Genomic DNA, 113,173 nt, shown 5'->3' on the forward strand with positions numbered 1-113,173 from the left:
CCAACTACCAAACTAGCAAGTTTAGCCCAGATTACACTTACATTATTATGGTCATTTAGGTATTTGGAGTTACTTCTACCATTTTGTGCTGTTTGTGTCAATTATTTTCCTGATTCTTTTCTCCCCCTTCCCTGCTTTTCCAGCTGTTGTTTTTTTTTATTTTTTAAATTCCCCATTTTGGTCTACTATTTAGAAGTTACGTACTTGATTTCTTTTATAGTGACTTCCCTTAAATTTTAATCTGTATCAGAACCTTAACTCTACTATTCTCTCGAACACCACAAGGACTGTATTATTTTTTATTTTATTTATTGATTTTAGAGAGAGGAAGGGGGGAACGAGGGGAAGAAGAGAGAGATTTGGTGTTCTACTTACATATTTCATTGGTTGCTTCTTGTATGTGCCCTGACCAGAAATCAAACCCTCAATCTCCACATATTGGGATGACGCTCTAATCAACTGAGCTACCCGGCCAGGGCACAACACTAGGATTTTAAACCCCATTAATTGTAGTCATCTCTCCATCACTTTTACACAGTTCATTTCGCAATATTTTATTTCAATCTTATTTTATTCCCCAAATTAGATATTCTTATTACTTCTGTTTATGAAGACAATGATTGCTTACACGTATGTATATGTACCATTTCTTTGCTCACCATGCCTTCTTGCAGCTTAGATTTTTGTTTTTTCCCCCTTCTTCTTGAAGTATATCCTTTAAATTTTGAGTTTCTTAAATGAAAGTCTATCTTTGGTAAATTCCATGTTGGATGATCCGAGAGTGTCTTTATTCAAAAATTCAGGCAAATTAAAAAATTAGCTAAATATAGAATTCTAGGTTAACAGTTAATTTCTCTCAGCCCCTTTGAAAATACTATATTGATGTCTTCAATTTTCCATCACTGCTGTTAAAAAGTGTATTATTTTTCTATTACTGCCCTAAGGAATCACCACAACTTCAGTGACATAAAAGAGCACAAATTTATTGTCTCCCAGTTCTGTTGGTCAGTAGTCAGCTACGGGCCTTGATGGACTAAAATCGAAGTGTTGGCAGGCTTCCTTTCTGGAAGCTTTTGAATCTGCTTCCTTGCTCACTCACATATAGGCAGAATTCAATTCCGTGCAGTTAAAGGACTGAGATATCAGTTTCCTTGCTGTCTGTCAGCTTGGGGCTACCCTTTCCTGCTAGAAGCTTCTTTCTTGTCCCTGCACATAACCCCCTGCATCTCAGAACCAGCACGGCATCAAATTCTTCCCACACTGCAATCTTTTTGACATAGCTAGGAAAGGTTCTCTACTTTTGAAGACTTTTGTGATTAGATTGGGCCCACCATCTGAAGGGTAATCTTAATAACATCTGCAAAATTCCTTTGGCAATGTAAACTAACATATTCAGATTCAGATTAAAGTGTGGATATCTTTGCAATGAGGAAGGGAGATTAGTCTTCCTACCACAGGACTGTCAGTCTGATTGTCATTCCTCTGTAGATGATTCGCTGTTCTCTCTGGCTGCTGTTAAGATGACTTCTTTGGTGGTCTACAGTTTCACTGTTTCTTGGTATGGATTTTCTTTTGTTCTTATTCTTGTAAATGTTGCTTCTTCTCCATTCTCTTTTGAAATCCCTATTAAACACATGCTAGATCTTTCAAAGCTGTCCTGTCACTCTCAGCTCTGTGCCACAGGCATGTGATTACATCAGCCTCAAGTCCAAGCCCCATCCCTGCAAACCCTGAAGCTATTCTAGATGCGGAGTGTGGCATAGTTCACCCTTGGGAGGAGAGACCCAAGAAAGAGGCCCAATAAGATCCTGTAAGTAGACACAGAGCTGTTTAGACAGGAAATTTGGGGGTACCTATCTACTAGGTGGTTTAGGAGTGAGGTGTGCATTGACTCTGTGGACTCCACTCTGTGGAGAGGGGCACAGCTGGAAGAAGGCCAGAGTAGGGTCCTCTTGCCCATATCCAAGGCCAGTACCATATGAGACAATAAACATGCTTCTTTCAAGAGGAAGAATGCTGGTTGTAGGGAAGATGAGGAGATGAGGATGAGGAGCAAGTAAGATGTGGAGAAAAAGTGTGTTCATGCAAGAGGTTGAGGATGTGAGGGTCCAAAAAGTTTGGAAGTATAGAGAAATATAGATTTCAGAAGAGGTAAGGCGTGTGTGGTGAGATTAGCTGGCCTCTACGCTGCAGAACTGAAGTCAAATTTGGGCATAGTCACAGTGGTTTCAACCTTTGTAAGAGCTATTCTCTCTGCATAAATACTCCTCAGACTCTGCTCCCTATTTGCTGCATCCCTTACTTGCCTAACTCTTACAAATTCTTCAGGTCTCTGCTTGAGTCTTCCTTTCTTTAGAAGGCCTGCCCCCCAACCCCTGATCCCTCACCCCCTTACGTTTTCCCAAAGAATCTGTAATTCCTCATTTGTTATACCCAATCTACTTGTTAAGTTGTCCATAGTTGCCTTTCTAATTAATCAGGCTGGAAGCATTATGAAGACATTTGTCTTGGCAGCATCATATCCCCAGTTCCTAGAAAGTGACTGAGACACATCTGGTGGTCAAGAAATATTTGGTAAATTAATAATTTGGCCTAGTGGTACTTGAGTGGATTGCTTGATAGGGCTGAATCCACATAGGTTATCGGTAGAATATCAGCCTTTTGATTTCCTTCCACTTCAAATAATTTCATTTTACGCATAATTTTTCAAAGTGAAAGCAATTTATTTTTATATCTACAGCACTGTATAATATTCTCTGGAAAACCAGCTTGCTGTCCTAATATGTTACACTATCATCATTTTAGAAAATAAAAGGCTTGGATTATATACTAGAAAAATTTGTTCATTTTATGTAAAACATTTTTGCTATTACCTATAGTAAAGGAGGTAAAAGGACAACTTGAAGGACAGGGGTGATCCTGAAAGTATTTCAGTTGGTATCTACCTACCCCAGCCCTAAGAGATAAAGACTAAGATGCTATTGGTATGTATCTGGTTCCTTCAATAACCCAATCAGTCCATACAGACACCCATTTGGCACATTCAAACCACCCTTTCGTCATTGATGGACATTATCGTTAGTTCCTCCGAAGCAAGGCCACATCCGTTGTTACATGATGTGGAGGTTAATCAACAGAGCTGTTCCTTACAAGTTCCCCCCAGTGGGACTTTGGAGACTGCATCATCACTTTTGATGAATAATCCTGTGGCCTTACAGGATTCTGGGTACAAGTCCACAAATACAGGGGCATGGCCTGCACACCACTAAAAATAACAAAAGTTTCGGGGCTGGAGACGTTGTCAACCACACTGTCATGTCTGTCTATGTCTCCAGGACTCAATGGTGGAGGGACAATATTTAGCTGATGACCCTGACAGAAGGAGCCTGTGAGTACTTCTGCCTCAAACACGTAGATCAGCTTATCTGTGGCAGGTGTTTTCTTGACCTGGTGTGTTAGGCTTCTGAGGTTCTTGGTGAAGTATATGCCAGCTCCATACTTTGGGTCTGATAAAAGAAAAAACATTAAACTATTAGTATGATCTGGAGATTCATATTGCCAATTTGGGTACTAATATATATTCTCCATCTAGTCCTCCAAATGTTCACCACTTCCTAGTCCGAAGTCCCTGTGTCTGTAGCAAAGACACCCAAAGTCGTTCCCTTGAGACAAATTATCACTGATATGATCAATATAACAATAGCTTACACTTACATATAGCTTCCTTCCTTCCTTCCTTCTGATCTTCCTTCCTTCCCCCCCTCACCTTCTTCTTTCTTTCTTTGCATTTACTTGGGGCTTAAGCAAACACTGTTTCAGGCTCTAGAGCAGCATAGAAATGCAATGTAAGCCACACATATACTTTCAAATTCTCTAGTAGCCACATTAAAAAAGGTAAAAAGAAACAGGTGAAATGAATTTAATAATAAATTCATTTAATCTATCATATCCAACTGTTATCATTTCAACATATAATCAATATAAAATTATTAAGAAGATATTTCACATTTTTTTCTTTGCTAGTGGTCTTTAAAATACAGTATGTATTTTACAATTACAGTGTATGTCAATTCAGATTAACCACGTTTCAAGTGCTCAACAGCCACGTGTGGCTGGCTAGTGGCTACCATATTGGACACTACAGCTCTAGAGCTTCAAAAAGACTAAGACATGATGCCGATCCTCGAAAGTTCACAAAGGGAACTCCCCACATGTAAACAGATAAAATATAGTACAATTTATGTGATAAGGAAATATTTTGAGATAAAAATAAAAGATTTCTTTCCCAGAAGTTTCTTTTTGCTCTTTGTTCCTGGCTACTTATTACCTTAGAGGAAGAAAGAATAAAGCTTAGAACAAAATGAATTGAATATATACATATATGATATATACTTATCACATATAATATATAATTATTTTTAATCAAAGTAGAGAATGTGGTCTTGAAAGTATAGCCTTCAAAGTTAGATTTTCTGATTTAGGAATAGAGTTTTTTGAACCAAGAGGATAAAAGCCTGAAGGAATCAGAGCATGGATTTTATACCATATATAACAGAGAAGAGAACAATTCGACACATTCTAAAAGCAGTTTTCCACTTCAGGATAAGTGTAAGTTCTTCTTTGTACCTGACGAGAAGAGAAGAAGAACCAGAGAGGACATGACTAGAACTCTTGAAGAGATAAGAGAATGGGCTCACTTCTCTGTCCCTCTCCCTCAAGAGAGCCCTGGGAGTGAAGATGGTGAAGAACAGAAATCTCAGAAAAACTGGGGGGACTTCCCGAGTAGATGGAACAACTGACTCCACTGGGTACAGCCCCATCATCCTACCTGGTGAGTGGAAAGCAGCAAGGCTGGGGAAGACTTTGTGAGGGCTACCACACAAGACCCCACACTTCAGCTTGGAAGAAGTGTACACTCAAACATTTTCCATTTTCTGCAGTGTAGGAGGGGAATAAACATAGCCTGGAAAGGAACTCCTTTGACAGGAAAAACAGAGTGCCCTGTGTAGCCACTACCTAAGAGCAAAGAAAACTGGAAATTTAAGTACAACAGGATGCTAATGACCGAAGTCCAGGGCAGTTTATTTAGCAAAGGACACTTGGAGGCAGAGGATGGATGAGGGCCATGAACCAGACCACCGTCCCTCCAGCGCCAGTCCTACCATCAAGAGCACTCTCAGAAGAGGAGAAGTAAAGGCAAAATCTTGCAGAAACTGAGTCTATTCTCTGAAGGGACTAAGAAAACTCTAAAAATGACTGAGTTCATCGTGAACTGCCAAGATGGAGTTTTCCACATCTGTGGACTTGGGCATGAAAGCTAGGTAAAGTCCAGTTATACAACCACAAGGAAAAGGAACCTCACACCTGAGTTTTGTGGGATTGTAAATTTTTGTACTTGATAGAGTTAGAGAGGCTGTAACAAAGGAATGGAGGGAAACGCAGGAACACAGAGGAGTAAGCAATCACTGGGCCTGCAGGAGCTGGGGAAGGTGTCAGCCAGGAGATGTTATTTCAGCTATGTCTTGAAGAAGGAATAGGAATTTGCAGGGCTAAAGATGGTGAGTAGGGAAGGCCTTTCATATGCAAAGGCACAGAGGCGTGAGAGCACATTCAGGAAACTCTAAGAAGTTCATGGCTAGAGTGCTGAACAGAGTGAGTAGTGAGGCTGGTGAAATAATGTGGGGTTAAGGCGCTGTATGCTCTGCTAAGGAGTGTGGGTTTCTACCTTGTAGGCAAATGGAATTGTAGATATTAGACAGGCATGTAAATTTTAGCATAATAATTCTGGTGGAAGAGAAAAGGACAGGTTAGATAGAGGTAGTTTTGAGGCAAAGAAAGTACCTGGTAATCATCTAGGCTTAGGGGAAGGTGAGCTAAGGCAGTAGGAATAGAAAGGTAAGGCTGTGCTAAGAGTTTTACTGCAAGGGAATCACTAGAACTATGTGACTGCCTGGATGTAAGACAGAGAGAAAAGAAAGAATGGAGGATGATAAAGTTTTCAGTTTAAAAGACCTGACAGATGATATCAGCCAGGTTAGGGAGTATCAGGGGAAAAAAAGAAAAAGCCTGTGTCTTAGGAAAAAATACAGCCAATAAAAGAGTTCAGTTTGAGGAGGCTATGGGACATTTAGGTAGAAATGTCCAAGACAGTTTGAAATACGGACCTGCAGGTCAGAAGAGAGGTAGGAGGTTACAGATGTCGGACAGGCAATTAGCGTTGTCTGCCACAGGACTGAAAAGAGGGCACTTGTTGGATTTGGAAAATAGGAACACAGTGACAATGCTGGAGTCCATTGAGTAGAAGGTGGTGATGTGTGTGTGGAGGGGTGGGGGGAATGGAGTGCAGAGAAGCCACAATGATTTAAAAACAGAAGAAGTTGTGAACTGTAAGACTGCTAATGGAAGGGCCATACTGATCATCATTTTCCTGGTTACACTCAAAGACTTCTTGGTGGGGATCCAATTTTTTCATCAATTTTTACCTCCAGGAATTGTGCATGTTCCATTTTTTACCCTAGGTATTGCTTATGTTCTCTCTGGGGTAAAGAGGAAATGATTTTTCAGACGCTTTGCTCTCCAGGAATCAAGACTTGGAGTTGGCACTGCAGCAAGGATCATGCTCCACACAGGACGAGACAAAGGTGGGTTTACAGTTGCTTGCATGGAAAATAATACAATAACTAATAAATAATAACACAGGAATAAACTCTGTTTCATGTACTCACAACTGTAAACCTACTTTTGCCCCATCTTGTATTTTGAAAGGCAAAGATCAAGAGCCACAGATTTCACGCATCAGGCAAAATCAAGTTGCTTTGCTAGGTATCCCTCTTGGTAATTACAGACCTTCTTGGCCTCCTTTGAAGAGATCTACAGAGGTAAAGATAGCAACGAAGCATGCTCTATTTTTATACAACTGAAAAGAGATGTGGAAGCTACACATAGAACTCCGATAGCTGAGAAGGATCTTAAGATGTTATTCACTTCACCTGCCAGATGAAATTCACCAGCAGGCTACAGGAAATGAAGAGAATGAAAGAGAAAAGACCGATGTGATTAAATTCAGGAAAATGCTCTTTTTATTAAGGGATTAGGTTTGGTAGTGTTGATAATACTTTTCTTGAGATAAGTGGGGGGGGGGAAGGAAAGAAAGCTCCAAGGTACTCTGCAGATTGGACACATAAACACAGAAAAGAGAAAACCAGTGAATTGCACATTTTCCTGCTAATACTTTCATCAACATAAAACCCATCATTAACAAAATATATGAAGGAAAAATAAAAAATATGACCTTTTCCAGAGGACTCAACCGCTAAATCCTGGTTGCAAATGATCCCTTCTCCACAGCAACAAGTGGTGCCTGTTGTGAGTCACCTGCTGATGTCTCCTTACCAACTCCCACACTTAGTAGCCCCAATAATGAAGGGCTGACACCTACCGCAGGGCATGGAGTACATTCTTTGAAAGCCCACTCTGCATACCACTTCACAGAACTGCCGTGGGACTTGCTGAAACAACCTGTGGCTCACAGGTTTCCCACGCACTCTCCCTTCCATCAGTTCCTTCTTTCTTCGGAAGGCAGCCGTGAGAAGCACATTGTCTATCTTCTCTACCTAGAACCCAAGGGAATGGAAACTGAAAAAGAGACTGGAGAACTGCTACTTAAACTGCGTGATGCACTGCTTCAGAAATAAAGGTATTAATGTGTCTATTACTTTGCATGCAATTTGCTTTTCATATCAAGTTGCAAAAGAGTATTTCCTGGCCCCAACCCTCTCCTAGTTTGGCTTCTATCTCTCCAAAATTCTTCTTGATACTTCTTGATAAATTCATTTAATAAAAATGTATTAAGCAATTACTATGTGTAGGCACTGGTAATGAAATGGTCAACAATGGAGACCCCATCTTTGCCTCTTAAAGCTCAGTTTAGTGAGAGATAAAAATAGGTAAATAATTATAATAATGCAGTGTGATAAGTGCTATTTCAGTTATTTTATTTTGTATCAAAACAGGCAGCTTTTTCTTGGGTCTTGATCTATGCTCTGTATATCCTGACATCATCTCTAACTCCTGATCCAACTATACCTGGTACCTGCCCACCTCTAGCCCCCTCTCAGTCTTGTTTCTGAGATTCCTAGTCAGATGAACAGCTAGCTTAGAGGCATTAGCAGGTAAGATTTTCTTTTGCCTACAGAACCAAATGGGTTAACAGCAAGATAAGTCAACTCTTTGTCTTAGTTACATATACCTTTATAACCTGCAAACCACAGTTTTCAAAATGTTTCTTTTGATCCTGAATTTCTTGAGTTGAAAGCATTAGACATTTCAGAAACTTATTTTCTTTCATTTCATCTTGGTGTTTTGGTTGCTGATCGGTCCATTGCCCTAAAAATGAGTAGCACAAAACTTCTTCAATGGTCTGTGAGAGGGAAAATGTTTGTAAATAAATTCAATGAAACAGATTACAGAAATTGGAGGGAATGAACTGCCCAGTTTAAATTGTATGCCTCATATGTTTAGGACATGCAGGGAGAGCTGTCATAAGATAAAACAGAGGATCAATACATTTGTCCTCAGATGATTTGGACCACGAGGCTGAGGGGCGAGAGAAACAGGGCGCGATGCGTGCTCCCCATGAGCACTGTGATGGTGACATAGAACTCTGTTGCTCATAGGAAACGCTTGTATTTCCAGTCAAGATGCCCATCAACAAAAAGGTGCAAGAAAACATTAAGGAATGTGGAAAACCATATGCCATTTATATAACACATCAAGGTTTTCAAAGAGATTTCGTATCTCTGCCTAATTTGATCATTCAACACCACCACTGAAATCATTAACACAATTTTACGAATAAGGAAATTAAAACCCAGAGACTTAAGCGACTTGCCTAATATCACACAGCTAATAAATAGAGAGATCAGAGATTATAAACCTGGCTTTCACCAGTGCTCTGTGTAAGGGGCAGGGCAGAATATTTGGTATGTATGTCACTCGTATGCCACCACCCAATCAAGAGGAGCAAAATTTGGAGATTGAAAGGAAACTGTGCCAGTCTTTCCTCCTGTTTTTCCTTCCTTTCTCCTTTAACATCCTTCCCTCCTTTTTTAAATTCAAAGGACCTGTTATTGGCCAAAGGAGCTCCTTATTGAACTAAATACACAGCTGGATAAAATGGAAATTCCCCCCAAAAGTTTACTTTCATTCAGTTTGAGTTTGACTTTAGACCATGTATACTAAAATGACCTAATCCCCAGCACGTTATCTAATTGAGTGGGCTGAGTTTAACTATAAAAAGAAGATGATAAATCCAGAGAAACTCACTGGAGGGTCAAATTGTAAATCGGAAGGCAGGAGGGACAAAACTCCGTAGCAAAGGAACTCCAAAGGCAGGAAATTTCAAAGGAAGACACTATAAATTAAATCCGGAGAGCAACAGCTTACATTTATGAAATATAGTATTAAGGTCACTTGACTTGAGTTCAGTAAACATGTATTGAGCTCCTATCACATGCCAGGCACTGGCAGGGCACTGGAGACTCAAAAATTCACAAGCTCTTGCTATCAGAGGAGTTCACCAGGAAGGAATAAAAGAGAGAGGCCTAACATCTATTATCTACATTTTATCATTCTGATGGATAGTTGATGTTCCCTGTAATAATAGCTCGTTTCAAATTTATCCATTTTGTTAACGATGATTTTAATCTTATTAAGAGAGGATGAGTCTGTATGAGCCTCTGCAACACTGCTGTGGAATAATATGCTTAGTCATCAACCACTAAAAATGCCACCTTGCAGCAGAACAAGGGCCTTACATAACTAAATTGCGGGTAGCTGGGAGGATGGGTCAACCTTACAAATGCAGTTAAAGTAATGCCACAAGCGTTACAGGAGGTCAATGTTTCTTTGTCTCTTGTCTTGAGAGGCACCAGTGTCCGTTTAGATATCCACAGACACTACACTTCAAAAGCTAAGTAGAAAGCATAATCTTGGGTCTCGTTTTTGTATATTATTTTTGTCCATGTTTTTGGATGCTGTTTTCTGTGGAATGTGGATACAATATTTACTACAAACTCCCACTCACTTTGATCATTTCTGCCCAAATTATTTTTATAAATACATAGTGAAAATATGGTGTCCTTTTAAATTTTGCATCTGAATTTCTGTACTAAATCCATTCTCCCCTTTACAACCAGTGATCTTTCTAAAAGACAAGTCTGATCTCACCTTTGCTTAAAATCCTTTAGGTCTCCCCATTGGTTTCAAGAAAAACTCTGAATTTTCTCATGTGATCGATCTATAGAGTCTTGCATGATATAGACCCCACTATGGTCTGATTTCTTAAAAGTTTCTTTCTTTGCCTTACTAACTCCTCCTCACCCTTCAGCTCTCCATTTATGACACCTCTTCTGAGAAGCACTCCCCCGACCCCCGCCAAGGCTGGGCTGGGTGCCCCCCGGGGTGCTCCCAGAGCACTCTCACCCTCCTCTTTCACAACTAACCCTGCGTACTTCTCGGTACCCCCGATTACATATCCAGGGAAAACAACGTCCACGTTAGCACTGCATCCCCAGCACCTAGAACAATGCTTGGTACATATCATGGATGCAATAATCATTAGTTGAAGAAACGAATGAAATAAGCCTCTGTCTCCTAAGGTGGTGTTTTCAAGGGTATAATTTCCTACTTAACTCTAGGGCGATGTCAAAAGGATCTCCCCAGATCCTCATTTCTAGTCATCCTGATAGATTTTGCCCCACAAAATGTGTAAGTACTTAACAGTACCAATTAATAATTTACTGTGGTAAGAATGCTCAAAGTAAGTAATTTTAGGGTTCCTAGGGCTGCCAGCAACAAATAAATGCAATAAAACTCAATTCAAGAAATTAATCAAGCGGAATGTCTACACTTGAATGCTCCGTCTACAGAATCAAAGATGTACTTTTCCCCACCGCCTGCCTGGGAGTGGATTATCCTTGGCTTTCCCTGTAACCACCTCTCAGGCAATCCGCGTCATCATAAGTAAATCCAATTGTGTGTGTGTGTGTGTGTGTTCATTTACTAATAATTAACCCTGTTGGTAGAAACAGCCCCAAAATGGTTATAAAAGTTTACGGCCTAACACAGAACCTGCATGGTTTGCTCTCTCTTCCATTCTCTCTCTCACCCACACACATACATGTATAATCACACCCAAAGGACAGCTGGGAGGGCTGACTTTCCAACTTAATGGGAAGTTACTCACTTGACGAGTTCCAAAGGGCTTGCTCCTTTTTTCTTGCCATTTTCTCTTGAACTTCACACAGCATTTGTTCAATCTTCAAAACCACCTCAATGAGGTCAGCCTGGGCTCCTTTAATCTCTAAAAGTACCCTTCCTGGATTGATAATCTCTGAGATAGAGACTTTTGAGGCTGTCTGATGCTGAGACAAAATGTCATGTTCCTCTTTCCCAAGGTAGAGGATGTGATTATTCTCAATGGTGTGCTGGTTCTGGTGGGTCAGTATCCTTTGGATCCACTCTTGGGCCTCACCCATCTTTTCCTGGTTAGATCCCATCAGACTGATGGCAGGAGAGTTAGCTTTTAGTCCATGTTCTCGGGTCTCTCTGGTCCCTCTGGTCCCCTGGGGGACTGAAAAAGGCAATCGTAAGCAATCACAGAAGAAAGGTGGGTTTTAAACCAGAGCACAACTATACACCCTGGCCAGTGTCCGCCCCAGGATATTGTCACCATTGTCTGATGTAACAGCTGCAATTATGTAATATTTCTGAGACCTGTGCTGGTTATAAAGGAAATCTAAAGGTAGAGATTACAGTTTCCTCGAGAATACAGAGTTTAGCTTGTAAGGGGTTGGCTTTATCATGTCTTGCCCCTGCTGTGTTGCACTTATCAATTCACAGGTGAGTTCACCTTGTGGTCTCACTCTGGATGTTGACTAACTATTATTTCCTACTGAATGGGATTTTCCTTAACCTCTTGCTAATCCCAGATTTAAAATCAAATATCTCTGAAAGCCATAGAGCTTGAGGAGTAAAAATTCTTTTAAAACTATTTTATTATAAAACAATACGTGTCTATTACTGAAAAATGGGAAAATTATCAAAGTACAATGAAAGAAGCAAATACCCATAATTCCACTACCTGGGATTCCTATTTTTATCTTACGTGTGTGTGACAGGGCATTGTGTATCTCCACAAGCCGGGGCCTTAGCAGCTCCTGCTGCCAGGCACAGTATACATATCCCAGCAGAAAAGGAAATGCAGCTTGATTTCAACCCACCCACATATACCTCTTGCTACAACACCCCTTTACAAGGAATAAAAATATGTATAAAGAAGAATCTCTGATGGATTAGGATGGCTCTGAACCCAAATTGAAAAAAAAGGTGAGGGGGGGAGAAGGAGGATGGACTAGCTGAGAGAGAATTCATAGGTGAGGCAGTATGTAAAATATATAAAGAATTCCCTCAAATCATTAAGAAAAAGAAACAACCCAGTAGCCAGCTGGAAAAAGAATTCACAGTAGAGGAAACAAAAATGGCCCACATATGTGGGAAAGAGGTCCTGCCCATTGGTAACCAGGGATATGAACAATTACCTACCAGACTTGCAAAAATCCGTAAGTCTGACCACCTTGAGTGTTGGGAAGGACATAGAGCAGTTGGGACTCCTATGTATTCCCGACAGATGTAAAATCAAAGCAACCATTTCTATAATTACATTATTTAAAGAAACTTTGGCACATATGTATCAGAGGACGTGTACAAGAAAGTTCACATACTTGTTTGTAACAGCCAAGAACTGGAAATAACCTATGTCCTTCAACAATGGAATATTACTGTAGCAATGAAAAGTAAAGAACTTTAGATACATAGATGAATCTCAGTAACATATTTTGAGGGGAAAAATTAAGTCGAGCACTTGCTCTGTTCTAGGCATTGTTCTCAGTGCTTAACATATTGTATTCAATCCTCACAACCCAATGAGATAGGTACTATTGGTAGCCCCGTCCTACAAATAAGGAAACTAACTCAGAGTTATTAAGTAACTTGCCCAGGCATTTAGCACTGGTAAATGGTGGCCAGGGAGCTAGTAGATGTGGGCAGTCTGGCTCTATTGCTCACACAAGTCTGCCTCTCAGTGAGTGATCCCAAGACAATAGTGGTAATTAGCATCTTTCACCTAATATAGTAGTAGAGAGGTACCAGGAACTATGAAAAAGTATCAGGACAGACCTAGAAGAGGGGGAGGATGGCCTTCCTCTGAGTAAAAAGAAAAACCACTGTTTTATACAACACTTAGAAGTGTGTGTGTGGGGGGGAGGTTCTTAAAGGCATATTTTTTTGTTGGGAACCGCCCTGCCTGGTTTCAGAAGCTGTAAACCCCCATGGCTAAGGCTGAGTGAGAAACCTTGGGGCCATAAGCAACTAAGGAGACAAAGCTTATCTCCCTGGCAGGGGCGCCACCTCTGCCCACTTTACTTCACCCTGCTTAGCCCTGAGCCTGACCAGTTAGCCAATGACAGGTAAGATTCCTCAAGGGAGGGATGACCTAAGACAGGCATGTCATGAAGAGGCCCTCAGGGAAGGACTTGGGGATCTATAGAAAAAGGGGGTGATGGACCCTCACCCCTCGGCTTTGACATAGCCTGAGTCCTCATTCTGTCTGCAAGAAGTCTCCTAATCTCTTGGCTGCCTCACTTCCACTGCCTGACTTAAGCCTGAAATGATGACAGAGGTTGGTGCAGCCCTGTGCTGGAAAGGGCAGATTCCCTGGGGTGATCAGGCCTAAGAAAGAATGCATAAAACCCTGTGAAACCTGCTTTGCTAAGAATGTCCTCAGTTTTCTGATAACAGTCCAAGCATGAAATGAGGTTGTTTCCCAAAGCTTTATAGCCCTTTAGCAAACTGACCCTGACTCAGAATAAGCCCTCGTAGTTCTTTGTATGTTATCTATTCTTTGATCTTTACTGCCTGACAATGATTGATGAGCTTTACCTGTATTCCCGAGCAAATTGAACCCAATAAAAGCCCACTGAGGAACAGGCTCCTGGCCCTTCTCCTTTGAGAGATCGGCCACCTTTCCTCCCCAAGCAGATCATGTCTTGGTAGACTTATTCTCATCCACAGTGGCCCGGTGGGGGCGGGGGGGAGGGGGCCTGTGGGTGGGGCCCCCTCCACTTTTTTATAAACCCTTGTTCTGTCGGGGAGCTTACATTATTACTACTTTTTAGGACAAAATAAAAACACTACATGGTGATAATTTATTTATCCATCATCATCAGGAAAGAATTGTTCTTCTACGTAACTACATTGTTCAGATCACTACAGGATATTCTTCTAACACCAAAACATTTAACTATTTATTAGTTAGATATTTCTAATGGAACCACACTACCTTCCTAAATAGTCTAACTTTTCCTTGATAATCTGAGATCATCACCACTCACCATTATTAACATTATTAATGATACTTACATTATGTAATAGTCTAAATTGTCCTTGATAATCTGAGATTAACATCATTAAACTATTAATCTCAAATGATAACATGAGATCATCATCATTCATCATTATTAATGTTACTCTATAATTCCTTTACAGATGTCCTCAAGAATTACTGAAATAAATGTTAATGCCTGGCCCTATTATTCAGATTAATGACATAGAGACATTTGTATGTTTCTTTTCCATATTATTCTCACCCCAAACTCCTCCTATCCAGCCTCTCTAGATTCATTGTGGTTCCCCAAACATACACTGCCTCTGTTTGCTTCAGTGGGTTTTCTTTACCTTAGGTGCCTGCCTCACCCCATCTCTGGCCATTGAAAATCTTAGCACCCTCAAAGCCAAGCTTAGAACCATCTCACCCATGAAGCCACACTTGACCCCTTGCGGTCTCTCCCATCTTTTAGCCACCTGGGGAGTTTGTCTATTGTGTCATGATTTACCCCCTGGTATTTATTTAATGCTTTACAATTCACAGAACATTTTACACACAAAATCTCTACCTTTGCAACAGTCTGTCATTATCATTTTACAGATAAATAAAAACAGGCTTGTAAGAGGCACAGTCACAAACCAGGGCTCTTAAAATTCCTCCTTCATTTCCAGCCCTGCTGGACCACTGAATATCCATACTGAACTCTCCAATAAAAAGTATAAACAAATAATTTTTCCCCTAATGGGAAATATAGTAATAATTTCTAATGCTGGCTGAATGTTTAGTGTTCTCAACACCTACAGAATACTTTAGATTAAAAAGCTATTTCAGATGTACACAACCTGGTTGTCATGAGGCAATTCCTTGTCAGTCCACTCAATCTCCACTGAAGGAATGTAGTTATAAGACAAAGTTAAACATTTTCCACCTCCCAACAACCAGGGTTGCTTTAGCTCAGTGATGTCCAAACCTGGTTCAGTAGCATGATTAGGGGACACTGAAAATAATACATGTATAGACCCAGATTGGGGCCTATACATACATTTGCTTGTGTGTTGTTTGCTTTTTAAAGTTTCAAACACGATCTCAGTGATTACTCAGCTTTGGGTAGCACTGGATTAATACACTTACTGTTATCTGGTATTACAAGATACATTTTCTATAATTATTGAAGAGTACCTCCATTAGATGTTTGCTCATTCAGAGCAGAAAGAGTGCTGGCAAAGTCAGCTTCTGAAGGACAGAACTTATTCTTAGAAAAAAATTATAGACAGCATTTGTAAATGAACTATCCACACTGTGGATAACTTAATGCAACTTAGCCTTGCTTTGCTCATATAAAACAGGACTGAGACATGTTCAGATACAGGGCAGGATGGTACCTAGGCAGGAGCACAATGAAATATATTTGGCTTCTTTATTCTTCTTCCCTCCGGGAGTTTAGATGATCAGGAATAGAATGAGCCTAGGGTGTGAGAAGTGGCTGCTAGGCCCATGAATTTCTTACCACTGTAATTGTTGAAAGGCTGCTGCTTGGACTTACTCTTCATTACAGTGTTGAAAGCCTACAAGAAGCAAAATAGAACAGAGCAGAGCTTTTAGCCATCGGCATCAAAATCCCTCTCTCTACCTGCACACACCACACTTGACCTCATCCACTCTGCAATGAATAGCAAGTGCAGCACCACAACCTATTAGAACATGTAGGGGAAACAAGTATAGGAAAAGTGGAAGGAAAACCAAAATCTGGCATAAAAAAGAAGAAAGTATATTCCAAGGCAAAATATTAACATACAGTCATTCATTCACTGACTCATTCAAAAGATATTTTAAAGTATTTTTTATTGATTATACTATTACAGTTTTCTCAATTTTCCCCCTTTATCCTCCCTTCACCCTGCACCCCCCAACCCTCCAGCTCCCCCCCCCTTAGTTCATGTCCATGGATTGTACATATAAGTCCTTTGAGTTCTCTGTTTCCTACATCATTTTTTTAAATCTCTCCCCATCTATTTTATGCCTACCATTTATGCTTCTTCTTCCCTGTACTTTCCCCCCCATTCCTTCCTTCCCCCTCCCCACTGAAATCCCTCCATGTTAAGTTCATTTCTCTGATTCTGTTCCTGTTCTAATTGTTTGCTTAGTTTTTGTTTTGTTTTTCTTTTCTTTTAGGTTCATTTGTTGATAGTTGTGAGTTTCTTGTCATTTTATTGTTGATGTTTTTGATCTTCTTTTTCTAAGTCCCTTTAACATTTCATATAATAATGGCTTGGTGATGATGAACTCCTGTAACTTGACCTTATCTGGGAAGCACTTTATCTGCCCTTCCATTCTAAATGATAGCTTTGCTGGATAGAGCAATCTTGGATGTAGGTCCTTGCCTTTCATGACTTCAAATACTTCTTTCCAGCCCCTTCTTGCCTGCAAGATTTCTTTTGAGAAATCAGCTGATAGTCTTATGGGAACTCTTTTGTAAGTAACTCTCTCCCTTGCTCTTGCTGCTTTTAGGATTCGCTCCTTATTTTTAATCTTGGGTAACTTAATGATGATGTGCCTTGGTGTGTTCCTCCTTGGGTCCAACTTCTTTGGGACTCTCTGGGCTTCCTGGACTTTCTGGAAGTTTATTTCCTTTGCCAGACTGGGGAATTTTTCCTTCATTATGTGTTCAGATAAGTTTTCAATTTCTTGCTCTTGTTCTTCTCCTTCTGTCACCCCTATTATTCAGATATTGGAACATTTCAAGTTGTCAAGGAAGTTCAAAAGTCTCTCTTCATTTTTTTGAGTTCTCGTTTCTTCATTCTGTTCTGGTTGGATGTTTATTTCTTCCTTTTATTCCAAATCATTGCTTTGAGTCCTGGTTTCCTTCCTGTCACTGTTGGTTCCCTGAATATTTTGCTTTATTTCATTTTGGGTATCTTTCATTTATCTTTTCATTTTTTGACCAAGCTCAATCAGATCTGTGAGCATTTTGATTGCCAGGGCTTTAAATTCTCCATCAGATAGGTTGTCTATCTCCTCATCATTTAGCTCTCTTTCTGAAGTTTTGCTCTGTTCTTTCATTTGGGACATATTTCTTTGTTCCAGGCCCCTGTTAAGTTGTAAGGGGGCAGGGTCTTAGGTATTCACTGGGGCAGGGCAACCCTCCATGTGTCCCTGTAGCACTGCCTGTGGGGGAGGGACCAGAGAGGGAATGGTGCAGCTCCCCTGCTCATCTCTAGCCCACTTTCCAACAAACTCTCCCATGACACTGGGAGTTTCTCTCACCGCTGCAACCACCATAATCCACAGTCAGCTCTGAGTCTCAGTTTCACCTTCAGCCAGCTCACTTGCGTGGTCCGCTGCCTCACCACGGGGTCCGCTGCCTCACCACGGGGTTCTTACCGGTCTGGTTGTTCTGCTTGACTTTTTCTTTAATTCCTTGGTTGTTGGAGTTCAATGCAATATGATTTTGTGGCACTTCTGGTTGTTTATTGATTTTAGATTGGTTGTTATCCTCCTTTTGGTTGTTCGAGGAAGTGAAGGGTTTCTACCTACGCCTCCATCTCGGCTGGAACTCCTCATTCCAAAGATATGAACGCTCTGCATGTTGCATGTCAGGCACTACATAGAGCTGTGGATATGGCACTGAGATGACAAATATAAAGGCAGGTGCTCTTGTAATTAATAAAACATAAATTCATTTTACAATGTTATACGCAATGCTTTCTCATTCAATGAATAAATGATCAATTCCTAACTGCATCTGGCACATAGTGAACATTCAATATGTTAGCTATTGCTGTGGTTATTACATGACAGTCTGTGGATTAAGATTTGTCTGTTTAAAAATACTCATCTCTGTTAGGATTTGGATCCACCATATCCAGTGTCTTCCTTTCTTAAAGTTGATACAATTGGCAGTAATTATTTCATTGTAAGGATGATAAATACTGAGGTGAAAACTAGATTTTGCTTTGAGACTGAACTTTAACAATACAATTTCATAATTTGTAGGACATTTTTTTCATAAATCATATTTGCACCTGCTATTTCCAGAGCAAAAAGCTCTCGATCTTAACAGATTTTGTACCTGGAAAGGTCATTATAGGGAACTTCCCTATGCTCCCCATAAAAGAACTTGGAAATAAAGCAAGTGAAATAATATTATCTACTGATAAATAGACTAAGAATAGCTGCCGTATGCAAAATGGATAAAAATCTGCTCTCTCCCAAAGTCCCTTTAAATGGGAGGATGTGTTGCAGGGTGAAAAATCAATTAGGCAAGGCCTTTGAATTGAATTTGGGAAAAGACTGTACCTTGATCAACATCAATAACTTAGAAGAATGCGTGGCTAACAAGCAGATGGTCTGCAAGGTTTGGAAGAGTGGCTCTGCAGGGCAAGAATCTGGCAGTTTTTCCAGCTCTGTTCACAAATGACCAACGCTTAATGTGAGGGATGTCAGTAGTGTGTTCCTGGAGAGGTGTTCCTCATTCTGAGACACGATGTCTGCCACAAGGTAGATATGCAATAAATATTTGTTATGAAAACAAATGAATGACTATCCATTACCTTTTACAGACACTTAGATCCAACCAGGACCCTCATCACCATAAAATACTGGTGAACACAAGTATTTTAGTCAGCTGGGAAATTATTCACCGTCATTCATGAATTCCAAAATGCATGAGTATGTGAATAGAAGTATCACCTTATTGTGAGTTCAGTGTAAGTTGCTATTCCTGAGCCAGGTCAATCCTGGATGCCTGACGTATCCATTTTCTGCAACGTAGGGACTTGCCAAGGTAGTGTCCTCTGTGAGGAAATGTGTAAACTGCCCTCTGATCTTTCTGAACACACACCCCTCACTGAAAGACTTATTTAGGGAGAAAAGATGTGTTTATCAGAAGGCCCGAGGGCATAGATATGCATGCACATACATCATACTTCCACGTGGATATAATATTGCGTTGATATTGAAAAAGCCTGAAGGGTATGTTAGGGTATAATGTAAGTTACTGTGTTAGACAGTCCTCTCCATTGAGTTACAGAACTCAAAGATATGCCAGCTCTCAAGTTATTTTTTTGTTTTTCTTTAGTAGTTCAGAACACAGGCTTTGGGGACAGACAGACCCAGGTTGGAATCTTCGTTTGGCCATTTGACTAGCTGTGTGTATGTTAATTTCTGGGTTAATAGGTTTTCCCATTTGTAAAATGGAGATAACAACACTGGCTTCATCACAGGATTAGGGGAGAGAATGGAATGAGACAGCTTCTTAGCCCAGTACCTGGCTGTTGCAATAGATGGCAGCTATTTTGATTATTAGGCCCTCGGGGAGCCCTCAGACTGTGGTTGATCTTTCTACTTTTGTTGAACTGCCACACACATTTTTTGTTTGTAGGTTGGAAAGAATGAGCCTTCTTTTCAAGATGTGGTTAATTCCTCCTGCAGGGATATAATGCTTCATGAACAGTTCAAAGATATACTCAGGGCAACCTGTATGGGTCCAATTACAGTCCTCTACTTGGGGCGAGCTGGTGAACTTCATTTGAAAGATAGGATGATTCATTTTGTCAAGAAGGTGGACTAATAATTTTCTTCACTGGGTAATTCACCATCATCTTGCAGGTGAGCTGCAGGTGAGACACAGTGGTGTGCCGGAGCCGGCTAACGCTGGCTCGCAAGAGCCCATGGTGCACATGTCTTCTCAATTCCACCTTCAGCGGTGTCACGTTGATAGTTTGAAGACAGCAGGGGAAATCAGCAAACACTACAAACTTCCTTGTGTCTGGTCAGGCGGCAAAAGGAATAAGAACCTTTATACTTGTTCCAGGAGAGAGCAAGCTAGAACCAATATAAGTCCATTTACTTGTGGGAAGAGATAAAATGGCAACCATCCACATAGAGACAGGCTGGGAAGCGTGAAGAAAGACTAATGTTCGGAGCTACTCTCTGGGCCAGGCACTCAGATGGCCCTCTACACCCAAACCCAGACTCATGCCTGGGAAGTTGCACTAGCACTTCGATGTCGCTGTCGGCAGAATCAGAAACCTACGTCTTCAAAACCTAGTTTAAGGTGCTGTCTCGTCTCATTTCTTTTTTTACTATTTCTTAACATCATCATTAAAGTCTTTTTTGAAAATGCCAACTAAGTGAGAATAAAGCAAAGAGATCTTTCTTTCTTTCTTTTCAAATGAGGTCATATACAGAATGGGGCAAAAGTGGGCTTATAGTTGTTCATATGGAAAATAATACAATAATTAATAAATAATAATATAAGACTAAGCTGTGTTTTCTATGCTTAAAACTGTAAACTTACTTTTGCCCTACCTTGTATTTTTTAATGTATACTTTATTGATTATGCTATTACAGTTGCCCCATTTTTTTCTCCCCTTTATTCCCCTCTGCTCTGCACCTCTCCTCCCACCAGCATCCCCCCTGCTCCGCCTAGTTCATGTCCATGGGTCGTACATATAAGTTCTTTGGCCTCTACATTTCCTACACTATTATTCTTAACCTCCCCTGTCTATTTTGTACCTACCATTTATACTTCTTATTCCCTGTACCTTTTCCCTCATTTTCCTCCTTCCCCTCCCCACTGATAACCCTCCATGTGATCTCCATTTCTGTGATTCTGTTCCTGTTCTAGTTGTTTGCTTAGTTTGTTTTATTTTTGTTTTTCATTTTTTTAGGTTCAGTTGTTGATAGTTGTGAGTTTGTTGTCATATTACTGTTCACATTTTTAATCATCTTCTTTTTCTTCAATAAATTCCCTTAACATTTCATGTAATAAAGGCTTGATGATGATGAACTCCTTAAGAGATGGCACTTTAAAGGCAGAACAGCACAGAAGTATCTACTAATTATGCTGGATACATCAATGACCTATTCACATGAAAGAAAGTCAGCTGACCTGGGCACTCTAAAACAAAAAGCTTGAGATGAAGTGAAAACTAAAGAAGCTGGGCACAGGATGTCTGCACTCAGACACACAGGCACACTCCCCTGCACACACAGCCTCCACTTGTGTCAGACCACAGCTGATTTCCCTGTGAAGCGACCTACAGATGAGTAAGAAAGAATAGATTGAATTTGAGGGCAGTGCTGGGGACAGGGCAAAAGTAGTCAGATATACCCTTGCTGTTAAGAAACGTATAATCTAATTGGAAAAAAGATAACGATTCACTTAAGTTAGTATTCAGTTCAGCAGCATTCAGTGAACTGCAGCTCATTACAACTAATGTAACAGCTAACCTTCATGGAGGACTTCCTGCATGCCAGGTACTGTTCTAAGTGCTTACATGTATTAACTCATTGAATTCTCACAACAGCTCCATAAGATGGTAGTTATTATCCCCATATTGAAGCTGAGGAAACTGAGGTGCAGATAAGTAACTTAACTTGCCCAAGGAAGTTGACTGACTGGAAAGGAAAAGCCAAAGACTTTGTTTTAAATATGCTGCATTTAAGATAACAGTCAGATATCTAAGTGGAAATAAGAGAGGGTTGGGGATGTGGGTCTGAAGTTGACTCAGAAGATAAGACTCTGCAGAAGTTTAAGAACAGTTGTGTTCTTAGAGGAAGCAAGTAGAGAGAGGAGCATAGGATCCCACGTTGAAATCAGGAAGTTGCTTACCTTCAAGGATGGGGCAAGAATAAGTACCAACAAAGGAAAGGAGTGAAGCTAGGTAGTGGGTTAAACATGGCTTCTACAACGGTATTCTTTACCAGGTCTCAGATGGGCAATTTACAAAAGTTAGATTGCACCAAATTACAGTATGACATGCATTACAGCTTAGCACCATGCCTTACATTTGAGACACAAACATGTTAAATGAATGAGTAAATGAGTGAATGAATGAATGAACTGTAGGACATTTCTAAGATATTAGCTTACCTCATATGTCTCCTGTTCTTCAGGAGAGATCACAAACTTTATAGTTAGTTGTTCTGTAAAGTGTTGTTCAGCAAACATTAAAACTTCATCGAACATAATCTCTGCTGCTTCATACTTTCCAAAACCAGTGTTTCCAGTCCCAAGGGCAGGAAGGGAAATGGAAGTTATATTTAGCTCAAGGCATTTTTCCAAACATTTCTTCACTATGTTTTTCAATACCTATAGGAAAAATACAATTTTAAGATCAGCCTTCAAGTCAAAAATAAGACTTCACTTACCCCTTGATCCTGCCCATTGTTTACACTGCTGATCTCCTCTCCCCATCAAGGCTATGTCCATGCCTCCTCAGAGGGCAGGAAAGGTCCCACTCCACAGGGAGCCCATTACAGCTATAAGGTTAAATGATGAAAAATAAATGAGCTAAAGAAACTGAAGTAATTGAGTGGGCCTTTTGTGCTATTCAGGACATTTGGGCACCATGATTTCTCCCAGGTCAGAGAGCCAACCATCAGGTAGGTTAGCCCCACTCATGTGCCACTTCCAGGTCAACAAAAAGAGGTCTTGGGAGTTTAATAAAGGAGGCAGAGGTTAAAATAAGTAAGCACCATTTATTCAGTGTCATTAAGGTCTGCCATGTAATTTCTCCTTGAGAAGTGCTAGTTTACTCAGCAGATTTAAACTTTGCATCAATATTTCAACATCCAAACTGAGTATTAATACAGGAAGGTTGTTTATGGAAGGACCTTGGAAAACTGAAGGGTAGGGATGATTGGAAGACCAATTTGGGATTAGAGAGCCCTCTAGCCAAGAAAGAACCAGAAATTGTGACAAAGTAAAGATTGACAAAGGCGGTGGGAAGACATGACAGGTAATGAATTTGACTAGAATGGTGCTAGAAGGGAAATGCCAGGTCCTCCTGGAATTTAACAGATGGAGGGAAACATGGACAGGCTGAATTCCAGGCCCACTTAGGAAAAGGCCTACAGGGTCCCTTCCTGTGGCAAGGCAGATGGGTTTGCAGACTCGGTATTTCTGTGTCTATCTGCGGTATGCCCACTTAAAACTTAGACGTGCTAGGTATTACTGTAGATTAAACTTCTTAAGATAATTTATTACGACAACAAGAATTATTCAGTATTTCAGGCTTTCACAGGAGTGGTAGAAAATAGGGACTATACCACTCAATAATATTTTATGAATGTAATGACATGATGGAAATTCAAAAAAGACTACATAGACTATCGAGCTACATAAAGATAAGTTAATTTTGACCTTACCAGATCCTGTCCAGAATATTCTGAAGGCCAGAACACGTACATTGCATATTGACCGGGCAATTCAGATCTATTTGTGACCAGCATCCACTGGGGATCCTTAGATGTCTGAAGGCTTTTTTGGGCAAACTCCTCTTCCATTTTGTTTCCTGCTTTCTGTAGAATTGGTCCCGACACAGGACCAACTCTATCACCAAGACTTGGATTTACAAAATCAACAATTACATCTGTCTGAAAAGGGTAAAAACGGACAGGATTCCTCGTTAAATTACTTATTGTTAAATGGCCACTTTAAATCTTTATTTCCTGAAGAGCTTTGAAAATTACTTCTGAAGATCCTAAATCCACAAAAATATCATTTAATAATGGATAGAAACTCCTATTTCCAAAGACTGATCATCTGACCAGTCTTGTTTATCCTATTCAGTAATTAGGTAAAGTGTGTGGATGACACAATTTTTATTGCAAACATCTGTCAGCCTCTTGCTGGCTTATACCCCTTATATCCCCATATTCTGAGCATTCCTTGCTTTATTTTAAGCTTTATTTAAAAAAAAAGTTTAAAAATTTAATTTTAGAGAGAGGGGAAGGGAGGGAGAAAGAGATGGAGAGAAACATTGATGTGAGAGAGAAATGTCAATTAGCAGCCTTTTTCTATGTACCCCAACCTGGGACCAAACCCACAGCCCAGGCATGTGCCCTGACTGGGGATGGAACTGGTGACCTTTTGCTTTGTGGGATGAAACCCAACCAACTCAGCCATACTGATCAGGGCTATTTTAAGTTTTATTAATGAATAGTTTCATTCTCTGCCTCACTGTCATCCCTTTTTGCTACTTTTGTGTGAGTTTTCCATTTTAAAATAGAGTAGAAATAAAATTTCTATCTCTTACGTTTTTTAAAGGTGTATAGTCCATAAAGAAATTCCAAGTGAGACAAAAAAAAGTCGACCTCCGTCTTGGTGGGGTCCTCAGATCTATGACTCACCACCTATGCTACAGGCAGACGCTTTTCCCAGTTCATCTTTCCTGTCAGAAGTAGACTGCGCATACACATGGGCTATATTTGAGTGAGCTCTAAGAGCCGCGCTTAAAGGGCTGTGTCCTTTTCCCCCCACCATGCCAAATCCCCCTAAATCATCCTGATGGGTTTGGCTCCCTGTAGGGGTAACTTAGGTATTTCTCATAGATGTTAATGAATGCTTTACTTTGAAATACAGTCAGAATTTACAATTTGGGGGAACTGGCCCCATTTTGCAATTTTCAGGTTCCTAATATTCTTGGAACTAAATATGATAAAAGTTTAGTTAAATAAGTTATTCAACTATGATGTTTCCACTTTCATGTTTCTATATTAATGACTTATTAAATAAATATTTCATTTTGTGGGGGTTCCCTCAGTCTTCTTTCCAATTGTACTGCAGGCAATAAGTGGTATTTTTTTCACTTATGTTTAAGTCTATTTGATTGTGGCCTCAGGAGTGTCTTAGGTGTGATATCACTGATCCAGGGGGAAAAAAAAAAGAATATAGCCTTATATTCTTTCTATTCCTCTGCTGCAGTTCCTGCTCCCTGCGCTCCCCTTCACTCATTCATCAATCACTTGCTGAACACCTAGAAGCAATGCCCAGACCAGGCTCAGGTGCTAGAGATGAACAAGCTATGATGTTCATTCTCAAGGTGCTCTCTGCCTAGCAGGGGAGCTGCACTAATGAGAAATACCTCGGTTCACTGTTACCCTGACTCTCTTCCGCCCTGCCAGGCCCTCTCCTTAGTGCCCTAGGAACCCTGGCTAAATGCTCGCACTTTGTATTCTCCATGGCTCTTGGCACAGAGCCATGTACTCAGAATATAACTTACAGGTCCACCTAAGTCTCCTGAGTGGTCCAGCTTATTGCTTTCTATCCATTAATCCTGTGTCTCTCTGATCATTCTAACAACCAGGCCACTCTACCTGTCAATTCCTATCTATCATAACTAGAGACCGATCCAAAACTCCCATCTCATGAAGTAATCTTTCTTGATCCACTCTACTCTCACCATAAGTTTACCTACTCTTAAATATTATGAATTCATTTTTTATTAAGACTTTTTTGTTTACTATTGATAGGTGCTTCAGAAATGTTCAGATGGTTTGTCTAACAATGAGATTCTTCAAATACAGAATTTTTGGAATCAAAGATTGTTCTATTTCCACACGGTGCCTAAGCATAACAGCAATAATAGTTATAAATACTTATCATGTGGCAAGCTCTAGCCGAAGCATTTTACGTGTATTGATTCCAACTCTAAGATGTTATTATTAGTATCCTCATTTTCCAGATGAAAAAACTGAGGACCAAAAGATAAAGTAACCAGATTCATATTACCCAGCTAGTATATGTCAAAGCCAGTATTCAAATCCAGATGGTCTGTCTCTAAAGTCCATACTCTTAACCTTAATAGGATTAATCAATGATTGGAATAGTATATACTCAAAACATACTTGATAGGTAATAAACAGTTAAGGGATCCCCTTTGGCAGTTCAAGAGAACCAAAGACTTACCTCCTGCAGATGAATGACGTCTTGGACAATCTGGACAGTCAGGTTGTTCACCACCATCGTACTGAAAGGAAGGACGGCTCCTTGACTCACCTGGGACCCCAGCTCGTTCTTCCCTAGTATGCCTTCTGAAGCAGTTTTAAAGGCAGCAACCGTAGGGTCCTCATTGCTTACCAGGTGGATTTGTTTTAAAGTTCCGGTCTGTTGTATCCTTTGGAAATAATTCCTGATAGTTTCCACTATGATCTGTGTACACAAATGCAGAGGGAACTGGAAAATCCCAGAGCTCACGGCTGGAATTGCTACTGTCTCAATGGGTGGCTTGCCAGAGGTGACAGAATTCAGAATATTTACAATGGCACGTTGCAGCTGATAAATACAGTACTCTCTATGCATTTCCACCCACCGAGGCCCAACAGCATGGATAATAAGTTTGCAGGGAAGCCTCCCTGCTCCTGTGAACACTACCTCACCAGTTGGTATTTTACCATGTCTAGAAACCAATCTTGTACTCTCCTCTTGGATTTCTTGGCCACCAGCTTTCACCAGGGCGTGGGCGAGGCCTCCCCCATGTATAAGGTTTTCATTGGCTGCATTCACTACAGCATCAACAGCATGTCTGGTGAGGTCATCCTTCCAGACAGATAGCTCTAACGAAGGAGTCAGCCTGCTTCTGAAGACTTGCAGAGACTCGCTGTTACCTTCCCAGGCTGGAGAGACCAGGGTAGAGATACAGCCAAATTTATTCTTGAGAACTTCACACAGCTGACTCTCATTATTTTTTAAAATTTTGAAGTCATTGTGATTAATGGGTATTTGCCAACTATAGTTTTCTCCAAGAATGTCAGTCTCTGGAAAAGGAGAGAAGATTAAAAAAAAAAAAAGGAGAAGAAAGAAATGAGCAAAGGTTCCTCTGAAAAGGACGTAATGCCACCTCAGGTCTGGAGACTGAGTGTCCCATATGCAAAACTGAGATGAACTTCCTCTAGCCCCTTTCCTAGTTCTTTTTCGCCTAGAAATGTAATTAGACCAAGAATAACTAAGAATAAATCGCCCATAAAATGCTTACTTAGTCTTGTGTCTGGCATTTAGTAAATACTCCATAATTCATAGCTACTGTGATACAGTGATGGTGGTAAGAAAACTACATGTGTGGGGGTTCATGAATTTTACAATCTACATAAAAGTGGTGAGTTTGGGAAGAACCATGCTTAAGGCATGAATATTGGAAAGGATTTAATTACAAGACAAAAATAAATGGAGGCTTTATTCATAACTTGTTTGCTTAGTCTTTGTGCCTTAGTCTGGGTTTTCTTAGAAGTAGATTCTGAAATATGGATTTGAGTGTAAGTTTATTAGGGAGTTGATCCTAGAAAATACCAGGGGTGTGAGATGGGAAGCCAGAGTGGGAAAGACAGACAGGAAAAGGAGGGAAATGAATAAAGGAAGTGTTACAAAGCAAACAAAGTTTAACTCCACTGGGCAACAGTGTGTCTCAGAGTGATACAAGAAGGGGAAAGAAGCTGAGATATTCATCCAGCTCCTATCAGTCATTAGTCAAGGATGCTCTGTGGGGGCATGGTCCAGCAAATGGGTGGAGAATCATACTCTAGTTTCATGGGACAATTTTGGTGGAATTAAAACTGATAGACTAAAAATCACTGTATGTGGCACACAAGAAGATGAGCTGCTCAAATCCCCCTTCGATGTGGTTATGGAGGGAATACGGTTAGCTGACAGACAGCCTCCAGTTCTTAGCCCCTCAGGGGCCATCTCAGCTTTTCAGCCAAGGTCACACTGTTCTGAGGGTGGCCCCCATCAATGGCTGATCAAGGCCATTTGTATCCAATGTGGGACTCCCCTAATGGGCAATCTCAGGCTGGCAGAGCTCTGTCAGTTTTCCTTACAATCTGATGGCTCCACCTGCCCAATCTGGTTTCTCCTCTTTGCCTTTCACAATAAACCTTTCCCATTCCTAACTCCATCTTAATTTCCGCTTCCTTGAGAACCCAACCTGTGGCACCATATTTCATGGAATCTATGCCATCATTATTATATGCTACCAAGAAAGGGAAAACAATACCAATTAAACCACGGCATTTATTGATTGATAAGGAGTACCTTTATTTCAGAAATGTGAAAAACTGTGCATCCTAAAATAGGTAAAATGTGGTGACTAATTATATTTAATTCAGCTCTCATTTCTAATCTCAGCCACCTAGAAAGACCTCGGGTGGTTTGAATTGTCTAAAAGAAGCAGCGCTTGAGTAGCCAGACCCAACTGGTCTGCGCTTAAATTTCAAGTGGGCCACCCTCAGGGTCAGGCGGGTTCCATTGACTCTCACAGCCCTTGTTGAGCAAGGGACAACCAGTGGGGCACCTCTTCTGACCAGTTTCTAGGGCTGCAGTCAGAAGAGTCTCACATCTTGTGGGCAAAGGACCAGTGGGAACCCTAAGAGAACATGCCTGCTGATGCAAACTACCTCTCAAGCAGTCCCCCCTCTGAGGCTCAGGCTGGGTTGCCACAAGGTCTTGCAATCACGCACCTGAACACTGGCAGGGGAGACAGTCTCCTTCTGTGTTCCCCTTTTCCCACTGAGGACAGATTTGAGCAAAGATTTTCTGGAACAAGACTGAGAGTGAGGTGTTCCTACCTGATTTCTCATTGTAAGCTGCTGCTTCAGCACCCTGTGAAAAATGAGAGTGGTTTTAAAAAAGTGGAAACCGAATGACTACAAATTACTGAAAACAAATACGGCCTAATGATCACAAAGCAACAGAAACTGCTAAAAGCTCTGGATTTGAGGGGACAGGGAAACAGGTTTTTTTAATCTGTGCACCTGAAATACTTGAAGTACTAAATGTTCTAGCAAACATTGACCCTATTCCACTTCCTAGAGGCCAATCAGTGCCCTTCTAATTCAGGATGAAATGAAAGGTTAGAGATTAACACTTGAAAAGGCCCAAAGGTCATAGACGAAAATGACCCCAAACTTTCAGACAGGCCTCCAATTCCAAAGGTTTGCAGGGTTTTCCTAGACCGAACAGAAGACACAGGGACATGAGCCACATCAGCTAACCGCACCCCACCACCCCACCAGTCAGGACGCTTTCCATTGCTTATTTCACTGCATGGGCCTGAATGTAGAATTTTATCGTTAAACAAATGAGGTGTTTTTCCTCTCTTTCCTGTTTTTATCCATCCTCCATAATTCTCCTCCCCTCATTCGGCAAAAGCAGAACTGCTGAATGAGTAGACAGAATCAAAGTGATACTGAAGTTACATTTTTAAAAGTCATCCATCCTAATGGTGCCTCTGTTGATTAGATCAGCATATTCTTTGTCTCACATGGTACCAGGAGAAAACTTTTATTGGGCTATTAAAACCAAACCAAAGACCCAGATTTCTTGCTGTTATAGGAAGAACTATTCATGTGCTGATCAATGTTCATGATAAATATACATTTATATATAAGTACTTTTACCTTAGAAAAGTCCATCCTCCCGAACCCTGGGGTCTTTAAGTGTTTATACTCTGTTTTGCGTTTCTGAGCAAAGACGGTGTTCCCAAATACGGTGGCCCACTCCTAGAAATGAATACAAGGATACGATAAGCATTGACCAGATCTTAGGGAAGACTAAACCATAGGAAGACTAAACATGATTTCTGATCTTGAGTAGTTTTTTGTTTTACTAGTGGACAGGCACTATTGATTGGCTGCTGTAGTTACTGTTTACCGTCTATCCTTTACAGAGGGGCTCCAATTGAAGCCATAATGGCAGTTCAGACATGGGCAAGAGCCATATGGGCTATAGCAGGGAAAGCTTTACGGAGAAGGTGAGGCTAGAACCAGACCTTGAAGGATGGAGCAGGTTTTTACACAGTTAGAGGAGAAGAATAATACCAAGTAGTAAGACTGAGCATGGCATTAAAAATAAAATGAGGCCCTAGCTAGTGTGACTCAGTGGATTGAGTGCAGGCCTGTGAAGCAAAGAGTCATGGGTTGGATTCCTAGTCAGGCCACGTGCCTGGGTTGCAGGCCAGGTCCCCAGTGGGGGGCGCATGAGAGGCAACCACACATTGATGTTTCTCTCCCTTTTTCTCTCCCTCCCTTACCCTCTCTAAAAATAAATAAATAAAATCTTAAAAAATAAAAATAAAATGAGGAAAAACCAACTATACGAGTAAGCATGAAGAATCCTGGACGGTATTTGAAGAAAAGAACTGTACTTATGCCTGTCAAGGGTGTGTGTACTGAGTTTGTGGTAAATTCCTTGATCTAATAAGAAAGAGGAATATTTGGATAAAAATCAGAAACACTGAAAAATCTATTTTAACGATTGTCCATCAATTAGGTAGCAATGAAAATGCTTAACAACATAGTAGCCTACACTAGTTGCCCACACAGTTGCCATTTGCCTCTGAAATGATTTGTAACGCCTTTGCAGCCGAAAACTTTGTACGGCCATCGACAGCATCAGGGCACTATTATTCTCACACATCAGGAAAAGCAGCACGTCCAGTACAATCCTAAAGTAGGAAGACAAGATGCATGTTGGCCCCCAGAGGGCACTGCTGTTTTCACAAAAGAAGGAAGTCTTCTGTGTTGGCTTTGGTGGTGGGTGGGCTTCCTGTGGGCTTTTGCCTTAGATGGTGTTGCACTTTTTTTTTTTTTTCTATAGACCAGGCTTCAAAGGCCTAGGGATACATTTGATGGGGGTCCGGTGGGGGTTAATCCCAAATAAATTAGAAAGAAGGAGCATATTGCCCCAAACATCAGATCTCTTCCATTTTAAAAATACCACCAATAACAAGAAAAGTCTTCCTAATTTTCCATAAGTGGTTCCTACTGTGTTCTTTTCTCTGCAGGGGCAGCATGAAGAAGGTGACTTTTATCCATCCATCTGCCTGCTCAGCCCACTGTAGTGGGCCCCTGCCTCACCCCCAGCAATCCTCTGAAACTGCTCATCAGTGCCCTCCAGGAAGTTAACCCAAGGAGACTCTCTTCTGTCCTTTTTCTTTTTAAAAATTATATTTTAGTGATTATGATATTATAGTTATCCTGATTTTTCCCTCTTTGCCCCCTCTACCCAACACCCCCTACTCCCTCAGGCAATCCCCACACCATTGTTCATGTCCACCGGTCATGCATATAAGTTCTTTGGCTACTCCATTTCCTATACCATACTTTATTTCCTGATGGCTACTCTGTAACTACCTATTTGTACTTCTTAATCCCCTCACCTCTTCACCCATTCCCCCATACCTCCCTCCCATCTGGCAACCATCAAAATACTCTCCATATCCATGATTCTGTCTCTGTTCTTCTTTGCTTAGTTTGTTTTTTAGATTCAATTGTTGATAGGTATGTATTTATTGCCACTCTACTGTTCATAGTTTTGATCTCCTTCTTTTTCTTAAGTCCTTTTAACATTTCATATAATAATAGTTTGATGATGATGAACTCCTTTAGTTTTCTCTTGTCTGGGAAGGGGGAAGCTCTTTATCTGCCCTTTGATTCTAAATGATAGTTTTGCTGAGTAGAGCAACCTTGGCTGTAGGTCCCTGCTTTTCATGACTTTGAATATTTCTTGGCAATCTCTTCCAGCCTGCAAAGTTTCTTTTGAGAAATCAGCTGACAGGCTTATGGGGACACCCCTGTAGGTAATGTAACTAACTGCTTTTCTCTTACTGCTTTTAAGATTCTTTCTTTATCTTTAGCCTTTGACATTTTAATTATAACATGTCTTGCAGTGGACCTCTTTGCATGCATCTTGTTTGGGACTCTCTGTGCTTCCCGGTCTTCTGTCCTAATTTTTACTTGACCTCTTTCTATAGTTATTTCATTCTTTGAGTCCTAAAACTGCTCTCTTGGCTTCTCCTGTGTCATCTTTCCTTGGTTCTTTTGCTACCTTTCACTTTACAGGCCTTTTGCCTGGATTCACTCCCTACCCTCACCCAGCCCTCTCCAAAATCCATGCTTTTGCTCCTGGATTCCACAGCTCAATCAATGACATGCCATTTACCCACTCAAGTCCGAAATCTAGAATTTTCTCATTTGTCCCATAACCAAAACATCCACTAGGTCCAAACACCTAAGCCACTTATGCCCCCACCCTCCTTGCCCATTGGCCACTTCACTTCAGGGCCTCAGGGCTACGTCACTACATTCTCTTTAAAGATTTAAATGTGTTTAATTCTACATTTTATTGTTTGAATAGGTACTATGTTTACTGGTTCAGATTTAGAACGTGTGAAAGGCTCCCTCTGACCCCAACTGCAGAATCATAAAGTTCATACGGCTGTAATTGTGAGAGCACTGTCAAATCGCTCTCCACCAAGACTGACCTACTTCCAGTCTTACCAGTCATGTGCAAAAACCGTATCTCTGGCCTCTCTGCCGCCATCCATCCCTGCTTGGAAATGTGTCCTCCACCTGGTTGTCAACACCACTTTTCTAACATGCACACTTGACATGTCACTCTCCTGTTTCCCCGGCTGACAATCTTTCTATTTCTCCCCACTGATCTTCAAGACCTTTCACTGTCTAGACCTGTGCTGTCTGCCCACTGTGGGCCACTGGCCACATGCAGCTACTTTTGATCTCCTGAAATGTGGCTAGACCCAACTGAGATGTGATGTGTCAGATAAACACCGGATGGAAAGACTCGGTATGACAAAAAGAATGTAAAATGTAAGTACTTAATATGCATCACATGCTGAGTGATTAATTTAGGATACATAAATGATTAAATTTAGTACATATTGAGTGAAATAACATCATTGAAATTAATTTCACCTGTTTATACTTTTTAAAATATGGCTCAAAAAATTTTAAATTAGATAATTGGTTTCATTATATTTGTACTGGACAGCACTGGGCTACCCTTCCTCCATCATCTCCCTCACCCATCTCATCTCCTCCAAGGCCCCAGTGCTCCCAGTGTGACTCAGATGCTCTCCCTCAGCTATCCCCCAACGCACACACTCATTAAGATTCTGCTTCAAACTTCCTCTTGGAGGCATTCAAGAGATTTGCTTCTTTATTCACAAGTCCACCTCCCTTTACTAGCCTGTGAGGTGGGGGCCTCCAGGCTCATCTGTATTCCCTAGTACACAGGGCAGCACGTGGTCCACACTGTTGGTCAAGACAAGGAATGAGGGCAGAAAGACCCCCAGAGCACGTCTGAAGCATAGGGTTGGAGGGAGGTAACAGGTGATAGGTTATAACACAGGTGAACCATTTCAATTTTTTTTTAAATGCAGGTATTAATCTAATTCAGAATGGGAATTACATTTTAGCTGCATATAACGGTAAAAAACAATGAGAGTCGAAAGGAATCACAAACTCAGGAGAAACTTTGACTTCTGCATCTGACCAGGCTCATCCTCACGTGGGCCACCCCCCCCCCCCCCCCCCCCCCCCGCCCCGGCCCTGGGGGCCGCCTTCCAGCCCGCGCGCCGCCGGAGCCCACGCCCGCAGGAGAGGAGACGCGGGAGCGTCGGTCGCCCACCGCCCCGGGGTCTGGGGGACTGCAGGACGGGACCTACTCACCCGGCCGACGGCTGCAGGGTAGGCGGCAGGGAGAGGCAGGGGAGCAGCGCTGCCGGGAACAGGGAGGGAGCTCAGGGAAAGCGAAACTGAAACTTTGCGGCCCCGGGCGGTGCGGTGGGACACACCCCTGCCTCAGTCCAGGCCCAGCGGCGCCAGCCCTACGCAGGAAGCCATGGCTTCGAACCCCTGCCCGCCGTCCCCGCTGCTCGTGCGGGTGTCCGAGCCGGGCCATCGGCAAAATCTACATCGGAAGCTGGAAAGCTACTTCCAGAGCCCGAAGAACTCAGGCGGCGGGGAATGCAACGTCCGACCCGTGGGTGCCAGCGCCCCCGACACCTTCAAGGTGGAGTTCTTGGAAAGGGCAGGTGAGGCGCAGGCCTGGGGCTGGGGGTGCAAAGGTCGTCCCTGGGGCTCACGCCCGCGGTATTCCAGGCAGACGCAGTGCTAGCTGCCCTAGGAGAGAGGGCGGGACAAAGTATGGCACTGTCTTGTGGGGGTACAGGAACCTGGGCTTCTGGCTGCCAAGAGACGCAGCCCACGGCGGCAGATAGAGCCCAGAGGTGCCCAGTCTGCGATCTAGCTTGCCGGCGCCTTAAAGTTGACACCTTCCTGCACTCTTGTCCCAACTCGTCTGTCTCAGCTCTCAGAACAACTTTCCCCGCCCCCACCCCAGAGGCCTGTCACCCCTTGCCATTTAGGTATTCCACTTTTTTTGTTTCAAATAAACACTCCATTGATTTATTTTTGAGGATTATAAAAATAATATATGCACACCATAGAAAAGAGAGAGAAAAGGATAAAGAAGAGCACCTGGAGATAAACAATGTGAAGGGTTTGGTGTATGTCTTCCAGTCTCTTTCCACGAACAGCAGTAAACACATGTGTATATTTACAGAATTCTGAGTCTGCACTGTTCACTCGCTGTTTTTTCAGTCCACTTTATATGAGTATTATTATTCTATATGATTGAAAAGGGAAACCGAGACAGTTCCAGAGACTTGACTTTTAATGAGTTGTCAATGTTCCCTTATCACTGATCTTTCATTTGTACAGTGAAACTGAAGCTCCCACTTGAGAGTTTTGAAGGGGTCCCTCACATCCCCGTCACCAACACGCCATCCCAGCGTGCAGGGAGCAGCCCTTACCCGGAGGGTGCTTGGGCAGGGTACAGATGCCTGAATAAGAGGAGTATTTAAAATCACTCCCATGTCTCTGTGTATGTGTATGTTTAATGTCTCCACTGAAGCTAAGGAGGGAGTGTTGAAAAAAGAAAACCACCAAATTTTGGTTGACAACAAACCTGTAACTATTTTCCTGGAACCCACTGAAAATCCAATAGAGAAGAATATGAGACCTGGAATGTCTCAAGTACAAACATCATCACAAGAAGGGGAGAGGTCTGGTGACAAGCATCCAGATGAAGAACATATTCCTAATGCTGTGGATTCCTATATCCAAAATGTGAGTATTTGAAAGAAGGAGCCAGGTATGTGCTTGCAACTTCCTCTTCAGTCGCTGTACCTTTAATTATTGGTCCAGCAACCCATTGACTGAGGACTTACCATGAGGCAGGCACTGGGACACAGAAGACAGCAGGTCCCTGCTAGGTGTTGGGAGGTATATAGAAGGACAATAAACAAGTAAAACAAATAAATAAAACCATTTCAGAGAGTGATATGTGCCTTAGAGAGTTACAGGGCCAGGGCGAGTAAGGGGAAGGAGGGGGTGCTACTTCTAACCAGTAGTCTGAGACAACTTCTCTGAGGTCACCTTTGGCCTGAGACTTTTTTTTTCTTTTTTTTATTGTTGTTCAATTACAATTGTCCCCATTTCCCCCCATTACTCTTCCCTGCCCTGCCCACCCGCCCTCTCCCACATTCAGTCCTCTACCCCCCACCCCATGGTGCTTGTCCATGGGTCCTTTATATACATGTTCCTTGACTTGACCCTTCCCCTGGCCTGAGACTTGAATGAGAAGGAACGAGCCGTGTAAAGAGTCATTTGACAAATAAATATCAACTGCCTACTGTGTGCCAGGCACTGTCACGGGAGCTGGGGCTACAGCCAGGAACACACCAGACTCTGCCGTCAGGGACCTCACATTCTAGTGAGGGAAATAGACAGTCATAGTAAGCAAATAGATTTATAGTAAAATGTTTGCCAGTGGTAAGAAGAATAAAGCAGGACAAATGACAGTGACAGGAATACTACTTTAGGATATCAGGAGAAACCTCTCCAATGAAGTAATGTCTGAGTGGAGACGTGCATGAAATAAGGGAGCTAGCTAGCCTAGCTAAGTGGATTTCTGTGGGAAGAATGTTCTAGGCAGAGGGGAGCACAAGAGCAAAGGTCTCAAGACAGGAGCTTACATCCTGAGCCCCAGGAACTTCAAGGAGGCAGGCCAGTGTGGCTAGAGGGCAGTGTGCAAGGGAGAGAGTGATATGAGAAGAACTTGGAGAGGTACTCAGAAGTCAGGTGTTTGGGGATGAAGGTCAGGACTTTGGCTTTTCACTTTAATGTTAGGGGGTTCATCATGCTTTTGAGCCTGGGGAGTAGTGTGATCTGATTTACGTCTCTAAAGGATCACTTTGGCTGCTGTGTGGATAACTGGTTGTGGGAAGGGGCTAGAGTGGAAGGTCAGAGCCCAGTCAGGAGGAGCTGCAGTGGGCCAGGTGCTAGATGGTAATGGCGTGGACCCTAGGGTGGTCCCAATGGCAGTGTAAGGAATGGCTGGATTCAGGAAATGTTTTCAAAGAAGATGTAGAGGAAGGATGTTACATGCAGAGGAAATAGCATGTGCAAAGACCTTGAGGGGTAACAAAACATTAGAAATACTGCTTTTATATTATATTCAATTTGCCTATCGTTTTTTAGCCTAATCTAATGTTCTTGTCTTATACCTGAATTTCTAAAGGCTGGGGACTTAGAGGGCCCAGTAACGTTGCATGTAGTTAGGTGTTTAGTTACAAAGGGGGGGGGGCAGAGGGGGTTGAAGATGAGAAAAAAAACAGTAATGGAAAGAAATATCCTCAGATTTATGACTCCCTTCCAAGCTCACAGACTCTTTTGTGAGAACCACAGCAGCTTCTCAGAATGACAAGTGCCTTTGCTCCACTGCCTTCCCTAAGGCCAAACAGATAGTGGCAACTGTAAAAATCCAGACTGTTAGTCCACAGTGCCTTTTAAAAATTCTCATGCCCAACCCTGGCTGGTGTGGCTCAGTGGATTGAGTGCCAGCCTGCAAAACAAAGGGTCACTTGTTCGATTCCCAGTCAGGGCAGGTGCCTAGGTTGCAGGCCAGGTCCCCAGTAGGGGGTATACCAGGGGTAACCACACATTGATGTTTCTTTCCCTCTCTTTCTCCCTCCCTTCCCCTCTCTCTAAAAATAAATAAATAAAATCTTAAAAAATAAATAAATAAAAGAAAACAAATTCTAATAGCCAGGCTCTACATTTACATCAGGCTCACTGGAGATGTGCCTGGGCCTTGGCTTTTTTTTGTTTTGTTTTAACTTCCCGAGTGATCCTAGTGTACACACAGAGCTGAGACCCTCTGGGCTATGATGGGCTACATCCTGTGTGAAAAGGATTTGAAAGAAGTCATCCTCCACTAAGGGAGGACATCCATAGTGGTTGCTTCTCCAGTCTTTAGACATTCTCTTGAGAGGAGACTGTAGGCCTGCATGTCTGAGAGATTTCATTTCTCCCTTTGAAAATTTCAGATCTTCCTTACCGTCACAGCTGAACTGAATTGCAGCCTGTTGTCTAAAGAGCAGAGGCAGCGCATAACCACTCTCTGCCCCAATGTCACCAAAACGGAGGGCTACAATGGAATTGAGAAAGTGTGTGGTGACTTCCAAGATATTGAAAAAATACATGGGTTCTTGAGTGAGCAACTCCTAAAAAGTGAGTGGAAACGTGAATCATACCCTTTGACAACAGAGAGCGAGCCACTCCAGCGAGGCCAGAACACTTGTGGTTCTCCCTCTGAACCAAAAGTCAAGTCAGAAGGAAAAAGCAACTGCTATGAAGTTCCCTCGCTTCTCTTTGAGTACTTCAAATATACCCATCCTGGGAAAATGGACTCATTAGAGAAAAGATTTGGTATAAAAATAAAAAGTCAGGAGAGTTCTCCTAATATGGTCTCTTTAGATTTCACCTCAAGTCAATCAAATGATGTCAGATCAGCTCAAGAGTCTTTTATCCATGAATTTCAGCAGAGCATAGGAACTAAGAAGGAGGACCGTGTTGTATTGGCTGACAGTAAGCAGGCAAATAAAATCAAACACAAACTGAGTCACCAGTTTCAAAAGCTGTATATAAAGGAGAATGGAAGAGAATTAATTCTTATGGGTACCCATGGTGACATTGCAGCTGCCAGACGTTTTATTGCCTCCCAGATTTCTGAAACTCCTGTGAAAATATGGACTCTGTGTACGAGGAACAGAATTGAGGTCGACACGGTGCACTACAAGCTTTTAGAAGCTGAATTACTCCAGGAGATATCAGAGATAGAACAAAAGTACAGCACTCAAAGGAAGGTTTGGGAAGAAAGTCAGAAAACCTGCATTGTGTTTGAATCCAAGGACAAGGACTTCGATCTGTCTGTGCACGCTCATGCAAGTTTCATTGATGCCTATCAAAATGTCTCCTGTCAGCTGATGAGAGAAGTTGTTCCATTGAAATCTTTGGGCAAGGAGAGAAAGTACTTATGTGGGACCAAGTTCATGGGTGACTTTAGAAATAGGCATCCAAGTGTACACTTTGTGCTAAATCAAGAGTCAGTGACCTTTATTGGGTTGCCAAATCATCTTGCAAAGGCAAAGCAGTATGTCTTACAAACAGGGGGGATGTCCCTGGTAGCTGAACAGAAACAGAACAAGGATCGTGAAACACCCATGGACATTGATGGTAAGGGTTCAGAAACAGCTTTGCCAACATCGCAGCGCTCTGCCGGTTCCCGGGCGTTAGGAGTGAACAAGGAAGAGGACCTATGTGTCATCTGTATGGAGCCCATTAGAAACAAGCAAGTGCTACCGAAGTGCAAGCACGAATTCTGCAAACCCTGTATCAGCACAGCCATGATGTATAAGCCAGTCTGTCCCGTGTGCCAGACTCCCTATGGCGTCCAGAAAGGGAACCAGCCAGAGGGAACCATGACTTTCAGTGTCCAGAAAGCTTCACTTCCAGGTTATGAATCCTGTGGTTCCATTGTGATTAATTATTACATGAAAGGAGGCATACAAACAGTAAGTGTTTCTGAGATCCATGGGTTTCTTTCAGTGTGCTGAGCAAAGAGACTGCTGTTGCCAATCAATGGATTTCCCAGGGACTTATTTCCATGGTCATATGCAATGGCTTTAAATCGTGATAAAAGTAACAATCTTTGCCTATCACTTACGTTTTGTGTGTATTAAGGGAGAGGAAGAGTGGGTAGTGATTGATTATGTGTTAGGGTGGGAGAGTCGGGAAGGTGGATAGTGTTCTCAGCATGAATTTAGGGAAAGAGGAGAAAGGTGAATTATTCAATACTCTTGTTTTTGTTTTTGATGTCTCCTATCTGCAAATGAACACATCTGTCTGTGTAGTAACATTTAGACTCAGGAGTGTTTTTATGCAGCATTGTTTTGTCTTCACACAGGAAGAGCACCCGAGCCCAGGAATGCCATATGCTTCCACACAGCGAACTGCATACTTGCCTGATAACAAAGAAGGATGGGAGGTTTTGAAACTGCTTGAGAAAGCCTTTAAACAAAAGCTGATTTTCACAGTGGGGGATTCTCGAGTTTCAGGACTCTCAAATGTCATTACGTGGAATGATATCCACCATAAAACGTCCATGCATGGGGGACCGGAAAGGTGAGGATCTTTTGAAATAAAATGATTGCTAAAGAAAACTTAGAGCTTGTAAGATATGGCGGCTTGAGGATATGGCTATAAGGGACTCTTCACAGCAGTGGGATTGGGTACAGTGCAGTATTTTGAGAGATGTTCATCTCAAAGGCCAATTGGTTCCCATCACCTTCTACTCTCCCAGCCACAAAGTATTGTACAGGGACTAAATTTTGCATCAAAAGGCAGGAGGCTTCAAAATCGGAGATGAGTAATATCTCAGATGACTTGATTTGAGGTTTCCTGCTTATTTGAAGGGTAGATCCTAGGAATGTTATTTACTTTGCCTTCTTTTAAGATCATACTTTCTTCTACCCATTCCTTCCATTGCTCCACAGAGATCCTAAATTCACTTGGCTAATAGTCCTCTGGAAAAACTCTTATTTAATGTTGTGGAAGTTTTTATAGGCAATCCAATTGTTCTTAGTGAAATTCAGATACAAGACCTCAACCCGTAGTATTCAAAAGGGTCCTGAGACTTTCGCAAATCTTCCAAATTTGAAAATCCTCCTGTAGCACATACTACATTTTTATACATAAAATATAAAAATATATACTATACTATATTTTATATATAAACCATTTATTTTTAATGTAGTGTAGTATAACTTTATGAGAGTCACTGCTTCCCACAAGCTGAAAATAAAAAATGTCTTGTTGGAAGGCAGATGCTAGGGAGACAGCTAGGCTCACTGACCGACTAGCTAAATGGCTCACATCTTCCACTAACAAGTGATTATAAGTCATTCACCTTCGGGAGTGCTTGTTAATGTTTGCAACACAAAATTAATGCCAGCGACCTATTCTACACATTCTTTAAAACCATGTGTGATGAAGCTAAGGGGCTTTTCCTTCTGCAGATATGGCTACCCTGATCCTAATTATCTGAAACGCGTCAAACAGGAGCTGAAAAATAAAGGAATTGAGTGAGAAGACTGCTGGAAGGATGTCTTGAGAGCCAAGCTTTCAAAAGACATGGTTGAAGGAGCAGAGTAAATATCCTTATGTAGAAAGACCTTTTACAAATGTTCATCTCAAGGGTTCATGGAAAAGTAAGAATCTGTTATCTGTCGTTTTTGGAGTGCTACTTTTTATGGAAGATAAAATCCCCAGTATTTGCGTGACTTTTGCTGCAGGGCTACTATGCCTCATTCTTGGGTCATTGTTGGGAGGAGGAGGGGATGGAGTGTTGTGGACCTAAAGTCATCTTCTGTGCTCTCCAGTTGAAATAGTAGCTGCCAGTTGATCTTTTTATTGCCATCTCTGGGGTGGTCCTTTAGTTTTTTGTTGGTTGATTGGTTGATTAGCCCTTTAAGTACCGTGAAAGTAAGCTCTTAGTGTGAGTGGGGGAAGTAGGGAGGTTTTTGTTATGAAAAAATTAAAAGACACATGTTCCCCTCTTTCATGGCCAGAAAAGTGGCCAGGAGCAGAGATTGGGCAACCCTTGGTAATAAATAGCGGGAGGCTATTGTTTTTCATGACACAGAGCCTGGTACACAGTTGGTACTTAATAATTTTTTGCACCAGACTTAGGTGGCTAATACCACAGCAGAGGAATATATGTTCCCTAAATCTTTATCAGAGGCAGGAGTAAGGAAGCCATTTCTGGAGTCCTCACCACTGATTTGGAAAACTGAGTTTCTTATCTGGTTATCCACACTGCAGCCTCTCTCCAAAAATGATGAATGAGGTGTCTTTTTCTTTTCTTAAACATACGCGTATACACACACACATATATTTTTGATCAGAGGGCAATAGCTAATATTTATTGTGGACTTATTTTATCCCCTTTATACGATCTTTACATTCATGTGATTGATGCTACTAGTATCTCCATTTTATAACTGAGAAAGCTGTTGCACAGAGAGGATACCTTGACAAAGGTTACATAGTTAACAAGCAGAAGTGCTAGGATTTAATGGAGATAGCCTGCCTCAAGGCTTCTGTACCCCAGAGCTTCTCCTCCACAAAGCTGGCTGAGGAGTTCCTGTTTTCCTGGGCTTCTCTCACGGCAAATTTCCTCTGAAGAAATCTTATTTGAAGAACTTAAAAACCCAGAATCTTTTCCTTTGTCTGGAAAGCTGAGGAAGCTTAAACTAAATGATAGGCCACCTTTTTTAAAAATCAGATGATACATTTAAATTTTGGTGATTCATTAAAGTCTTTACCACTATGATTAGTTGTTTTGTATCTACTAAGCTTTAGCTAAATTTGCTTTAAATAAACTCAAGTTTGGTTCCTGCTAAGGTCCAGATCCTTGACTACAGCGCTGTGTGCGCATAGGCAGTGCAGTGGTGTGAGTGGCTGGGGAGCTTTTGGATTGCTGCTTTTGCTCTGCGGAAGGCATTATCATATATGTCTATTTTCAATAAAGTTATTTCCACGTTAGGTACAGATTGTCTGTGTTCTTTCCCCACTCCTTTTTTCGTTTCCCTTAGGTTGAGATTCTGGTGGTTTCCCACAATATATAAAGTGTACAACAAAACCACTTCTGACTTCACTATTGCCACTTTCAGCTGTGAAAATCACATTTAGTATTATTTTTCCTTAACCCATAGGGTACTACAAAGGTGAGAGTACGCTGCAGGTTTTGACTCTTCTCCCCTTCTAGAGAAAGCATCTGCAACACCTTATCAAACTATGCTTGCCCCCTTCTTGCCCCTAGAATTTCTGTTTCACCTTTTCCAATGTCAGTGTTGGAATACCCAGGGGGCTTACTGGGCACCAGCAGATCGGGGCTCCCTTCCCTCCAAATAAAAAGATAATTGAAAATAATATTGAGGTATTTGATGTTTTCCTAAAGATAGTAAGCTTCTGCACCCAGTTCCAACGTGTGGGTTTTCCCCCGACACATTCCAAGCAATTTTCTGACACCAGCAAAGTGTCCTACAATTCAACCCGATTCTGACACTATCTACCAGGAGAAAATACCCGATTCCCCAGGTTAAGGGCTCAGTTGATAAGACTGCCCTGTACCTCAGATGGCAATAACAAGCCCTGGTTGTTACCTGGGCCTCTGCCGGATGGCTATAAATCTGAGGTTCCCATGACGCCCTCCTTGGATACTTTCCTAGAGCAACTCCCAGAATTCAGGAAACCAGCTTACTCACCAGGTTATCTGAGTGTTACACAAGGACACGACTCAGGGCCCTGGGCCGCGTGTCTCCCTTGGTTGGAGCGTCCTGCTGTACCCTGAAAGGTCGTGGGTTTGATGGCTGGTCAGGACACAGGCCTTGGTTGTGGGTTTGGGCCCAGATGGAGCACACACGGAAGGCACCGAGTCTGTGTCTCTCTCACACAGGGATGTTAAGGGTAGTCAACGACGCAGGCTGTGGAAGAATTCACAAAGAGAAGAAAATGCTGAGCGCCACGCTTTTTATTGACTTTCCAAGACTGGAAAGGGGCATGGTGTGGAGAGATACATTAGCTTGGAGAGGTGGGGGCTTGGGCCTTTAATTGGATCATAATTGGACTATAAAAGGTGGGGGTTGCTGTCGTGTGGCCCCTGGGCTGTTGGGGGCATTATAACACAGGAGGTTTTAGTTGGTTTTGCAAAAGCTGCAATTTGCTCCAATGTTACCTTTTGCCTTCCGCTGTGGGGAAGGTTAGTTACATTCCATTATTGCTTTCCAGTAATTTCCAGTCCTGGGGACAGAAGCTCAGAAGAGTGAAATGGCGGTCATGTTTAACAGGGTCATAGGCCCGCTGGGCAAATGGAGACCCGAGAACAAATGGCACATGCTTTATCCTTTCAACAGATGTTTCTCTCCTCTCTCTTTCCCTCCCTTCCCCTCTCTCTAAAAATCAATAAGCGTGTCCTCGGGTGAGGATAAAAAACAAAGATATGACTCAGGAACAACCGGCCAGATGAAAGAGATGCTCAGGGATAGGGCACGGAGCGGAGCAGGCCGCTCTGCCAGCACCTTCACCTATCACGGCGCAGGCGCTCTCTGAACCCCGTCCTTTTGCGCTTCTGCGGTCTGTATGGAGATGTCACTACATAAGCGTGGTTGAGTAAACTATTGGCCATTGGTGATTTAACTTAACTTCCAGCCCCCACCCCTCCCCACCGGTCAGATAGTGGGGCTGAAAGTTTCAACCCTCTAGTCACATAGTTGCTTCCTCTGGCAACAGGGCCCCATCTTTAGTTACTCCTTAATCTGAGTCACCTCATTAACATAAAAAACATCTTTATCGCTCTCAGCCTTCAGGAAATTCCAAGGGTCTTAGGAGATCTGTGCCACAAACTGGGACAAAGACCAAATATATTTTTCTTATAAATCCCAACATCACAGATAGCATCAAAGCAGTCATTAGGAGAAAAATCAATCCTTTGTGGTACTTCCTTACACTGATCTTACAGTGTAGTACTGGTTTTGCTTTCATTTCCATATGGGGGTTGGGCATTATTTTCTTTTCTTTTGATAGAGTTCTGGGTCCTCTAAACACAGAGCCTTAGAGAAAAATCCAGAAGTTGACAACTTGTTTGGGAGGTGCAAGCCCAGGTCAGTGAAGGTGAGGACAAACAAAAGGAGAAGTGAGGTCACCTAAGGTATAATACGGCGCAGTGCCACGGGCTACCACCCGGGCGACTGCTTCACAAAGCTTTGAAAAGACACAGCAGGCTTACCCCGCAGCTTTATTTGCTTGGCATAGGAGTTGAAAAAGACTGCAGAAATCATATTGTTGAAATGCTTATTTTAAAGAGGAGGGAACTTAGTTTTATTTCCTGGGAAAACAACAATGTAGAATGTATTACAGTTAGAGAACATTAAAGTGTCATCTTAGTGGCACCTTTGGCTTCTCCCTCTTGTCCTGCATGTCTGTCGGTCATTACCAGTCCCGCCTCTCCTTCTTCACTTTAAATCTCACTACCCAGTTGGCATTTTCAGAGTTCTCTCACCAAAATGGTTAAAATACCCACTAAAAACTCTCTCTGTCCCCAACTCTCTTCCTCCTCCCACTGCAAACTATCTTTTGAAGAAAGGAGCTGGAATCTCATCACTCTGACGATCTGCCTCCAGCGACTCCGTGAAGCTCCCAGAGGGAAATGGCAGGGCAGCGAGTGACGAAGCACCTCCACCCCAGGCTGAGAGAGGAGCAAGAATTCAGTTCCTCCCCCGGGCACCTGCTCCTGACAAAGCAGGAAATAATATTAAATAAAAATAATTTATACAAAATGGTTCATACAAACAGCTGTGGAAAAGGGAAGAGATGCCTCTGTGAAAGACTGAGATGTCTGGAAGGGACAGACAGGGAAAGATACCAGCACCTCTCGTAGTCTCTAAAACAGAGCCCTCCAGCTGCCCAAGGACTGGAAGGGGACTCTAGCAAGCAGGGGAGGGCAGAGAAGGGCCAGGGAGTCCCCAGGTGGCCAGGCTGGTGAGCTGGGGGCGAGTTTCAGGGCCTGCCCCGCCCGCTGTGTCACACACTGCGCCATCTCTGGGGCTGAAGAACGGGATGGGTAGCCCAGGGCAGCTCCCTTGGCAGTGAGCACAGTAGCCCGCAGTGCCTGCCTGGTCCAGCACTGTACCTGCAGCCCTGATCTGTGTGAGGGCCAGAGGCTGTCAGCCAGCCCAGGTTGTCCCCAACAAACTTCAGGGGGTGAGCAGTCACCATCACCTGCTTGCCATGGGGTAGCAAGAGGCGTGGGGGCTGCTTGGCCCGGGTGCTGGACATCAGGGCTGCCTGCAGTGCTGAGCAGTGGCTCTGGCACAGGCCTGCGTAAAAGTGCAGGAGCTGTAGATCTCCAGTGGGCAGAACCAGGCGGTCCCCTGGGGACAGGACCCCCTGCTACTCCGGTGGCCCCTGCTCCAGAAATTCAGGATCCCAAGGGCAGGCCTTACCCAGGGGCCTAGATGTCTGAGAATACTGACTTTTTAAAAAAATAAAAATGCTAGACACTCTACAGACTTTCTCTCTTTTAATCCTCACAATAATATCATGAAGTAGTTATGGCTGTACCCATTGTACGGATGCCATTGACTGAGGTTCCCCAACTGATAAACTATGGAGTCCAGGACTTAGACTTAGAAGTTGTCGGACAGCAACATCTGTCCCAAAAGGGTGACATAAATCCAAGGCAGCTGTTGTTTGCCACCTCCAGATCGCAACCTAAGGCAGAAGCCGTTTTCATAAAAATGAAAGCGAAAGATCTAGCACCAGACTGTTGGGTGGGGCAGGCCGGCAGCGGGGCAGATGGCGCTGAGGACCGCTGCGCCCCGCTCCCCGCGGCTGCTGTGACAGTCCTGGGGCCCCGACGCCCGCCCCTTCCTCCCCGGCCGCCGCCCCGGCCAAGAACTTGCACACCCGACTGGCAGTACTGCCAGAGCCCGGGGAGCCCGGGAGCCCGGGAGCCAGCGGTCCTCCAGGAGCCGGGCGACCCGCCCCGCTTCCTGGCGCTCTCCTCGAGGAGGATGGTGAGGGGCGCGGGGGGTGGGAGGGTGAGGAGGGGGCCACAGGGCTGACCGGCGGGCGCCCGGTACGGGCGGGACACTTTGCAGCTCAGGGCTGCGCGGAGACCCCGCGCCCCTCGGAGCCCTCGCTTCCAGGGAGGCGCTGACCGCCCTGACTTGTCCCAGAAGAGCAGAGGGCAGGGCGTGTGTTTCTAGAAGGTCTGAGCATTTCCCCCGAAATTTTAAAAAGTTCCTTGTGAATTAGGAATATTGGTCCTTTATCTTTGATATATGTATGAATGTTTCTTTTCCGTTTGTCTTTTGTCTTTTGAGCTTGCTTATGGTGGTTATTTTTCCCTCACATAAACTTTTTTTTATGTAGTAAAATTTACCAGTCTTTCGTTTTATTACATCTGGACTTTAGTCATATTTTTAGCAGTTTCCCCTACACGCAGGTTATCATGCCCCATGCTTTTTTCTATCTTTAAAAAATATTTAGATCTCTGGTACATTTGGAACTTATTTTTGTGTATGGTGTGAGGAATGGGTCTAATTTAATCTCTTTTCTGAGTGGGTATCCCGTTGCCACAACAGCGAGTTAGGTGAGTCCATTTAAATCCCTGTAGGTAGAGCTTCCGTTCTGTTTCGTGGTTGGGTTCATTAAGATTACCACTGCCTCAGACCCAACTATTATCATACACCATGTTTTCCTGTGTCATTGGGCTGTTTCTGGCACCTCTGTGCCCCGGACCTGCTTGTTCATCTGTTGCAAGGAGACTTTGCTATGTATTTTCACGTCAGGGGGTGTTACATATATTAACGTCAGGGCTAGTCCCCTAACAGAACTCTTCCTCCTCAGTGTTTTCTTAACTATTCTTGTTTGCTTATCTTTCCTCGGGAACTTGAGGGTTGACTTCTGATTTATGTTCAGTGTCAAAAAAAATCCATTGGAATTTTTATTAGGATTTCATTAAATTTATAAATCAAATTATAGACAGCTGACGTCTTGAGATGGCATTGAGGGGTCCTAATTAAGAACAAGGGTGGCCATTTCATGTGTCCAAGTCTACGCATTCCGCTCTGGAAATTTAGAAATTTACTGCCCTGTGTGTCACTGCATTAATTTATCAACCTGCGTTTCTTAAATCTGCTATGTTATGGATTTCTTTTAATTTTTATTGTTTTAGTGTTTTATGTGACTCCATTTAAGTTGCTGTCTGTACATCTTGTTTCATTAGTTGAAGATTTTTCACCTTGGTACAGTTAGTTAAGTAGATAGAGAGCTTGCATTCCACTACCATTGGGGTGTGTAAAGGTAATGTTTTTGACTTCCCAGGGGTTAATATTGTGTTTGTATGTTTATCATGAAGTATGAATTGATGTCTAACTTTCTTCATAATGAAAACTAACTTCCCAACAATATTTATTAAGTTACGACTTATCTCTCTATTTTCTTGTTCCTCTTAATACTTCATATGTTAAACTTTTTGATAGATTAAGGTTATGTTTGGAATTTCTATTGTACTCTTGTCATATTATCTATTCTTAATTTAGAACTATTTAGTTTGGTACTTATTACTTTAAAATGCATCTTTAAAAAGACTATTTTTTTAGAGCAGTTTTAAATTCACACAAAACTGAGCAGAGGATACCGAGAATCCCCCTATACCACCTTTATTTTTTAAAGCAGTTTTAAGTTCACAGTAAAATTGGCCCTCTATCAAGGGTTCTAAACAATGAAAAATGGACGTCTCTATTCTCCTTATAATGTCTATAAATATCTATCATACTCAGTCTTCTTGGTGAATCTGCAGCATTTTTGTACTGGGGTTATCTCTGTAGACTGCCCTTTCGTTATGCAGTAACAGAAACTTCTTTCTTCTCAGTAACAAGTTGTAGCTCTATTAATAATTCCTGTCAGCACTTGGCCACCATCATTTACTGTCACGTTTGTTACTTCTGTTTTCCTGTGATTTACTGTGAGGAAATCGGACTTTACAAAGTATAACGTTTAACTATAATATTTCTAAAAATAAGTCAATGAGTAAAATCTATTTTTTCCAAAGTATTTAAAACATCAGCAAGTAACATAAAAACCAGAGCATTTCAAATGTCAAATCAGATATAAAACTAACACCTGAAGTGTTTCTCTCTCCCTAAAAATTGCTGACTTGGAAGACCTCAGTACAACAGTAATACTTTTCAGAAGAGTAAAGTGGATGAAATAGATGAATTTCCAAAAGCCCCCTCACAAGCCTCCCTGTTGTTTGCATTTTACAATATCCTTTAAAAACAGTATTTGTTTAACTTCTACCAGGTTATTTTTTTAATATATTTTATTGATTATGCTATTACAATTGCCCCATTTCCCCCCTTGATTCCTCTCCTCCCTGCACACCCCCTCCTGCCCACATTCCCCCCCTTTAGTTCATGTCCATGGTCATACATATAAGTTCTACATTTCCTATACTATTCTTACCCTCCCCCTGTCTATTTTCCACCTATCATTTATGCTATTTATTTTCTGTACCTTTCCCCCCTCTCTCCCCCTCCCACTCCCTGTGGATAACCCTCCATGTGATCTCCATTTCTGTGGTTCTGTTCCTGTTCTAGTTGTTTGCTTAGTTTGCTTTTCTTTTTTTTTTAAGTGTGGTTGTTATTAACAGTGAGTTTGCTGTCATTTTACTGTTCATATTTTTTATCTTCTTTTTCTTAGATAAATCCCTTTAACATTTCATATAATAAGGGCTTGGTGATGATGAACTCCTTTAACTTGACCTTATCTGAGAAGCACTTTATCTGCCCTTCCATTCTAAATGAAACCTTTGCTGGATAGAGTAATCTTGGATATAGGCCCTTGCCTTTCATGACTTGGAATACTTCTTTCCAGTCCCTTCTTGCCTGTAAGGTTGGTCTCTTTTGAGAAATCAGCTGACAGTCTTATGGGAACTCCTTTGTAGGTAACTGTGTCCTTATGTCTTGTTGCTTCTAAGATTCTCTCCTTCTGCTTAATCTTAGGTAATGTAATTATGATGTGCCTTGGTGTGTTCCTCCTTGGGTCCAGCTTCTTTGGGACTCTCTGAGCTTCCTGGACTTCCTGGAAGTCTATTTCCTTCACCAGGTTGGAGAAGTTTTCCTTCATTATTTTTTCATATAAAATTTCAATTTCTTGGTCTTCCTCTTCTCCTCTGGTACCCCTATAATTCGGATGTTGGAACGTTTCAAGATGTCCTGGAGGTCCCTAAGCCTCTCCTCATTTTTTTGAATTCTTGTTTCTTCATTCTTTTCTGGTTGAATGTTTCTTTCTTCCTTCTGGTCCATACCATTGATTTGAGTCCTGGTTTCCGTCCCATCGCTATTAGTTCCCTGTACATTTTCCTTTATTTCACTTAGCATATCCTTCATTTTTTCATCTAATTTTCGACCAAATTCAACCAATTCTGTGAGCATCCTGATTACCAGTGTTTTGAACTGTGCATCTGATAGGTTGGCTATCTCTTCATTGCTTAGTTGTATTTTTTCTGGTGCTTTGATCTGTTCTTTCCTTTGGGCCATTTTTTTTTCTTTGTCTTGGCGCGCCTTTTAGAGAAAGGGGCGGAGCCTTAGGTATTCACCAGGTTGGGGCAACCCACAGCCCTGTGCTGCTACGTTGTATGTGGGGAAGGAATGTGAGAGGGAACAAGGGCGCTTGCTCCACTCTCTGCCGGCTTTCAGTCACTTCCCCTGCTACCCACAAGCAGAGTGGGCCCTTCTGGTGCTGATTCCCATGTGGGTGGGTTTGTGTACGTTCTTGGACCCTATGGGTCTCTCCAACGAACTCTCCTGTGAGTCTGGGAATTTCTCCTGCTGCTGCCTCAACCCCCAAAGAGTTTTCAAGCAGAGGTTTGAGGCTTTATTTCCCCGCACTGGAGCCCTGGGGTTGCACAGTCTGTTTCACTACCTCCTTGTTCCTTCTGGTTTATCTGCGCATGAATGTGGGACCGCAGGGTCCACCAGCCACCAGCTCGTGGGGTCCACCAACCGCTCCTCGCTGGCCAGCTGCAGCCTTGCCCATCCTGCTCCACATTCTGCTGCCTGGCAGGGTCCACCAGCCATGGTTTTGCCGCGAGTCCTCTCTTCCAAGCTGCGCATCTCCGCTCCGCCTACCAGTCTGGATGAATGTGTCTTCTTTAACTCCTTGGTTGTCAGACTTCCATACAGTTCGATTTTCTGTCAGTTCTGGTTGTTTTTGTTTTTAAATGGTGGTTGTCCTTCTTTTGGTTGTACGAGGAGGCATCGTGTGTCTACCTACGCCTCCATCTTGGCCAGAAGTCCTACAAGGTTATTTTGAATTGCTTGTGTATCATTGTTTGTATTTGTTAATCTGTAAGGGCCAGATTTTTTCAGAAAAAAAATCACTTCTCCAATATTATAATGAATGCCAATGGGAAAATCAGATTAATTTTATAAAACTTCACTGCAAAGTAACCATGAATGGAATAGACATGTCTCATTAGGTGAGGATCAGCTCTGTTGCATTCATGAATGTCTCATCCTTCAGTGAGCTGCATGACAGCAGTGCCTTTTTAGGGAGTAGACGCACTGTATTTCAGAGTCTCATTAGTATCAAAATTTCTTCTTGTGCCAACTATTTTGTCTGAAGGATATCTACCTTTCATTTTTCATTTTTTAGTGGTGGACACCTACTTGTCCAAAAACTTGTCTTCAGTGAAAGGCCCATCTCTGTGTTTCCCTATAATGTGTCTTTGGACACAGCCTTGCATGGAAGGCAGAAGCCCTTGAGAAAGTTGCCGGCACCATTTTTGGTGGCCTTGGATCCTCTCATGTGGAAGAATCTTACAAAGAAAGCATCACCTTATTGGAATGAGAACTTATAAAAGGGAAGGGACTACTATGAAGTATCATGGCCCCCAGTGAGCCGTAAGGGGCTGGAGGTAACACTCAGGTCTGCGGCCACCCATTCACTCAAGGAAGAACAAAGGTCAATGTCATCAAGACCTGGAAAGGAGATGTTTCTAAAATTTTTTTCTCATATCATGTCTAAATATCAAGTCACCAAATTGAATGTGAAGCCAGCATGGTATGGGGGTACATAAAAAAAAAGCATAGAGGATGATAGGATTTTGATTGGTATGTTCAAAGAGATGGTCATAATATTAGGTTGTTTGGAGGATGTGAAAAGAACTGTAATACAACTAAAACCAGCCAAAATACTGTGACAGAGAATGTGGCTGGTTCTCCAGGAAGGTTCTCTAGTCTTTGCATCAGTGCTTCGAAAGAGTCTACACCCAAGGAATTTTGAGTGTGAGAGAAAATTGACAGATCTTTCAACACCGAAGGAGAGTGCAGAGTGAAGAATGACAGTCCCTAGCAAGTGAAAAGGGTTGCTCAAGAGCCCTATTCCCAGCCTGTATGCAGTTTTCTGTTAGTTGCACTAGAGTGTAAAAAATTCTCTAAGACTGTCTTAAGCAAAGAAAATTCATATCCTTTTTGAGTTAGATCTGACATGGGAAATACACTTCATTACATGGGTTACTGTTGACCAAATGATAGCTGTTGTCTGAGCTCTGTATTGAGAGAGATTTTGAGCCTGTATTGGGGTTGATTGAAAAAGAGTGCTGATACCAATGAATAATGTCCGTCACAGGTGCAGGGGTGGTGGGGAAGGATGACATGTGGCATGTTTTCAGCATTCAGTTCCTCTTTTGTGAAGAGCAGATTCAAGAATTGTGTCTTTCACTAGCTAGTAGTTTGACTTTGAGCAAGTAGCTTTGTCTCTTTGCACACTGGTTTCCCTCTGAGGAGAGTGAAGTTTCTGTGCTGCATGATCTGTGTTGACTCTTTAAATTTTACAAGTGTATGACTGATTACTAGTCAAACTACTAATGCATTACTGTGGAAAACTACAGAGTGTGTCTTGCTGTGGGTTCCCCCAGAAGAGGACCTGAGACAAATTCAAGTGCAAGTGATTTAAATAAGAGAGTAAAGGACACTGATAGGGTGTGTAATCAAATCTGTTACCACTTAATCCCACTGGGGAAATCAGAGTAAGTCCTATCTGAGAGGCAAGGCTGCTGGGATAATTTTACACCAGCTCCTGACAATTGTTGAATGAGGGCTTGAGGACAAGGGAGGACAACTTAATTTACCTCCACTTCCTCTCCGCTTCCTCTGCCACACTGGCAAGCAAAGCAGACTTTGGCACTACATTAGAGAAAGTCCTCAGGCAGGAAATACAGTTGGCTATATGACTGAGGGGCCCTTAAATAGTAAGAGCCAGGGGAAATGGACCAGGTCTGCTGGGCTAGGATTCTTGGGGGAATAAGTAAAAGAGCTCATTGGCAGTTGAGGTATTAAGTACAATCGATACTCAAACATCGTGATAATAAATTACTTGCTTTGGAATCTTAGGGTTAATTATGAATTGAGTTAGAGAAGTCTGTGAAATCTAATAGTTATTTTTTGTTTGGAAACCTATGAGGAAAGTCTTCAGGTAGAATTACCTGGTAATGCTTTTTACTGTTTTCTTCACAGTCAGACAGCTGGGAAGGTTGTCTTTCAAATGGAAATGTTCTAGCCTCAACCCAAACCAAAGAAGGTCTGAACCTCGTGTTGATAAGTGGAGATGTTTCATATTTCCGTGTAAGTGGTGCTATTTAGTAAGTCTGTCATGGGGTCTTATTAACTGGTTCTGTGATTAAATGTCAACAATTAAGATCAAATAAATTTGAGAAGTTAAACCCACCTGAGGTTTATGCAGTGATATAGTTACCATCTTCTATATTGTTCTACCTGTACTTATGTGGAGAGATCCAAGTTTAACCACAAAACGGGTTGTGCAAAGCCACCTCTTTTATTTTTAAATAAATTATCCTGCTCTCAACCCAATTCTGTCTTCTCCTGTTCCATCAGCATTGATGGTAAAAGCACTTGTGTATCACATTATAACGTCACCCTTCGCAAACACACCCTGTTGCTCCTGCCTGAGCACTTTCTGAGACACAGTAAGAAAGAGGAGGGAGAAAGTTGACCAGGGTAGGTACTGAATGCTCAGCTAGGCTCTTGCGTGCCCCTCTCCTCCTACTGCTTCCTTTTCCTTGGAATCACCAGTTAGCAGGCCTTGTGTTCCATCTATAGTTGACATCTATACAACTCACTCCTGGCTATAATTCAGAGTCACCTGGAAAACTTTTAAAAATACCAATGTCTAGTCCCCACCCTGAGAGATCCAGATTTTAATTGGTCAGGTGTGTGTTCTAAGTGTCAGTAGCTTTTGAGAGCATTCCAGGTGATTGTAATATGTTGCTAGGTCTGCGGATTATTATTGATTTGGAGTCTTCTTTGGGATTCTATAGCCCCCACCATTTTGACACTTGATATTGACCTTTAGATGCACACATTCAAGAATAATGGGTAGAGAACCCTTCTGAGAAATTTAGAGACTCTTATGGATTATGAGCCACAGGAAATATTCTTTGCTTTTGCAGCAGCTAATAAGACAGCAGAGGGGAGGCAGCCAGCCACTTTCTTCACGTTCTCTAGAATAGAATTCGTAGACTCCTTTGTCACATAGCTTCAGGACTTTGTCCTCAGATCTGCCGGTTAAGAAGTTGAATTTTATCATTTTACCCAGACTTGATCCGACATTAATCAAACTCAAGAAACTCATTTGTAAAATGGAATTGTAATTATTTAATTTGTAATGAGAGAGATAATTGCTGTGGCTAATGGTAATAATGAGCTCTGTAGATGACTATTATGAGATTGCTTGGTGAATATAATCAGACCAGAAAAGAACCGAATGACATAAAAGTACACTAAGTTTCTTTATCACTCTAGGAATTGGCATAGTGCAGTGATTAAAGCCAGTACCAACAGGGTTCAAATACCACTCTACCACTGATCAGCCGTTAATCTTGGTTAATATCTCCTTTTTGCCTCAGTGTCCTTATCTATAAATATGAATGATGATGATATTAAAGTTGTTGTGAGGCATAAATAAAATAGTTCATATAAAAGCACTTGGTACCTTCCTGGCACCTAGTAAAGACTCAGAAAATGATCGCTATTACCATTATCCACTTAAAAATGACCACTTTAAATTTGACCTCACCCAATTACTACTACAGTCTAATCGAGAGAGGTGTTATTTACCCGTATTTATAGTCGAGGAAACCGTGGTCTTTCCCCTACGCAGTCTGTTAAGTCGATTGTCAAACCCTTGTTAACGCACATCAGAGTACCTAATCTCACCAGTGGACGATGCTGTATAAATTTCAGAACCCTCTCAGACTTTCCCTGTCCAGGTAGTTTCCAGGCCTCTTTCTACAGTGTCTCTTATACACACCCTTCCTTTTCATTCCCTTAGTACTGGCTTTGCCTCCTTGCCTTTAGTTTTTCACCCTCCAATCTGTCCTTTACTTTGCTGTTTGATGCATTTTCCAAAAATACTATTTCATCAGGTGCTTCCTACTGCCTACAGGATAAAGTCTAGGAAAGTGTGGATTTTCAGAGTCCTCTATCACCTGGCCCCAAATCTCTTTCCAGCCCTGTGTCTCACCATTGAAACTTTCCTTTAGCCAAATTGGCCAACTCTCTGACTTTTCTCAACTCTACGCCTTTTCTTAGATAGCAACCCATGTAGAAGGCTTTTGTGCCTTCTTTCCACCTGTCCCAGTTATATCCCTTATACTCTTTGTAAAGACTTTACTAAACAATCCAATCTAAATGATACTTTTCTCTTTTTTGAAATTCTATAGCAATTAATAATTGTATATTTAACACAGAGGTTTTTTTTTTATATCTTGAGCTGACTTAAACATTAAGGCTATTTTATTTCCTACATGTTATTCTATTGCTTCCCCAAACTGTAGGAATCAGTAGGTAGAGAGTGAGCCTGCAAGTGGGGTTGAGGCAAAAGTGGACTGGATCTAGGTTTTTTTGGAAGACCCACTCACTCTGGTCCCTGCAGGGAGCTTGTTGGGCCCGGACATTAGTTATGTTAACTAACCTCATAAAAGATTGAGGTGAACCCATGAAGGCCAATTATTAACTTAGTGTGCGACATAGAACTGTCACGTGGCCCAGAGATGTGGATACCTTTTAATTTACAACGAGGAAGAGTTCCCCAAAGAAACCAGAATACTCAAAATCCACATGATCATAGCATTCTCTTTCCAAGTTTGAACACAACATTGGAATAAACGCAATGAGATGAATTGAATATCCAATATCTAGAGGTGTCAGGCAGTGACCCCATGTCACCAAAGAGGTGACCTCAGTACAGGCATTAGAGAACTCAGTGCCTCTGGAGAGGCCTGAATGGACACTGCCTACCTTCACCCCAGCGACCTTCCTTTCTAGGCCTTTAGGACTTACCTGAACCCCTCTTCAGATGGGCCCATTCTTTCATTATGTATATTAATAAAGTCAGAACAGTTATTCAGTTCCTGCCAGCCTAAAAGCAATTCTCTCTTTTCCGCAGCTTCTTTCAACCTTTGTTTTCTTCTCTGTCTCACTATGTTTCTCTTTCTGCCTCTGCCTTTTGCTCTCACTTTTGGTTTTTTTCTGTCTCTCTCCATCTCTGGTCTGCTATAGTTATTTTCATAGCTCTACTCTGACTCATAACATTTTGACTTGATGGTAGTGGGTAATGTAGTTCCTTAATTTTAAGTTTTGTGGCTCATCTCATTACAGTGTCTAAGTACCAACAACAGATTGTGAGCTCCCTGAGGGTAGGGCTGACAGGTGAGTTTGAGGCACAACACGTCTGATATATAGTACCCCACAATACTTAGCAAGTCATAAGTGCTCAATAATTTTTTATTGATTCAACCTCTAACAAATTGTTGCTGTTTTCCTTAAGGCCGATGTCATTGTCAACACTGTTCCCACGGATCTTCAGCTTGAAAGAGGGTCACTCTCTCAGGCTCTTTTGCAGAAAGCTGGCCCCATGCTCCAGAAAGAGTTAAATGCCACCAGACAGGAAACAAAGGAGGAAGTGGGGAGCATATTCATGACAAGTGGCTGCAATCTGGACTGCAAAGCTGTGCTCCATGTTGTGGCTCCAGCCTGGGATAATGGAGCTGGGTCTTCTCGGCAGGTAGAGAAAGTCCTTAGCTCTCCATTCCATTTGATAATATTGGTAATCTTCTGGCATGGTATAGATCTGTGGTTCTCAACCAAAGTGAATTTATCTTGGGATAGGGGGACGTTTGGCTTTTTACAACTGCTACTGGTAGCTAATGGGTAGAGGCCAGGGATGCTGCTAAATCTCCAGCAAAGCATATACCAGCCCCCACAACAAAGAATTATCTGGCCCAGGTTGAGAAACCTTAGCATTTATTTAACCCTGTCTATTTATTGAAATCTTTGTTACCTTCCATGAAGAGCCCATCACAACTACCAGTTACTTCAGAGCAATCAACCTTTAAAAGTAGTAACAATCTTTGGAATTTTTCAGCGATGGTGTCTGAAGATTATATTAGTGTGATTAGCCTTCAGTATAACTAAGAGATGCAGTCAGAGCTGTGGTATAGAATGAAGAAGGGTCAGTGCCCTTCTTTTGATGACTTAATTTTCACCTCTATATCTAGTTTAACCCCAACTTATTTTTTCAGAATAAAAAGTAATATATGTACCTCGCAGAAGGTACAAAAAGTACAAACATAAAAATCATAATCCAGCCACCCAGAGATAACTTTGATTAACACTTTACTGTATTTCCTTCAATTTTATGCATATTTATTTTTAGTTGATATTTCCTTCCAAACATTTATAATCTTGCTTTTTCTTTTAACATAACATGAACCCTCCCCCATGTTGTTTAAAAATCTTTGTAAACATCAATTTTTACCGCAATGAGGTACCACTGTTTATGGAGCCATTTCTGTACTGTTGGACACTTCCCCTCCTGCATGAGTTTGAGCGTCTCTGGGAATTCCCTCCCTTCTTTTCAGCCTCCCTTCCTGACTCCCAGGCCAACAGTGATGGAGAGGGCCAGGTCAAGGTTGCTGGAGCTGCAGTTCTTTCTGTTCTCCACCAGCTTGAGCCCTAACTTATATAAATGTATTTCATACATTTCAGATCATGGCAAATATAATCAGGAAATGTTTGGCGACTATAGAACAGCTATCTTTTTCATCAATCACATTTCCCATGATTGGAACAAGAAATTTGGGTTTTCCCAAAGCTATATTTGCTGAATTAATCCTTTCAGAAGTGTTGAAATTTAGTAGCAGTGCGTGGCTGAAAACCCTACAAGAAGTTCACTTTCTGGTACATCTAGATGATGATGAAAGCCGTCAGGTATGGTTACATATCTCTTCCTGTCATTCTGACAAGCAAACCTAAATGCAGTCTGATGTCTTTGTAGATCTATAAATAACAGTATTTTCTACTTCTTTGCCCATAAGTGTTGGTTACTGATGGGGGTTGTCACATGGCTTAACTATGAGGTAATACTGATAACACATACAGTCCTAAGCCGTTTCTCAAAAGACAAGATAAATTATAATAAATATATTCTTAGAAAGAAGTAGAACGTTATGGACATAAAAGTAGTCCAGACATTTTAACAATGACTAAATGAAAGCTAAGTTATGACTTTATCTATTGAGAAGAAGTCAGATACAAGAAGCCTCAAGAATTTACTTATTTGGATAGAATATAGCCAGTATATGCAACCCTATGAGGGTCTAAAGCTAGAAATATTGTATTTAGTAGTGGAGAAGCAAGCAGTCAAAGCACACTTTCCTTACCACTAGCTTTCGTAAAGTGCTGTTCCTTAAGAAGTACTCCTTAGCTTGCTGGCTGCAATCTATTCTTCACCCTTGAAAAAGTTCTATTGATTTTGTATGAATTGTGCTTACTCATAACAAAAACGCAAACAATAGATAAGAATACAAAAAAAGAAAGGCTCAGTTGAGTTTGAATCTTGGCTTTGCCATTTAAAGGTTGAGTGAAGTAACCTCTTTGAATCTTGGTTTTATTATGTGTAAAGGACATGGCAATAATACCTCTCAAGAGTCGTGAAAATTAAGAGAGGATGTATTTGAAGTTTCTAGCACAAAGCAAGCCTCAAAACTGGTTGTAGAAGTTGTTATTATTACCTCACTGTAAAGGCAATTGGTATGTCTTTCTAATATTAGCACTTAAAAAGGTATCAAATATAATTTTGTTTTCTGAGTTCTTAGTCTCAGAAATTTAAGACAGAAGTGTGGTCTTCCACACTGGTATTTATTGAGAAAATTCCTAGGTTGAATCACAACACGTTAATTAACAAGTCTGTGAGATAAGGAGAAACTCGATTGCAAACTGTTATTCCTATTTGATGTCTGAGGCTTAGTGTCCCACAGAATTGTATTAATACTCCTAAAGAACAGTGTTGTGGTCAGTAACTGTGTTTCTTTCTATCTAGGCATTTTTAGATGAACTCACTAGATTGCCGACTGGAAATCCCAACAAGGACAGGATTCTCATGGCTGGAGATACCCAGGGTCTGGTGAAGTTGTCCTGCTGAGGAACTATTTCCCTTTGCTTAGCAATTCTTTGGTGTTAGTTAAAGTTCAACAGAAGGAGACAAATTCCCATGGAGAACAAGTCAGTAATGGAAAAGGTGTTAGAGCATCCCAATGTCTGGGCACCCAAACAAAAAATCATATTGCTGTGAACCAAATCAGTGGTAATGAGGTCAGCATTTCTAAGATATGATAATAAAAGATAACTGAAGTGTACATGGCACATTTGCTTTCATATGTGTTATATTATTAAAACCTATACCATGGCCCCCTGGGCAGGTGGTTGGTTCTGTTGCCACTGAATGAATGTGGAAAGGGAGATCTAAAGAGTTTACAGGATGCGTAGAAATGACACATTTAAGTTGTCAAGCTTGAGTGTAGAGTAGACAGTGATATGCCAACATGTTAAAGGGAATTTCCTCAGAGCAGCCTTGAAAGCACCATTCCAGTGGGATATAAAAGGGCAGCAAGAGTTCATGTTCGGTTAGTGAGCTGTTGTTCAACATAGGACAGATGACTTAGCCACTCTAAGACCATTTCCCTTCTTGTACAATGATAATAAAAGGATCTCCCAGAAGTACAAACTTTCGGTTATAAGATGAATAAACTCTGGAGACCTAGTGTACAACATGGGGACTGTAGTTAATAATAATGTATCATATACTTGAAATTTGCTAAGAAAGTGGGTCTCAAGGGTTCTCACCACACACACAGACGCACACACGGCAACTATGTGAGATGACAGGTGTATTAACTCAATTAACAGAATCCTTTCACAATGTCCACCTTAAATATATATAGTTTCATTTGTCAATCATACATCAATGAAGATGAAAAAAAGAATCTCCCAGAAATGTCAGCATGAAATGAGAATGCACTTTGCATTCCCCTTCTTTCTCATTCCTGACGTCACAGCAACTTGTGCAAACAAAGATGGTGCAATCAGATGTTTCTGCCTCATCCTACTTAACTGAGAAAATGTAGGTACTCCTACTGCCACAAAGCATTGTTCCTTAATTTCCCTAAAAAAGAACATCCAGCAAGTTAACAGGCTAGGAGACATGGCAATGTTTGGATCTGTGTTGAGGGGAAAGGAAGCGCAGGACTAGGAAGAGAACAGGGCCCCATCATGTTTGTTCCCCCTGCAGGAGCCAGCTGTTCTTTCACCCATCTTCCCCCTTCTCAGGTATCTTCGGGACTGTCACTAACCCTAAGTCCACACGGTATGAAATGAAAATTGGTGTGATTACTCTCTGGGTTGCTGTTGGAGATATCACAAAAGAAAGCACAGATGTTATTGTAAACTCAACAACAAGGATGTTTAATCTGAAATCAGGTACTTCATTTAAGTAATGCACTTGATTGTATGACTAATTTCTGGAAGGGCAATTGTGGCTAATATTGCCATGAGTGGACAGAGAGGTGTGTAGTAAATATTTAGGCCCTGGAATCAGAAAGAACTGGGTTTGAATCCCAGCTATTCCACTTCCCATTTTGCGGCCTTGGACAAATCACTTAACCTCTCTGAGCCCAAGTCTCTCTGCCTGTCAAATGCCTATTTCCCAACGAAGCATTAGATGGGGTACAAGTGGTGTAAAGCTGGGGTGTAACTAATGCATTGTACTTGGTCAGTGTCAGCTCTCATCCCCTTGTTAGCTCTGAATTATCAAAATTCCACACTTATAATTTAATTAGCTTTAAGTTCTTCTATTTTTATTTTCCTTTTAATGTAATTCAGTTGGTATTCACTTCTCACATCCTGTAACTCTTCTCTATACTTCACTGACCCAAAATGAAATTAAACCTTTTTTCCTTGATTTTCCCTAAAATCTTTGACTGCCCGCATTGATATAACTCTTCCGAGCATGCCCTCCTCACATATGTCTATTCATCTATAACTTATATACATATGCTCATATGCTGTTAGATTTTGTATATTATAAAACATTAACTTTTAAATTAAAAGGAAAAGATAAAACATAAATAGAAGTAGAAATTTAAATGTTTTCTAAATTGCAAAATATTTTTGGAACTTACTATGCAGAAGGGAATCTGCAGAATATCAACTCAATGTAAAAAAATATAAAGAACATTCAAATATTTAAAACACAATAAATTGAACAAATGCATTTGTCTTTGCCCCCTTTTGCAACTTCATTAAAGCAACAACAAAGGAATTAAAAGGGTATAAGCCCACATACACAAAAAGAGGTGGAGGAAAAACAACAGTGAACAGAGACAGCAACATATTTTCAGAAGAAGGGATGCAGCTAGTCAGTGGAGAAAACTTTGTACCTGCAGGAGAGAACAACCCCTAGAAATGCAGGAATTGGAGGCAGCAGGAAAGGGGACAAGTGAAGAGATGAAAATGGAATTGGGTGAAATTCTTTAGCAGTAGCTGTGGGAGGAACTCCATCCAGCAGAGCTCCTCCTGGCCACCATGGATGAGAAATAAGTCGTCCTGGACACAATCGTATTGTTCTGGCAGGAAAGGGGGTGGTGATGCCTTCTAATGGGAAATGCCCAGAGCCATTCTCCCAAACAGCTTTTATTGGGAATAGTATGTGTACAGCAAACGTGCATAGCTCATCAATCAATGTCAAAAGGCTATAGTCATACAAAAACAGGTATTATCTATAGATAACAATAGAAGGAACACAGAGATCTGTCAGAGGTCAGGGTCTGTTAGTCTGCTGATGCCAGATGGTCTTTAAGACGTGTTTCATGAGATAAGGAGTTTACTCCTTATGCCTTGAACTTAAACATCCGGTTTATATCAACACGGTTATGATGGGCAGAGCAAGCTTCAAAGGATAAAATGTACATTTCAGGCTTGATTCCCAAGGGACCCCTTGTTGTTAGAGTCGGGTCATGTCTGCCACCTGTGTTTTTATCTGGTTTTCCAGAGAGACTTACTAGCCCCTTTCAGGGCTTTCTCTCACAGGGCTCCAGTCTCCAAAACCACCCAGAGCAGTCCCCAACAAGTAGTACATAGACCTCTTGATGCTGTCCCCCATCCTGAGCACCAGTAACTTCCCTTGCTCTTTCCTGGCCAGAGATGGGAAGTGTATTGTTTAGAGAAACTGAACCAGAGAGATTCTTGGACTTAGCACACTGGGAACAGGTGAGATAAGAGGGTGGGGAACTGGACTGAAAACGGGGTTTCAGCGAAGCCTCTGTACTGAACAGTGAGTGCACAGCCCCTTTCCCTATATGGCTCCCTGAACAGCAGATGGCCTTATGCCCTTCAGACAAGAAACAGGAGCATCCTTCTGGGAAGAACCTGACGGCCCTGAAGTCCAGTACTTACTGCCTGCTCACCTTTTCCTGAAGCCTATCTGTCAGCAAGCTTCCTGTACATGGAGCTTCCAAACTCACTCTTACATATGAATGGAGTGACAAATTTGAGGAAAGCCTCCTATTGCAAAGTCAGAGACCAAAACAAACTGAAAAAAAAGGAGTTTTTTTAAAAAAAGCAACAGTTCTTAACACATGCATAATCAAGGAGATATAGGTAGATGGATAGGTAATAGGTAGACTATATTTAGATTAATCAATCGCTCTTCATGATGATAAAATAACTAACATTTATTCAATACTTTCTGTGTGCTAGATTCTGTGCTAAGCATTTTTATCCATTATCTCTTTTAATGTTCAAACAACTCTGTAAGAAAAGTACTATGACAGCCTTTGTGTAACAGAGGAGGAACCGACTAGTCACATATTAGCTAGTAAGTAGTGGAGTCAACTCCGACCCAGTGTGTCAAAATGCAAAGTCCATGTTTTCAACCACTCAGGCCAGCTGTCACTAGACATGGCCAGAGTGGTGAAGCCACAGTCCTGAGGGGAAGATTCACTGGACTGAAGCCAGCCAACTATCTGTCTAATTGTGAAAAACCAAACCAAACAGAATTAAACAACAAAATCAAAGAACTTAAGTAAAATGCTCAGTTTTATTATAGTTTTGAGATCCATGCTTCCCATTTGTATCAGAAATTTTATTTTTATATTTTTTATTCAATTGTGTAAAATAAGCATAGAATTAAAAAAAAACTTCAGTGCAAAAATATCCCTGTGCAAATAGAGATGATATAGCTGCAGACACTGGAGACTTTCAGCTATTGGGCAGAGCCATAGTGCTGTGGGGCAGATTGGTGATTCACTAGCCATTAAATGAGGGTTGCTATCGAGAAGGTGGTTTTTGAGGGAGATGGCATCATTGCATTATGCAAAGGGTAAGCTGAACAAAAGTCTAATGTGCAAAAGCTATAACCATTTATTGAATTTTAATGGATGCTTTATATCATTAATGTCTTCTGTAGGCGTTTCAAAAGCAATTTTAGAAGGTGCTGGACCAGCTGTGGAAAAGGAATGTGCTGTACTAGGTATGGTCACATGTTGCTTTTGCCTACAACCTATTGAAAGTTAGAGGGCTAAGAATACTGTGAGAGGGTCCATGGGGAAGTAAGTGGTGAGCACTTTGGACGAAGGTTGGTCCACTGGGAGAACAGACACAGGTGGTATATGTCATGGTGGCAGTGGGGGAGAGGTCCTCTATCCCACCGTCCCACCTGTCTCTTCCTGAGAATTAAAAAGAACTCATGCCTGGATCCTAATAACCCAGGCTCCACCACATACTGAGGGACCCTGGGCACAAGATCCAACCTCTAAGGACTTTGCTTCTCTCACCTGTAAGACAGTTCTACTGATGAGGAGTATGGTAATTGCTGCCCCACCTGCGGTTGTGAGAATGCGAAGGAACAATGAATGTGAAAATAAGTTTTGTATGCTGTGAAGTGCCGTACAAATTACCTTTTTTACTTTCCGCGATCTTGTTCTACTTCATATAGCACACCTTGTAGCTGACTTCTCTTCGTGAACGATGCGGGAGTCTGTGTGGGTCTGAGGTGTTTTCTCACACCAACCAGTTCTCCAGTTCTGACACTATCTACCTGGAGTCAGCGCCAGATCCCACAACTTAAAGGTCTTAGTGCCACAAGACTGCCCTCGCTTCAACGCTAGTTTTCAGCCCCAGGGACCACCTGTACTTCTGACTGGCTGGCTATAAATTCAGAGGTTCCCAATAACCCTTTCTCAGTTTCAACTATTTACTAGAACAACTCACACAACTCAGTGAAAAGATTTTTCTTACATTTACCAGTGCATTATAAAGGATACAACCCAGGAACAGCCAAGTGAAAAAATGTGTCAAATGACAAAACTAAAGCAATTTAGTAACAGGTTTGTAGTCCTTTATTTAAGGGAAAACAATCCATGGATGGGCTAGTACAGTGCCTCGCAAGCAGTGGAACAAGCACTGTTTCTGAGGGATTGTGGGCAAGAGTGAGTTTTATGGAGAGTTGGAAGTGTAACCATGGAAACAGTGTGTGATTGACCGCAGTTGCCTATCTGTCCTTAGGTAGAAAGATCAAGGAACAAGGAAATCAGTACACAGCCCAGGGTTGGCTTGGTATTTAGGGATTAGCTAACTGGATACACTGCATTTGGGAGAGTGACCAAAATATTCAACAATGTAGAATCTGGATTGTGAAGAAAATGAGCCTGTCACAGTGAGTGAAACCAGCCAGATCGAGGGAGGTTGGACCTGGTCAGGAATCTTGACAGTTTTTTCTGACGTCAGCTATTTTCATTTCTCAGTAGTCAGTGTTGCTTCCCACAAGTGATATGCTGGGTGTGTTTTCTTTTCTTCCAGCAGCACAGCCTCACAGAGATTTTATAGTGACACAAGGTGGACACTTAATGTGCAAAAGAATAATTCATGTTCTTGGGGAAAATGATGTCAGAGAAACGGTTTCCAGTGTTCTAGAAGAGTGTGAGCGGAGGAAGTACATATCTGTTTCCCTTCCCGCCATCGGAACAGGTTTGTAGACCCTCATCACTTAAAGATTTGAAATAATCCAGATTCGTTTAGACAGTCTCACTTTTAATGAACTCCGAGCTGAGTCCGGAAAGCGGCAGTGAGGTAAATCGGGGAGTGGGCAACCTTTCCGACCCTCTCAGGGCCATCCGTGGTGCCTGTGCCTCTTTCATCCATCTTTTTCTTTATTTTAGGTTCCTAAGTATCTTTCCATGTTTGGCTCTTAACTTCATGCTTTTCTCACTGTTCATTTTTTTTCCCTTCGGAGGATTCATTTGTTCTCATTATATCAATTACCATCTCTGCACTGATGCCCAACTCAGCATTTCTAGCCTTTTCCAGGATCTCCCCTGGGAGATTTCTCTGCCACCAGAAACCTAATTATATCACAGTCCAAGCTCATCATCATCCTTTGAGTTGCCTCAGTTTTTAGTTCCCTCCTTCAGTGGTGCCCCGATGCTCTTAGCTATCCGGCCCTCCTTGCTTCTTTGTGTCCCAGACCCCCAGAGTCAGCAGGTCCTATTAAACCTTCTTCCAGGGGGTTGTTCAGTTTCAGCCTCCCTTTTAGTTTCCAAACCCCTAAGACCTCTCCCATCTGGTTCACTGCAGTGTCTCCCAATTGGCTCCTCGTTCGTGCATTCATTAGATTGAAAGGTAGTTACCCAGCCCTGCGCAAGGCACCGGGGGTAAAATCATGAGTAAGATGCAGTCGCTCTCATTAGCCAACAAGCTCAGGTTCATTCTGCTCACAGTTTCTAGGAACACTTTCCTCATCATCTCCATCATATCATACAATCATTCCTGATGTTAATAACCCACTCCCTGATTCATTCACACACAATTGCACAGGCTTTTTAAAAAGCCTGTAGAAGGGCCTGAGTAATGCCTTCGTATGGTTAAGTGATTTAATAAAACTTCAAAAGTGACATAGTTGAACCACCATGGGTTAAACCGTCGTTACTTCCTACTTTGACTTCTCAGTTCCCTGGCACTGGGTGTTGGAGCGGCTGCAAGCCCTTTTGGAATACAGCTAAAACACCTTGACATCGGAATATGCTTTTCAGCATTTAAAAATTTATACTTTGTTGTGATTTCTCTTTTTGATTCTAAATATTCACTTTTATCATAATTTCATAATCTTTTTCTGAGATGTATAAATTTCAAACCCTACAAAATCTGGGCCCAGCCTTGACTGTTACTTTCCCCAGTTTGTAGATAAGACCTTAAGGTGTTAAATAAAGCACAAGGTCAAACAGCTAGTAAGCAGCATAACTAGGTTCAAACCCAGGCGGCTAGGCCTGTACATTCCAACTATTACTTTTTTTTTTTAACATTGTGTGTTTTATTTTTACCATTATGCTCTTAATTATATTCTTAGCTACCCTATTCTTATCTCTATTATCTATTACTTTCTATAATCACCCCAATTTTATAGCTGAGTAACCTGAAGTTTAGAGGTGCTGTGGGCTGAGGTGTGTTCCCCCAAATTTGTATGTTGAAGTGTTAACTTATAGAACTTCAGAATGTGTCTATATTTGGAGAGACAGACTTTGAAGAAGCGAGTAAGTTAAAATGAGGTTATTAGAATCATCCCCACTGCAACATAGCTGGTGCTTTGTCAGAAGAGGAGATGAGGACACTGACAGATATAGAGGGAATACCGGGTGAAGACACAGAGAGAAGACGGCCATCTAGTAGAAGGGAGGCCTCAAAAGGAACTAATCTTTCCAATACCTTGATCTCAGACTTTTAGCCTCCAAAATTTTAAGAAAATGAATTTCTGTTGCTTAAGCCACCAGTCCATGGCCCTTTGTTCTGGCAGACCTAGCAAATTAATATGAGAGATCAAAGGACATATCTAAGATCACACAGCCAATCAGTGGAGATCCAGGACAAAAACCCAGATCTTCTGCATCCAGATCACATGTTCTTTTCTTGAACTTCCAATGCCCTTCGGCTAAAGACCAGTAGGAACCCACACTATGGGGACTCTGCAGCATCTTAGCAAAAGGTTGTTAGAAAGGACTTATTAAGAGACTTGCGCTTGTGTTAGGTGATTTTATGGTAGTCACAAGTAATTTGGGCTTAGCTCTGGATTGGATACTTTCAGGAAGCAGGTGTATTTCTATGATTGGGTATATTATCTAGAAGAAGAGAAAAGTATAGTTAAAGCGGTAATTGGTAATGAAGCAACAATTGCTCATATTAGTCAAGATGGGGGATGCTTAGCCATTATGTGGTATGGGTAGTGTTCACATTTTTGTCTGTGGTCAGACAGGATTATGCAGTGGTCTAATTTTGGCTTAATTCATCACAGTTGCAGAGTGGTTACATTTGATGACATTCTGTGAAATTGTTTGTATTCAGCTGGAGAATTCCAAGATCCAGCTGGGAATGCCAGGGCAGTTCCTGGCTTTCAGTGCTGCTTTCCTCTCTTAGCACCAAGAACTGCATTTGCCAAGTCTGGTCACATGACCAACACCAGCTGAAACTTATTTTGTCACTTAAAAAAATTGTTTTTCAGGAAATGCTGGGAAAAACCCAATCAGGGTTGCTGATGACATAATCGATGCTATTGTAGACTTCACAAGGAAACATTCTACTCCATCATTAAAAAAAGTGAAAGTTGTTGTCTTTCTAACTGAGCTGCTGAATGTATTCTATGGCAGCATGAAGAAAAGAGAAGTAACCACATCGCCCACCTTTCAGTCCACATTTCCCAAGGCTACAAGTAAGATATTCTTTTAAGAATCATGTGGTTACCTCTGATATTACTTAGAAAATGTTCAGATGTGAATACTCACTGTTTCTATCAGTTTCAGGACTTCACAGACAGCATCCTGTAACACGTGGGACAAGTACAAGAACTACGGAACAAAATCTCCTGTCAGCTGATTGTTCTTCTGAGGGACAAAACCATGCCTGGGAAGCAGGGATAACGAATGAACAGGAACGGGAGAGAGGTGGTGAGAAAGCAGAAAGGGGGGAATAGAGTTTGAAAATCCAAGCCAATGATCTCATTTTTTCCCCCTTATTGATTGGTACTGACACTTGGTGCCCCTTATAGCTATGAACTCACTAGTCAATGCTGGTTTATCGATCCTCCATCTCTAGACAAGTTAGTCTGAGAACAGAAACAGATGCAGGGAGAGTGCCCACGGTCGTCTGGCTGTGTTACATCATGAGCAGACAGATTCCTGGTGTGAAAGTGTCTGGACCGACCTGCTCCTCTCGTCTACCTTTCTCCCATGTTGTAACCTATGTATTGCTGTTAAAGTAACTTGAAGTACAGCTTCCTCTTGCACTATTTTTACCCATTTTGAGCACTTACTGGAAAGCACTGTGGGTTTTACTGGTAATAAGACCTACGCATCACAAGCTGCCTTCCTAAACTGAAAATTGTTGTCTGCCAGCAGGGATTTCGTTTCTCCTTACACTTATTTCCTGACAACTATTCTCCTCAATGTGCTGCAACACACAGTATACATAAGAGCTCCATGCACACACACACACACACACACACTAAATAAAAATAATAGTTGGATCTGTTAAGGCTCTTTCAGTAGCAAGTAATAGAAAATCCAATTTAAACTACCTTAAGCAAAAAAAAAAAAAAAAAAAAAGAATTCATTGACTCTATAAAGTCCATATGTCTATAAAGTCCAGACATACTTAGCTTCACGTCCAGTTTGATCCAGGGGCTCAGATGATATCATCTGGACTCTGGCTTTCTTCATCTCTCATTCTCTTCTCAGCTGCACTGTCTTTATCATAAAGCTTCACACAGTGAGAGATGGCTGCTCACAGGTTCAGGTCCACATCCTTGTAAGCTCAGTTCCAACAGGACAGAGAGTCCCCAGGAGCAATATAACCTATCAGGAGTGTGATACCTGGGAAGCACCAGTATAAGGCCTGAGCTTCCTTCTGATTGGAGCAGCTCAGGTCATCTTTGCAGAATTACATTATTTGGCAAAGCCAGAGCCACATGCTCTACACTTGAACTGGAGGGGATCACTATCTGAAGCAGTGGGGTTGTCCTCCAAAGGAAATTCAGGATGCTTTTACCAGAAAAAAAGGAGAAAGGATGCCAGTTAAAAATAACACATATCTACTACAGTATCTAGGGATATATAAATGAACATTTTTTTTACCTTGGCCTTTGTAGAGGAAAATTTTCGTTTAAATATAAGAGCAGTAAGTCATTGTTAGTAAAGTAAAAAATAAAGTTAAACTTGTTCACCAAGAATTTAAGTTGACTTCTGAAATTTATGTAATAAAACAGAAACTTTGGAGAAGGAAACAAAAAATGACTAAAATAAGCAGTCAAGTGACCATATGGTACTTGAGGCAAAAACAAACAATAATAAAACTGCCTTACATAATCTTTGTTGTTAGCTGATAGGGATAATACAGATAAAATGTCAGATAAAAAGGAACCTTGTTGACAAAGATGAACTTAAGTTTTAGTGAGAATTTATCATCTGGACTTCTTTGAAAGAAAACTTAAAGAGGATAGCTCTGAGTTTCATTCGAGCGGATGATACACAACTACTTTTCCAATGTCTGTTAAAGCTATTTATTGGTTCAGAGGGCACTTATTGAGCACCCACTGGATATCAGACACAGAGATATATATTTGGGAGGCAGGCAAGAATGAGGGAGTTGAACATGGGTTGGATTATCCGTGGAGAGTATGAAGGATGAAGAGACAGAAGACCGAAGGCAGAGCCGGGACTCTCGGCGACTAATACCACCTCCACACGTGGAGAGGAGGCTGAGGCAGAGCCCGCAAGGACAGGTGTAGGAGGGCATTTGTCTTCAACAGCAGGAGCGGCAATGAGAGGGACATTTATCTTTTAAAAAATATTTATAGGAAAAGGGCTCAAGCAAGTGCCAAGTAAACTCTTAAAGAAAAGTGGCTATTATGTTATTTTCTATGAAGCACCGGCTGCATGACAATAGAACCCAGTTCTGTTCCTTGCTTTGATGGCGGCCTCCCATGTGATATTCAATGCTTCAGTATTCATTTGGTTTTCCTGGGCTCACCTGTATTATCCTTAAATTGTTTAGCCAGAGACACCTTTTGTCCACAGGTAGAGTTTGGTGGGGCTTAAGGGTGTGATTTAAAAGTTGTTTCTGTCAAGAAAAATACCCTTGGCTTTACCCTTCACTCCCCTTTTAAGTACATGTACCTCTGGGATGTAGAAAAGGTCAAGCCTAATCATTTTTTAAGAATAATAACCATGTATTCATAGAGGACTTGGAATCCCTTGAAGTGCTTTAATGCCTCTTATTATATTTTCAACTTGTAACAATCCCATGAAGTGGTGAACAGAGTACATCTTATCATTTCCAGTTTACAGGTGAGCAAGTGAAGACTCATGGCTGGTCACAGGTTGAGGCTTATCAGGTCTTCTGACTCCAAGTGCTGGTAGTTTTCTGCTCTGCAACCTCTTGGCATGAAAGGAAGAGAGGGCCCAAAGAAACAAACACTTCACTTACTTTCCAGTCTTGCCTGCTGCATTCAGAAAAAGAAAGGAGCAAGTCCAAGAGGACTCGAACACCTAGGACTGGACATGATTAGGCTAAAAGATCTGGAAGCGCTGGACAGTGGGGAAAAGACAATAACGTAATTTTTAGAAACTACACACCCCACCGTGGGAAACTTCTCTAGAAAAATGCTTTGAAAATGGAATTTGAAAAGACCTTCCAGATTAGGGTTAGATGCTTCCCTTTGTCACTAGAATTTCGTTCCCTGAGTAGACTTGCTAAACACGAAGGGAGTGCCCTGGATCCCTCTCCCAGGCCTGGTGTATCCTTCACTAAAAAATGGGCAAACTGTGGCTTGTTTGTAAGGAGAAATCCTTTGGTTTTTATCTGTGATATCATGGCATTTTCTTCTCTTTTACAATCTGCCCATATTTCCACTAGAGTGCCATCTCAGGAAGTTGATGTGTAGACTCAGTGTTTGAAGTTTCGGAAGGCACTGGAAAGAAAAGAAAAACTTTGAGCATCACCACTTTGTATGAAAACGTTGACTTAGCACTTCCATTATTTTCTCTATGTAGTGTTTACTTAGCATGGAAGATGGGATACAGAACAAGGTGCTTTAAATATTTTCAGCAGGGTAATCATGTTGTAAATGAAAAATAATAAAGAGCCACACTAAATAAAATGGATAAAAGTGAAAACATCAATAAATTAGCTTTCATGTTTGCAAATCAGTTTCTTATGGAATTAATTCCATAGAACTTCCTGGGAACATTATAATTTCAAGCTATAGTAAATCTAAGTTTATCTAAATATTTTGGCTAAACCACTAATTAACCTATGTCATATTAATGTTGGAACTGTTCAGTTCATCTGTGTTTCAAGTTCAGGATAGTAAAATGTGTAGCTCCTTCCCCCCACCCCTGCCACCCAAAGACCAGGATTAGATTAATGAGAAAAAGAGCCAAAAAAAAAAAAAAGCCTTGATTTTCAGAGATTGCTGGTAATGGATGTCATGTTTTCACTAAATGCTAACTTCCCAGATGATGTTCCTGAATCCTGGACTGACATGAATCAGCAGCTGTTCTGTGTGATCCAGCTACAGCCCGGACAGTCGGAATATGACACTGTGAAGGAGAGGTTCTCTCAGACTTGTTGTTCCTACACAATAGAGAAGGTAATATTTTAAAAATTACTTCTTTTAAATATTGAAGAACTAACACAAAAGCTATCTTTTTATATAACACTCTTTCTTCTCTTATACCTTACTATATTTATTTTAATTAGACTAACTCAAGTTCCATAGACTTCGAATCTCACGATTTACCCATTTGCAATAATGAAGGCGACTCCCCAAAGTTGCATGTATATGTTTGGATACTTACAATGCATAAACCCACTGAAACTGATTAAAAGAAGAAATGCATTGAAACTTACTGGAAAGTTCAGGAGTAGGATGGTGTTTGGAGCACTTTGATCCAGTGGCTTGATGACGCCACAGATCCAGATTCTCTGGATTTGCCATCCACAGTTTCAGCTTCATTTGAAGGCTGGACTGTCTTGTGATTATAGGATGGCTGCCGGTGGCAATCAGAGAATCTCAGCCTTCCCCGCCTCCACATTCTGCAGAATTAATAGATAAGAGTCCCAGGCTCTGTGTTGAGTGGACCACTCCAACCGGTCTGTGTCGGGGAAGTGCCATGTGCTGATTGGCTTGGATCTGGGCTATTGGATCCCATCCTGCAATTTGTTTAACCCAGTTAGGCTCCATCCTAGAACCATAAGGACGGCCAACTCCACCCAAACCAGTTGCTCCACAATTCGGATGAAATGGAATGCATGTTCAGAGATTTCACACTGTCCATGTACTATGCTGCATAAAAATATCAAGCCAGTAAAGTATAGCAGTTTGCTAGAAAGTCCTTATGATACCATAGATATCAGAACAGGGTGTAGCATTCTAGTAATTTAATATCTAGCTGATGCTTCCTTAAATCTGTGTACTTAACTATATTAGAGCACTTTTGAAATCATGCTTTGGTAACCTTTCACACGCCTGACTCCCCTATTTGACAGTGGACTTCTTTTTTTTATCCTCACCAGAAAACATTTTTAAATTGCTTTTAGTTAGAGAGTAAGGGAGAGAGACAGAGAAAGAAAAAGAGAGAGAGAGAGAGAGAGAGAGAGAGAGAAAGAGAGAGAGAGAGAGAGATATCAGTGTGAGAAAGAAACATCGATTAGTTGCCTTCTCATAAGCATTGTGACCGGGAATTGAACCCACAACATTTTGGTCTATGAGCCAACGCTCCAACTGAGCCACACTGCCCAGGGTAACAGTGGACTTCTTAAAGTAGGAATCACCTACTACTCATCTCTACATTCCCAGTACTTAGTATGTTGTAGGACATAATACCTATTGAAGAATGGAATAAAAATTCCTGAGAAAGGAGAATCAGAAAAGAGACTCTGTGGAAAGCATTGGATTTAAAGGAGGAGTTGCATCACTATATTAAAAGCTGTTGAGAGTAGTGGAACCTTGCTTCAATTGTGTTTGCCCAATATCTGCAACATTCTTGGCTCTTGTCCTATCATGCCCATTTAGAAAAGCCCAACTTTGGATTAATTCTATAACCTACTTTCTCTCCTGTGGCTGCTAGATAAAATCATTACTAATTCATGGTCTCCAACTTCAGCTGGACCCTCCAGGTAAAATCCTTCCTGGCTTCCTCCACTCACCTCCCTCATGCTTTCCCTACTCCAAACCTTCACCACTTTCCTTGAGGTCTCCTTCACTCTCAGCAAAACAACTTTCCCTCCTGCTTTTATCACTTGACTTCCCCTCACTACCTGCTACAGCTATCCACTTCCTTCTTCTTCAACCTCTCTTCTGCCTTTTTTTTCTAGAATATTATTTGCTCAGACCTCCTCTCTCCCTAGACATAGATTACCTTGATTTCTTTCTGATGCTTTCCTACTCCCTGTAAGTTCTCCTAACCCATCCCTTATCACTATGAGGGGTAGTGATTTGTTTTCTTGTCTTTCTCCCCCACTAAATTGAGCGTGTCTTGAGGGAAGAGACCCAACACAGTGCTTGATTCATACTAGGTGTTAATAGATGATTAATGAATGTACGTTAAATTAGTTTTCTAAAGAATGATTTTCTGAGAAAAGCTAAAGAAAGACAAAGTTTTGAGGAGGGGATGGTTTATGTTTTGAAGTTCTATTGAGGTTTCTGGAAAGAATTAGTCATTAAATTAGGCAGTTATGAGGTAATTTATGACCATAATTGGAGCAATGCAGAAAGAACTATGATTGAGAGACCAGAAGGAGTTAAGGAAATAATTATTAAATGATTATAATTTTTTAGTAGGAATTTGAATGTCAATAAAGTTCCAGGAATTCCAGGGAATACATATAGGTAAACACTTTTTTATAAATTATAAACTCTTCTATGTAAAATAGATAATAATAAACACTTACAATATACAGATAGGTTATCCTTTTTCTGAAGGCATAGAGTTACTGTTAAACAAAATTTTTAACTCCCACAGCTGAAAATTATTTTAAAAGAAAGGGTTTATTGGGCCATTGCTGGCAAAGTAAAAAGACCAGGACCTGGGGTCTGAAGTCTAAACCTCCAGCAGCAGTGCCAGGTGGAAAAGGCAAAGTGTCCGCTGTCCTGGAGCTGGCCAGCATTTCTGTACATCAGGTAGGGGGAGGGAGATGTAAGTGTTCTGAAAGAGTTTACATTGGCTGTAGATAAAGAAGGTGAAGCAGGGCTAGTTCTGGGGTAGGCGCAGAGTCCATAAGGAAGAAGTGTTTGCTTCTTCGGATTGGTGCTGGTCAACAGTCTGGAAAGTTCATGTGTAAACAAGAAACGGAGACTGCTGGGGTCTGATGAAGCCTGGCTACTCCCTCTTTCAGATCATCTCAGAAATAGCCACCTGGAAGTTAATTAACAGTTCCAACATACACTCAGGAATGTGAGCAATCTTGTTAGCTATTGTCTTTCTCTCACTCTCTAGCCCACTGTAATTCAATTGAGAACATCTCAGAATTTTGCTGTTGTCGTCACCTACTCTGAATCTCCCATTTGCATTTTCTTCTCCTTCTCCTTCTCTATATTGCTTAAATGCCACAATAAACACTATACTAAGCCCTAAGGTAATTTCCAAAATGTTTTGCTCTTTGCCATTAACAGATTGAGAGGATACAGAATGCATTTCTCTGGCAGAGCTACCAGATAAAGAAAAAGCACATGGACATGAAGAATGGCCATACAGATAATGAGAGAATCCTCTTCCACGGGACAGATGCAGACTCAGTGCCATACATCAATCAGCACGGCTTTAATCGAAGTTATGCTGGAAAGAATGGTAAGGAAGCGAGTAATCTGACAGATCAGAATGGGGTGAATGGAAGTTCTCAGGTTGACTGTTCACACCCAGGCAGCATAGCCGTAGATGGCAGCTGTGTTGTCATTGTCAGGATGACACCCAAAAGGAGCTTAGTCTGTCTCACGCAAAAGGAGACTGGCAACCTTCTGAGGACAGATGGAGTGAATTGTAGAAATGACGAAGAGTGGCTTTGGTGATCAAGAACTGCATTAAAATTTTATTTGGCAGGTTTGGGCACGGTTCTACATACTGGGATAATTTTATGTTCTTAGGAAAGCTTTTGTCTTTCTCTTTATAGCTATAGCCTATGGAAAAGGAACCTATTTTGCTGTTGATGCCAGTTATTCTGCTAATGACAGCTACGCCAGACCAGACGGCAGTGGGAGGAAGCATGTTTATGTCGTACGAGTCCTTACGGGAGCCTATACACGTGGGCATGAGGAATTAATTAGCCCACCATCAAAGAACCCTTTTAACCCCACAGATCTGTTTGACTCTGTCACAAATGATGTACAACTTCCAAAGGTGTTCGTGGTATTCTTTGATTATCAAGCTTATCCAGAATATCTTATAACTTTCAGATGTTAAAACATAGGATTTAGTCATCTGTTTATAACAACAATTTATAGTTTTTGTTTTTGCCTTTGGCTTGTTTACATAGACTTAAAAATATCCATGTTAGGTGCTATAATGGTGAAAAAAGCCTTTTAAGAAGTGTTATTACAATTTGTAGCGAACCTGTCTTCTGAGCATATTCATGGGAGGAAGCTGAGAAATGTAAATGACATGATTATAGCTACAACTATAGACACCAAATCCATAGGAGAACAGAGAGCACCTTTCTTCTTTTCTATTAGAAAAGAAATAAGATGAATCACTATAAAGAGAGGTTGTCATCATTCTTATGGGAATATGTTAAGACATCAAACTGTGTTGAGCTAAAGCATACGATTAAATGAATGGGCCGCTATTATGCATCTGTAACAGCTGGGGATTTTGTCTCTCTGAGAAACACTTATTAGCAATAGAATGACTAAATCAAAGAATATTAGGTCAAATCTGTTGTGGAACAAATTGGGTAAAAATGTGTTGTATTGATATCTAATGCTACATTGCAAATTACTGCCAAACTTAGTGGCTTTGTGGGTAAGGAATTTGGGCCTGGCTTAGCTGAGTCGTTCTGACTTAAGGTTTATCATGAAGTTGCAGTGAAGATGTCGGCAGAGGATGCAGTCATCTGCCAGCCTCATTAGGGCTCGAGGGTTCTGCCTCCAAGGTCAATCACTCAGATAGCTGGCAAGATTTTATCGGTCATTGCCAGGAGTCCTCAGTTCTTGTCCACTTGGAGCTCTCTGCAGAGCTGCTTTAGTGTCCTCATGACAGGGCAGTTAGCACACTCTATGGCGAGCAATTTAGGAAAGAGGAGGCAGAAGCCACAATGTCTTTGGTGGCCTACCTTCTGAAGTCATACTCCATCTTTTCCACAATATCCTACTGGTTACATGAATCAGCTCATTCAATTTGGGAGGGAATTAAACAAGGCATGGACAACAGTAGGCAAGGATCATTGGGGACCATCTTGGAAGTCATATAAATGCATGCATGAATGATAAATTGATAACATGTTAGCAGTAAAATGGATACTACACCATCTAGTCCCACTGTCCCCTCACCTTTCTTCCTTCACTATCTCCCACTCCTAGGGCAAAAAGCCTTCTAGCCTCTGCTTGACCATGTCCAGCACTTAGGGTCTTGAGAGGACCCATTCCATTCTGGGACAGCTCATATTATTGGAAAGCTCTTGCTTATGCTGAGGTGAAATCTATCCTTCTATTTCCATTCCCTGCTGATCACTGTCCTACCTACACTGACACAGAACACATTTCATTTATTTTAGAGATGATGGCCCTTCAGATTTGGCCCTTATACTAATGTTAGTCAAATTCTAAAAATGTTTAGCAGCTTATTTACCCTGCCACATTACTTTTCAAGAGCTGCAGACATTTAAGAAGTGATTACATTATCATAAGTATAGCACGTGCACATTTAAAGAGTACAGAAATGTATTTAAAAAACTCTCACCAATACAGAACAAGTGCTGGTGAGGATGTGGAGAAAAGGGAACCCTAACGCATGGGAATGCAGACTGGTGCAGCCACTGCGGAAAACAGTATGGAGTTTCCTCAAAAAATTGAAAATGGAACTGCCTTATGATCCAGCAATTCCACTACTGGGAATATACCCTAAGAATCTTGAAACAACAATTCAAAAGAACCTATGCATCTTAATGTTCATAGTAGCTCTATTTATAATAGCCAAGTGTTGGAAACAGCCTATGAGTCCATCAGGAGATGAATGGACTAAAAAGCTGTGATACATTTACACAATGGAATATTACACAGCAGAAAGAAAGAAGGAATTCTTATCTTTTGCCACAGCATGGATGGAACTGGAGACTATTATGCTAAGTGAAATAAGCCAGTCAGTGAAAGAAAAACACCGTATGACCTCACTTATAACAGGAATATAATGAACAAAATAAACTAATGAGCAAAATAGAACCAGAGCCATGGAAACATGGAACAAACTGACAGCTGTAACAGGAGAGGGGAGGGGTGGGGGCTGATTGAAACAAGGTGAAGGGATTAGTCAGAACGAATATGAATGACCCATGGACATAGAAAATGGTGTGGTTTTGACTCTGGGTGTAGGGGTCAGGCTGAATGGGGGGGAGCAAAGAGGAAAAATGGGACAACCATTATACAATAAACATTAAAAAAATTTCTCACCAAACTCCATCATCCATAATTGCAACACTCCAAGGAGACCACTGCCAGTACATACTCCCTTCTAGTTTCTTTATCCACCTTCAGGAAAGTGAAATAACCACACTTTATTCAATTAGCAATTATATAATACTGTATTTATATTTTTTCACTTAACATTACAAGTATTTATCTCATGTTATTACTTTTTTCTTTAAACAATCTTAATAACTGAATTATTTGCTATGTATTTTCCTTTTTATGTATATATGAAGTTTTGTCATCATCTTTACTCTAGTTTAATAATCCAATTTTTCTTTTGCAATATATCTGTATCATTTTCCCCATGTCATTAAATATCTTATACATCATTTTAATTGTTTCCATGTATGTTTTTACATATATGCCATGTCAAAATAGGGTGCTTACATTTCTCGATAAACATATGATTGGAATATGAGATGCAAAGACCATAATTTACCTTCAATGAGACACCACTTCCTGAATTTCTTGAGAAAAATATAGTCCTAGAGCACAAAACCATGTTAAATAATGCTCTGTTAACTACCTGGGCTTTGGCTCCCAATCCCACTGTAGAATTCTAAAGAGCCAGGTTGGAGCATGAAACAACTTTTCCTTAGGTAAGTTACACTCTTTCTTACAATGTAAACTACTGCCTTCTGTCTCCTCTGGTGCTGTTACTCAATGACTCCCTAACTTATTTTGCTCTACTCCTACTTCAGCAGTAAGACACAGAGCCTTGAGAGTAAAACACCCATGTTGTTAGGTTGTAATGGTTTCTTGAAGAACAAAATATAAGACAATTGATAATTATATAGTTACTATAAATTCTACTTTCCATCACTTTGAAGCAAAGTCATGTCCTTTGGTCTTTTAAGTTAATCTCCTTCCCAGCTGGCTTGGCATTCTCTGTCCATATGACTAGACGGGCTCCACTTTTCTCTGGAGAGCCCACTGTTTCAAGTTAACTGTAGGAGAAGTCTTTCTCAAACTTTGCTAATTATGGAAGAAAAGGGCTTGTTTTTATTATTCTATTTTTCCATTACCATTTATTCCCCTTATTTCCATGACCATTTATACACCCTCCCCACACAATCATCACACTGTTGTCCATGTCCTCTGTTTTTCTTTTACTTCTTCTTAAAGAAAGCCCTTTAACATTTGTTGCAGTATTAGTTTTGTATTAACCAACTCCTTTAGCTTTTTCTCTTCTGGGAAGCTCTTTATTTCTCTTTCAATTTTAAATGATAGCTTTGCTGGGTAAGTAGCCTTGATTGTAGATTTCATGCCAATCCCTTCTGGTCTGAAGTGTTTCTGTTGAGAAATCAGATGACAGTCTGATTGGTGCTCCCTTGTAGGTAACTATCTGCTTGTCTCTTGCAGCTTTTATGATTCTCTCCTTGTCCTTAATTTTGCTATTTTATTTATTTTTTAAAAGATTGTAATTAATTAATTTATTTTTAGAGAGGGGAAGGGAGAGAGAAAGAGAGGGAGAGAAACATCAATGTGTGGTTGCCTCTCAAACGTCCCCTCCTGGGGACCTGGCCCACAACCCAGGTATGTGCCCTAGACTGGGAATTGAACTGATGGCTCTTTGGTTCACAGGCTGGTACTCAATCCAATGAGCCACACCAGCCAGGGCTAATTTTGCTATTTTAATTAATGTGGTGTCTTTGTGTAGGCCTCTTTGGTTCCATCTTGTTTGGGACTCTCTGAACTCCTGGACTTGTGTGTTTTTTTCCTTCATCAAATTATGGAAGTATGGGGTCATTACTTCTTCAAATAGATCTTGATCCCTTGCACACTCTCTTCTCCTTCTGGTATTCCCATAATGTGGATGTTATTACACTTCATGTTGTCCCAAACACCCCTCATTTAAAAAAATTATTTTTTCTTTTTGCTTCTTTGCTTTGGTGTTTTTTTTTCTACCTTGTCCTCCAAATCGCTAATTCGATCCTCTGATTCATCTAACCTACTGTTTATTCCTTCCAGTGTATTATTTATTTCAGATATTGCATTCTTTATTTGACTGGTTCTTCCTTATGGTTTTTATGTATTTTTTCATGCTGTTGAGTATCCTTATAATCAGTATGCTAAACTCTGTATCTGATAAATTACCTGCTTCCATTTCATTTTGCTCTTTTTCTGGAGAACTCTCTTGTTCTTTCATTTGGGGCCTGTTTCTTTGTCTTCCCACTTTTGCTGCTTCTTTGTATTTATTTCTGTGTATAAGGTAGATCTTCAAAGACTCTGGTGCAGATCTATGTCAGATGCTGCCTGTGGCTGGCCCTGTGCAACATGTTTGGAGCTATCAGTGATCCACAGCTTGTGTCTGCCTTCCTGCATGCAGGAAGAACCAGGCTGTGCAAGAAGGCTGGCTTTTACCAGCAGCAGGCCAGGGGTTGGGTCAGCTAAAGTCTCAGAGTTTTCTGAGATTCATCTTTGCTGTTAGACTTAATGACTGAAATAGCCTCCAGCTGTACTCAGCAGCCTGGCTTAAACTCCACAAGGAGGGGTGAGAGGGATTCTTGTGGGTGGGGGCTATTGTTTTCCCTCAGGCTAATGCTGCTTGGAGGGGAGTGCTCTGCCCAAGAAACATGGCTTCTGCAATATGGAAAATGTCTCAGCACAGTCATTCTCCATATTGCAGGGATCTTGGTGGCTGATCGTTCAGCTCCTTCCTCAGAGCCACCAACCCCAAACTGTCCTCATTTGTCTCTAGTCACTCTGCCCTCCCTCTGCTGGAAACTAAGATAGTGAATGCAAATAAAATTTTGTTCATTGGCCCTTTAAGAGGGTCTCTGTGTCTCTGGCAGTCTCTCACTGGCAGACAGAAATCCAGTTGCTTTTCAAAGCCAGATGGTATTTGGGTTCCTTTCCCAATTCTGGTGCTTTAGGCTGGGGAGCCCAGCTTGGGGTTTAGACCCCACACTTCTCAGGGGGAGCTCCCGCAGCTGCTGAAATATCCCTCTGGAACTTCAGCAGCTACCTGCGGGAGCCCAGCTAGCCCTTTTGCACCTCTGCACTTCCTACCAGTCTCACTGTGGTGATGTGGTTACTTCCATAAATCCTTGGTTATAAGGCTTCTCTCCAGCCAATATTCAGTTGGTTATTCAAGATGATTTTTTCTAATTTAGTTGTAATTCTAGTTTGGTCCTGGGAGGAGGTTAGTGTAGCTTCACCTACTCTTCCATTATTTTGGGTCTGCCCTGAAAAGGCTTTCTTCTGTATAGATTTCCCAAGTTCAGGCAATTGTACCTGATTGATCATAGACCACAAGCCACCATTCTGGACTCTGCTTCCACAGAGTACTTTACTATCTCACATATCTTCTCTTCTCTGTTTACTTTTCTTAGCATTTTTGTCTTTATTCCTTTCCTATCCCCTCCCCCAATCTCTTCCCTCACTTGTAAAAAATGAGGACAGACTCTGCTTGGAAGAATCATGGGTCACATTTTCATTTTTTTCTCCTTCATCTGTAGTGCAGAGCCAGTCACATACCATGTAGTATACATGGTGATATGTTAATTAAACACTATCTTAGCAAATTCATTTACAGTGTGGTGGGTTAATTATCGTAAGGCTAGTAAGATGATTTGTAGCTACCATTCCATTTCTGCTAAATATTATTAAACAAACATAGTTTCTTATAGTAAATATGCTTTACAAAGATGGTGGCATCGGTAAACATGGCTTGGCTTCTCACAAGACCACATCAAAATTATAATTAAAATACAGAATAACCATCACTCAGAACTGTCAGAAACCAAGTTGTATTGAAATTGGACAACTACAATATTAAAGAAACCACATCCATCCACATTGGTGGGAGGCAGAGACATAGAATAGTCTGGTCCCACACCCACCTGTAGTGGATAAAAATTCGGGAGGGATATCTCAGAAGTGAGGTGTCCCAGGCCCTGCATCACAGGGATCCAGTGCCAGGAAGATAAATCCGCATAACATCTGGCTGCAAAAACCAGCAGAGATTGAGTCAGTGGAAGAAACTACTGGAGTCCCAAGCAGTTCCCCTTAAAGAACCCATACACAGACTTACTCAGATTCACTCTCTCTGAGCTCCAGTACTGGGGTAACAGCTTGAAAGGCACCAGTGGCATATGGAGAGAAACTGAAGTGTCTGGAATCAAGGCAAGAACTGGGGAACGGTTTTCTCTTTGAGAGAAAGGCAAGCAGAGGCCACTGTCAACTTTCTGAGCCCTCCCTGCAAAGAGCCATAGAACCAGCAGGCCAGTGCCATATCCGAAACATCATCAACCTGGCTAACAATTGTTGTCTTGCTCTGGAGAACCCCTGAGACTCCATACCACCCAACTCACGGGGCCACCCAAACTGTTAACCATGACTTTACCATATGAATGGCTCGTCTTGGCTCATGCTACACAACTTCCTAAGTCCTATCAAACAACTATCAGCCAACCTCAGTGAGCCTCAAGTCCCTGTACTGCTACTAAGTGGCCACCGGCTGGGCACTAGCAGCAGCCAGCCTAGATTCACAATTTGCCTTCATGTGGGAATCTCCAAGCCCAGCACAAGTAGCAGATATCACAGACTGCTTTATAGCTCATGCAGGGTGGCCTTGGAGAGAACACAGGTGGGGGCTAACCTTCACCTGCATAACCAGGGATATCCCCAAGCCTTCACAGCCAGCAGACAACTACAGACCATGTCAGAGCACCACCATCCTACCTTTACACAGCTGATCTTCCATGGAAGGTAGAGGTTGGTGGTCAGTGATCATAGCCAATCCTTGCAACTGATTGGCCTGGGTAAATCCCTCCCATTGGTCTGCCAGTAGCAATCAAGGCTCAACTACAAGAGGAGGGTATAATCAGTCCACACAAAGGGTGTACCTCTCGTATCCAGCTTGGTTGATAGGGGAGGCTGTGCCACTGGGCCCTACAGGATACCTACTATATTAGGCCATGTGGCCAAGACAGGGAGTCATAGCAGCTCTACCTAATACATAGAAACAAACATAGGGAGGCTGACAAAATGAGGAGACAAAGAAACATGGCCCAAATAAAAGAACAGATCAAAACTCCAGAGAAAGAACTAAACAAAATGGAGATAAGCAAGAGTTCAAAACACTGGTTATAAGGATGATCAAGGAACTTAGTGAGGACCTCAACAGCATAAAAAAGATCCAGTCAGAAATGAAGGATACACTAATTGAAGTAAGGAACCATTTGCAGGGAAACAATAGTACAGTGGATGAAGCTGAGAATCAAATCAATGTTTTGGAACATAAGGAACCCAAAACCAACCAATCAGAACAACAAGCAGAAAAAAGAACCCAAGAAAATGAGGATAGTGTAAGTAGCCCCTCGGACAATTTCAAGTGTTCCAACATTAGCATCACAGGGGTGCCAGAAGGAGAAGAGAAAGAGCAAGAAATTGGAAATCTATTAGAAATAATAATAAAAGAAAAATTCCCTAATTTTGTGAAAGAAATAGACATGTAATTCCAGGAAGCACAAAGAGTCATAATTATGATGGATGTAAAGAGGCCCAATCCAAGACATATCATAATTAAACTGCCAATTGGTCAAGATAAAGAGAGAACTTAAAAGCAGCAAGAAAAAAAAACAGTTAGTTACTTACAGGGGTGTCCCCAGAAGGGGTGTCCCTCTCAGCTGATGTCTCAAAAGAAACTTTGCAGGCTAGAAGGGGCAGGAGAGAAATATTCAAAGCCATGAAAAGCAGGAACCCACAGCCAAAATTGCTCTACCCAGCAAAGCTGTCATTTAGAATCAAAGGGCAGATAAAGAGCTTTCCATACAAGAAAAAAACTAAAGGAGTTCATCATCACTAAAATATTATTATATGAAATGTTAAAGGGACTTATTTAAGAAAAAGAAGATCAAAACTGAAAAATAAAATGGCAATAAATAACTAATCAACAATTGAATCTAAAAAACAAACTAAGCAAAGAAGAACAGAGACAGAATCATGGATATGGAGAGCATTCTGATGGTTGCCAGATGGCAGGGGAGTGTTGGGTAATGGGCAAAGAGGTGAGGGGATCAAGAAGTACAGATAGGTAGTTACAGAATAGCCATGGGGATGTAAAGTACGGTATAGGATATGGAGTAACCAAAGAACTTATACTGGTGACTTCCAGCCAAGATGGAGGTGTAGGTAGATACATGTGCCTCCTTGCACGACCAAAAGAAGGACAGCAACAAATTTAAAAACAAAAAACAACCGGAACTGCCAGAAAATCAAACTGTATAGGAGTCCCACAACCAAGGACTTAAAGAATAAACATTCATCCAGACTGATAGGAGTGGTGGAGATGGGCAGGTGGAGCAGAGAGGACTGGTGGAGAGGACTTGCAGTAAGATGGTGGTTGGAGGACCAGCTTGGTGAGGCAGTGGCAGGTGGACCAGATGGTCCCACATTCGTGTGCAGATAAACTGGGTGGAACAACTGGAGAGTGAGACAGACTGTGCAACCCAGGGTTCCAGCATGGGGAAATAAAGCCTTAAAACCTCTGGCTGTAAAAATCTGTGGGAATTGCAGCAGCAGGAGAAACTCCCAGCACCACAGGAGAGCTCATTGGAGAGACCCAGAGGATCCTAGAAGGTACACACACCCACACACCAAGGAATCAGCACCAGAAGGGCCCAATTTGCTTGTGGGTAGAAGGGGGAAGTGACTGAAAGCCAGCTGAGAGCCGAGCAACTGGCATTGTTCCTTTTTGGACCCCTCTCTCACACACAGTGCCACAACCCAACAACATCAGTTGCCCCGCCCTGGTGAATACCTAAGGCTCCACATCTTAGAATGTAACAAGCATTCTGAGACAATAAAAATATGGCCCAAATGAAAGAACAGACCAAACCTCCAAAAATAGAACTAACTGATGAAGAGGTAGCCAACCATTAGACGCAGAGTTCAAAATACTGGTAATCAGGATGCTCACAGAAATGGTTGAGTATGGTTGCAAAATAGAGGAAAAAGTGAAGGCTAGGCCAAGTGAAAAAATGGAAAATGTACAGACAACCAAAAGTGAAAGGTAGGAAACTAGGACTCAAATCAACAATTTGGACCAGAAGGAAGAAAGAAACATTCAACCAGAACAAAATGAAGAAACAGGAGAGGCTTAGGAACCTCAGTGACAACTTTAAACGTTCCAACATCCAAATCATAGGGGTGCCAGAGGAGAAGAGGAAGACCAAGAAATTGAAAACTTATCTGAAAAGTAATGAAAAAGAACTTCCCCAATCTGTCAAAGGAAATAGACTTCCAGGAAGTCCAGGAAACTCAGAGAGTCTCAAAGAAGTTGGACCCAAGGAAGCACACACCAAGGCACATCATCATTACATTATCCAAGATTAAAAATAAAGAGACAATCTTAAAAGCAGAAAGAGAAAAGGAGACCGTTACCTATAAAGGAATTTCCATTAGATTATCAGCTGATTTCTCCAAAGAGACCTTACAGGCAAGAAGGGACTGGAAAGAAGTATTCCAAGTTATGAAAGGCAAGGACCTAAATCCAAGATTGCTCTATCCAGCAAAGCTATCATTTAGGATGGACGGGCAGATAAAGTGCTTCCCAGATAAGGTCAAGTTAAAGGAGTTCATCACAGGACCAAGCCCTTATTATATGAAATGTTAAAGGAACTTATCTAAGAAAAAGAAGATGATAAAAAATATGAGCAGTAAAATGAGAAAAAAACTCACAACTATTAAAAACTGAACCTAACAAACAAACAAAAATGAACCAAGCAAACAACTAGAACAGGACCAGAATCACAGAAATGGAGATCACACGGAGGGCTATCGGTGGGGAGGGGGGAGTGGGGGAAAAGGTACAGAGAATAAGTAGCATAAATGGTAGGTACAAAATAGACATGGGGAAGCTAAGAATAGTATAGGAAATGGAGAAGCCAAGAATTTATATGTATGATCCATGGACATGAACTAAGGGGGAAGGGGAGTATTGGTGGGAGGGGGAATGCAGAGCAGAGGGGAATAAAGGGGGGGGGGAATGGGACCACTGCAATAGCGTAATCAATGAAATATATTTTTTTCAAAAAGAACTTATACTCATGATCATGGACATGAACAATGGTGTGGGGATGGTCTGAGGGAGTAAGGGGTACCAGATGAAGGGAGGCAAAGAGGAAAAATCAGGACAACTGTAATAGCAAAGGCAATAAAAAATAATTCAAAAAAACAAAAAGATAAATATGTTTTACCGCTTTAGTTGATTAAATTATTATGTTTATAAGCTGTTTAGGAAAAATCCACTCTTCCTGTGTGTTTGTCTTTTACTCTCACACTATTTACCACCAATACTGCTGACACCAGATGTGTGTGTTTTCTTTCCTACACTATGTAATTCTCTGTAACATCAGTTGGGTGTCCCACAATATAACTCAATTCTGACACTACCTACTTACTACCCGCTGCCTGCCACCCCCACCACACACACTCACTTCAGATGCCAATCATAAGTCCCTGGTTGTTACTTGTACTTCTGACTCATTGGAGTTTCCAACATCTACTCCTCAGGGTCAATAACATGCTAGAATGGCTCATAAAACTCAGGGAAACAGGTTTACTGGTTTATTATGAAAGGACACGATAAAGGATACCGATGAATAATCAGTTGGAAGAGTTACACAGGGAAAAGTATGGACATGGGGCACGGAGCTTTCTTGCTTGCTCAGAGCTGCTCTCCCAGAATGTCCATGTGCTCACCAACTCTGAAGCTCCTTGAACTTTATACCTTTGGGATATTTATGGAGGCTTCATCTCACAGGTCTGATCAATCACTAATTCACATTCTAGCCTCCCTTCCCTTTCTGGAAAATAGGCAATGAGGCTGAAAGTTCTTTAAAAAAATTGATAGTTGACCTCAACCAGATTGGAATCCAGAGGGCCTACAGAGGGAACTCTCATGCCTGTGGCAGCCAAAAAACCTGTAGAAGGAACTGGGTAAAGGACAGCCCTCCTAATGTCCTTTACCCACATATAAAAAAACTTTCTCTTTATTTGTGTTGTTGAACTTGCCATGGTTGTGTGTTCTGGATTGCAATTCTCTTTTCCCCTGAATAAACCCTTTTTGTTGCAGGAATATCTAGCTGAATTTTTGCTTAAGGTCAACAGTTCCAAGTTTCTAATTATAGCTTGGTCTCTTTGGTGACCAGCCCCCACCCAGGAGCCCACCAAAAGACATTGCCACACTGAGGAAATTCCAAGTTATTTAAGGACTAGTGTCAGGAACTGAGGTCAAATTTTAGAACAAACGTTACTCCTAATGTTCTTATCTCTTCGGAAATTACAAGGATTTTAGGAGCTGTGGGCCAAGAACCAGGGGCAGAGACCAATATATTTTTTCTAGTATTTCATGAGAGACTTGGTCTTTACCAAAAATATTAGTAAATATATGAAGGGAATCTTGTAATCAGAATGAAGAACAATTTTAAAAGAACTTTGCTCCTTCTCCCTTGTTGTTTATATTATTTTTGTGGTCACTAGAATATAAGTATTCTCTAACTTTCTTTTCTTTATCCTGTTAAGAAAGTCTTTTTCTTTCTTTTTTAAAGATTTTACTTATTTCTAGAGAGAGGGGAAGGGAGGGAGGAAGAGAGGGAGAGAAACATCAATGTGCAAGAGATACACAGATTGGTTGCCTCTCTCTCACCCCCAGATGGGGACCTGGCCTGCAACCCAGGCATGTGCCATGATTGGGAATTGAACTGGCAACATTTTGGTTCTCAGGCAGATGACATCCAACACTGTGAGCTACACCAACCAGGGCAAGAAAGTCTTTTTCAACACAGTAAGTTATTTCTCCAAAGCCCCTCATTTTCTGAAATTACAATTCTATAACTAAGACCCATCAAATAAATAATTTTGACTTTCAGAAAATCCAACCACACCTCTCCAACCCAAGCCTTTCCTTTAAAGTGCCAAATATGTTCTTGTTTCTTTATGCCAAACCTGGCATCCCCTTCATCTCAAACATCTCTTCACATACTACTTAGTCAGATAGAATAAATTGGAAATGATTTTTATAATGCAAGAACAAACTTTATGCCAAAAAAATGAAAATGCTTCTGTTTAGGTCTTTGTGTTTTATAGTGCAATGTGGGGGTTGTTTTTTTTTTTCACATTAATTCCACTAAAATTATCTAGGTTGTCCACCTGGAACCAAGTTTTTAAGTATACTTAAAGTGAATTTTAATTACTCAAGTGACCTACATGTTTAGCTACAAAACTCAATGTTTTCCCTGTGGCTCAACCCCCAAAGGAAAAAGTACTCTAGGATGAGCCAAGAAGAAATGGCTTTCTCGGTAATACATAAATGAGAAGAGCTGTTAAGGCATGTGTTTGTTCTGGATTTACTCTTTGACTCTGTTTTCCCAGTTCCTTCTTCTTTCTCCTACTAGAGAAGCAGAACAATGAGAAGGATTTAGAGATGAGAAGAGCATGGAGCAGGCTCTGCCTTAAAAGGGGCCCTTCCAGCTTTGTTAGGCCTCATGGGGCCATGACAGGCTCAAAAAGAAAGGTGCTTCAGAGTGGAAGACAGGCCATTTGGGCTCTTGACTTGAAAGAAAAAAGCTCTCTTCCTTGAGTTCATCTTTCTACCATGTTCTCTTATTGCATTGTACAAAGACCCAAAGGACTAATATTACACAGGTAATGTCCTAAGGTTCAGGAAATCAAACAAACAAGTAATAATTAGAAGTGAGGCCAACCTGATAGGGGAACTCAAGAGTTAAAGATTTTAACTTTAGTTATTGTTGATAGGCTTAAGTGATTAATGCATGTGGAAAGCTGTTGTTCCAGGAAGTAGGATGCATGAATTCTGGGACTCCAGGAGATTGACTTGAAATTCAACCTTTGTGCCCCAGGGTGTCTACAAGTGATAGAGATGGTATGTGAGCCACTGTGTTCCAGGGAGGGAACACTCATGATCCAGATAAAGAATTGTTGATCAGAGGATAAAGAAATACTGGGAAAATCGCCACCAACTGCACCTCTTATCTGATTAACCTTTTTCCAAACCTCTTTTCTACCCTTTCTTCTTTTTCTTTTTTAAAATATATTTTATTGATTATGCTATTACAGTTGTCCCATTTCTTCCCCTTTATTCCCCCCCATCCTGCACAACCTCTCCCACCCGCATTTCCCCGCTTTAGTTCATGTCCATGGGTCGTACATATAACTTCTTTGGCTTCTCCATTTCCTATACTATTCTTAACCTCCCCCTGTCTATTTTCTATCTACCATTTATGTTACTTATTCTCTGTACCTTTTCCCCAGCTCTCCCCTTCCCACTCCCCCACTGATAACCCTCCATGTGATCTCCATTTCTGTGATTTGGTTCCCGTTCTAGTTATTTTCTTAGATATTTGTTTGTTTGTTTGTTTTTAGGTTTGGTTAACAGCTCTGCGTTTGTTGTCATTTTACTGTTCATATTTTTTATCTTCTTTTTCTTAGATAAGTTCCTTTAACATTTCATATAATAGAGGCTTGGTGATGATGATGAACTCCTTTAACTTGACTTTATCTGGGAAGCATTTTATGTGCCCTTCCATCCTAAATGATAGCTTTGCTGAATAGAGCAATCTTGGATTTAGGCCCTTGCCTTTCATAACTTGGAATACTTCTTTCCAGCTCCTTCTTGCCTGTAAGGATTCTTTTGAGAGCTCAGTTGATAGTCTTATGGGAACTCCTTTGTAGGTAACAGTCTCCTTTTCTCTTGCTGCTTTTAAGATTCTCTCCTTATCTTTAATCTTGGCTAATGTAATTATGATGTGCCTTAGTGTGTGCTTTCTTGGGTCCAACTTCTTTGGGACTCTCTGAGCTTCCTGGACTTCCTGAAAGTCTATTTCCTTTGCCAAACTAGGAAGTTCTCCTTCATTATTTTTTCAAATAAGTTTTCAATTTCTTGGTCTTCCTCTTCTCCTTCTGGCACCCCTATGATTTGGATATTGGAACATTTGAAGATGTCCTTGAGGTTCCTAAGCCTCTCCTCATTTTTTTGAATTCTTGTTTCTTCATTCTTTTCTGGTTGGATGTTTCTTTCTTCCTTCTGGTCCAAATTGTTGATTTGAGTCCTGGTTTCCTTCCTGTCACTGTTAGGTCCCTGTAGATTTTTCTTTATTTCACATAATGCAACCTTCATTGTTGCCTGGGTCTTTTTTATGCTTTTGAAGTACCCAGTGAGTTCCTGGAGCATCCTGATAACCAGTGTTTTGAACTGTGCATCTGATAGGTTGCTATCTCTTTATTGCTTAGTTGTATTTTTTCTGTAGCTTTGAACTGTTTTTACATTTGGACCTTTTTTTTTTTTTTTTTTTTTTTGTCTCAGTGCACCTATTATGTAGGAATGGGCAGAGCCTTAGGTGTTCACCAGGGAGGGGCAACCCAAGTCGCTGCATTTTGGTGCTGTGTGTGTGGGGGGGAGGGGTCCAAGAGGGAACAGTGCTGCTTGCTCTGCTCTCTGCCAGTTTTCAGTCACTTCCCACACTACCCACAAACAAATTGGGCCCTTCTGGTGCTGCTTCCCAAGTGGGTGGGTTTGTGTACATTCTAGGACCCTGTGGGTCTCTCCAATGAACTCTCCTGTGAGGCTGGAAGTTTCTCCTGCTGCCACTTCAACACCCACAGGTGTTTTCAATCAGAGGTTTGAGGCTTTAGTCCCTGTACTGGAGCCCTGGGTTGTGTGGTCTATCATGTACCCCAGGTGTTCCTCCCAGTTTATCTGCATACCAGTGTGGGACAGCCCAGTCCTTGAGCCTCTGCCTCACCGGGTTGCCAGCTGCTGCCTTGCTGCGTGCGAGTCCTCTCTGCCCGGCTGCCCATCTGTGCCCCTCCTACCGATCTGGATAAATGTTTCTTCTTTATCTCCTTGGTTGTTGGACTTCCATACAGTTAGATTTTCTGTCAGTTCTGGTTGTTTTTTGTTTTTAAATTTGTTGTCCTTTTTTTTGGTTGTGTGAGGAGGCGTAGTATGTCTACCTAGGCCTCCATCTTGGCCAGAAGTTCTACCCTTTCTTTTTGTAAAATGGTCTTCTTGAGATGAGATGTTAAGATGGTTTTTAGGGTACATAACTCGCCAGCCAGTGGTCTTCTCAGATCACTGGCATCTGAATAAAGCACACATAAAGATTCAATCCTTTTCTTTAGTTATTGGTTCTGATAGTGAGAGACAGAACAAATATCAACTTTTCTGGTTTCAAACTCATTTCTTAGGTTGTTCTTTGCTGCCAGACAACCCAGGGGTTTGGAATCGTCACTATTTTTCCATCAGTAATCAATATAAGGCCAACACATCAATAAGGAAAAGGTTGGTGTTCAAGTCAGATTGAAAGACAGTAAAAATTCAAGGTGCAAATACAACAAAAAAATGGAAATGAAAATGAAAAAGAAACAAAACTAGTTTCAGAATATTAAGAGATGGCATCACTCAGTATTAGCCTAGTGTTGGCAGACCTGGATTCAGTCCTGCTCCCAGAACTAATGTTATTTGTATAAAACTGGACACGTCACTGAAACTCTCAGAGCATCGATTCTTCATATTTAATATTAGGAGAATGATCCCTGCCTTGCTACTTTCCAGAGTTAAATAATACCAAGATGATATTGAAAAATATATATTCTCGTTTTAAACTACAAATTGGAAGGCAACATAAAAATAGCACAAACTATAGAGGCAAAGATAAATACATTTGACTACATTAATGTTTTAAAAATTGGGTTCAGGGTTAAGAATGAACATCTGAATCTAATTTTGCTATCTCCTCAAATTCTAGGGAAGCCACAGTAAAGGAACTTCAAAGGATACATAACTCTTTAAGAACAATGAGGATAGGAGATGATAGCAAAAACATTTTAGAAGCTAGAAGGCAGATGGATCTGTGATGTTGACTACAGACAGCTCAACCTTAAGCTAAGAAGTGGGAAGAAAGCCAAGAACCAACCTGCTTTAACCTTTAAAAACTCAGAAACTGACAACATGAGTGCCTCTGGAGCTAAGAGTGAAGCAGGGAAGAAGGGCAAGTGCTGAAATGATAAGTTGAAAACCATTTAAGAACATTAAATCCCTAGATACTCTCCCCACCCTTCTTGCCCAGAATGACCTCTCACCTATCCCAGTGGAAATCTGGGGGCTGTTTTCTGTAAAAGGTAAAGTAAAGGATCTCTATGCAGGATACCATGCACAGGTGAGGTCCTGGGCATTGTAGCAAAAATAGCAGAGTCAGTTGCTAACTGTATTGTAAACACCAAATCCTGAGATGATCCCTCCCAAAATCCTCCTTTAATTTGGCCCCCCAAACAGCAGCATCCAGACTTTTACTCTCCAAACAAGAGATCAGAAATTGTGACTCTGGACCTGTCCAAGTCAAGAGGAAATTTTACCTAAAGATACTGATGGCAGAGCCTCCACAATACAAACTGCCAGTGCTCCTACAGTGAAACTGGAAGTAAATAAACCCCATTCACTAGCTCAGAGCCTCCAATAGCTTTTTAGACTTCCGAGAACAAGACAACCAAAGTTTATCAGACATTCAAGAAAGCCTCTAACTCAGAACATAAAATTTAAAGAAAAAAAACTGTTGGAAAGAAAGTTGTATACAAAGGGAACATTTGATAAATAAACAAGGGGTATTGAAGTAAAAAAAGTATGATAGCAGAAATGAAAAGAAAAAAAAATTGAGGAAATCTCAGAAAGTACAGTAAAAACACACAAAAATAAAGAATAAAAAACACACATAAAATTTCAAGACCAGTCCAAAGGGCCCAACATTGATTGATAGTAATTTCAGAAGCAAAGAGATCAGAAAGCAGAAAATTCATCAATGAAATCATTCAAGAAAACATCCCCAAGCTAAAGGACATGAGCTTCCAGATGAAAATCTTGGCGTTCAGTACCATAGAAAAAAAAAAAAAAAGGATCAATCCCAGGGCATACCATGGGGAAATTTCAGAAACACTAAAGATAAACTTTTAGAGGGAAGAAAAGAAAACAAAAGACAAAGGATCAGAATGTTTTCAGATTTTTCAACATTAATACTGGAAGTTTAAGGAAAATGGAGCAAATGCTTTCAAAATTCCCATAGAAAGAGATTTTTAACTATCAATATTGGCAAGCGCTTTCTGATCATTGTAGACTATAATTCAGGAGAAAATACAAGTTTCTTCAAATAAGAGAAATTCTTCCATACTTACACATGTTCGGATATGCTTAGAAGAGCTCTGGAAGGATACACAAGAAGCAATTGACCCAGCAGTCCCAATGCTAGGAACACGTCATACAGATACAAGTGAGGAATGACCTGTGTGCAAGGTTATTTATTGCAGTATCACAGCATTTTCACATCGTTTTCTCTGCACACAAGGCAACTAGATAGCTAGATGCAGTAGGAAGGAGATTCTGCTGCATATTTTCATGTTTTTAAAATTTTGAATCTCACAAGTGTATTACCTATTAAAAAAAACAAACACTATCCCTCAAATGTTTAAAACTTCTGTATAATAATTTTGAAAAGCAATCAATATAGTAAGAAAAACCTTGGAAGAAGAGATTTGCAATGCATGTAACCAGTAAAGGGCTAGTATCCAGAAAAATATAAAAGAACTTCTATGAATCAACAGAAAAAGCAAGAATCCCCACAAAAATATGGATAAGACCATGAAAAAGCAATTTACAGAAAAGGGAACTGGTATGTCTAATAGATTTTTAAAGTGCTCAACATCATTAAAACAATAATGATGTATTATTTCACATCTACTAGCTTGAGAAAATGTAATATCTGACAATACTGAGTATTGAGGATTTAGAAGGCTAAATTAGACCAATTATTTTGGAGAGCAGGTCAGGGTTTGCAGGTGTACTACAGAAAAGGTACAATTTAATCCCCACTAAAAAGCCCTGGCTGATGTGGCTCAGTGGATTGAGCCTACAAACCAACAGGTCACTGGTTCAATTCCCAATAAGAGCACGTGCCTGGGTTGAGGGTCCTGTCCTCAATAGGGGGGCACACAGGAAGCAACCACACATTGATGCTTCTCTCCCTTCCCCTTTCTCTAAAAATAAATAAAATCTTCAAAAAAAAAAAACCCCACCAAATAAAAAGTAGGAGGAAGGATATAAGAAATTATAAATTTAAAAACCATGAGTAAACTAGTCCCCAAATTTAAAAAAAATGAAATCTCACATTGGATTCAACCTGCATTTTTGCCTTTGGGAGAATGTCTATTTCCCCATTCCAGAAGATAGAGGCTGTTCATGTCATCTGACCCTACCCTAACTCTGCCAGAGTCATCTCCAAGGGTGGGCTCTGTCTACAGGGAAGGTGGCTCAGGTGATTGTCACTGACTTGGAAGGTGAGGATGAGAAAGTAACTTTGTTTTATTCTCTTCCCTCTGTGGTGTGAACACATGCATGCCACCCCAAACCAACACTACATATGCTTTTACTCCTGGTTCCCCAGGAAAGAAGCCACACTGTAGGGGAAAAAGGAGACCACATGCCTTTAATGTAACTCACCCATAGAGGCAATACATACAGTTTCCTCACCCCAACCTTCATCAGATAAAGCCAGTAAAATACAGAACCCTCCTCCCTTCTTTATGCCACCTCATTCTCTCCTCTCCTAGGGCTCTTTTAACTTCTACTCCTCCCAAATTTGAGTCCACCCTCCCTCCCTTCTTTCCTTCTCTCCTTTCTTCTAACCTTCTTCCTTCCTTCCATCACCCTGAAGTATTTTTTTTAAAGAAAACAAAATTGAATCGAGGTATGAGCTAATATTTCTACATATGAGTTTCTTATCTATTGTATCATAACTTTTAGATCGTATTTTGCTAAAAGAGCTTCTGGGTCATTTTTACATTTTAGTTATAGAAGTTAGAAGAGCTCTTTACTATTAACTTGGCCTTGGAGGTACAACTAGAACCAATAGATTATGTATCTATAGAGAGTGATTTATGGGGCAGGCTGGAGACTCAGGGAAGAGTTGCAGTTTGAGTCCAAAAGCAGTTTGCTCTAGAATTCCTTCTTGCTTTGGGAAGGTCAGTCTTTATTCCATTAAGACTTTCTGCTGATAAGAGGTGGCCCATCCACATTATGTAGGGCAATCTGCTTTACTCAAAGTCCATTAATTTAATGTTAATCTCATCCAAAACAACACACTCACAGTAACATCTGAATTATGTCTGACTGAATACCTGAGCACAACAGGTCATCCAAGTTGACATGTAAAATTAATTATCACAACAACCAATCACCCATTCCAGTTCCTGAGTTTGCTGTCTCTGACTTGGTTGTGGTAAAAACTGCCCCATCACACAAAACCAGTTGACTTGCTGCTTAGGGTTTGCATTAAAAAAAGAGAAAGGGGAGAACCAAGATGGCGGCGTAGGTAGACACACGGCGCCTCCTCGCACAACCAGAACTGACAGAAAATCGAACGACAAGGAAGTCCGACACCAAGGAAGTCCGACACCAAGGAGATAAAAAATAAACATTCATCCAAACCGGTAGGAGGGGCGGAGACCTGCAGCCCGGGGCGGGCGGAGAGGACTCGTGTTGCTGTGGCTGGACCTAGACTGGTGGAGTGTGGGATGAACCCGCAGGCAGTCTGACCACTAGCAGACCCTGCGGCCCCATATTCACGCACAGATAAACCGAGAGGGCCGGACTCAGAGTGGCGGAGAACAGGGCAGGCAGAGCGGCGGGTAGCAGACCCCGGGGCACCACACTTGCGCATACATAAACTGGACAAACGGCGGGGAACGAAGCACACCACGTAGCCCAGGGCTCCAGCGCGGGGAAATAAAGCCTCAAACCTCTGATTGAAAACATCCATGGGTGTTGGGGCGGCAGCAGGAGAGACTCCCAGCCTCACAGGAGAGGTCATTGGAGAGACCCACAGGGGCCTAGAGTGTGCACAAGCCCACCCACTTGGGAACCAGCACCAGAGGGGCCCAATTTGATTGTGGGTAGCGGAGGGAGTGACTGAACTCCGGCAGAAAGTGGACCGGGCGCCATTACTCCCTCTCGGCCCCTCGCCCATGTACAGCGTCAGAGCGCAGCGACCAGTGTTACCCCGCCCTGGGGAACACCTAAAGCTCCGCCCCTTTAGTAACAGAAGCACCAAGACAAAAAAAAAATGGCCCAAATGACAGAACACTTCAAAGCTCCAGAAATAATTCAACTAAGCAGCAAACAGATAGCCAACCTATCAGATGTACAGTTCAAAACACTGGTAATCAAGAAGCTCACAGAATTGGTTGAATTTGGTTGAAAACTAGATAAAAAATGAAGGCTATGCTAAGAGAGACAAAGGAAAATGTACAGGGAACCAATAGTGATGCGAAGGAAACTGGGACTCAGATCAATGGTGTGGACCAGAAGGAAGAAAGAAACATCCAACCAGAAAAGAATGAAGAAACAAGAATTCAGAAAAATGAGGAGAGGCTTAGGAACCTCCAGGACATCTTGAAATGCTCCAACATCCGAATTCTAGGGGTGCCAGAAGGAGAAGAGGAAGAACAAAAAATTGAAAACTTATTTGAAAAAATAATGAAGGAGAACTTCCCAAATCTGGTAAAGGAAATAGACTTCCAGGAAGTCCAGGAAGCTCAGAGAGTCCCAAAGAAGCTGGACCCAAGGAGGAACACACCAAGGCATGTCATAATTACATTACCCAAGATTACACAGAAGGAGAGAATCTTAGAAGCAGTAAGAGAAAAGGACACAGTTACCTACAAAGGAGTTCCCATAAGACTGTCAGCTGACTTATCCAAAGAGACCTTACAGGCAAGAAGGGGCTGGCAAGAAGTACTCAACGTCATGAAAGGCAAGGACCTACATCCAAGATTACTGTACCCAGCAAAGCTATCATTTAGAATGGAAGGGAAGATAAAGTGCTTCTCAGATAAGGTCAAGTTAAAGGAGTTCATCATCACCAAGCCCTTATTATATGAAATGTTAAAGGGACTTATCTAAGAAAAAGAAGATAAAAAATATGAACAGTAAAAGTGACAGCAAACTCACAGTTATTAACAACCATACCTAAAACAAAAACAAAAGCAAACTAAGCAAATAACTAGAACAGGAACAGAACCATGGAAATGGAGATCACATGGAGTGTTATCAACAGGGGAGTGGGAGGGAGAGAGAGGGGGGAAAGGTACAGAGAATAAATAGCATAAATGATAGGTGCAAAATAGACAGGGGGAGGGTAAGAATAGTGTAGGAAAGGTAGAAGCCAAAGAGCTTATAAGTATGATCCATGGACATGAACTATAGGTGGGGAATGTGGGAGGGAGGGGGTGGGCAGGATGGAGTGGAGCAAGGGGGGGGAAATGGGACAACTGTAATAGCATAATCAATAAATATATTTTTTAAAAAAGAGAAAGGGAGAAAGAAAGAAATTTTGTTCAAAATTTAAAAGTTGAACAAAATAAAGCAATCAAATGCAAGTATATATTTTTAATATATTTTATTTATTATGCTATTACAGTTGTCCAATCTTTTCTCCCCTTTATTCCCCTCTGCTCTGCACCCCCCTTCCACCAGTATTCCCTCCCCACCTTAATTTATGTCCATGGTTGTGTATATAAGTTCTTTTGCTTCTCCATTTCCCATAGTATTCTTAACCTCCCCCTGTCCTTTTTGTACCTGCCAATTATGCTTCTTATTCCCTGTACATTTTCCTCATTTTCCCCCACCCCTCCCCACTGATAACCCTCCATGTGATCTCCATTTCTGTGATTCTGTTCCTTCTGTTCCTGCTCTAGTTGTTTCCTTAGTTTGTTTTTGTTTTCTTTTTAGGTTCAGTTGTTGATAGTTGTGAGTTTGTAGTCATTTTACTCTTCATATTTCTGATCATCTTATTTTTCTTAGATAAGTTCCTTTAACATTTCATATAATAAGGGCTTGGTACTGATGATGAACTCCTTTAACTTGACCTTATCTGGGAAGCACTTTATCTGCCCGTCCATTCTAAATGATAGCTTTGCTGGATAGAGCAATCTTAGATGTAGGTTCTTGCCTTTCATAACTTGGAATGCTTCTTTCCAGTCCCTTCTTGCCTGTAAGGTCTTTTTGGAGAAATCAGCTGATAATCTAATGGAAATTCCTTTATAGGTAACGGTCTCCTTTTCTCTTTCTGCTTTTAAGATTGTCTCTTTATTTTTAATCTTGGATAATGTAATGATGATGTGCCTTGGTGTGTGCTTCCTTGGGTCCAACTTCTTTGAGACTCTCTGAGCTTCCTGGACTTCCTGGAAGTCTATTTCCTTTGACAGATTGGGGAAGTTCTTTTTCATTACTTTTCAGATAAGTTTTCAATTTCTTGGTCTTCCTCTTCTCCTTCTGGCACCCCTATGATTTGGATGTTGGAACGTTTAAAGTTGTCACTGAGGTTCCTAAGCCTCTCCTGTTTCTTCATTTTGTTCTGGTTGAATGTTTCTTTCTTCCTTCTGGTCCAAATTGTTGATTTGAGTCCTAGTTTCCTACCTTTCACTTTTGGTTGTCTGTACATTTTCCATTTTTTCACTTGGCCTAGCCTTCACTTTTTCCTCTATTTTGCAACCATACTCAACCATTTCTGTGAGCATCCTGATTACCAGTATTTTGAACTCTGCGTCTAATGGTTGGCTACCTCTTCATCAGTTAGTTCTATTTTTGGAGGTTTGGTCTGTTCTTTCATTTGGGCCATATTTTTATTGTCTCAGAATGCTTGTTACATTCTAAGATGTGGAGCCTTAGGTATTCACCAGGGCGGGGCAACTGATGTTGTTGGGTTGTGGCACTGTGTGTGAGAGAGGGGTCCAAAAAGGAACAATGCCAGTTGCTCGGCTCTCAGCTGGCTTTCAGTCACTTCCCCCTTCTACCCACAAGCAAATTGGGCCCTTCTGGTGCTGATTCCTTGGTGTGTGGGTGTGTGTACCTTCTAGGATCCTCTGGGTCTCTCCAATGAGCTCTCCTGTGGTGCTGGGAGTTTCTCCTGCTGCTGCAATTCCCACAGATTTTTACAGCCAGAGGTTTTAAGGCTTTATTTCCCCATGCTGGAACCCTGGGTTGCACAGTCTGTCTCACTCTCCAGTTGTTCCACCCAGTTTATCTGCACACGAATGTGGGACCACCTGGTCCACCTGCCACTGCCTCACCAAGCTGGTCCTCCAATCACTGCCTTGCTGCCTGGCTGTGCTTCCTCTCCACTTTGGCTGCTTGTCTCCTCTCCTCCTACTGGTCTGAATGAATGTTTCTTCTTTAACTCCTTGGTTGTCAGACTTCCATACAGTTCCATTGTCTGGCAGTTCTGGTTGTTTTTTGTTTTTAAATTTGTTGTTGTCCTTCTTTTGTTTGTGCAAGGAGGCAAAGTATAAACGCAAGTATATTTTTAAGTCAAAGGTAGTAAACTAAATCTTTACTGATCACTAAGTATATGTGGCAAAGAATATAATAAAAAGTTTAAATTTATAAAAACAAACAAAAATGGAAGGCAATAAAATAGAAGAAACAATCCATAAATGCATGCAAAAATTAAAGAAATACATCTTTGTTTTTAAATAATCTGAATATCACTCATTTATTCTACAGATGATATCCATTGAGTAATTCAACAATTATTCACTGTATGTCTGACTTTATGTTAGGCACTGGGGATATAGCAATAAGCAAGATAGATAAAGTTCCTGGCCCTGAGGAACACATAATCTAGCAGTGGAGAAAGACATTAAAGAAAGAATTACAGAATTAATGAATCAAAACAGTGATAAGTAGTAAAGGAAAAAATAGAAGGTACTATAAGATTTCCTTCACTGAAGATTTAACTGAGTTTAAGGTGTCAGGGAAGGCTTTCTTGAGTAATGAAGGAAATTAGAATATGTCACCCCAGATACAACTTTGTGACAAAAGAATTATTTTGAGCTCAAGGCAATTACGAAGCAGCAAATGCAAGGAAAGCTCTCTGCTCTCTCTCTATTTGGCTAAAAGCAGGGCATAACTTTAGAAAGGTGTCCCTCCTCTCCTTTCTGCCAGGAAGAACAAACTTAATCACTGAAGACAACTTTAGACCCTTGTCAGAATCTACACAACAACCTTTACTAACTAGTCTTTAGCTACTATTATTTTCCCACATACAGCAGTCTTCCCTTATCTCCTGTTTCACTTCCATGGTTTCAGTTACCTGTGGTCAACCATAGCCCAAAAATATTAAATGGAAAATTCCAGGAATAAGCAATTCATAAGTTTTGAATTGCACACAATTCTGAGTGGCATAATGAAATCTCGAGCCATCCTGCTCTGTCCCACCTGGATGTGAATCATCGCTTGTCCAGCATCTCTGTGCTGCATAAGCTCTCCACCCATTAGTTGCTTAGTAGCTGTCTCAGTTATTAGATTGACTGCTGTGATATTGCTGTACTTGTGTTCAAGTCACCCTTACGTTACTGAAGAATAGCCCCAAAGAGGAGGAGTAGTGATGCTGGCAAACATGCAAAGTTCTTGCTTTAAGTGAAATGGTGAAAGTTCTCAGCTTAGGAAGGGAAGAAAAAAAATGTATACTAAGATTGCTAAGATTTATGGTAAGAATGAATCTTCTATCCATGAAATTATGAAGAAGGAAAAACAATTGTGTTAGTTTTGCTGTTGCATCTCAAACTGCAAAAGTTACAGCCACAGTACATAAGTGCTTAGTTATGATGGAAAGGCATTACATTTAACATGAACAGAAATCATGTTCCAGTTGACGGCACCCAAAAGGCAGCGAGCCTATATGAAGACCTTGGCAAGGACCTTCGGGAAACAAGTGACACCCAGCCATTTACTGCAGGCAAGGGGGGATCCTTACCCAGATTCAGGGATGGGTTTGGACTGAAAAGTACAAATATTACTGAAAGAGAGAGACCACATTCACTTAACTTTCATTCCAGTGTATTATAGTTGCTCTATTTCATTATTAGTTATTGTTGTTAGTCTCTTACTGTGCCTAACTCATAGATTAAACTTTATCATAGGTATGTATGTTTAGGAAAAACATAGTATACTTGTACAAAGGTTTGGAGCTATCAGCAAGTAACTCAGCAAGGTGCATTACTGGATTCAGGTGACCAGACTCAATTAGAAATAAGATGCTTTTTAAAATTAAAATGTAATATAATTTAAAATTAAATTTAATGCAATTTTTACTTCATGTGGGAATATAAATGAGCAAGAACATCAAACAGTATTCCAGATTCAAAAGGGGTCATGAAAAGAACTTGTCCTAGCAGACATTAAAATGTAGTAGTAACCAATTTGAGACCCTTAGTACCTAAGAATATCAATAATGAGATTAGTAAAAAGACCCACACTTTGCATCATATTCTCCAAAAGATTCCAGATGGATTAAAAGTTAAACACTTAAAAATCAAAAGAAATACTTTCCCACATAAGTGAATAGAGCAGCACAAGGGGAAATCACTTTTTGACTATTCATGGAATAGAAATTTAAAAAAAGATGAGAAGACTCATTACTCGGTTTTACCTTTGATGGAATGAATACCAATAAAGCTGAGATTTAAAAATTCAGAAGAATGGAGAAAATGTTTCCACACCAACACAGAAGTTCGCTCAGCAGTGCTCTCCAGGTCCTTCCGCGCTGTCGTGAAACACAAAAGCTCAATAACTAAAAAGTGTAAATGATTAAAAGAGTTCATACAAGAAGAAACATGATTTTAAATCGTGATTTTTAAAACATTCAGTCAGCCTTTTTGGTAAAATAACCGCATATTAAACTTCCTGGGAAGTTTCATTTTGTACCCCCTAAAAAAAGAATTAGAAAAACTTTTGAAAAGTGATAAAACCCAAAGCCAGGGGTGGAGAGATGGAGCAAAAAAGGAGAAGCACTCACGGACTTGGACAACACCATGGTGATTGTGAAGGCGGTGGGGAGGGTATAAAGGGGATAAATGGTAATGAAAAAAATACAATAAAAATAAATTAGAAAAAAAAACCCCTGCAAAACCTCAGGAAAGCAGGTATATATGTTCATGCGTTAATGATAGCAATGTAAATGGATCGGCTTTCTGAAGAGCCAAATGGTACTTTATTGAAAAATAATAATAAATATGCCTAACCCATGACCAAGTAATAGAATTTATCCTGAGGAAATAATGTTTAATAAAAAACAAAAGTATACATATACAATGTTTATTTTATGATAGTAAAACACTGGAAGAAAGCTAGTGTCCCAACAATACAGAAATATAGAGGCTGTGATATACTAAATGATATGCTCTAATGATACACCAAAAATGGCCAATGTAAGGATGCTATAGGAAAGAGAAAACATTTGGTTACCTCACATTACCTAAAAGGAAGAATATCAAATGGTGCATACGCACCCGTAGCAACTATAAAAGAGTCACAGACATGTATGGGCACGGGAGGCAAGAGCATAGATACAGGGAATGTTTTTAGTTGGGTTAAGATGAACAAGACTTTTAGTGAGTTATTCTGTAAAGTTATTACAATTGGGTTTTTAAAGATTTAATATTGCTATTATGAGAGTGGGATTTTCTTTGCCAGGCATAGGACTGGCTATAGAAACAAAGTTATGTGCTGCCTTCTTAACTGGACACATGGAAAGAAAATGGCATTTCCATTTAGTTATGTCAATAGTATTGAATCTATATTTTCATAAAAAGAAAAAAGGTCAGAGGTAAATAATGGTCAGAGTGAGGCACCCCATTCCCGGGGAATGTTCTGTAAGGGAGGAAAAATAATTTACCCTGTACCCTTCTGAGTTCTTGGCTGAGACCCCAAATAATAAGATTAATAATAGAAAACCAAAGAAAAGTTTATCAACATGTCTGCCTCATGTACACCTGGGGGAGGCCCAGGCAGAATAAATCTCTTGGAGATGACCTAGAATTCAGACCTATATACCATCTTAATAGCTAAAGGGACAGGGGGGTGCAAGTCTCTTAGGGGAGAGGCTTTTTTGGTGGGGGGGAGATGAATGGGTCTTAGAAGAGTGAGATGAGATACGTGATAATTTGACATTTGTGTGGGTGTTGTGTCAATTTATAGTCTTGTCTCCTGTGAAGAATCAATCTCTCTGGTGTATAAACCCCTGGGAAGGGGGTCTATGACAAGTGAGCTCTTTTTGGAGGATCTGTCTTTAGTCAGATAAGGGGAGTTCAGAGGAAGCTTCTTACTGCATTTGCTGCTTTATAAGTTCCTACAGCTCAGAATAATCAACATACCAAAGCAGCATATTTTGGGGATGGCATGTCTTCAATTCCCGCAGTTATATTTTGAGGTGACATATTCTACTAACATTCAGCTCCAACTGAGAGTGTTAGCAAAAAAGAATTTTCTTAGTGAGCAGAAAGAAACGAGTAGGTCCTAGCCACTTGCCAGAAAGTAATTTGAGAAGTGGGAAGAATTCTACAGTGGGTAGAATTGTGTCCTCACAAATGTTATGTTGAAGTCCTAACCCCTATACCTGTGCATACAAATTCTGGAAACAGAGTCTTTGCAGATGTAGTTCAGCTAAAATGAACTGCTGGGTTAGGGCAAACCCTAATCTGGTGATGGGTGTCCTTAAAGGAAGATGCAAATCCAGACACAGGCAGACACCAGGAAAGTGCACTGTGCCAGTGGGAGCAGAGACCGGAGGGACGCAGCTACAAGCCGGGGAATGCCCAGGACTGGGGGCTAGCGCCAGAAGCTAGGGGAGCGTCAGGGGAAGGTTTCTCCCTCAGGGACCCCAGTGGGAACCCACCCTGCTGACCTGTTGATTTCAGACTTGGGGCTTCTAGAACTGGGAGAGAGTCAATTTCTGCTGTTTTAAGGTGCCCAGAGTGTGGTGCTTTGTCATAGCAGCCCCAGGAAACTATACAGGGACTAAATGTGAATAACCTGGCAGAAATGCTAATTAAAACAAAAAACTGACTACGGCCTCTAGGACAGTGGCAAAATTCACGATGCGTGGTTTTAGAAAAGCACCTTGCGTGGGGTCCCCACCCCTGCGTAGTCTAGGTAGGGTTGGTAAAACTATGGCCTGCAGACCAAATCCAGCCTACTGCCTGCACGCTAAGAATCACATTTTTAAATGGTTTGGGGAAGAAATAAAAAAAAGAAAGAATAACATTTTGTGGCATGTGAAAATTAAACGAAATTCAAGTTTCTGTACCCTTAATAGAGTTTTATTAAAACACATTCGTACTTATTTGTTTAAGTGTATTCTATGGCTATGTAAGAGTGAATATAAATAAAAACATTAAAAAATTAATTTGCCCAGGGATAAAAAGGGAGGAAATCTTCCCTCCACTCTTCATTTTCACTTTAAAAAACTTGCCGTTGTTTGTTTTCTCTCTGCCTCTTTGAGATGTATAGAAACGGTTTTGAAAGCTAAAAAAGCCTCTTGCCGGTTTCACAAGCCAGGGATGTTTTCCCAAGGATCAGGGAACCATCTCCTTGAAATGAAATCATCAAGGAAGATGGCGCCCTGCCCCCAGGTCGCCTCGGAGGGCAGGAGCCGATCTGCCACCAGCATTGGGCTCCAGGTTGCAGCCACGCGCCTGTCGGACAGATGCGCGAAACTTGTTCTGAATAAAACACTTCGCTAACACAGTGGACACTGCGATTACCAGGTGAAGTTAGCGTGAACTAGTGTGACAGATGGTGCTGTCAGGTCCGCTTATTGAGGACTAGTTATCATTTGTCTGAGAAAATGTGTGTAAAGGATTGTATCTGCCTGGCTGTAGAAAAAGGTGAGGCTTCCTTCTGTCTTTGCAATCTCTCTAGTGGATTGCCTGTGATGCGTATCACACTTGGGTTTGGTTTAGCGCTTAATCAATAATAAAACTATTTTCTTTCTCTTCTACTTTGTAGAGAGGTTTCTGGGTTGCAGAAGATTGGTTTTTTAATTATATTTCCGCAGCAGTTGTTTCTGGTCTATGATGGCAGAATTGAGTGGTTGTAACAAAGACTATATAAGTGGTCTAAAATATGTTTTATCCGGCTCTTTATAGAAAGAGGTTGCTGCTGACTCCTGGTCTACGTGTGTGCGCGGGATACCAGGAAGAGCTAAGTTCCTGTGGTAGGGGCCTGGGAACGTGGGGAAGGTATAGAGGGGGAGGTGGACCTTCAGGTGCAAACCCAAATGTGTACAGGGGCTAGAAGTTAAAGTAAATGAGTGAAGTGGGCCAAATGGAAATTTGAGTGAATAGAAGCCAGGAGTCAGCTTGTCCTGGCTCCACTTGATTGCTGATATGTGAGTAAGTAAACCAATCCCATGTAAGCAAACCATCCAGTTTTTTCCCAAGAGGAGCTGAAAATCTGAAGTTTAGTATAAAAACTCACACTCTTAAAATATGAGCATCTAATTCAAATTTGAAAAGCAGGTCTCAGGGCAAGCTTCAGTTCGGTGATTGCCAAGTTCAACTTCTGATCTAGACAGTAGAAGGGGACCTCTCCCTGTTAACACTGAGTGAGAAAATGGTAAGTGTAGGAAATGGCTGATAAATTCCTAGGAATAACTTATGTTTGACCTGGGAGTTGATTCCTACACTGAGATGTAATTGGTAAGCCTTCAGTGAATGTATGAATGATGATTTGAAGGAAACAAAAGGGATGGCATCTCTGGCACAAAAGCAGGGTGGGAACTGGAGCCAAGAAGCGGATTTCAACGTGGACTTTCTCTGGAAAAAATGTAGTCTGAAAAGAGATATATTAGAATGGGCTCTGAATTTTCCTGCCATACATTGGATAGGAACTTGGGATATTTTATGGATATTAGTGGAGAATAATTCAAACAGGATAGTGAACTTGGGGACTTAGACTAATGACTAGCATACAATAAGCTCTCAATAAATTTTGGCTCTTGTAATTAGCTATTTTTTCTGGAATACATCCAGAAGCAGATCATTTGGCCAGGATGCAACAGCTGCCAAGAAAGAAACAAAGGAAGTGCTACCACTTTTCAGCTCAAAAGGAAGAGTTTGGGTACATGTGGTGATTTTAAAACATGTCTGTAAATTCTTAAATACTCCTCCTACGAAGAAGTGAAGTCTAATTCTCCTCTCCTTGAACATGGGCTGGCCTTAGTGACTTGTCTCTAACGAATGAAATGCCGGAGAAGTGACACTGATAACTTCTAAGAGCTATGGCATAAAAACTGATACAGCTCCTCTCTCTCTCTCTCTCTCTCTCTCTCTCTCTCTGTCTCTTTCTCTCTCTCTTTCCCCCACCTCCCCTTCCACCCACCCCGCATGCCTTAGGAACTGAGCTGCCATGTCAGAAATCCAGCAGCCTATGTTCCAGTCCCTGCTCCCCCACCACTGTGTGTGAGTTGTCCCAGTCAAGAATTTTTTAAAAGTTAGGCTCTGGCTGGTGTGGCTCAGTGGACTGAGTGCTGGCTCAAATCCAAAGGGTCGCTGGATCGATTCCCCATCAGGGCACATGCCTGGGTTGTGGCCAGTAGGGGGTGTGTGAGAGGCAATCACACATTGATGTTTCAAGAAGAAAAAAGAAAAGAATTTTTAAAAGTTAGGCACATTGCCTGATATAAAAAGTGAGTAATTTATACTGAAATTTCTTTATGTTCATGCCATTCTTTCACTGACAGGTTATAGGATTTAGGGAAGAAATTGATATGTAGGATGGAGATTTTATTTATTTTAATTTGGGCATATGACTAACCTAATGGAAACAGAAAAAATGTACCAAACCTCTTCCACAGATCAAAGACTTCTAGAACATAAGGGCTTTGCTGTATGTAGAATAACTCACATGACTGTGCCTTCTGACTATAGATATAACATTCAAATACTCTGAATCCGAGACTGCGAGGAGGAAGGACACTGCTGACTTCTTCAGGAGGTGTTCCTGCTGGGCTGTGAAAGACACTCGTTCCCAATTGCTGATGCTTTAAAATGTCAAACCCAGTTATGTCACAGGCTGGCTTCTCCAGGGATCAGACTCTGGCCTGCAGTATACTGCGCAGGGTGTTTATTAGGCAGTGTCCTTGAGCAGCTGAGTCAACAAGTCCTTCCTTAAAGGGGACACTGTGTGGTGTGTCACTGTGACCACCAGAGGTTGCTGAATACTTCAAAAGAGACTAAAATTGTGGCTGAGTATGGACCATCCACTTTGTTTCAAAGTCTGACTTTGGAGTGCAAACCTCAAGATTCCAACCAGGGCGATGAGTTTCAAGTGAACCTGACTGAGCCGTGACAAAGGGACCACCCTTTTCTCATGGCTCAGTCAAGAAGCGATGATTTTATGAACACTTGAATTCTGAAATTTCTGGTTATGTGGCCAAATTCTGGGCAACGTTTTTGTCAACTCAAGTCTCTGAATATAGTTTAGTTTCTGATATTTGGATTTGACCACATCTTTCACTGCTCATGGGCTTGGAAAATTTTTTGAAGTAAAATTAGTAAATACACAGGATTTAATAAAAACATATGTGGATGTCGCATTGTTAAAAGCCACTTTTCTTGTGCCCTGTGTCTTATTTAGTTATAGGAATCTTGTAATCCCAAGTGACCACCACATTATATTTCAAGTTACTACTTTGAAGAATACGGTTTAAGCCAGTTGACTTCACAGGAACATGCTTGTGCAGAGAAAAGAAAGTTAGCAGAGCAGGCCTGAGACGGTTAGAAAGCCTGCACGTTTGCTCCCTGGCTTGTGTCTCAGCTTAGATTTGGGAAGGGCTCCCCAGTTCCCTGACTGATAAGAAGAATGGCTTACAGAATGTCTAAACGGTACCAGCATCATGGTTTGTGGAGAATACCTGCTTCCCTCGGGGAACCTGGAATTTTGGTACGCACTTGGCAGAGGCTGCCTGCCTGAGTGGCCCCAAATAAACACCATGGGCGCCGAGTCACCAGTGAGTTTCCCTAGTGCACAGCATTTCATGCGCATTGTCACGCAATTCGCTGTTTGAGGGGTACAGCACATCCTGTGTGATCCCACTGGGAGGAGACCCTTGTGCCTGGAAGCTAATGCCTGATTTCCTCCAGACTTCTTCCCATGCACCCTTCCCTCTCCTGGCTTTGCTCCTTTGCCTTTCACTGTAATAAATCACAGCTGTCAGTTAACTGCATGCCAAGTCCTGCAAGTCCTCCTAGAGAATTACTGAACTCAGGCTGGGGGAACCCAAAATAATGTTATTATTGTACATATAATTAAATTCTATTTCTCTGTGACAGTCTACATGTGTAAATTATAGCTCTCAGTTATACTTCTTCCTTAATAAAAGCCAGAAATAGTCATATTTACTCATAACATTAAGTGAATGAAGGCTCTGTGGTTAATATAGAGGACAAAGGATAAATTTTAAGGGTCAACTATGGAAAGGCTATCTCCACTATTGGCCATTTCCATAGAGCTGATACAATTTGGGACCAAAAGTCTGTAACCAAGATCACCATCATGTTTTCTAAGGAGCCTCAGAAAGAAGCCTCACCTCACCACTCCTCATCACCCCTCCCTGCCCTCCACCCCAAGCAAAAGATGGATTGCAGCTCAGGCAGTACTAAGTGGGGAAATTACAACATTATAACATTAGGTACTTTATCTAAAAAAAGAGAAAGGTCTCAAGTCAGTAGTATTAAACATCTAAAGAAACTAGAAAAAGAAGAGCAAGTTAAGCCCAAAACAAGCAAGAGAAAGGGAATAGTAAAGATAAGAGCAGAAATCAGTGCAATCAAAATTAAAAAAGAATAGAGAAAAAAATCAGTGAATATGAAAGCAGTTCTTTGATAATATCAATAAATTGATAGACCTATAGCAGACTAATAAAATATAACAACATAATTGAAACTTGAGTGAGGCACTATATAATGTTCTTTATATATTTATCTTTTTCTTACATAATCTTGAAAGCAACATTTCCTGGTAGGTAATAGTAGACCTATTTTTTAAAGATGAGAAAACTAAGATTTATAGATTTTGGTTAATTTGCCCAAGGTCACATAGCTGGTAAAATCTTGAACCAAAGTCTGTCTGACCTAGACCTTAACCATCATATTACTCTAACTCCTAAGGCCCCTGAAGAGGACACAGGGGTGTCCGTCCAGATCCCCATTTTAGGAGTAACTAACTTTTTTCCCAGCTTCTAGGAGTATTGCTGCTGACAGGTCACGTCTGCATCCTTCACTGGAAATTGATCTGAGCCTGCAGAGAACTGCCTCCCCCAAAGGATTCAAAGGAAAAGATCTCTTTTTTCAATTTGGGACAACTGCAAAAGCCATCTTAGTTCCAGAGCTCCTGCTAGGATGTTTGAGGCTTCAGTAGCAACTGCATTGCAAGTCAGTTTCTCCCTGTGCCCAGACTCACCTTCCTTAATTCTTTTCAGATAAATCTCCCTAAGGTGTTCCTTAATAAACCTCTGCACTCAACTCTTTGTCTCAGAGTTTGCTTCCAGAGGAATCAAATAAGACACATCCTTTACATATTAATGCATGCTTTTCTTTTAAAAAATTGTTTTATTATTGTTCGAGTATAGTGTCTCCATTTTTACCTCACCACACCCTCCCACCCCACCCATCCCCACCTCCCACTCTCAAACCTAACCCTTTTGGCTTTGTCCATGTGTCCTTTATATGTGTTCCTTAATGGCCTTTCCCCTATTTCCCCCCATTATCCCCTCCCGCTCCCCTCTGGTTACTGTCAGTTTGTTCTTTATTTCAATGTCTCTGGTTATATTTTGCTTGCTTGTTTTTTTTTGTTGTTGTTGTTGATTAGGTTTCACTTATAGGTGAGATCATACAGTATTTGTCTTTCACTGCTTGGCTTATTTCACTTAGCATAATGCTTTCCAGCTCCATCCATGCTGTCACGAAGGGTACAAGCTCCTTCTTTTTTTTGCTGCATAGTATTCCATTGTGTAAATGTACCTTAGTTTTTTGATCCACTCATTTGCTGATGGGCACTTAGGTTGCTTCCAGTACATGGATATTGTAAATTGTGCTGCTATGAACATTGGGGTGTATAGGTTCTTCTGAATTGGTATTTCAGGATTCTTAGGGTATAATCACAATGGTGGTATTGCTGGGTCAAAAGGCAGTTCCATTTTTAGTTTTTTGAGAAAATTCCATACTGTTTTCCACAGTGGCTGCACCAGTCTGCATTCCCACCAGCAGTGCACTAGGGTTCCCTTTTCTCCACAACCTCTCCCCCACTTGTTGTTTGTTGATTTGTTTATAGTGGCCATTCTGACTGGTGTGAAATGGAATCTCATTGTGGTTTTAATTTGCATGTCTCTGATGGCTAGTGATGCTGAGCATCCTTTCATATGTCCCTGGGCCCTCTGTATGTCCTCCTTGGAGAAGTGTCTGTTTAAGTCCTTTGCCCATTTTTTAATTGGGGTTTTTGTCTTCCTGGAGTGAAGTCATGTGAGTTCTTTATATATTTTGGAGATCAAACCCTTATCTGAGGTATCATTGGCAAATATATTTTCCCATACAGTTGGTTCCCTTTTCATTTTACTGCTGTTTTCTTTAGCCATGCAGAAGCTTTTTATTTTGGCGAAATCTCATTTTTTTATTTTTTCCTTTATGTCCCTGGCTCTCGGGGACATATTGGTGAAGATATTGCTGCATGGAATAGCTGAGATTTTCTTGTCTATGTTCTCCCCTAGGACTTTTATGGTATGCTTTTCTAAGTAAAATTAAATATCAAACAATTATAATAAATTAATACATTTATACTTGATGGGAAATGAAATAATAGTGTCAACTACTTTCAACTTGTCTAGAAAAAAATGTTCTTTGCACTACTCTTGCAGCTTTTCTGTAAGGTAAAAATTATTTCAAAGTAAAAATTATCTTTACAGACACTGTCAGACAAACAGAATGACAGGTTTCACTATGCAGTTCTTGCACAGAGAACTGTGCAGCCTAAGCATCTAGTTAGGAAGAAGAAAACTGAATGAGGAAGAAAGGAGAGGGTTTCAAAAACAAAGAAATTGTTGATAAATCTAAATAAATACTGACCAGTTTTTAAAAGACTTAAACTTTTGAAAATCATCAATAGCAAAGGATAGCAAAATAAGAATAATTTTTCCCCTCAGTTCTGTACATTGTTTGAGAAGTATTGACTAGCCTCAGACTTTGTTAATTCTAGGATCTGCAAAAGAATAGATATAGAGTTTGTAAATTCAAACCAAATAGAGTGTTAAAGAAGGAACAAAGAAAAACTATCAATCTAATATAAGGCAAGAAAGGAAGAAAACTAAGCAAGTAAAAACAGTTCATTTCAAGCCTCATAAAATAAGTGGTGGGAATAAATTAATATATTTGTCATTAACTATCTTTCCAACTTGCCATTGTCGGTGTTTCTGAGATATTAACCTTTATGGTTACAAAACGGTTGCAGCATTTCTCATCATCCCATTCCACTTCATAACATCCTAAAAACAGGAGAGAGAAAGGATTTCTCCTTAAGTGTCTCTATTTATGGAAGAAGGCAGTTTTTTCTAGGAACAGATGGCAGAATTTCCTTTGTATTTCTTTGCCTGGAACAGGGCCAACCCTGAACCAATCCACCTAAAGGTGAGTGAGATGACTAAAACTGGCTCAGCCCAATTATTAGTTAAGTGTGGGTTCAAAAGGGTATCTATCTACTTTACCTGAGTACTTCACTACTCAGTATCTAAACAAAATTGAAGTTCTAACAAGGAAGGAGAGACTGCCTTTGAGTAAATAACCAACTTACTTGAAGTGTCTGTCACATTTAGCAAGGACTAACTAAATTAAAGTGGTCATAGCAATATAAATACAAGACAAAATGGACTTTAAGATAATGAGAATGAATAAAGGAGAATTGATACTCACTAATGACAAAAGGAGCAAGTCACTTGGATATATAAAAATTATGAACTTTAATGCAGCCTTCTATTAAACAAAAGCAAAAGGAGATAGGGAAAAAGTGGTGCAATTACAGTAGTCCCCCCTTTGTTCACAGTTTCACTTTCCACGGTAAAGTTCAGTTACCCTGTGATCAACCAGTTTGAAAACATTAAATTTCTGGGGGTCCGGCCAAGATGGAGGCGTAGGTAGAAACCCTTTGCTTCCTCACACACCCAAAGGGAGGATAACAATCAGTCTAAAATCAAAAACAACTAGAAGTGCCAGGAAATCAAACTGCATGGAACTCTGACAACCACGGAATTAAAGAAACAGTCAAACAGAACAATCAGATGGGTGAGGTGGCGGATTGTGGGGGCGGGGCTGCCTTACAGGGAAACTGAGACTCAGAGGTGACCATGGACTATGGCAGTTGCCGCAGTAGGAGAAACTCCCAGTCTCACATGAGAGTCCATTGAAAAGTGGGCTAGAGGCGAGCAGGGAAGCTGCATTGTTCCCTCTCCAGCCCCTCCCCTACAAGTAGCTCCACATGAAGCAAGGAGGGTTGCCCTGCCCCATGAATACCTAAGGTCCCGCCCCCTTACAACTTAACAGGGGCCCAGAACAAAGAAATAGGGCCAAAATGAAAGAACAGAGCAAAACTTCAGAAAGAGAGCTGAACAGTGAGGAGATAGACAACCTATCTGATGGAGAATTTAAAGCCCTGGTAATCAAAATGCTCACGGATCTGATTGAACTTGGTTGAAAAATGAAAGAACAAATGAAAGATACCCAAAATGAAATAAAGCAAAATATTCAGGGAACCATCAGTGACAGAAAGGAAACTAGAACTCAAATCAATGATTTGGAATAAAAGGAAGAAATAAATATCCAACTGGAACAGAATGAAGACACAAGAATTCAAAAAAGTGAAGAGAGACTTTGAACTTCTTTGACAACTTGAAATGTTCCAGTATCTGAATTATAGGGGTGCCAGAAGAAGAAGAACAAGAGCAAGAAAACTTATTTGAACAAATAATGAAGGAAAACTTCCCCAGTCTGGTGAAAGAAATAGACTTCCAGAAAGTCCAGGAAGCCCAGGGAGTCCCAAAGAAGTTGGACCCAAAGAGGAACACACCAAGCACATCATCATGAAGTTACCCAAGATGAAAGACAAAGAGACAATCTTAAAAGCAGGAAGAGGAAAGGAAAGAGTTACCTACAAAGGAGTGCCCATATCAGCTGGCTACCAGCTGATTTCTCAAAAGAAACTTTGCAGGCAAGAAACGGATGGAAAGAACTATTTGAAGTCATGAAAGGCAAGGACCTACATCCAAGATTACTCTATCCAACAGAGCTTTCATTTAGAATGGAAGGGCAGATAAAGTTCTTCTCAGATAAGGTCAAGTTAAAGGAGTTCATCATCACCAAGCCATTATTATATGAAATGTTAAAGGGACTTATCTAAGAAAAAGATCAAAAATATGAACAGTAAAATGACAACAAACTCACAACTATTAACAAATGAACCTAAAAAAATAAAAGAAAGAAAAACAATGAAAACAAAAACTAAGCAAACAGAACAGGAACAGAATCAGAGGAATGGACATCACATGGAGGGTTTTCAGTGGGGAGGGGGAAGGAAGGAATAGGGGGGAAGTACAAGGAATAGGAAGCATAATTAGTCGGCATTAAATAGACAGGGAGAGGTCAAAAATGGTACAGGAAACAGAGAACTCAAAGAACTTATATGTACAACCCATGGACATGAAGTAAGGGGGGGAATGTTGGAGGGTTGGGGGATACAAGGTGGAGGGGAGATAAAGGGGAAAAATTGGGAAAACTATAATAGCATAATCAATAAAATATACATTAAAAATATTAAATTTCCCCAACCATCAACATTATCTGCTCCTGACATTCAACCATCAACATCGTCTGGCTCAGTGATCCAGAATCACCAGAAGCAGATGATCTTCCTTCTGAAGTATCGTCAGAAGGTCAACGGTAGCCTAATGCTACATCAAAATGCTTGTCACTCACCTCACTTCATTTCATCATGTAGGCAGTTTATCATCTCACATCATCACAAGAATAGTGCGTGTAGTGCAATAATATATTTTGAGAGAGACTACATTCACATGACTTTCATTACAGTGTATTATTATAATTGTTCTATTTTATTATTAGCTATTGTTGTTAATCTCTTAATATGCCTAATTTATAAATTAAACTTTATCATAGGTATGTACGTATAAGAAAAACATAGTATATGAGTATAT

The 113,173-nt window shown here is 41.2% G+C and overlaps 3 protein-coding genes across 5 annotated transcripts; 2 read left to right on the forward strand and 1 right to left on the reverse strand.

The window, feature by feature from the left end:
* Nucleotides 1-2,702: 2,702 nt before the first annotated feature.
* On the reverse strand, nucleotides 2,703-33,824 carry PARP9 (poly(ADP-ribose) polymerase family member 9). Of its 2 annotated transcripts, none has more exons than XM_024578063.3 (11): nucleotides 33,693-33,824; nucleotides 29,622-29,723; nucleotides 28,791-28,824; nucleotides 26,140-26,987; nucleotides 23,598-23,825; nucleotides 22,321-22,539; nucleotides 15,951-16,008; nucleotides 11,246-11,632; nucleotides 8,249-8,385; nucleotides 7,439-7,613; nucleotides 2,703-3,506 (listed from the first exon to the last, which is right to left on the reverse strand). In XM_024578063.3, the coding sequence occupies exons 2-11, from the start codon at nucleotides 29,634-29,636 to the stop codon at nucleotides 3,127-3,129; spliced, it is 2,481 nt and encodes an 826-aa protein (XP_024433831.1). In that variant the 5' UTR covers nucleotides 29,637-29,723; nucleotides 33,693-33,824; the 3' UTR covers nucleotides 2,703-3,126. The 2 variants fall into 2 exon arrangements, with proteins under 2 accessions (XP_024433831.1, XP_045041789.2); XM_045185854.2 differs by having other exon boundaries at nucleotides 28,683-28,824.
* A 40-nt stretch (nucleotides 33,825-33,864) lies between these two features.
* On the forward strand, nucleotides 33,865-41,972 carry DTX3L (deltex E3 ubiquitin ligase 3L). Its single transcript, XM_024578193.4, has 5 exons — nucleotides 33,865-34,057; nucleotides 34,939-35,153; nucleotides 37,415-38,941; nucleotides 39,334-39,551; nucleotides 40,445-41,972. Exons 1-5 carry the CDS (start codon nucleotides 33,865-33,867, stop codon nucleotides 40,512-40,514), a joined length of 2,223 nt encoding a protein of 740 aa, XP_024433961.2. The 3' UTR covers nucleotides 40,515-41,972.
* A 3,793-nt stretch (nucleotides 41,973-45,765) lies between these two features.
* Nucleotides 45,766-77,400, forward strand: PARP15 (poly(ADP-ribose) polymerase family member 15). Of its 2 annotated transcripts, none has more exons than XM_053918434.1 (13): nucleotides 45,766-46,003; nucleotides 52,514-52,621; nucleotides 55,845-56,081; nucleotides 57,065-57,286; nucleotides 58,398-58,476; nucleotides 59,684-59,833; nucleotides 62,820-62,882; nucleotides 64,211-64,378; nucleotides 66,900-67,106; nucleotides 67,192-67,341; nucleotides 70,909-71,042; nucleotides 74,067-74,241; nucleotides 74,561-77,400. In XM_053918434.1, the coding sequence occupies exons 1-13, from the start codon at nucleotides 46,001-46,003 to the stop codon at nucleotides 74,848-74,850; spliced, it is 1,986 nt and encodes a 661-aa protein (XP_053774409.1). In that variant the 5' UTR covers nucleotides 45,766-46,000; the 3' UTR covers nucleotides 74,851-77,400. The 2 variants fall into 2 exon arrangements, with proteins under 2 accessions (XP_053774409.1, XP_053774410.1); XM_053918435.1 differs by having other exon boundaries at nucleotides 67,192-67,338.
* Nucleotides 77,401-113,173: the final 35,773 nt, after the last annotated feature.

Source organism: Desmodus rotundus, chromosome 2 (assembly GCF_022682495.2).
Source record: "Desmodus rotundus isolate HL8 chromosome 2, HLdesRot8A.1, whole genome shotgun sequence".
In the NCBI taxonomy this organism is placed as follows: domain Eukaryota; kingdom Metazoa; phylum Chordata; class Mammalia; order Chiroptera; family Phyllostomidae; genus Desmodus; species Desmodus rotundus.

Excerpts from the sequence above, each read along its gene's own strand:
- PARP9 (XM_045185854.2), bottom strand. Across the intron at positions 23,826-26,139 it reads ACGTCATTCATCTGCAGGAG|ACAGATGTAATTGTTGATTT; the intron begins GTAAGTCTTTGG and ends TACCCTTTTCAG. Across the intron at positions 8,386-11,245 it reads AGCCCTTTGGAACTCGTCAA|GGCAATGGACCGATCAGCAA; the intron begins GTGAGTAACTTC and ends ACTCATTTTTAG.
- DTX3L (XM_024578193.4), top strand. The coding sequence starts at position 33,865 with ATGGCTTCGAACCCCTGCCCGCCGTCCCCGCTGCTCGTGCGGGTGTCC. Across the intron at positions 35,154-37,414 it reads TGGATTCCTATATCCAAAAT|ATCTTCCTTACCGTCACAGC; the intron begins GTGAGTATTTGA and ends TGAAAATTTCAG. Across the intron at positions 39,552-40,444 it reads ATGCATGGGGGACCGGAAAG|ATATGGCTACCCTGATCCTA; the intron begins GTGAGGATCTTT and ends TTCCTTCTGCAG.
- PARP15 (XM_053918434.1), top strand. Across the intron at positions 71,043-74,066 it reads GTTCCTACACAATAGAGAAG|ATTGAGAGGATACAGAATGC; the intron begins GTAATATTTTAA and ends TGCCATTAACAG. Across the intron at positions 74,242-74,560 it reads AAGTTATGCTGGAAAGAATG|CTATAGCCTATGGAAAAGGA; the intron begins GTAAGGAAGCGA and ends TTCTCTTTATAG.